At 54.5% G+C, this 142,781-nt stretch overlaps 2 protein-coding genes and 1 long non-coding RNA gene across 6 annotated transcripts; 1 reads left to right on the forward strand and 2 right to left on the reverse strand.

Moving 5' to 3' along the window:
- Positions 1-3,086: 3,086 nt before the first annotated feature.
- Positions 3,087-53,242, reverse strand: TERT (telomerase reverse transcriptase). Of its 3 annotated transcripts, none has more exons than XR_010157111.1 (17): positions 52,945-53,241; positions 51,487-52,840; positions 41,512-41,707; positions 39,173-39,353; positions 37,520-37,699; positions 36,872-37,027; positions 27,557-27,652; positions 26,492-26,577; positions 23,893-24,006; positions 21,833-21,904; positions 19,768-19,956; positions 15,683-15,809; positions 14,456-14,517; positions 7,113-7,237; positions 6,194-6,331; positions 5,095-5,657; positions 3,087-3,895 (listed from the first exon to the last, which is right to left on the reverse strand). XR_010157111.1 is itself a non-coding variant. In XM_016952902.4 (16 exons), the coding sequence occupies exons 1-16, from the start codon at positions 53,161-53,163 to the stop codon at positions 5,554-5,556; spliced, it is 3,399 nt and encodes a 1,132-aa protein (XP_016808391.2). In that variant the 5' UTR covers positions 53,164-53,242; the 3' UTR covers positions 4,989-5,553. The 3 variants fall into 3 exon arrangements, 1 of the variants encoding a protein (XP_016808391.2); XR_001717411.4 differs by lacking the exon at positions 3,087-3,895 and adding an exon at positions 4,850-4,933; XM_016952902.4 differs by lacking the exon at positions 3,087-3,895 and having other exon boundaries at positions 4,989-5,657; positions 52,945-53,242.
- A 22,823-nt stretch (positions 53,243-76,065) lies between these two features.
- On the reverse strand, positions 76,066-102,348 carry CLPTM1L (CLPTM1 like). 2 transcript variants are annotated; one of them, XM_024356538.3, is made up of 17 exons: positions 101,929-102,348; positions 101,600-101,700; positions 98,933-99,122; positions 96,945-97,090; positions 95,990-96,068; positions 93,208-93,325; positions 92,453-92,547; positions 90,259-90,343; positions 88,716-88,819; positions 83,882-83,947; positions 82,894-82,944; positions 81,917-81,999; positions 81,122-81,156; positions 80,009-80,064; positions 79,880-79,924; positions 78,867-78,982; positions 76,066-76,652 (listed from the first exon to the last, which is right to left on the reverse strand). In XM_024356538.3, the coding sequence occupies exons 1-17, from the start codon at positions 102,088-102,090 to the stop codon at positions 76,568-76,570; spliced, it is 1,617 nt and encodes a 538-aa protein (XP_024212306.1). In that variant the 5' UTR covers positions 102,091-102,348; the 3' UTR covers positions 76,066-76,567. The 2 variants fall into 2 exon arrangements, with proteins under 2 accessions (XP_024212306.1, XP_054540117.1); XM_054684142.2 differs by having other exon boundaries at positions 96,945-97,087; positions 101,929-102,158.
- A 2,467-nt stretch (positions 102,349-104,815) lies between these two features.
- On the forward strand, positions 104,816-108,014 carry LOC134810044 (uncharacterized). The gene is made up of 2 exons (XR_010157112.1): positions 104,816-105,364; positions 106,955-108,014. It is a non-coding gene; the product is annotated as an uncharacterized LOC134810044 (long non-coding RNA).
- Positions 108,015-142,781: the final 34,767 nt, after the last annotated feature.

Here is a 142,781-nt window from a genome sequence, read left to right on the forward strand (position 1 = left end):
TGTAGCACATCCTAACGAGGGCTGGGGCTCTGCCCAACACTCTGTATGGGGGGAGCTAGAAGCAGCATCTATAGCCCCACCCTGAAGCTTCAGAGTCCTTGTCCAGCTGACGAAAAGGGAAGGGGTGGGGAGCTGGGACACAGAGGACACAGTGGACGCTCAGCCCTCCAGAAAATGCCACACCACCCATGTGCCTGATGCAGCCATGGATAAAAGTGGGTAGAAAGGAGGAGGGACAGAGGTGGCCCAATAGGTGATGACAGGTGGACAGACGGACGCCACAAAGGGAGGCAGAGGTGGTCTGTCCCATCACATTGCCAAGGTTGTTCAGGGACAGGGGCTGAGGCCTCATGGGCTGTGGAGGTACCCGAGCACCATCGAGGGAGGGGGAGACAAGGGCCAGGCAGCGAGAGCAGAACTGGAGGGACTGACCCTGCATGGCCACACCCCATGCTCAACACCTTCAACTTGTCCCTCACCCTTGGGAAAAACATTCCAGGGGCGGGTGTCTCAGACTGGCCAGTGTCGGGACAGGAACAAAATGCTCCTATCACCTGACCAGAAGTGGCTGGAATAGCGGATCTGTAGCTCCACAGGGGCTCTCCCCTTCCAGGGGCCACCGTGTTGAACTGGAAATAAAGCCGGCTGCAAATGAGGCCAGCCGGCCCCAGAGATGGACACAGCTCCCATGACAGTGGTGGTCACATGAGGACAGGCTGTCCCGTGAGCGGGTTCCTGGCAGAGGGTGACCCCAGGGCTGCTTTGCCAGGCACAGAGGAGTCAGGGAGCACTTGATGGGAAAACGAGGTTCAGGGCCCAGTTTTCGAAAGCCTGATGGGGCTCATCCTCAGGGGAGAGTCTGAGGTCACCAAGAACCAGGGCAGAATGCGTGAAGGACATAAGTGCAGAAGGAGAAGTGAGGCGGGAGGTCATGGAGGGTGCAGTCAGCACTGGAGCTGCCCCAGGACTCACCCACCCAGCTCCAAGGGAAGCAGCCCCTTCCAGCAAGGGTGGGCCTGGACCTGACAGAGAGGACCCCACTGCCACGGCCAGGGAGCATGAGTCTCCCGTCCACACTGGGGGCTGGGGACGCACCACTCCAGGTGGCGAGCCCGGGGCTTCGTGCCGTGTCACAGGAGAAAGCCAGCCAGGCCCCCTCCGGCAAGACACAGTTCTTTCATGCCTGCATGAGGCTGAGGTGAGGCCCAGGCCTGTCGTGATGCTCGCTCTCTGTGGCCGCAGAAATGGGACCATGGAACCTGTGCATCCAGATGGCACCTTGGAGACCTGTCCGACCCTCCTGCAGGCCACAGCGGAATGCTCAACACCAGGCTCCACAAACCTGGGTGACCTGCACTCGCCGGGGGCCCTGGTCAAAGCTGGATCCAGGGTGAAGAGGCTCCATCCCTTGCCCATCAGTGTGAGGACCCTGCCAGCAGCCTCGGCCATTGGAGCTGGATGGGCACAGGAGCCCTGCTGCCCCAGCACACACATGTCATCGTGACCCCAGGTGACCAGCACGCAGGGAGGCTGGCAGCCCCACTGTCTCTGTTCCTTTCTCCCTCTCGGCAGCAACTCCACCTGAGCTGTCCCACAGGATCCCCAGGGGTGGGCTGAGAGTCACTCTGAGAACTGTCCCTATATTCATTTCCCTGTACTGCTATTCCATTTGCTGCTGTAACAAATCACTGCAGCTTAGTGGCTGAACACGAACGCATCATCTTACAGCTCTGGAGGCCGGAAAGCTGAAACGGGTCCCACTGGCCTGAAATCGAGGCGTGGGCAGGGCTGTGTGCCCTCAGGACGGGGGAGGATTGCTTGCTTTTCCAGCATGGAGCGGCTGCCCCCATTCCCTGGCTGGGGACCCCCTCCTCCATCTCAAAGCCAGCAGTGGCCAGTGGTCCTTCTCACGTCCCCTCTCTGACTCTCCCCTGCCTCCCTCTCTTACTTCTAGGGACCCTTGTGGTCATATCAGGCCCACCAGATAATCCAGGATGACCTTAAGATCGGCTGACTGGCAGCCGTGATTCCACCTGCAGCCTCCACCAGCCTCTGCCTTGCGGGTGACACATTCACAGGTTCCAGGAGAAGGATGTGGGCATCTTTGGGGAGGGGCTGTAATTGTGCCTGCCGCAAGTGCCTGGGGCTTCTGAAACCCACCAAAGTTTGGCAAGCCCCCTGCACAGCATCCTTCCCAGGTGGGCACCTGGCACCAACATCGAGGGTTACAGCGGGTGCAGGACCGGCAGGAGCATGGGGCTGAGGCAGGAAAATAACCACTCCCTCTCAGGGGTCCTGGCTGGTGTCACCCACAGCCTCCACCCTTGCCTGCTTCTCCTCCCTTTCTGCTTTGAACTCACTCGCTCCATACACGCTTGTCTGTGGAAGGAAGCTGCTTGAGATGAAGTTCAGGCCTAAGGAAGTCCATAGAGCTGGGGTTTTTCTTTCCCTTTAAAACTTTGTTATTTTCATTTTGCTCTGAGATTTGACAGTCTACCTAGCACCTAGCAGGCCTCCTTATTCTTTCTTCCTTATTCCTTCTTCTTCTCTTCTCTTTCTCCTTTTTTTTTTTTTTTTTTTTTGAGACAGGGTCTCACTCTGTCGCCCAGGCTGGAGTGCAATGGTACAATCACAGCTCACTGCAGCCACGACCTCCCGGGCTCAAGCGATCCTCCCACTCAGCCTCCCGAGCAGCTGGGACTACAGATGCTGGACCCCACGCCCAGCTAACTTTTTGGATTTTTTGTAGAGATGGGGTCTCCCTATGTCACCCATGCTGGTCTCAAACTCCTGGCCTCAGACAATCCTTCTGCCTCGGCTTCCCAAACTACTGGGATGACAGGTGTGGAAGCCACCGGGCCTGACCTTACATAGTGGTTTTTAAAAGTGCCAGGCAAGGGCAGTGGCTCACACCTGTAATCCCAGCACTCTGGGAAGCTGAGGCCGGAGGATCACTTGAGCCTGGGGGTTTGCGGCTACAGCGAGCCATGACTGTGCCACTGCACTAACAACCTGGGTGACAGAGCAGACACCATCTCTAATAATAATAATAATAATTAATAAATAAAAACAGACAAAGCAGGTGCTTAGTGAGTTAAGCCGTATCAAAGCAAATACCTTTTTTAAGGGTCTAATACTTTAGCAAAAAATACAAGTAATCCTGAGTAAAATTTCAACAAAAAACACCCGGAGAAACAGGAATCTGGAGCTTTGTAGAAGATGGATAACTGAACAATGGCCTGACGTGTTGGTCTGTGATTCAAACCCAGGTGTGCCTGAGCAGCGGCCTCTGCTCCTGGGAGTGCCCGCCCTGTTCTGTCCAACCTCCCACTGAGGTCGTCCGCCCACAGCGCCCCGGGCCGCTCCCTTCCGGTTTGCAGGGCAAAGGCGCCCCCAGGCCGGCTGCCAAGAGCCCCTCCTTCCTCACAGCTCCTATACGGGGGCTCCAGGCGCCAGAGTGCATTTACGACACAGTCTGTGGACTTGGGCCCACCATAAACACATTAGGCTCGGTCACTCAGACATTCTCTGAAGCAGCAGCAATAAATGAGGCCATATCCAGTGGCCATAAGCCCCCACCCCGACACCAGGCACGTCCGGGCTGCACTCAAACCAGAAGCCCTGTCCAAGGTGCACTCAGTAGGACCCGGCCATACCATAAGGCCCCACCAGGGACCTGCTGGAAGGCTCTGGAGCCACTCACGCCGGGCCCTCGGTTTCGTGTGGCCCAAGCCAACTTCTGAGGACGGGCTGTTTCTTCACCCCAAGACTGCGTCCCTCTGAGCCGCCCCTCCTGTTCTCTGCAATCCTTCCAGTTCCTTCTGCCTGAGGAAGGACGTATGTCCAGCTCCACTGCGAGCCTGGCACCCGCCCTGGGAGGTAAGTCTGGATGAGACTAGGAGATAAGAGAATGAGAGATGAGACTGGGAGATAAGAGGATAAGAAATGAGACTGGGAGATGATAAGAGGATGAGACAGATAAGAGGATGAGAGATGAAACTGGGAGATGATAAGAGGATGAGAGATGAGACTGGGAGATGATAAGAGGATGAGAGATGATACTGGGAGATGATAAGAGGATGAGAGAGCATCACCAGCCCCACCCTGAAGCCTCCTGTGTCCACACCCTCCACTTCCCCACCCTACCCACCCTTCAGAGATCAGAATCCTGGTCTACTCTTAAGAGAATGGCCAGAGGCGGAATGTGACTTTCAACCTGAGTTGGGTGGCTCAGGAGGAGGAATCCTGGATTTTATACAGGATGGTGTCATGCCCCTGCCCCCCACCTCCATGAAAGCTGATGGCCCAGAGGATGTGCACCAGGGAAGCACATCCGGATCCACGGCTGCAGGTGGGAGGCAGGGGAGGAGGGGGCCCAGCCAGGCTTCCCCATCTTCCCCGCCACCCAGACCAGCCCCCTCCATCACCCCTGCCACCCCAGCTGGGGCCCCCATCATCCCTGCCACCCCGGCCGGGCCCTCCATCATCCCTGCCGCCCAAGCTGGGCCCCCAGCATCCCTGCTGCCCTTCGGGCCTGGACTTACTGTTATGTCTTCCAGGGTGGGGGCTCCCACTGTCTATCCCCTACCCTCCTTCCCCTCCTGCCTCACAGCATCAGAAACCTCCCAGGCCCAGCCAGGCCATGGGCCTGCACTGACCACCACCCCCCATTCACTCATAGACTTTCGTAAATGCACAGCCAGGCCATGGGCCCGCACTGACCACCACCCCGTTCACTCACAGGCTTCTGTAATCGCACAGCCAGGCCATGGGCCAGCACTGACCACCACCCCATTCACTCACAGGCTTCTGTAATCGCACAGCCAGGCCATGGGCCCGCACTGACCACCACCCCGTTCACTCACAGGCTTCTGTAATCGCACAGCCAGGCCATGGGCCCGCACTGACCACCACCCCGTTCACTCACAGGCTTCTGTAAACACATACAGTGGTGTCTATGCAGTGCACGTTAGGATTCAAACATGAGATTTTTTTCAAAACTGAAAAACTCATATATTCAGTATTTTACTCCCACAGCACCCCCCCCCCCCAATTTGACCCACAGGGACCCCCATCCAGGTGCAGGGTCCTCACCTGTGTACAGGGCACACCTTTGGTCACTCCAAATTCCCAGAGCTCCCAGGGTCCTTCTCAGGGTCTCCATCTGGATGGTGGGCGTGGAAGGCAAAGGAGGGCAGGGCGAGGGGTGGACAATGGCGAATCTGGGGATGGACTATTCCCATGTGGGGAGTGGGAAGCCGGGCTCCTGGCGAGGAAAAGCTGGCCCTGGGGTGGAGCCGAGCGCCAGCCTGTGGGGAAGTGAAGACGGCAGGTGTGCTGGACACTCAGCCCTTGGCTGGACACTCGCTCAGGCCTCAGCTGGACACTCAGCCTTCAGCCGGACATGCAGGCCTTGGCCAGACACTCACTCAGGCCTCAGACTCCCAGCGGTGCGGGTCTGGGTGTGGGCCGCCCCTCCCTCCCTGGGACGTAGAGCCCGGCGTGACAGGGCTGCTGGTGTCTGCTCTCGGCCCGGCTGTGGGCGGGTGGCCATCAGTCCAGGATGGTCTTGAAGTCTGAGGGCAGTGCCGGGTTGGCTGCGGCCTCCAGGGCACTCAGCGTCGTCCCCGGGAGCTTCCGACTCAGCTGCGTCTGGGCTGCGGGGCCAAAATCAGACTCCGTTCCAGAAGAGGCCAGAGGTGGTATCCTCCAGCCCTCCTGGGACGTGTGGGTGGCCGGGCAGGCAGGGCCTACACCTCGTGGCCCTGGCTGGTGGGAACCTCAGTGAAGGGACAGACACCCCTCCACCGGGGCGAGCAGACAGGCAGCCCGGTGACGCTGGAGCGGCGGGGCGGGGAGAGAACTTGCTCAGGACCCCAGGAGCTCAGGGCAGCAGCCAGGGCAGAGGGTGTGAGAGGACACAGGTCACGGGTCAGAAGGCTCCCAAGGGTGGGGAGGCATCGCCCCTGAGATGGGAAGCAGGGGTTCAAGAAGTTGTGGACCCTGCCAGGCTCCGTGGCCTGGGGACACCAGCATTTAATCACACAGGGCTGCCAGTGTGGCTCCAGGCCCCCACAGTCAGGCCCGGGGGCGTCAACACTTCAGCAGCATCTGAGGCTGCTCGCCCCACACAGGGCGTTCAAGGATGACCCCTGGGCAGGCGGGGCCCACACTGGCCTCCACCCACACTTGCCTGTCCTGAGTGACCCCAGGAGTGGCACGTAGGTGACGCGGTGTCGAGTCAGCTTGAGCAGGAATGCTTGGTGGCACAGCCACTGCATGGCCTCGGAGGGCAGAGGGCCGGCGGCACCCTTGGCCCCCAGCGACATCCCTGGGGGAAAACAGAGGCTGAGGAGTCACAGGCCCAGCCCAGCTCCCCTCCCAGGAGACACCGGAAAGCTGCCCACCCCCGACGGTCTGCGGGGCGGCTCCATCTCTGGCTGCCCCGACCCAAGCACCGCAGGAGTCACGACAGAAATGTTTTCTTCGGCTTCTCCAAGTGAAATTTCCACAACACAGAAAGAACAGAAAGTAGAAGCTGTTAAGCTCAGGACCGCAGGTTCGACATGGCTTGAATTTCAGACGGATCAGAAACCTCCCTGACGCTGGACAAAGTGTCCAGAGGCAGAGGACGGTGACTGGGAAGCAGAGGACGGCGCGGGGCTCTGTCGTGGTGATACACGGCCTCTGCTCCTGAGAGGGGTGGGGTAGCCTGGGCCCGGCCTCCTCCTAAGCCCTTGGCCTGGGTTTGCACAAGGGCCCTAAGTGCCATGGACGGGAGACAGCCCAATCCCACCACAGGGCAAACAGGAGAGGCCAGGCCCCCCGAATCCCACCATGGGGCAAACAGGAGAGACCAGGCCCCCCAGTGCTTCCCCAGGCAGAGCAAGGTGGGAAGGACGGCAGCTCCCAGACAGCTCCTGTCCCTTCCATCAGGTGCTCTGCTCACCCCACGAGAGGGCGGGCAGACGAGCCTGCCAGTGGTTGGGTTAAACCACTTCCTGATGCGAAAAGGGGTAAGAACTTCCTAAGCCCAGATTCACTCAGTCTCCTGACACACTAAAACCAGCAGGCAGGCACTGCTGCCACTGAGGCCAGGCACCTGCACATACCTGCGTTCTTGGCTTTCAGGATGGAGTAGCAGAGGGAGGCCGTGTCAGAGATGATGCGCAGGAAAAATGTGGGGTTCTTCCAAACTTGCTGATGAAATGGGAGCTGCAGCACACATGCGTGAAACCTGAGAGGATGGCGGACAGCGTCAGAGGAAAGGCCTCCTAATCAGACGGTGCTCGTGGGTGTGGGCATGAGCCCACCGGTGCCTGTGTGCGTGCATGAATGCACATGCATGGGTTTCCTCGTGGGCACAGGTGCACACACACGGATGCATGCATGCATGTCTGTGTGTGTGCTCGTGTGTGCGAGTAGCTGCGTGTCTGTGTGTGCACAGGTACACTGCGTTTCTGTGCACCATCTGTATGAACACACATGTGGAGGCTGAAGCAGCTCCATCCTGGATGCCAGCCCCCCATGCTGGCTTCTGATTAGCCCCTGTCCCGGGAAGGCTTCTAAGGTTTCCAGTTTATCCACTGTTCCTTGTGTACCAGCAGGTACTTATCATAAATCCTGCCCTTCGTCAGACCACCTTGATGTCATCGTATATCAACGTCCTGCGCATCCCTTCTGAGCCACCCGCCCCTGTGGTGCATAAACCCTGGGTCTGGGGTGATGGTGTGAGGACCCATCATCTCATCTCACTGACACTGAGACACCGACTTGGCTTCTGTGCGTAGGTTAAGTTCCTACTAAATGTTTCTTTCCAAGAAACTGCATTTGTCAGTCTTTTCTGTTGTTGTTGAGACGGGCTCTCACTCTGTCACCCAGGCTGCAGTACAGTGGTGCAATCTCAGCTCACTGCAGCCTCCACCTCCTGGGCTCAAGCGATCCTCCCACTTCAGCCTCCCAAGTACTGGAACTACAGGCGCACACCACCATGCTCAGCTAATTTTTGTTTTTATTTTTCATAGAGATGGGGTTCTACTATGTTGCTCAGGCTGGTCTTAAACTCCTGGGCTCAAGGGATCCTCTCGCCTCGGCCTCCCAAAGTGCTGGGACTACAGGTGTGAGCCACCGCGCCAGCCCTGTCAGCCTCCATCTTTGGCCTCTCAGCTTCCTGGGACTTTGGGGCAGGTGTGCACAGACCTGGCTACCATGAAACAGCACATGTGCACATGTGCTCATATGTGCGTGTGATCAGAGCCCCCGTGTATCTGGTCTGACCCACTGCCTGAGCCCCCCGTGTACCTCATCTCACCCACTGCCTGAGCCCCCCATGTACCTGGTTCTCACTGACTGCCTGAGCCCCCCGTGTACCCGGTCTCACTGACTGCCTGAGCCCCCCATGTACCTGGTCTCACCGACTGCCTGAGCACCCCGTGTACCTGGTCTCACCCACTGCCTAAGCCCCCCATGTACCTGGTTCTCACTGACTGCCTAAGCCCCCCATGTACCTGGTCTCACTGACTGCCTGAGCAACCCGCGTACCTGGTCTCACCCACTGCCTGAGCCCCCCATGTACCTGGCCTCACCCACTGCCTGAGCCCCCCATGTACCTGGTCTCACTGACTTCCTGAGCCCCTTCTGGAATGACCTGAGATCACACCAGTCAAGCCAGCACCCCGGTTTCAGCCTCTCAGTAACTCTGCTGAGGTGGGATGTCTTTTCCCCATTTAGCAACAACGGAAGCCAGGCCCAGAATGTTTTTTAAACAAATAAATAAGCCTAAGGTCCCGGGGTTGCCACAGGGCCACGCTCCTGACCCAGGAGGGAAACACCTAGCATGGGTGAGGGGCTCTCTTCCAAAGGGAGAAATAGCCACCTGCTAGAGGTCGGGGCGTCCACCCCAAGCCCATGTGGAGGCGCGGCCAACAGGGGCCAGGAAGGCTGAGCCCTAGCGGATTTGAATCAGACCCCGCCCCCAGCGCCACATGGACCACCACAGCCTCGCCCACTGCAGCCTGGCTGCCGTGAAATCGGGGCCCAGCTCTCCGTTCTCCCACTCCTGCCTCGAGGGAAGGGGATTCCTGGGCCTTCCACGTGCCTGGCTCTGTGTTTGGAAACGGCCCGTGGCCCGTCGCATCTCGGCCTCCTCAGGGCTACCCAATCAAGCGACTACCCAAGGGTCCCCACATGGGTGGGGAAACTCAGCCGCCCTGCCCTGAGCCCAGGCCCTCTACGGGAGCTCCTCGGAGCCAGGGACCCTGGTGGGGAAATGAGGACAAGACTGAGCTGAATATGGGAGGAGCAGGTGGCAGGTCACATGGCCCTGGGAGTTTCCCAGGAGTTTTCACCTGGGAAAACTCCTCTGACCTCATCATGGCCCAAGGAGGCCCCAAGCACGCCAGCTGGACCCTGGGGTCAACCACAGTGTCAGACACCTCCAGTCCTCAGCGGCACCTGTATCCAGCACACTCCAAGGGTTTCCGGAAAGGAGTCAAGCAGCTTGCACAAGGGCCCAGGCACGCGTCAGGGAGATGCAAACGAGGGAAGATTTGAGGCAGAGAGAGAAGGCAGAGAGGAGGGCGGTCTGAGCCGGACACACCCTGGAACTGAGACAGCCTGGTCCCAAGCCTCTGGAGCTGGTGCAAAGGCGGTAACATGCAGCTGTGGCTCTGCCCTCCCTGCCAGAGCATGAAGGCGCAAGCGCTCGGGTTAAAAACCATTTTCATGGTGCGACCTTGTAATGGAAAACTCTCCCGTGAGCCCTTGCTGGGTTTCCACGACAGACGACGACCTCGTTTCACATCAAGTGTGCACGGTAATTCGCGCAGCCTCGGCCCTGGGTAACACAAATGCTCACACTCATTCTCAGCCCTCATGGGGCGAGGGCTTCGGCCTCCTGGCATTCAGCTCCCAGTGGCTCGGAAGGCCTGTTGAGGTGGAGGCCCGGGCCTGTGGTGCCCGACTGCCCTTTGGTACAGCCCCGAGGCTTGTGCCACCACCTGCCCTGACTCCAGGCAGAAGCTGGCCCTGTGGCCTCCACAGATTGGCCCTTCCCTCTGTGATAAAGTTGTCGATTCTTGGCAGGGGCACCCCCTGACCAGCCAGGACAGGGAACGTTCCAGGAGCACAGCCATGCCCAGAGCACAGGTGCTGGCCGGGCTGTGTGGGGAGCCACAGCTCTGCTGCACCTTCCTGGGGGTGGGGCCAGCGACCCTCATCTGCACCCACCTCAGCCCTCTTTGCTGAGACCCCAAATCCTCCCAGCATCTGATCTCCCACCTACTGTTCAGACACCTTCCCAGCCTCCTCTGCTAAGACTCCCCATTAACATCTCTTCACCCCATGCCCCTGCTGCCCTGGGATGGCCTCCATGATGTCCCACGGCCAGTGCACAGGCACAGTGGGGACACCTGGGGCCACACCGGCTCCTACCACTACCCAGAGATGGAGAACAGGCGCTTTGCACAGGGCCACGCGAACACAGAACTGTGCAGAGGCGATTTTGGATAGAATCATGGAAGCCCTAAGAACAGGTTTCAGCCTTTCTCCCTCTTCTCCAGGGAGGCTGAGTGGAGCAAGGATAAATAAGAGGCCACTGGCCGGGCGCGGTGGCTCACGCCTATAATCTCATCACTTTGGGAGGCCAAGGCGGGTGGATCACCTGAGATCAGGAGTTCGAAACCAGCCTGACCAACATGGTGAAACCCAGTCTCTACTAAAAATAGAAAATTAGCCGGGCGTGATGGCGCATGCCTGTAATCCCAGCTACTAGGGAGGCTGAGGCAGGAGAATCGTTTGAACCCGGGAGGTGGAGGTTGCGGTGAGCCGAGATCATGCCACTGCACTCCAGCCTAGGCAACAAGACTGAAACTCCGTCTCAAAAAAAAAAAAAAGAAAGAAGGAGGCGGCGATGAGAGGCTCGCACGCCTCCAGCCCGGCCCCGGCCCCCCGGGACGGAGAGCCGAGCAGCCCCGGCTCTGGGCTACGGACTATGGGCGAATAGCTCTGACCACCCGGCGAAGCATGCCGCCTGCCTTGGCCTCCCAAAGTGCCGAGATTGCAGCCTCTGCCGGGCCGCCACCCCGTCTGGGAAGTGAGGAGCGTCTCTGCCTGGCCGCCCATCATCTGGGACGTGAGGAGCCCCTCTGCCTGCCTACCCAGTCTGGAAAGTGAGGAGCGTCTCTGCCCGGCCGCCATCCCATCTAGGAAGTGAGGAGCGCCTCTTCCCGGCCACCATCCCATCTAGGAAGTGAGGAGCGTCTCTGCCCAGCCGCCCATCGTCTGAGATGTGGGGAGCGCCTCTGCCCCGCCGCCCCGTCTGGGAAGTGAGGAGCGCCTCTACCCGGCCGCGACCCCGTCTGGGAGGTGAGGAGCGTCTCTGCCCAGCCGCCCTGTCTGAGAAGTGAGGAGACCCTCCGCCTGGCAACCACCCCATATGAGAAGTGAGGAGCCCCTCCGCCAGGCAGCCACCCCGTCTGGGAAGTGAGGAGCGTCTCTGCCCGGCAGCCACCTCATCCAGGAGGGAGGTGGGGGTCAGCCCCCACCAGGCCAGCCGCCCCATCCGGGAGGGAGGTGGGGGGTCAGCCCCCCGCCCGGCCAGCCGCCCCGTCCGGGAGGGAGGTGGGGGGGTCAGCCCCCCACCCGGCCAGCCGCCCCGTCCGGGAGGGAGGTGGGGGGGTCAGCCCCCTGCCTGGCCAGCCACCCCGTCTGGGAGGGAGGTGGGGGGGGTCAGCCCCCTGCCTGGCCAGCCGCCCCGTCTGGGAGGTGAGGGGCGCCTCTGCCTGGCCGCCCCTACTGGGAAGTGAGGAGCCCCTCTGCCCAGCCAGCCGCCCCGTCCGGGAAGGAGGTGGGGGGGTTCAGCCCCCCGCCCGGCCAGCCACCCCATCCGGGAGGGAGGTGGGGGGGTCAGCCCCCTGCCAGGCCAGCCGCCCCGACCGGGAGGGAGGTGGGGGGGTCAGCCCCCCGCCCGGCCAGCCGCCCCGTCCGGGAGGTGAGGGGCGCCTCTGCCCGGCCGCCCCTACTGGGAAGTGAGGAGCCCCTCTGCCCGGCCAGCCGCCCCGTCCGGGAAGGAGGTGGGGGGGTCAGCCCCCCGCCCAGCCAGCCGCCCCATCCAGGAGGGAGGTTGGGGGGTCAGCCCCCCGCCCGGCCGGCCGCCCCGTCCGGGAGGTGAGGGGCGCCTCTGCCCGGCCGCCCCTACTGGGAAGTGAGGAGCCCCTCTGCCCGGCCAGCCGCCCCGTCCGGGAGGGAGGTGGGGGGGTCAGCCCCCTGCCCGGCCAGCCGCCCCGTCCGGGAGGTGAGGGGCGCCTCTGCCTGGCCGCCCCTACTGGGAAGTGAGGAGCCCCTCTGCCCGGCCAGCCACCCCGTCCGGGAGGGAGGTGGGGGGGTCAGCCCCCCTGCCCGGCCAGCCGCCCCGTCCGGGAGGTGAGGGGCGCCTCTGCCCGGCCGTCCCTACTGGGAAGTGAGGAGCCCCTCTGCCCGGCCAGCCGCCCAGTCCGGGAAGGAGGTGGGGGGGTCAGCCCCCCGCCAGGCCAGCCGCCCCATCCGGGAGGGAGGTGGGGGGGTCAGCCCCCCGCCCGGCCAGCTGCCCCGTCCGGGAGGTGAGGGGCGCCTCTGCCTGGCCGCCCCTACTGGGAAGTGAGGAGCCCCTCTGCCCGGCCAGCCGCCCCGTCCGGGAGGGAGGTGGGGGGGTCAGCCCCCCTGCCCGGCCAGCCGCCCCGTCCGGGAGGTGAGGGGCGCCTCTGCCCGGCCGTCCCTACTGGGAAGTGAGGAGCCCCTCTGCCCGGCCAGCCGCCCGGTCCGGGAAGGAGGTGGGGGGGTCAGCCCCCCGCCAGGCCAGCCGCCCCATCCGGGAGGGAGGTGGGGGGGTCAGCCCCCCGCCCGGCCAGCCGCCCCGTCCGGGAGGTGAGGGGCGCCTCTGCCCGGCCGCCCCTACTGGGAAGTGAGGAGCCCCTCTGCCTGGCCAGCCGCCCCGTCTGGGAGGGAGGTGGGGGGTCAGCCCCCCGCCCGGCCAGCCGCCCGGTCCGGGAGATGAGGGGCGCCTCTGCCCGGCCGCCCCTACTGGGAAGTGAGGAGCCCCTCTGCCCGGCCAGCCGCCCAGTCCGGGAAGGAGGTGGGGGGGTCAGCCCCCCGCCAGGCCAGCCGCCCCATCCGGGAGGGAGGTGGGGGGGTCAGCCCCCCGCCCGGCCAGCCGCCCCGTCCGGGAGGTGAGGGGCGCCTCTGCCTGGCCGCCCCTACTGGGAAGTGAGGAGCCCCTCTGCCCGGCCAGCCGCCCCGTCCGGGAGGGAGGTGGGGGGGTCAGCCCCCCTGCCCGGCCAGCCGCCCCGTCCGGGAGGTGAGGGGCGCCTCTGCCCGGCCGTCCCTACTGGGAAGTGAGGAGCCCCTCTGCCCGGCCAGCCGCCCGGTCCGGGAAGGAGGTGGGGGGGTCAGCCCCCCGCCAGGCCAGCCGCCCCGTCCGGGAGGTGAGGGGCGCCTCTGCCCGGCCGCCCCTACTGGGAAGTGAGGAGCCCCTCTGCCTGGCCAGCCGCCCCGTCTGGGAGGGAGGTGGGGGGTCAGCCCCCCGCCCGGCCAGCCGCCCGGTCCGGGAGATGAGGGGCGCCTCTGCCCGGCCGCCCCTACTGGGAAGTGAGGAGCCCCTCTGCCCGGCCACCGCCCCGTCTGGGAGGTGTACCCGGCAGCTCATTGGGAATGGGCCATGATGACAATGGCGGTTTTGTGGAATAGAAGTGGGGGAAAGGCGGGGAAGGGATTGAGAGATCGGATGGTTGCCATGTCTGTGTAGAGGGAGGTAGACACGGGAGACTTTTCGTTTTGTTCTGTACTAGGAAAAATTCTTCTGCCTTGTGATCCTGTTGATCGGTGACCTTACCCCCAACTCTGTGCTCTCTGAAACATGTGCTGTGTCCACTCAGGGTTAAATGGATTAAGGGTGGTGCAAGATGTGCTTTGTTATACAGATGCTTGAAGGCAGCATGCTCATTAAGAGTCATCACCACTCCCTAATCTCAAATACCCAGGGACACAAACACTACGGAAGGCCGCAGGGTCCTCTGCATAGGAAAACCAGAGACCTTTGTTCACTTGTTTATCTGCTGACCCTCCCTCCACTATTGTCCTATGACCCTGTCAAATCCCCCTCTGTGAGAAACACCCAAGAATGATCAATAAAAATAAATAAATTAATAAAAAAAAAAAAAAAAAAAAAAAAGAACTGTGCAGAGGCAGCAGCGCCGCTGAAAACACAAGACGCTGCTTGCCCCTAAAACTCGGGACCGAGAACAGGCACTTTGCACAGGGCCACACGAACACAGAACTGTGCAGAGGCAGCAGCACCACTGAAAACGTAAGACATTCCTTACCCCTAAAACCCAGGAGTTCCCAGGTGAAGCCCCGGGTCAGAGGTGAGCAGAGCGCGGAGGGTCCCTGGAGGCTGGGCCTGCACCCCTTGGTGGCGGCTCACCTGTACGCCTGCAGCAGGAGGATCTTGTAGATGTTGGTGCACACCGTCTGGAGGCTGTTCACCTAGAGTCACCAAGAAAGAGTGAGAAACGGTAGAAACCTCTCTGGGATTTTAAGTTTTTACTTTTTGCTTTATCATCCATTCAGATGGAACAAGAAAGAGGAATATTTTGACAAGAAACTATCCCTCTTCCCAGTGAAATCTGGCCTGGCCCTCACCCGGCAGCTGCGAACCACCCTGGGCGAGTCAAGACTCTGTGTCGTCTGCCTGCCCCCAAGGCTCGGCCAAGACAGGAAGGAACCAGGAGAGGGAGTGGACGCAAATGCCCACAGAGAGGGGGAGTGGACGCAGATGCCCACAGGAGAGAGGGAGTGGAGTGGATGTAAATGCCCACAGGAGAGGGGGAGTGGACACGGACGCCCACAGGAGAGAGGGAATGGAGTGGATGTAAATGCCCACAGAAGAGAGGGAGTGGATGCAGATGCCCACAGGAGAGGGAGTGGATGCGGATGCCCACAGGAGAGGGAGTGGATGCAGATGCCCACAGGAGAGGGAGTGGACGCAGATGCCCACAGGAGAGGGATTGGACGTGGATGCCCACAGGAGAGGGGGAGTGGACATGGACACCCACAGGAGAGAGGGAATGGACGCAGATGCCCACAGGAGAGGGAGTGGATGCAGATGCCCACAGGAGAGGGGGTGTGGACACCCACAGGAGAGGGGGAGTGGACACGGACGCCCACAGGAGAGGGAGTGGACGCGGATGCCCAGATGGGACAATGCCCTCAGGGCTGCAGCTTCAAAGCCTCAGCCCACCAAGGCCTGGGACCCCGTCTCACCCTGTAACGAGGGGCACTGGTGCTGAGGACCTAGCGGGGCGAACACGAGGAGCCCTCAATACATGTGCACACATGCTACTCACACTGCACACCCACACGCATGCACCTCACGTGAATGCCAACACGACTGTGCACAAACACACATGCATGTCAGGTATGCATTCGCATGTGCACATTCACACTTGTGCCCTTGCACACCTGTGCACACACTGCCATGCCTTCATGTACACACATGCACACATGTATGTGCTCACGTGTATATGCGTACATGTGCACTCTTATGTGCAGCCAGTCACCGTCAGCCTTGCAGGCACGCGCGCACACACACACATACTTGCACACACGCCTCCTGAACTTTGAACTCTGTGCTGACCATCAGCCTGCTCACCTGCAAATCCAGAAACAGGCTGTGACACTTCAGCCGCAAGACCCCAAAGAGTTTGCGACGCATGTTCCTCCCAGCCTTGAAGCCGCGGTTGAAGGTGAGACTGGCTCTGATGGAGGTCCGGGCATAGCTGAGACACAAGGGGGGAATGTCAGATACAGGTGCCTGCCCCACACCCAGCCCCCTCCTGCAAAGCTTGCTCCAAAGAGCCTCCTGCCTTCCTCCCACTTCCTTGCCCTGCCTGGGGCACGCGCTGCAGCCCGAGGGGGCTGGGTGCTCACTCCATGGACTCAAAATGCTACACGCCATCCAGACTCTGCATGACCAAACTCCACCAGGACCTGGCTAGTGATGTTGAGTGTATCCAAACCTCGCACGGCCGTGTGTGTGCACTCATCATCTGCCCTGATGAGATCTGCACATAACTCAGCCGAAAACACATAATAAACCGTGGAGCCCTGGCTCCCAGGCGTCCCTCGAGTGAACACAGGTGTGACTCAGGTTTTTTGTGGGAGAACACTGAGTTGGGCGTGGGGAATCTCACTGTGTTTGAATCTCAGGGATGGAAGAGCCAGGTGGCACCAGCTAAACAGGGCTCCAATGAGTGCACGTGGCACACATGGTGTCTCCAGAGGGGCAGGATGGAGGCATCCCACCGATGTCCTCCAGGGCCTCACCACCACTCACTGCCCATGTACATCCATGTCCAAAGATGAACACACATGACATCCACGGCAGGCTCCTGGGGTGTGTTCTTTTACATCCAGCTTTGAACACTGCTACATTGAAATAAACGTTTTGTGCCATTAAACATTCTTCAAAAATTCTTTGAAAAATGTTTAATGGCAGAATAAGTTTTGTGATGCATAATATCTGCTTAGCCCTGTATTTGGGCAGGTTCGTGACTTGCTGTGGCAAGTCCCCCTGCCTGGAACACTGGAAATGGTAAATAAGACCCGTGATAATGTCTGGTCACTTCAGAAGTGGAATTACTGGGAAGACACAGGACATTGCGAGGACTTCCATGCAAACAAGCTGCTTTCCAGAAAAGTCTTTCCAGCTTGCCTCAACCTGATGCTGGCTCTTGGCAAGCCCAGAAAAGGAGCCAGCATGAGGGATGGGGACAGGTCTCGCTGTCAGTTTCACATGCGTTTCTTTGAGGGACGGGTCTCGCTGTCAGTTTCACATGCATTTCTTTGACACTGCTGGTAGAACCTTCCCAAGTGTGCATCAGACGTCCATTTCTTCTTTCACAGCCATCCCCAACACGACCTTGGGCTCCGGCTCGCCCTGAGCCTATGGGTCTGACTTGTGTGGGGTCCTCGGGCAGAGCAAGGGCCCCAGAGCAGGAGGCCAGGCTGCAATCATGCATGCCCCTTGCCAGCTGGGTGACCAAGGGCGGCTGCTCCCCTGGAGCCTTTCCTCCTCTACCTCTCAGGTGGTTAGGAGAACAAAGTGAGAGGATGAATGTGCAGGACCTCACAGGGTGCCTTAAATAAATCATGTGCACAAACGCTCCAGGGAATGGCCATTTTCACTGTGGCTCAGGCAAGCTGAGTTTCTCTGCAGTGAAAGCAATGCCCGTTGCCTCACTGGTTTCATCCACCTCCCTGTGTGTCCTTCCCCAACACCAAACCAGGGAATGTTCACCTCCCTTCCCTTTGAGTCTTTTGTTTTATTTCTGTTGCTGGTGTTGTTTGCATGTATCTCCTCTTCTACCTAGAATCTGCTCTGGTATATGCTGTAAAGACACAACTTATTTGCTTCCAGTCAGTTTTCTCAGAAAAAAAAATTACACACACACTCTCTTTTCCATCAGCTGTGCCACACACCACATTAACACACGTTTCTGAGAGATAGGGCTTCCGTTTTGTTCTATTGTTCTGTCCATCAGTTCTGACCACATTCTGCCATCTGAGCTGTGGTTTGGGAGACTAAAATCTGGACAAGAAAATTTCCATCTTACCACTCTTCCTTTTTCACTTTTCTTAATCATTTTGCCTGTTTTCTTCTCCCAGATGCCCTTCAAGCCTCTGCTGTATACTTCAGACACAGAGGATGTGAGTTTACCCTGAGTATGGCAAACCACTGCCTCCACTGCTGAGCTTTTAGAGCCACCTCTGCAAGCACGCACTCTGACCAAGTGGCCTTTGGGTGCACAGAATATTCTGGCATTGAACCCACATCTGATGACCTGATGCCCACCCATCCTGCACTAGCCTCTGTGGCTTTGCAATGTGTTTAGAGAGAACCCATTTTCCTGATTTGTTTGTCTGTCCTTTGTCCTTCAATAACATTCACTGATGCTGTGCCAGAGGCTGGAACCAGGGGTGCCTGTCCTAAAAAATACATTTCATGGGGAGCAAAATAAGCAGTGGACAGTTCACAGCTGACTGGTATGGCCAGCGCTGCAGAGGTGCCTGGGAGAGGCGAAGAGGTGCTGGGAGCCCAGGAAATCTGGAAATCATGCAGACAAGGCCAGTGGAGGCCAGGACCAGGTAAGGCTGTGAGAGGGAAGCAGGGACTGTGGGAAGCACAGGGGACCGGCATCCTTGTGGGGAGGGAACTGCAACAGGGACATGCTGGGCACCATGCACAAGGGCGTCTGCACCTGCCACTCCCCCATCATGAGGGCGTCTGCACCTGCTGCTCCCCCATCACGAGGGTGTCCACACCTGCTGCTCCCCCATGAAGCAAACCCCAGGGAGCATTCTGGAAAGAGGCAAAGTCCAGATCTGGACTGTTCAACTCAGAACGACAGGACCCCAGTTTAAACCTCTGGTTTAACAACCATCCACCACTTATTTCTCTTCCCATGAAGGTGTGCCTTTCAGAGGAAGGCACCCCCAGTTCTGGCCTCTAGCACAGCACCAGTCAATAGTATTGAAGGACAGAATAAACAAACACCTGTCCACTATGGTTTTGGAATGCTGATACTTTTTTTTTTTTTTAAGATGAAGTCTCACTCTGTTGCCCAGGCTGGAGTGCAGTGGTGTGATCTCGGCTCACTGCAACCTCTGCCTCCTGGGTTCAAATGATTCTCCTGCCTCAGCCTCCTGCATAGCTGGGACTACAGGCATGTGCCACCAGGCCAGGCTAATTTTTGTATTTTTAAAGTAGAAATGGAATTTCACTATGTTGGTTAGATTGGCCTCAAACTCCTGGCCTCAAGTGATCCACCCACCTCGGCCTCCTAAAGTGCTGGGATTATAGGTGTGAGCCACCTCGCCCTGCCTGGAATGTTGATACTTTTCATTCATAAAAGAAACAGCACAGATTTCTGCATCTGTGTCCATCTTCAATTCATTTGTGTCTGAGCCTGAGATGGGGCCTTGAGCTCTTGGGCTCAGGGGAAACAAGACCCCAGAATTTTGTAGAGACCCCCCAACACCATGGCCCTGTCCCCTGATGGGTCACATGTGATCATGAACTCATGGCATCCTGTAGACTGTGGACGAGCCTTGGAGTGTGGGGCTCACAGTGGAGAGACTCACGCCCAAAAGGGCCCTGAAGTCTCTGGGTTCGGAGAGACTCATGCCCAGCAGGGCCCCAGGGTCTCAGGTTCGGAGGGACTCATGCCCAGCAGGGCCCCTGTGTTTCAGGTTTGGAGAGACTCACACCCAGCAGGGCCCGGGCGTCTTGGGTTTCGGATCCAGACTGCTTTCTGAAGACACCTCAGTGCACCCGGGTCTGGTGCACAATTTCCTTTTACCAAAATAGCACAGAAAACTGCTCCCCTTGTGAGCACCCTCACTCCCACAGAAAGATGCATTTCTGCTCAGCCCCAGAGGGGACGAGGGGCACCCTCCAGACTGCTTTCTGAAGACACCTCAGTGCACCCGGGTCTGGTGCACAATTTCCTTTTACCAAAATAGCACAGAAAACTGCTCCCCTTGTGAGCACCCTCACTCCCACAGAAAGATGCATTTCTGCTCAGCCCCAGATGGGACAAGGGGCACCCTGTGGCCTCTGACCCTTTGGGATTGGCAGTCGCCTGCCCCACACGGAAGCAGGGGTGGACACGATGGCCCTGCAGCAGCACCTGCCCCGGCCGGGCACAGGCTCCACTTCCGGCCAGGTGCGCTCACCTGGAGTAGTCGCTCTGCACCTCCAGGGTCCGGGTGTCCAGCAGCAGCCCGCACCAGGGGAATAGGCCGTGGGCCGGCAGCTGAACAAAAGCCGTGCCACCCAGGGCCTCATCTTCTACAGGGAAGTTCACTACTGTCTTCCGCAAGTTCACCACGCAGCCATACTCAGGGACACCTCGGACCAGGGTCCTAAGGCAGAGGGGCAATGTCAGCCCCAGGATGCGGGGCCGTCACCCAGGAGGTGCCCTGACACCCTTGTTAAATGCTTTGGAAAACTCCAGAGAAGTGGTGATTTGGAGCAGGGTGCTGGGCCTGGCAGGAGCTCTGAGGAGCCTGGACCCAGCCCTGCTCCAGACTTCGGGGTGCTTGCCCTGTCTCCCAGGCAGGACAGGTAGGTGAGCATGCAAGAACCTGGCCTGGACCCGGGACAGCCAGGACTCAGATGGGAGGTGCAGCCCCAGTGGCCTCTGTGATGGTCCATCTCATGTGTCCCCATGGCAACACCACGATCCCGTTATAGACTCATCTGTGGTCTGGGGCAGACTAAAATCTGGACAAGAAATTGCCACCATCCCACCTTCTTTTAAGACGTTTCTCAACGACTTTGCCTGTTTTCTCCTAGATGCCCTGAAGGTATCTGCTGTGCTTTAGACAAAGGGGAGGGTTCTGAGTTCCTGCTCAGGCGTGGGACCCGGCTGGGCTGTGAGCTGGGCAACACCAGTCGTCAGCTTCACGTCAAGGAGGTTCCCTCGCCGAGTCATGAGCCTCGCTCACCCAGCTCAGGGAGCCCCCCTGTGCCCGGCAGCCTCTGCTCTGGCCTGGGCATCCCCTTCCCTTCCTGCGGCCTCTGCTGTGGCCCCGGGCGTCCCCCTGCCCTTCCTGTGGCCTGGCCCTGAGACCTTGGCCGGCTGCTCAGCTCCCCTGGTGCATTTCCAGCTCCCTGCAGCCACCCCTTCCTGTTACATGGCTGCCGACTCATCTGAGACAGAGTTCTGCCCCCGGTGGGACCCCAACATATACTCTGAGCCACCTCCCTGGCCAGCACCCTCAGGAACTTGCCACACAGAAGCAGCGTTCCCCGTCTGCTCTGTCCCCTCAGCAGCCTCAGGACTCCTGAGCCCTCAGTTGCTTGGGACCTGGGCTCCTCCTGAGTGAATCTTAGTGGATTTAAATGTGCGCAGCCTGCTGTGATTTAAATGTGCGCAGCCTGCTGTGCTCCGGGCTGTGGCACAAGGAACGCCGGGCATACCCCCAGCCCAGGGCGGCCCTGGAGGGTGGACCTGGAGGGTGGACTTGCAGGGCGGGTCCAAATGGGTTTTCACAAACACAGCCCAGCAAAGCACCTGAAACCACCCCTGGCGGCCACATTTTCTGAGGGTTCCCTTTACAGCTTTCAAGGTTTCTCGTCCCTCGTCAAATCGCACTTTAAAACAAGCCCACCGGATCTGTGGGGCGCCCTTGAGGGGACCACATTGGACAATCCCCTGTGCTGAGGCCAGGTCCCCTGTGCCTGATTTTAGTTTGAGCCACAAAAATCAACTCTGAAACCCACTCCTAGCCATCTCCGTGGTTCAAGACAGCAGCACTCAGCAAATCCAAATTCTCCCGCCGATCCCAAACAACCCCACGCGGGAACGTGACCGCAGCGAACGCTGTGGGCCAGCTCACTCAGCAGCTCCTGCTCTCCGCAGGCTCAGGTGCACCCTGGTGGGGAGGCTGCCGCCTCGGCCCCGCAGGCCCTGTGCACAGCTCCTGGGGGTCTCACTGGGGCCCCAGGAGCCGCCACACTTGACTTTCCAAAGAGCAGCAGGAGCCAGGTCACCGCCTGCACTCACCACGTGTGTAACCTGGGTGCGTCTCTGCAGGACCAGGGCCTGCACGGTACCCACTCCCTCCCGAAGGTGCCCCTGCGCCCCCAGGCCTGGGTGCACGGCCAAGCGCCTCTGCTCTTGCAGATCCAGCACCGACAGAGAGAGAGGACTCGGCAGAGACAACGCTGCGGTGCCAGGGGCAGGACACGGGGGGCTCAACTGCAAAGCCCCCAGACACACGGCACGGGCCTCACCTGAGGAAGGCTTTCGCGTGGGTGAGGTGAGGTGTCACCAACAAGAAATCATCCACCAAACGCAGGAGCAGCCTAAAATAAGGGAAAATACACAGCAAGGTTAACTTTACACTTTTTACGTAGTATCTGTCTACGAGGGACTGAATGTCAAACCATTTACACAGCCATAAATAAAGTAACATTCTCCAAAGCAGTTAAATCAAAAACTTAAATTTCTTTCCAACAGACGTGCTCTCTACAGTTAACTGCTACAGCAATTCCTCATTCATTGTAAGTACTTAGTGTTTAGCAACGGCTTGTGCAATTCTGTGCCAGCTGAAGACGAACGAAGGCCATCAGGCGCGGCCCCAGTTCTCAGACTCTTAGGGAAAAATAACTGAAGACGGTAAGAATGCTGGGGCTGGGAACCTCGCCCCCTCTGAGCCATGTGGTGCCCTTTACCAGCATGGCAGCTGTGGTCCTCAGCATGATCCGAGACCCAGATCCTATCCACAGGAAGCTGGGCATGGTGCACTGTGTGACCCTCAGGCCCAAGCCCAGCGCCCCATGACCACGGGCCAGGGGTATCCTGTCCCAGAGGGCTGACCAGTGTGCCGCCAGCTCGAGGACACTTTCCTCCAAGTCCCAGAGCAAGTTGTGTGTACAAGAAATTTTTGTTTCTGTTACATAAACTTATTTCAATCTAGAACTTGAACCTTAATGAAGAAGCACCTTGATCCACTGTACATGCTATAATTGGAGCTAGCGTTTCAAAAGATGCACAGGAAAAACCCGGAGACTTCGAGAGAAATGGCCGTGAGGCCTGCAGGCTTCCTGACGCATCCTTCACTAACTGTCTGCTTGTTCAGTGATACTATTTTCATAAAAAAGTAACTGCTGTCCACATCCTCTCCAGCACCAGAACACTTTTACACTGTTGGTGGGAGTGTAAACTAGTTCAACCATTGTGGAAGATAGTGTGGCGATTCCTCAAGGATCTAGAACTAGAAATACCATTTGACCCAGCCATCCCATGACTGGGTATATACCCAAAGGATTATAAATCATGCTGCTATAAAGATACATGCACATGTATGTTTATTGTGGCACTATTCACAATAGCAAAGACTTGCAACCAACCCAAATGTCCATCAATGATAGACTGGATTAAGAAAATGTGGCACATATACACCATGGAATACCATGCAGCCGTAAAAAAGGATGAGTTCATGTCCTTTGTAGGGACATGGACGAAGCTGGAAACCATCACTCTGAGCAAACTATTGCAAGGAAAGAAAACCAAACACCACATGTTCTCACTCATAGGTGGGAACTGAACAATGAGAACACTTGGACACAGGGTGGGGAACATCACACACCGGGGCCTGTCATGGGATGGGGGCAGTGGGGAAGGATAGCATTAGGAGAAATACCTAATGTAAATGATGAGTTAATGGGTGCAGCAAACCAACATGGCACATGTATACATATGTAACAAACCTGCACGTTGTGCACATGTACCCTAGAACTTAAAGTATAAAAAAAAAAAAAAAAAGTAACTGCTGTCAATAAAAGCCAGTTGAGTTGAACCACATTAGGTTGGCACGATATTTAGGTGTGTGCGTCCTTGGGTGTAGACCCCACGCAAGTGGGATGGGCAATGGGCTGAAGAGGCGCCCAGTCCAGGCCACCTGTCGAGGGCCTGCTGGGAGATGCGGGGCCTCAGGCTGCACCAGCCCCGTCTCCCCAAGGACCCTAACGGAACCTGGGTGACGTGATAGAAGCTGGTGTGCTTCCTCAGTGTTGAATTCACATGCTCATCATGCAGGGCAGCGGCCCTCCTGCCTGCTGAGCCCTGAGGCCTCTGGACATGGCCGCTGGACAGAGCCTGCATGGAGCCCACAGTCCTTGGGCTGTGCAACCCCTCCTGTGCGGCTTCATACCAAGGAGGGGCTGCAACCTTGTCTGGTTCCTCAAGACAGAGCAGTCATGGTATCCAGAGCACCAGGAATATTAACACTGAACGCATCAAAAGCAAATCAACCCCCACCCAAGCCCCCCTGGGGAAGAGGAGGCCTCACCCGTCCCGCCGAATCCCCGCAAACAGCTTGTTCTCCATGTCGCCGTAGCACAGGCTGCAGAGCAGCGTGGACAGGATGGAGCCCTGCGGGATCCCCTGGCACTGGACGTAGGACCTGGGGCGGGAAGACACAGGTGAGAGACGGGCAGGGCATGTGCTGGACATGTGTACACTCAAACAGAGCCACACACAGACACAGACCCTCATACACACCAACGACATGTCTACCATTCAGCCGGCAAACACCTCAGAAACATACCAGATGAGACCTCTGAGCAAACAATCCCTGCTCCCCACTCTCACCATGCACTGGGGCGGCTTAAACAGATCCAGCCACAGGTGTGACCACATCCTTGCTCTGAATCATCAAGGCTTTCTTTCATTAAGGTTTCTTAAATCTTAGAGTTTATTCACAGAACCAGACACTTGACCCGGAATGAATGCTTAACCGGACTCCTTTTTTTTTTTTCAAGGAATTTATCCACGGTGAAAGACTCACGACCCTACATGTAGCCGCTGCGCGCCAACGGATACAACCTTGCCGCTAGTTTCAGCACGACCAACGAGACGCAGAAACTCTCCAAACAAGGATGCCAAGGGTGCGTTTTCAGACAAACAGTGAGAGCAGAATAGCCCCGTGGAACCTAAAGGTGCACACAGAAGGCATGGCTGCCACGCGACCCTCAGCCATCCCCAGAGCCCACAGGACGCCACTCCTGTTGCTAAGAGACACTTGCAGCCTACTGCAAAAACAAGACCTGTTATTTTCAGGAAGCGCTGTAGGTGGTCACCTTAAAAAGAGGCTTTCCGGCTGGGCGTGATGGCTCACACCTGTAATCCCAGCACTTTGGGAGGCCGAGGTGGGTGGATCACCTGAGGTCAGGAGTTCGAGACCAGCCTGGCCAACATGGCAAAAACCCCTCTCTACTAAAAATACAAAAATTAGCCAGGCGCAGGGGGTGGATGCCTGTAATCTCAGCTGCTCGGGAGGCTGAGGCAGGAGAAATGCTGGAACCCGGGAGGCGGAGGTTGCAGTGAGTTGACATCGCGCCACTGCACTCAAGCCCGGGCAGACAACAGTGACATTCCGTCTCAAAAAAAAAAAAAAGAAAGAAAAGAAAAGAGGCTTTCCTTGCTGGTGCAGATATCACAGTGACGGGCAAGAGGACTGCGCTTTTTGCACAGAAGCACACGCACCAACTCTAGGAGTCCGGCCAGCCCAGCGGGTCAACGCAAGCAGATACGCCCCTGTGAGCACATGGGATGGGAAACTCTCTCTGTTCTTAGTTTTTGGGGCAACAGGTTTTGAAGACGTTTTTATTCAGAGGCCAAACTGGACCACGATGGGGACTAGAGCTTCGGGCCTGTCCGTGTCCTAGGGACAGGACAGACACAGTCACCTCCTGTCTGTCAGGGCATGAGGACGCAGTCATCACCTCACATTCCCCAAAGCCCTGCCACACGTGGACGGCACGTGACTTGATCCATCTTAATAAAATTCACGGCCACGAAGGAGGCCCGTGGTGGCTTCTCTGGGGAGGTGACTTTGTCAGCGAATTCTGTGGGCCTGGGGGCCGCTTACACACATGTGCACACGTGTCCCTCGGCCAAAATTCACTCTGCTGCCATGTGCAATTTGTGTTTTTCCAGAACGTGTGTACTACTTAATATTTCTAATTATACTTTAATAAATATTATAATTGCTGATACCATTAGTGATTACTTATAATGCAATAATTAATAGTTATATTTTTAAATAAAAGCTTCCGAAGCTGTGCACAGTCCTTTATCCGCTGGAGACGATCCCAGAGAGAGGCCTCCACGTTCCACCTGACTGCGGATGACCTTGCTGATGACCTTGAGTGTGCACGAATTTCCTCCGTGCTACCACTCTCCCCGGGCACACGCAGGGTCGCAGGCAGATGCCTGCCGGGAGGTGTGTGGTTTTACTTAAAATCCAGAGGACATGATGTGGCACCAGGCACCGTGGCTCTACCACCGTGAGTGTGGCTCACCCAGTGGCTGTGTGACGGCAGCTCTCCCAGGCCGCCTGCCCCATGGCCACCACAGGCCCCCCGAGAGGAGCAAACTACACGGTCAACCCCGCACTTTCCAGATGGGAAATCTAGTCACAGAGAGAAGAGCCCGCGCCCTCGCGGGGGTCACAGGACAGGGACAGGAATGAGAATCGGATAAAATCCTCTTGTATCGGGAGAGAGAGACAAGCGTGTGAGAGCCGGGTGTCCAGCGTCAGTAGTAACTTGGAGCTGACAAGCTGCAGGCTCAAACGCTCGGCCGCACACCTGACCCAGACACACCCCCCGCCCCTCGTCCTCCACACAGGAGCGAGTCCACACCCCGCTTGCCATTTCCAGGCCTCGTGTGGCACCTGCTCCGCTCCGGCTGCCGCAAGCCGAGCCATGTTTCCGGGGCCTCGGGAGCCTGCAGCCCAGGAGCCGGAGGGGGCGGGGGCCAGAGAAGGAGACTCTGGTGGCCCCGGGCAGAAGGGCAGTGGGGAAGGGGCAGGAGAGAGGTGAGCAGAAGCCCTGCCAGCCCGCCCAGCCACCCGCAGGGCAATGGCACCTGGCCACCTGACTCACTTGCCCCTGATGCGCACGGCGTGGCGGCACACGAAGCGTAGGAAGACGTCGAAGAGGCCACTGCTGGCCTCATTCAGGGAGGAGCTCTGCGAAAGCAGACGGGAGACACGTGGGAGTGAGCCGGTGGGTGCTGAGACAGGCAGGACCACGTGGCCGAGACCCTCCGTCCCTTCTGGGGTCAGTGTTTGTGATGAAGTGTGGGGCTGGGCTGGAATGCAGGGCCATCATGGGCTGGCCGGGCCGAGTCTCTGCAGACACACATGGGCTTAAGCAGAGTGTGTGACACAGAATGTCTCCTCTGGGCCACCTGTGTGTCCAGCTGGGCTCACACCCACACAGCCCACCGTGGCCCGGATGGCATATGTGATCCAGGAGTTGCTGCCCAGCTGCCGGGCACAGGGTCTGGGTCCCAGCAGCCCAGGCCACCCCCACCCCCACCCTGGGAGCCAAGGAAATTCGCCCAGAGGTCTCTGAGCCTCACGCGGTGGACACGACTGTCCCCTAGAGCCGAGCAAGTGCTAACAGGCATCTGCAAAGAGCCACAGGGCCACGTGGACAGACCGCATCTGCAAAGAGCCACAGGGCCACATGGACAGACCCAGCACTGAGGGGCCCGCTCAGCGGGGCGTGGCTCAAACACAGCCCGTCCTCCTAAGAAGGGGGACACATTTCCTTTGGCCTCAGACCCAGCACTGAGGGGCCAGCTGGGCGGGACGTGGCTCAAACATGGCCTGCCCTCCTAAAGGAGGGGGACACCTTTCCTTTGGCCTCAAGATCAAAACTGGCAGAGAAGACATTTAGCAAATCATGAACAAAGGCACTGCGGACTGGAGAGAGGCCGCGCAGTCAAACGTGAGCAGGTGCCTGAATGCAGCAGCTGTCACAGCCTGGCATGGCCCAGCTCAGATTTCGCCAAGGCACACAGCTCATCATGCCCCCACCACAGCTCATTCCCCCCACCGCCCCCCAGGGCCAACAGTCTGTCCGGTCATGAGCCCGGTGATTGCCCAGGGGAGGACCCACTGCTGGGAGTCCGTGCCCAACCCTGCAGGGCAGTGCCCAGACCTGCTCGATGATGACGGCATCCCTCAGTGGGCTGGTCTCCTGCAGGTGAGCCACGAACTGTCGCATGTACGGCTGGAGGTCTGTCAAGGTAGAGACCTGCCGGCAGAGGAGAGGGCATGAGCCACAAATGTGGCCCGCCCCGGCCAGAGCTGGGCACTTGTTTCTTCCGATCAGGACGTGTGGACCTGCGGCCAAGCCCGATGGCGGGATGAAGCCCAGAGAGCGCCTGGGGAGCTTCTGTTTGGGAAACGGGGGCCGGGGGGCCGGGGACGCAAAGTAGCTACAGACACACCTGGGACTCCACCTGCAGCTACCACACATCAGACCCCTGTGACCGATCACCATCCACAGTCACCACACATCAGACCCCACGACCGCCATCCACAGTCACCACATCAGACCCCCATGACCGCCATCCACAGTCACCACACACCAGACCCCTGTGACCGATCACCATCCACAGTCACCACACATCAGACCCCACGACCGCCATCCACAGTCACCACACATCAGACCCCACGACCGCCATCCACAGTCACCACACATCAGACCCCCATGACCGCCATCCACAGTCACCACACACCAGACCCCTGTGACCGATCACCATCCACAGTCACCACACATCAGACCCCCACGACCAACCGCCATCCACAGTCACCACACATCAGACCCCCATGACTGCCATCCACAGTCACCACACATCAGACCCCACGACCGCCATCCACACTCACCACATCAGACCCCCGTGACCGACTGCCATCCACAGTCACCACACATCAGACCCCACGACCGCCATCCACACTCACCACATCAGACCCCCGTGACCGACTGCCATCCACAGTCACCACACATCAGACCCCCGTGACCGACTGCCATCCACAGTCACCACACATCAGACCCCCGTGACCGACTGCCATCCACAGTCACCACACATCAGACCCCACGACCGCCATCCACACTCACCACATCAGACCCCCGTGACCGACTGCCATCCACAGTCACCACACATCAGACCCCCATGACCGACCGCCATCCACAGTCACCACACATCAGACCCCACGACCGCCATCCACAGTCACATCAGACCCCCACAACCGCCATCCAGTCACCACACATCAGACCCCACGACCGCCATCCACAGTCACCACACATCAGACCCCTGTGACCAACCGCCATCCACAGTCACCACACATCAGACCCCCGTGACCGACTGCCATCCACAGTCACCACACATCAGACCCCCATGACTGCCATCCACAGTCACCACACACCAGACCCCTGTGACCGATCACCATCCACAGTCACCACACATCAGACCCCCACGACCAACCGCCATCCACAGTCACCACACATCAGACCCCCATGACCGCCATCCACAGTCACCACACACCAGACCCCTGTGACCGATCACCATCCACAGTCACCACACATCAGACCCCCACGACCAACCGCCATCCACAGTCACCACACATCAGACCCCCATGACTGCCATCCACAGTCACCACACATCAGACCCCACGACCGCCATCCACACTCACCACATCAGACCCCCGTGACCGACTGCCATCCACAGTCACCACACATCAGACCCCCGTGACCGACTGCCATCCACAGTCACCACACATCAGACCCCCGTGACCGACTGCCATCCACAGTCACCACACATCAGACCCCCGTGACCGACTGCCATCCACAGTCACCACACATCAGACCCCACGACCGCCATCCACACTCACCACATCAGACTCCCGTGACCGACTGCCATCCACAGTCACCACACATCAGACCCCCGTGACCGACTGCCATCCACAGTCACCACACATCAGACCCCCGTGACCGACTGCCATCCACAGTCACCACACATCAGACCCCCGTGACCGACTGCCATCCACAGTCACCACACATCAGACCCCCGTGACCGACTGCCATCCACAGTCACCACACATCAGACCCCACGACCGCCATCCACACTCACCACATCAGACCCCCGTGACCGACTGCCATCCACAGTCACCACACATCAGACCCCCGTGACCGACTGCCATCCACAGTCACCACACATCAGACCCCCATGACCGACCGCCATCCACAGTCACCACACATCAGACCCCACGACCGCCATCCACAGTCACATCAGACCCCCACAACCGCCATCCAGTCACCACACATCAGACCCCACGACCGCCATCCACAGTCACCACACATCAGACCCCTGTGACCAACCGCCATCCACAGTCACCACACATCAGACCCCCGTGACCGACTGCCATCCACAGTCACCACACATCAGACCCCCGTGACCGACCGCCATCCACAGTCACCACACATCAGACCCCCATGACCGACCGCCATCCAGTCACCACACATCAGACCCCACGACCGCCATCCACAGTCACCACACATCAGACCCGTGACCGATCACCATCCACAGTCACCACACATCAGACCCCCGTGACCAACCGCCATCCACAGTCACCACACATCAGACCCCCATGACAGATCACCATCCACAGTCACCACACATCAGACCCCTGTGACCGACTGCCATCCACAGTCACCACACATCAGACCCCCACGACCGCCATCCACAGTCACCACACATCAGACCCCCGTGACCAACCGCCATCCACAGTCACCACACATCAGACCCCCATGACCGATCACCATCCACAGTCACCACACACCAGACCCCCACGACTGACCGCCATCCACAGTCACCACACATCAGACCCCCACAACCGACCGCCATCCACAGTCACCACACATCAGACCCCCACAACCGCCATCCACAGTCACCACACATCAGACCCCCGTGACCGACCGCCATCCACAGTCACCACACATCAGACCCCCGTGACCGACCGCCATCCACAGTCACCACACATCAGACCCCCGTGACCGACCGCCATCCACAGTCACCACACATCAGACCCCCACAACCGACCGCCATCCACAGTCACCACACATCAGACCCCCACAACCGCCATCCACAGTCACCACACATCAGACCCCCATGACCGATCACCATCCACAGTCACCACACATCAGACCCCCATGACCGACTGCCATCCAGTCACCACACATCAGACCCCCACGACCGACTGCCATCCACAGTCACCACATCAGACCCCCATGACCGACTGCCATCCACAGTCACGTGGCACAAGTGGCACTCGAGCTCCCGGGCCTCTCCAGCCCAGTGCTGGAGGGATTGCAGGGATGCAGGTGCAGCCACAGCACAGGCAGGAGAAGAGTCTGAAGACGCGGGAGAGAGACCGGCAGCCCCACCTCCTATTCTGCAGACTCCCCCAGGACGCTTGTCATTTACTACGGTACCCGCTAAGCCCCTGCGTCCCCAAGACAGGATGTGAGCAGGCACATGACACACGCTAACACGGACACAGGAGGCCTCGAGCTTGTGAGGCATCAAAAGAGGCGCACGGTGACTCTGTGCTTCAGCATGTTCCCCAGCCCCCAGGAGCTGGCGGCAGGGCCGTGGGCTAAAACCACATCGAGTACGATTCAACCCTGAGAACCAACCTGGAAGGCAGTAACAGGAAGGTACATGGGGCCTGCACCCTTCCCAACCCAGGAGCAGGCAACACGCCCACAAATAGCCCATGGGTCTGAGGTCGGCGGAAAGCATCACAGAAATCCGTAATTATTCTGGACTCAACACAGAAAAGCCAATATATCAACACTGACGAGAGGCTGCTGAAGCAGGTCTTTAGCACAGGGTCCCCAGCCATTGTGGTACCAGGGACTGGTTTCGTGGAAGACGATTTTTCCACAGGACAGCAGTGGGGAAGGGGATGGTTTTGGGAGGAAACGGTTCCACCTCAGATCATCAGGCATTAGATTCCCATAAGGAGCACAGAATCTAGACCCCTCTCACGCACAGTTCTCAGTAGGGTGTGTGCGCCTCTGAGCACCGCATGCCACTGCTGATCTGAGAGGGGGTGGGGCTCAGGCGGGAACGCGGGCTCACCACACCCCACCTAGCCTCCCGCTGTGCGCCTGGTTCCTAACAGGCCCCAGACCGGTGCCACTCCATAGCCAGGGGCCTCGGGATCCCTGCTTTAGAGGGAAAACGGCAACTTCAGATGCTTGTTTAGAAAAGAAAGTTCAAACATCCATAATCGAAACTTTTCCTTCAAGGAGCCAGAAAAAGAACAATAAACAAAGCCTAAAGGAAATGGAAGGAGGCCATCGATAAACAGCAGACACCAATTATGCAGGAAACAGCCGGGAAATCAGCAGACGTGAAACTCTTCTGTGAAGAGAGTCATGAAATGGAAAGACCCCTAGCGAGACCTGGAGAAGGAAAACGGAGGTTGTCAGCACCAAGGCTGCAGGCAGCTATCGCTGCAGATCTCACGGAAGCTGCAGGAAGCGAGTCTCAGCCGGGCGTGGCGGTTCACACCTGTCATCCCAGCACTTTGGGAGGCCGAGGTGGGAGGATCACCTGAGGTCAGGAGTTCGAGACCAGCCTGGCCAACATGGAGAAACCTCGTCTCTACTAAAATTACAAAAATTAGTCAGCATGGTGGTGGGCGCCTATAATTCCAGCTACTTGGGAGGCTGAGGCAAGAGAATTGCTTGAACTCAGGAAGCGCAGGTTGCAGTGAGCCAAGATCACGCCAAACCACTCCAGCCTGGGCAAAAAAGAGCGAGACTCTGTTATCCAAAAAAAAAAAAAAAGAAAGGAAGAAAAAAAGAAAGAAAGAAAGCCTCCAACTCGCAGGGGAATTCCAAGGACGGAGCGCAGCCAGGGCCACATCCAGGCCAATGAACACAAGGAGGCCTGGAAGCCCTGCCCGCCAGCCACACACCACAGCAGGCACCGCACGACCCCGGAGTGGAAGAAACAGAACGGGGAGCCCGGGGGAGGCCTCCACATCCCTGACTTACTATAAACCCGACCATAGTTCAAAGGAAGATGTGGTCTCCTCAATAAAGCTGTTGGAGCACCTGCAGACCCACTACAGCAAGAAAGCTCGCCTTGAACTCTGTGTTACCCCACGCATAAAAACCAATCCCACGGATCCCCACCTACCCCACACATGAAAACCAACTCCACAGATCCCCACCTACCCCACACATGAAAACCAATCCCACAGATCCCCACCTACCCCACACATGAAAACCAATCCCACAGATCCCCACCTACCCCACACATGAAAACCAATCCCACAGATCCCCACCTACCCCACACATGAAAACCAATCCCACAGATCCCCACCTACCCCACACATGAAAACCAACTCCACAGATCCCCACTTACCCCACACATGAAAACCAATCCCACAGATCCCCACCTACCCCACACATGAAAACCAATCCCACAGATCCCCACCTACCCCACACATGAAAACCAACTCCACAGATCCCCACTTACCCCACACATGAAAACCAACTCCACAGATCCCCACTTACCCCACACATGAAAACCAATCCCACAGATCCCCACCTACCCCACACATGAAAACCAATCCCACAGATCCCCACCTACCCCACACATGAAAACCAGTTCACAGATCCCCACCTACCCCACACATGAAAACCAACTCCACAGACCCCCACCTACCCCACACATGAAAACCAATCCCACAGATCCCCACCTACCCCACACATGAAAACCAATCCCACAGATCCCCACCTACCCCACACATGAAAACCAATCCCACAGATCCCCACCTACCCCACACATGAAAACCAATCCCACGGATCCCCACCTACCCCACACATGAAAACCAATCCCACGGATCCCCACCTACCCCACACATGAAAACCAATCCCACGGATCCCCACCTACCCCACACATGAAAACCAATCCCACAGATCCCCACCTACCCCACACATGAAAACCAACTCCACAGATCCCCACTTACCCCACACATGAAAACCAATCCCACAGATCCCCACTTACCCCACACATGAAAACCAATCCCACAGATCCCCACCTACCCCACACATGAAAACCAATCCCACAGATCCCCACCTACCCCACACATGAAAACCAATCCCACAGATCCCCACCTACCCCACACATGAAAACCAGTTCACAGATCCCCACCTACCCCACACATGAAAACCAACTCCACAGACCCCCACCTACCCCACACATGAAAACCAATCCCACAGATCCCCACCTACCCCACACATGAAAACCAACTCCACAGATCCCCACTTACCCCACACATGAAAACCAACTCCACAGATCCCCACCTACCCCACACATGAAAACCAGTTCACAGATCCCCACCTACCCCCACACATGAAAACCAATCCCACAGATCCCCACCTACCCCACACATGAAAACCAACTCCACAGATCCCCACCTACCCCACACATGAAAACCAATCCCACAGATCCCCACCTACCCCACACATGAAAACCAACTCCACAGATCCCCACTTACCCCACACATGAAAACCAACTCCACAGATCCCCACCTACCCCACACATGAAAACCAGTTCACAGATCCCCACCTACCCCCACACATGAAAACCAATCCCACAGATCCCCACCTACCCCACACATGAAAACCAACTCCACAGATCCCCACCTACCCCACACATGAAAACCAATCCCACAGATCCCCACCTACCCCACACATGAAAACCAATCCCACAGATCCCCACCTACCCCACACATGAAAACCAATCCCACAGATCCCCACCTACCCCACACATGAAAACCAATCCCACAGATCCCCACCCACCCCACACATGAAAACCAGTTCACAGATCCCCACCTACCCCCACACATGAAAACCAATCCCACAGATCCCCACCTACCCCACACATGAAAACCAATCCCACAGATCCCCACCTACCCCACACATGAAAACCAATCCCACAGATCCCCACCTACCCCACACATGAAAACCAATCCCACAGACCCCCACCTACCCCACACATGAAAACCAATCCCACAGATCCCCACCTACCCCACACATGAAAACCAATCCCACAGACCCCCACCTACCCCACACATGAAAACCAATCCCACAGATCCCCACCTACCCCACACATGAAAACCAATCCCACAGACCCCCACCTACCCCACGGATGAAAACCAATTCACAAATCTCCACCTACGCCACACATGAAAACCAATTCCACCAATCCCCACCCAGGTTTGCAAGCTGACACAGTAAAGACTGTTCTAAAAGGAGGCGCAGAAGCAACGTCACCACGACCTCAAGGTAAACAGAGTTCCTGCAGAGAACACAAACAGCTTTAGCCACAAACAGCTGATAAAGTGGACTGCGTTAGTGGACTGTGTTAGTGGACTGCAATAAAAGTACAGTCTTCCAATCCTCAAAAGGCTTGACTTGAGAGCACAAAAGCAAGACACACACGGCACAGAGATTCACAGTGCACGCATGTGATGCCACACTTGCAGCAGAACACACAAAGAGCTCCTGCAAGCCGATGATGGCAGGCAGGCGCCCCATACAGAGCAGGGCAGGACGGACAGCCACCTCCCGCAAGAGCCCCGGGGCGGCCAGCACGGGAACACTGTGGGCACGTGGGCATCAAGAGAGGCCCCTGCACAATCCCACGAGGCGGCTTCGACACCTTCAGGCCAGCGGCCACCGGAGGCATCGCCCTCACAAGCAGCCAGCCGGGGTGTCACTGTCACCCCCCTGGAAACTCCCACAACATCCCTAAAGCACGTCTGTGACCCAGTAACCCCACCCCTGGAATTCACCCAGAGGCGAGGGCCTCTGACCCCTGGGACACTCCCAGAACCCAGCAGGCTCACAGCAGGCGCAGCGGTGCAGTCCGCACCCAGGAGCCTCCACAGCAGCAGGAAGGATACATCCACGTGGCGAGTTCCACAACGGATGCCATTCATGGACAGAACGCACAGCTGAGGCGTTCAGCATAGCTGAGGCTCGAACCCCAAAACCCACCTCCTGCCTGATCTCACTCACATGGAGACCGGGAGAGGGAGACCATGGAGGTCGAGGTCGGAACGAGGGTCACGGCGGGAGCGGTAGCTTCCGCTGCAGCGGGGATGGGGGGGGGGTCTCCTGGGCTCTGGTGACTTTCTACACCTGGGCGCAGATGGGCGGCAGGGAGGGGGGTCTCCTGGGCTCTGGTGACTTTCTACACCCGGGCGCAGGTGGACGCCGGGGACAGGGGGGTCTCCTGGGCTCTGGTGACTTTCTACACCCGGGCGCAGATGGGCGGCAGGGAGGGGGGGTCTCCCGGGCTCTGGTGACTTTCTACACCCGGGCACAGGTGGGTGGTGGGGACGGGGGGTCTCCTGGGCTCTGGTGACTTTCTACACCTGGGCGCTGGTGGGCGGTGGGGACGGGGGGGGGTCTCCTGGGCTCTAGTGACTTTCTACACCTGGGCACAGGTGGTGGCCATCAGCTTTCCACGAGGGTAAAATTCTGCTGAGATTTGCAAGTAGCTGCGATAGCTCAAGAAGTCAGAGAAAGAGGTCCTTGTGGGTTTCCACATGTGCCTCTCCCCAGACCGAAGCTCCAGGGATACTTCTTCACCTCTGCACCCCGGCCTGGCATGACTTTGAGGGCTTACCCCTCCAGCGTGCTCATGACCACTGGGTGGGAACCCAAGCCCAGGGCCCCTTTCACCGCTGCCGAGCCCCAAGGCCCCCGGCCGCTCTGGGAGGAGTGTGTCCCGGGGAGCGAGGCCTGAATCAGCCTTCCTATATCTCATGGAGCCAGCATAGGCCAGACTGGGGTCCTGGGGGTGCCAGAGGTCCAGGAAGGTACCACCAGCATCCCTACTCTCCTCTCAAACCTGGCTTGCAGTCTCCAAGGCCCAGCCCTGTGACAGGACAGGGGCACCCATGCTAGAAGTGAGGACCCTGAATGTGGAGCTCCCCAAACCAGCACCTGAGAGCGTGAGGACAATGGTGCAGACCATGCCTGGAGGAGGAAGGGGTAAGGCCAAGGGGCCACACACACCCATGCCATAGACACGCATATGTCACGGATACATGCACACACACACGCCACAAATAGGCACATCACAGACATGCAGCATGCAGCACGAACACGCACGTGTCACAGACACACACACATGCACACCACAGGCACACACACCAGAGACACACCATGGACACACACATGCCACACACACACACCACAAATATGCACGCCACAGATACATGCACCATGACACACACGTGCCACACACGCATATCACAGATGTGTAAATCATGGAAGTACCTCCACCACAGAAACGCATCACAGACACGACTGCATTCTAGACACATTCATATCCCAGAGACACACATCCTGGACACGACTATCACACGTGAACCTTACGTGGCTCTTGAAGGCCTTGCGGACGTGCCCATGGGCGGCCTTCTGGACCACAGCATACCGACGCACGCAGTACGTGTTCTGGGGTTTGATGATGCTGGCGATGACCTCCGTGAGCCTGTCCTGGGGGATGGTGTCGTACGCGCCCGTCACATCCACCTGCGTGAGTGGAGGCGAGGAGACTGACAGTGGCCACGCAGAAACTCAGACATCACCTCTGCCCTCAGGGCCTGGCCTGGCGGCGTCCCCCGCTCTCTCTCTGACCCCCACCCCTCCAGACCCCAAGGGCAGGGCGGGCTGTGTCCTCTCTGAGCCTCAGGACAGGAGGCCCCTGGCTCAGGACTGGGGTGTGAGGCACCGGGGCCTGGTGGCTGAGCCGGTGCGGTTCCTTCTCTGACGGGAACTGGAATCCAGTGGGACCCTCCTTGGGAATAGGAGCCCGGGCAGTCAGGGTGCACAGTCAGCCCCATGTGCTGCAGGAAAGGCTGAAGGCCTCCACCCTAGGTGCCAGGTGTGTCCCCAACAGTGACAGGGTCACCTGCACTCCCTGCGGCCCACCCAGGAGTATCTCCTCCACCCAACATGAGGTGCCAATCAGGCAGCCACTCCCAAGGTCCAGCAAGGCTGCTCACGGGGGTCCCCGGCACCCACCTTGACAAAGTACAGCTCAGGCGGCGGGTCCTGGGCCCGCACACGCAGCACGAAGGTGCGCCAGGCCCTGTGGATATCGTCCAGGCCCAGCACAGAGGCGCCCAGGAGGCCGGGGCGCCGCGCCCGCTCGTAGTTGAGCACGCTGAACAGTGCCTTCACCCTCGAGGTGAGACGCTCGGCCTGGCGGGGACAGCATGGGAGACAGTCAGGAAAGTGTACCCGGCCAAGTGCCCCGCCCCACCATAGGGACCCAGGGGAGAAGCAGCCCCACCCCAGTGTCCCCAGCCACCCAGAACCGGGACCTAGAACCCCTCCCAGCTTCCTCAGACCCTGTTTGAAACGTGCTCCTGGCTGCATGTGTGTTGCACACGGGATCCTCATGCCATACCTCTGTCCACCTCACCCCACACTCCCCTCAGATGACGGGGTCACCGCAGCCACCGCAGCCACAGGGGTGGGGTGCAGGAGCCGTGGGGCAAGGTCCAGGATCCTCAGAGCCCGGTGGGCTCCTGGCAGCCGTGGCCTGGTCCCCGGGCCCCATACACGGAAGCGCACGGTGCCTGAGCCGAGGCCTGGTCCCCAGGCCCCGTACGCAAAAGCACACGGAGCCCGAGCCGAGGCCTGGTCCCCAGGCCCCGTACGCAAAAGCACACGGAGCCCGAGCCGAGGCCTGGTCCCCGGGCCCGGTAAGCGGAAGCACACGAAGCCCGAGCCGAGGCCTGGTCCCCGGGCCCCGTACGCAAAAGCACACGGTGCCCGAGCCGAGGCCTGGTCCCCGGGGCCCGGTAAGCGGAAGCACACGGAGCCCGAGCCGAGGCCTGGTCCCCGGGCCCCATACGCGGAAGCACACGGTGCCTGAGCCGAGGCCTGGTCCCCGGGCCCGGTACGCGGAAGCACACGGTGCCTGAGCCGAGGCCTGGTCCCCGGGCCCCATACACGGAAGCGCACGGAGCCCGAGCCGAGGCCTGGTCCCCGGGCCCGGTAAGCGGAAGCACACAAAGCCCGAGGCGAGTCCTGGTCCCCGGGCCCCATACACGGAAGCACACGGTGCCTGTGCCGAGGCTTGGTCCCCGGGCCCGGTAAGCGGAAGCACACAGAGCCCGAGCCGAGGCCTGGTCCCCGGGCCCCATACACGGAAGCACACGGTGCCTGAGCCGAGGCCTGGTCCCCGGGCCCCATACACGGAAGCACACGGAGCCCGAGCCGAGGCCTGGTCCCCGGGCCCCATACACGGAAGCACACGGAGCCCGAGCTGAGGCCTGGTTCCCGGGCCCAGTACGCGGAAGCACACGGTGCCTGTGCCGAAGCCTGGTCCCCAGGCCCGGTACGCGGAAGCGCACGGAGCCTGCGCACCACAGCAGGACACGAATACGGGACCTCGGGCTGTGCTGCATCCAGGCCCCGGCCCGGCTGCTTCCTGTGGTCCTCAGAGCCTGTCCCTGCCCCAGGACCTCCCCCTACACCCCCACGCTGCTTTTCTGGAGGCACCGGCACCTCGGCGACCTCACCGTGCACACAAATGGGTTGGAGCCGTGCCGTGGCCCTGGCTGTGTCCCGTGGCCCCTCCTCCGGGCCCTTCATCTAAGCTGATACCAAATGTGGGGCTCAAACGCACTTCTGTTTAAAAAGGAAACTAAACCAAAGCACAGCCACCCTCTTTTCTCTGCGGAACGTTCTGGCTCCCACGACGTAGTCCATGTTCACAATCGGCCGCAGCCCGTCAGGCTTGGGGATGAAGCGGAGTCTGGACGTCAGCAGGGCGGGCCTGGCTTCCTGATGCTGCCTGACCTCTGCTTCCGACAGCTCCCGCAGCTGCACCCTCTTCAAGTGCTGTCTGCAATAGAGAGCCCCTCAGGAGGCTTGCTCAGCCAGGCAACAGACTAGGGGGAAGCTCACGGGAAGGCACAAGCCCCCACCGACTCAGTGAGGGCTCAGGACACCCACGGCAGCACACGCTGAAGGCCATGCCCGGGGCCACGTCCACCCATGCCAGCCAGACGCCTCTGAGGGCCCCTCTACTTGCAGGGCACCTGGACACCTGGTCCTATAGTCAACCCTGGGGACGCCCAGTCCGGTGGTCAACCCCCAGGGTGACTGTCCCACCGTCAGCACCAGGGAGCCTGGTCCCATGATCAACCCCCCAGATTGCCTGTCTGGTGGCCGCCACCCAGGATGGGGTGCAAGGCTGCATCTGGGGCCACATGAACCCATGCCCCCTCCACACAGGATGCCTGTCCCTCTGGTACAGCCACTGGGGTAGCCCAAGGCTGGCCCCAGGCAGGACCCCGAGGTAGAAAGAGCCGCATCCCTTCAGATGGAGAGGGCGGGAGAGGCTGCTCAGGGCAGCTCAGCCAAGGAGCAGAATCAGCTCTCGTGAGCCCACCAGTCTCCTGACACCTCTGCCCTTTGGCCTTTTCCCCCAAAACCACCCATGGGGGCACGGGGGGCTGGAGCGGCCACACCTGGACCTGGGCATCTGTGGCTGACGGCCTGGCACTCCGTGGACACTGGGGCCGCGGGTGCTCCGCGGCTGGTGCCCTGACCACAGGCTGCAGGCCCAGCCGAGTAGAAAAGGCACAGTACCCTGTCCAGGGAGAAGGGGCCTCCAAGGCCCCCCAGGTAGAACAACAGTCCCAGTAGTGACAAGAAGCATCTTGGGGACCACCACGTCTGTCTGCTCCTTCCGGTCACCCCAATTAAATTCTTTCCAAAATACTGGTCAAATGACCATGTTGGGTCGCACACCATTAAATATGTGTGAAGTCTAAGTAAGGTGCATTGTGTATTAACTTGTTTCCGCAGGGAAAGCCCTGACCCTCCCACAGATGCAAGGAAATGGCCCCAGCACCACGTCGGGGTCCCCAGCCCAGAGGCTGCGTTACCTCTGACGAGGTCTGCTGCCAGCTCCCTCTGCAGACATCCTGATTTGGGGCATGGGGTGTCACAAGGCACCCCAGGGACTCGAGTGTGCAGAGGAGCTGGGGAAGCCCTGATCTTCTGACTAAAGCCCTCCACAGTCAGCCTGGGCGGGACACGGAGAAGCTAATACCACGGCCTGGGCTCAGCCAGGCTGGCATCTCCCAGACCAGCACTCCAGTCCCTCACTGATGCAAATCCAGCTTGAATCTGCCACAATCTCACACTCTCATCAGCCGAACATTGCAGACAAAATCTCACAGCCATTCAAATGCAGCCACCTAGAAGTTAGCTCATGGTGGAACTCTCCTATCCCCAGGTGCTCCCTGCACAGGTGCTCCCTGCAGTGAGTCGCCAAGTGGGTGGGATTTTATCCTCTCATGACCTAAATCCAATAGATTGAAGATTCATACAGAACAGCATGAATTAAAAGAGAATCGGGGGCTGGGCACAGTGGCTTAGCCTGTAAACCCAGCACTTTGGGAGGCCAAGGTGGGTGGATCACCTGAGGTCAGGAGTTCGAGACCAGCCTGGCCAACATGGTGAAACCCCGTCTCTCCTAAAAGTACAAAAATTAGCCAGGCGTGGTGGCAGGTGCCTGTAATCCCAGCTACTTAGGAGGCTGAGGCTGGAGAATCGCTTAAACCCAGGAGGTGGAGGTTGCAGTGAGCAAAGATTACGCCACCGCACTCCAGCCTGGGCAACAGAGTGAGACTCCATCTCAAAAAAAAAAAAAAGAAAAAAAAAAAAAGGAGAGAGAGAATCAGACCCACATCCCAGGGAGAGGCAAGGAGGCTAGTGGTAGTGTTTCCATCTAATATAAATCCCTTCTGCTTTACAAACCCTAGAGACCACTTGGCACAAACTCCTGATTTTACAAGTAAGAGAACGTGAGCTCCAGGCAGTCAGAGCCTTGCACAGAATCCACTTGGACCAGGCCTGTGACGGGGCCCCTGGCTCCCAGCCCAGAGCTGCACAGCCAGGCAAGCACCGGCAAGTGGAGACAGGCACACGCTAAGGCCGGGCTGGTGTTCCAGGACTTCGAGAAGCAGAGGCCTGGTGTGGGGATACAGTACCTGATTCCAATGCTTTGCAACTTGCTCCAGACACTCTTCCGGTAGAAAAAGAGCCTGTTCTTCTGAAACGTGGTCTCCGTGACATAAAAGAAAGACCTGAGCAGCTCGACAACGTACACACTCATCAGCCAGTGCAAGAACTTGGCCAGGATCTCCTCACGCAGACGGTGCTCTGCGGCCGGAACAGAGCCAACCCCTGAAACGAGAAGGACACACCACATCCAGATCACCGAGGGCCTGGGGACCTCACCCCGGACCTGCACCATCCGGACACCGCACATCCAGCTAACCGCAGGGCCTGGCGACCTCACGCCGGACCTGCACCATCCGGACACCGCACATCCAGCTAACCGCAAGGCCTGGCGACCTCACGCCGGACCTGCACCATCCGGACACTGCACATCCAGCTCACCAAGGGCCTGGCGACCTTACCCCAGGCCTGTACCATCCGGACACGGCACATCCAGCCCACCAAGGGCCTGGCGACCTCACCCTGGACCTGCACCATTCGGACACGGGGACACCGCATATCCAGCTCACCGAGGGCCTGGCGAACTCACCCCGGACCTGCAGCATCCAGACGCCACACATCCAGCTCACCACAGGGCCTGGCGACCTCACCCCGGACCTGCACCATCCGGACAACGCACATCCAGCCCACCGCAGGGCCTGGCAACCTCACCCTGGACCTGCACCATCCGGATACAGCACATCCAGCTCGCCACAGGGACTGGGGACCTCACCCCGGACCTGCACCATCCGGATACAGCACATCCAGCTCACAGCAGGGCCTGGTGACCTCACCCCAGACCTGCACCATCCGGACACCGCACATCCAGCTCACCAAGGGCCTGGCGACCTCACCCCAGAAATGCACCATGCAGACACCACACATCCAGCTCACCAAGGGCCTGGCGACCTCACCCCAGACCTGCACCATCCGGACACGGCACATCCAGCCCACCAAGGGCCTGGCGACCTCACCCTGGACCTGCACCATTCAGGTCACGGGGACACCGCATATCCAGCTCACCGAGGGCCTGGCGAACTCACCCCAGACCTGCAGCATCCAGACGCCACACATCCAGCTCACCGCAGGGCCTGGCGACCTCACCCCGGACCTGCACCATCCAGACAACGCACATCCAGCTCACCACAGGGTCTAGCGACCTCACCCCGGACCTGCACCATCCGGACACCGCACATCCAGCTCACCGCAGGGCCTGGCGACCTCACCCTGGACCTGCACCATCCAGACTCCATACGTCCAGCTCACCGAGGGCCTGGCGACCTCATCCAAGACGTGCACCATCCGGACACTGCACATCCAGCTCACCAAGGGCCTGGCGACCTCACCCTGGACCTGCACCATCTGGACACGGGGACACCGCACATCCAGCTCACCGAGGGCCTGGCGAACTCACCCCGGACCTGCAGCATCCGGACACCGTACATCCAGCTCACCACAGGGCCTGGCGACCTCACCCCGGACCTGCACCATCCGGATACAGCACATCCAGCCCACCGCAGGGCCTGGCAACCTCACCCTGGACCTGCACCATCCGGATACAGCACATCCAGCTCACCGCAGGGCCTGGCGACCTCACCCCAGACCTGCACCATCCGGACACCGCACATCCAGCTAACCGCAGGGCCTGGTGACCTCAACCCGGACCTGCACCATCCGGACACCGCACATCCAGCTAACCGCAGGGCCTGGTGACCTCAACCCGGACCTGCACCATCCGGTACAACAGCCATGGCCACGGGAAGCCCAGCAGGTCCAGGCCGAGATGGCCACACACGGGACCTACACACGGGATCCCGCAGACAAAGCTCAAAAAACGTCAAATGTCCTGTGAGTGACGCTCCCACCAATGACACCCTAAAATGATGAGGTGTGGACATGCTGGGCTTCAGTAAAATCTATTATTACATTAATTTCACCTTTTTTTATTTTTTAATGTGGCTACTAGAATTTTTTTTTTTTTTTGAGACACAGTCTCGCTGTGTTGCCAGGCTGGAGTGCAGTGGCGCAATGTCGGCTCACTGCAACTTCCAACTCCCTGGTTCAAGCGATTCTCCTGCCTCAGCCTCCCGAGTAGCTGGGATTACAGGCACCCGCCACCACGCCCAGCTAATTTTTGTGTTTTTAGTACAGATAGGGTTTCATCATGTTGGCCAGGATGGTCTCGACCTCCTGACCTCATGATCCACCCGCCTCGGCCTCCCAAAGTGCTGGGATTACAGGCGTGAGCCACCGCGCCCAGCCTAGAAATTTTAAAATTATCCACATGGCTCACGTCATGCTCCTGTTGGGCGACAACGGCTCGGAGCCTCATCCTTTGTCCTGGTTCCCAAGCAGAAGGGAGGAAGCAGACACTCCCCCGCCAGGCAGCACCGTCAGAGCTGGCGCCACACCGCAGGTTTGCGCGATTTCAAACTCGACACCACGGAGCCACCAGACCCCGACATGCCTGGGGTTTTCCAGGCTGAACCCAGGCCGAGCAGACGTTGCTGTCACTCACTGGCTAAGGAACGCTGGCCACGTGGTGCTCCAGACACTCACGGGCCAAGATGACCGCCCTCCTCGTGAGTCTCCACATCTTCATCTGTGCATCATAAGCAGAGGTCCCCGGACGTCGCTAGATGCCATGGAGGCCAGCACAGGTAAAGCTGGGGTTTACCAGCAATAACAAGACAGAAGAACCACGCAAAGGACAAGGAAGGGGACCCCAGACGGCGGGCCTGAGACAGAAGACAGACGGGGAACAAAGGAGGAAAAGCAGGGCGGGGGCAAAGCTAAAGAAACACTCAACACGGAAAGCAATATTAACAATGCTTAGCTTGTGGGGGTGTCAAGATGCCTGAGACAGAACTAAGTCAGCAGGGAAAACAGCACACAGGCTGGGGGGGTGGCCAGAGCTAAAATACACTAAGGGTCTTATTGCTCAGGACAAGGGTAGCAATGTTTCAGACTTCATTTTAAAAGATCAAGGTATGCCGGGCGCGGTGGCTTGCACCTGTAATCCCAGCACTGTGGGAGGCCAAGGCGGGCAGATCACTTGAGGTCAGGAGTTTGAGACCAGCCTGGCCAACATGGTGAAACCCTATCTCTACTAAAAATACAAAAATTAGCCAGGCGTGGTGGTGGGCGCCTGTAATCCCAGCTACTCATGAGGTTGAGGAATGAGAACTGCTTGAACCGAGGAGACAGAGGTTGCAGTGAGCCGAGATTGTGCCATTACACTCCAGCCTGGGTGACAGAGTGAGACTGTCTCAATAAACAAAAGCAAACAACGACAACAAAAAGATCAGGGGGTAACACTAAGCAAAGAGAAATAAAAGCAAATGCCCAGTGACCAGGAGGCAACGACAGGATCAACACACACTCGGCAGGAAACGCACACGGCAACCCAAGAGGTGGTGAGAAACAAGGGAACGAGGACACGCAACAGGCAAGTGGAGAATCAGAGTGCACCAGACGGGTCTCTAGTGACAAAAAAACGAAAATAAATCAGGTTACCCAGTTAAACAACGACTGTCAGACTGGATTGGAACTTCACCTACATGCTGTTAATAGGACATATTCACACTATAAGAATATAAAAGGGTTGAAAATTAGGCCAGGCGCGGTGGCTTATGCCTGTAATTCAGCACTTTGGGAAGCCGAGGTTGATGGATCCCTTGAGTCCAAGAGTTTGAGACCAGCCTGGGCAACACAGCAAGACCCTGTCTCCAGAAAAAATTTAAAAATTAGCCAGGTGTAGCGGTGCGTGTCTGCAGTTCCAGCTACTCGGGAGGCTGAGGTGGGAGGACGGCTCAGGCCAGAAGGTAAAGGTAAACTGACCTGTGATCACACCACTGCACTCACCCTGGGCGACAGACCAACACTCTGTCTCAAAAAAAAAAAAAAAATATATATATATATATATATATATAAAAATTAAAGGCAGAAAACAGACACAGCAGGAAAATACTAATCAAAAGAAGCCCAGTGTGGCAGTGCTAAGAGCAATTTAAAAAAAGAATTACTAGATTACTAGAGACATAGAAGTCTACAAAAGATTCACTCATCAGGAAGATAAAAATTCTACCACGTGCATGCACCTAATACTGCCTCACATAAATGCTACCAAACGAGAAGAAAGGAACAGACCCATCCCCCAGGTGAGGGACTATGGCCTCCTTGGAATTTCACGCATCTAGAAGGAGACAGAAGCTTTGCACTGGACCTTAATAAGCTGGATATAGTGAACATGCATGCCCACTATTGACAGGATGTCAAATTTACAATGGACAGTTCTGGAAACCATGCACACACTAGATCACAAAGCAAGGCTCCACAAACTTCAAATAATCGGTATTATACAGACCACTACACAACTGAGTTAGAAATCAATAATAAAATGATAACTTAAAATACTCTACGTATCTTGATACTCTACATATCTTGAACGTAAACAATGTTCAAATAACTCACTGCTCAAAGAAATCACAGAATAAGCTAAAGAATACTTAAAAGTGACTGATATCAAAATGATTTCACGTCAAAACACAGCGTGCATAAAGAAAAAAATCACAGAATAAGAATACTTAGAAGTATTAACACTTTGAAGTAGTTTAAGAACACTTGAAAGTGGCTGATGTTGAGATTACTTCACATCAAAACACAGGGTGCAGGTAAGGCAGCACTTAGAGGGAAAGGCATGGCTAAACTAAGAAGCTGGAAAAGGAATGAAAGAATAAACCAAGAGAAAGCATACAATGGAGAGATAGAAACGTCAGAGGTAAATCGGTGAAATTCAAAACTAAGACCCAAGAGGGAAGTCTGACGAAGGCCGGCGGAGACACCGGCCCTCCACGTGGGTCTCAGAGCAGGAGACAGACAGAGACACTCCAACCTGTGGCTGGATGTCAATCCATGTGAGGGGGCGACTGGAGGCAGAGCCCAGCCTAAGCAATGAGCGGCAGGTGCCCAGAATAAGGTGACAAGCGTTGCCACCCACCCAAGGGGGCCAAGCAGAGGGGCAGCTTGGGAGAAAACAGGACAAGTGAGGGGGGTGGGGTGACTTGCTTTCCTTCAGGCCACAGAGAACCCTTTCTGGGATGTCTCCAGCAACACGTGGCAGCAGACACAGGCAGCCCAGAGTCCAGCCTCGGCATGAGACAAGCTGGGAGAGGAGTATTGGCAGCATGCATGTGGCGGGCATGTGGTGAGCAAGCCAGGCCCAACAGAGGCAAGCGGACCTGAAGCTGTGGCTGCAGTGCCTGGCATGCGGGAGGTGAGAGCCTGCAGTCCCGTGTCCCCGTAGCAAAATGGAACGGAGAGGTGACCAAGAAGAGCCGAGCATAAGAAAAGATAGGCTTGGGGACCAGCACTGCGCCTGCACCATCTACCCAGGCAATGGGCAACCGGCGCAGCTGTGGCTATAGAAAGAGCAAACATTCAGGAGCAAGCTCAAGTGAGCAAAAGCCAAGGACACCTGGGGACAGAGCCTCACTCACCCTACACGAGACAGGGACACCCGGGGACAGCGCCTCACTCACCCTGCACCTGACAGGGACACCAGCGGACAGCGCCTCACTCACCCTACACCTGGGAGGGACACCCGGGGGCCGCGCCTCACTCACCCTACACGTGACAGGGACACCCGGGGACAGTGCCTCACTCACCCTACACCTGAGAGGGACACCCGGGGACGGCGCCTCACTCACCCTACACCTGAGAGGGACACCCGGGGACGGCGCCTCATTCACCCTGCACCTGACAGGGACACCCGGGGACGGCGCCTCACTCACCCTGCACGTGACAGGGACACCCGGGGGCCACACCTCACTCACCCTACACGTGACAGAGACACCCGGGGACAGCGCCTCACTCACCCTGCACGTGACAGGGACACCTGGGGATGGCGCCTCACTCACCCTGCACGTGACAGGGACACCAGGGGACGGCGCCTCACTCACCCTGCATGTGACAGGGACACCCGGGGGCTACACCTCACTCACCCTACATGTGACAGAGACACCCGGGGACAGCGCCTCACTCACCCTGCACGTGACAGGGACACTCGGGGGCCGCGCCTCAATCACCCTACACGTGACAGGGACACCTGGGGACCATGCCTCACTCGCCCTGCACGTGACAGGGACACCCGGGGGCAATGCCTCAATCACCCTACACGTGACAGGGACACCCAGGGATCACCCCTCACTCACCCTACACGTGACAGGGACACCAGGGGCAACGCCTCACTCACCCTGCACGTGACAGGGACAACCGGGGGCAACGCCTCACTCACCGTGCACGTGACAGGGACACCCGGGGACGGCACCTCACTCACCCTGCACGGGACAGGGACACTCGGGGACGGCGCCTCACTCACCCTGCACGGGACAGGGACACCCGGGGACGGCACCTCACTCACCCTGCACGGGACAGGGACACCCGGGGACGGCGCCTCACTCACCCTGCACGGGACAGGGACACCCGGGGACGGCGCCTCACTCACCCTGCACGGGACAGGGACACCCGGGGACGGCGCCTCACTCACCCTGCACGGGACAGGGACACCCGGGGACGGCGCCTCACTCACCCTGCACGGGACAGGGACACCCGGGGACGGCGCCTCACTCACCCTGCACGGGACAGGGACACCCGGGGACGGCGCCTCACTCACCCTGCACGGGACAGGGACACCAGGGGACGGCGCCTCACTCACCCTGCACGTGACAGGGACACCCGGGGGCCGCGCCTCAATCACCCTACACGTGACAGGGACACCCGGGGACCACGCCTCACTCACCCTGCACGTGACAGGGACACCCGGGGACCATGCCTCAATCACCCTGCACGTGACAGGGACACCCGGGGGCCACGCCTCAATCACCCTACACGTGACAGGGACACCCAGGGATCACCCCTCACTCACCCTGCACGTGACAGGAACACCCGGGGGCCGCGCCTCAATCACCCTACACGTGACAGGGACACCCGGGGGCAACGCCTCACTCACCCTGCACGTGACAGGGACACCCAGGGGCAACGCCTCACTCACTCTGCACGTGACAGGGACACCCGGGGACGGCGCCTCACTCACCCTGCACGGGACAGGGACACCCGGGGACAGCACCTCACTCACCCTGCACCTGACAGGGACACCCGGGGGCCGCGCCTCACTCACCCTGCACGTGACAGGGACACCCGGGGGCCACGCATCACTCACCCTGCACGTGACAGGGACACCCGGGGGCCGCGCCTCAATCACCCTACACGGGACAGGGACACCCGGGGGCCGCGCCTCAATCACCCTGCACGGGACAGGGACACCCGGGGACGGCGCCTCAATCACCCTGCACGGGACAGAGACACCCGGGGACGGCGCCTCACTCACCCTGCACGTGACAGGGACACCCGGGGACGGCGCCTCACTCACCCTGCACGTGACAGGGACACCCGGGGACGGCGCCTCACTCACCCTACACGTGACAGGGACACCCGGGGGACAGCGCCTCACTCACCCTGCACGTGACAGGGACACCCGGGGGCCGCGCCTCACTCACCCTGCACGTGACAGAGACACCCGGGGACCGCGCCTCACTCACCCTACACGTGACAGGGACACCCGGGGGCAACGCCTCAATCACCCTGCACGGGACAGGTATACCCGGGGACAGCGCCTCACTCACCCTGCACGGGACAGAGACACCCGGGGACGGCGCCTCACTCACCCTGCACGGGACAGGGACACCCGGGGACGGCGCCTCACTCACCCTGCACGGGACAGGGACACCCGGGGACCGCGCCTCACTCACCCTACACGTGACAGAGACACCCGGGGACAGCGCCTCAGTCACCCTGCACGGGACAGGGACACCCGGGGACAGCGCCTCACTCACCCTGCACGGGACAGGGACACCCGGGGGCCGCGCCTCAATCACCCTACACGTGACAGGGACACCCGGGGACCACGCCTCACTCACCCTGCACGTGACAGGGACACCCGGGGGCCACGCCTCAATCACCCTACACGTGACAGGGACACCCAGGGATCACCCCTCACTCACCCTGCACGTGACAGGGACACCCGGGGGCAACGCCTCACTCACCCTGCACGTGACAGGGACACCCGGGGGCAACGCCTCACTCACCCTGCACGTGACAGGGACACCCGGGGACGGCGCCTCACTCACCCTGCACGGGACAGGGACACCCGGGGACGGCGCCTCACTCACCCTGCACGGGACAGGGACACCCGGGGACGGCGCCTCACTCACCCTGCACGGGACAGGGACACCCGGGGACGGCGCCTCACTCACCCTGCACGGGACAGGGACACCCGGGGACCGCACCTCACTCACCCTACACGTGACAGGGACACCTGGGGGCAACGCCTCACTCACCCTGCACGTGACAGGGACACCCGGGGACCACACCTCACTCCCTGCACAAGCCAGGGGCAGATTGTGACCTCATCTGAAATCAGAGAACAGCAATGACAGGCAGAGTCCTGATCAGAGAACTCAAACTCTCCTCAACGAAGGAAGCTGGAGCACAAAAAGCAAAACTGGGTTGCATGACGCTTATCTGACTCGGCGTGGTCCACCTGAGCCGCAGCAGGTGTGAGGCAGCTGCCGTTCGATGGGTAGGGACTTCCAGTCACGCAAGACGCAGCATTTCAAGCAACCTGCTGTAAACACCGCCGAGTTAGCAATTCTGCACTGTACACAGAAAACCGTGTTAGGAGTGCCAATCTCATGTTATATGACTTTTGCCACCATAAAAAGAAAAAAAGAAAAAAAAGAGCCCCAAGAAGTTCACCCTCCTTGTCTGCATGGCCGGAAGTCTTACATGTCTTGGGAGTTTGTGGGGAGGGGGTGAAATCGGGACTTCTAGCTGCCACTGTAGGGCCTGGGAGCACTGGGAGCCAAAAGGGGGCTGGAGCGGAGGTGCCTCATCATCAAATCCAGAAAACCAGGGTGGGGACACGGCAGGGCCCAGCAGCACCATCCCCTGAACACCCACAAACACTGTCCCTTCCTCAGCGGGTGGAGCCATCTGCTGTCCTCTGCTCCCATGTGGCCCTCTTCATACCTAAAGATGGGACCAGGATCTGTGCTGGAGGACAGTCTTATCTCCCTCCCTCTACCCTGTCCTGGCACAGTCAACGAACACTTTTTTTTTTTTAAAGACAGAGTTTCACTCTTGTCGCCCAGGCTGGAGTGCAGTGGCACAATCTCAGCTCACTGTAACCTCCGCCTCCTGGGTTCAAGTGATTCTCCTGCCTCAGCCTCCCAAGTAGCTGGGATTACAGGCACACACCACCATGCCCAGCTAATTTTTGTATTTTTAGTTACAGATAGGGTTTCACCATGTTGGTCAGGCTGGTCTCAAACTCCTGACCTCAGGTGATCCACCTGCCTCAGCTTCCCAAAGTGCTGGGATTACAGGCGTGAGCCACCGCACCTGGCCGTCAACACACAATTAAATCTTAAACACAAACCTGCATATTGGCTGACCACGTGCACCTGCAAAACCCTTACCTCCCACCCCCAGGAAGACGGGGTTCTCGTCCCCACCTCTCATTCCCACCCTTGAAATTGCGAAGAGGATTATAGGTAACCTGCAGGCACCCTCGCCAGAGCGTCTGTGCTTCCAGACACTTCTCCCCATTGCCGGCAACCCGGCTCCACTGCCGCGCCCAGCCTCCTCTGTTCACTGCTCTGGCCTCGGCGCCTGGAAACTGCGTGTCCATCAAAACGTGAAGGTGAACCTCGTAAGTTTATGCAAACTGGACAGGAGGGAGAGCAGAGGCAGAGATCACCGTGTCCACTCGACGTCCTGAGCGAAAAGCCACGTGTGCCCACGTGACGATGGAGACCGGAGGACCAGGGCTCTGCCTGCCCCCTTTTCTGAGCCCCTACTGCATTCAGCTCTGGGGCCTGGGCCCTCGACGGCCACCACCTCCTCACCTGGGCTCCTGCGCAGCCAAGCGCAGTCCCGCACGCTCATCTTCCACGTCAGCTCCTGCAGCGAGAGCTTGGCATGCTTCCCCAGGGAGATGAACTTCTTGGTGTTCCTGAGGAAGCGGCGTTCGTTGTGCCTGGAGCCCCAGAGGCCTGGGGGCACCAGCCGGCGCAGGCAGGCCCGCACGAAGCCGTACACCTGCCAGGGGCTGCTGTGCTGGCGGAGCAGCTGCACCAGGCGACGGGGGTCTGTGTCCTCCTCCTCGGGGGCCGCCACAGAGCCCTGGGGCTTCTCCCGGGCACAGACACCGGCTGCTGGGGTGACCGCAGCTCGCAGCGGGCAGTGCGTCTTGAGGAGCACCCCGTAGGGGCACTGCGCGTGGTTCCCAAGCAGCTCCAGAAACAGGGGCCGCATTTGCCAGTAGCGCTGGGGCAGGCGGGGCAACCTGCGGGGAGTCCCTGGCATCCAGGGCCTGGAACCCAGAAAGATGGTCTCCACGAGCCTCCGAGCGCCAGTCAGGCTGGGCCTCAGAGAGCTGAGTAGGAAGGAGGGCCGCAGCTGCTCCTTGTCGCCTGAGGAGTAGAGGAAGTGCTTGGTCTCGGCGTACACCGGGGGACAAGGCGTGTCCCAGGGACGTGGTGGCCGCGATGTGGATGGGGGGCCCGCGTGGTGCTGGCGGCCCACGGATGGGTGGGAGTGGCGCGTGCCAGAGAGCGCACCCTCCAAAGAGGTGGCTTCTTCGGCGGGTCTGGCAGGTGACACCACACAGAAACCACGGTCACTCGGTCCACGCGTCCTGCCCGGGTGGGCCCAGGACCCCTGCCCAACGGGCGTCCGCTCCGGCTCAGGGGCAGCGCCACGCCTGGGCCTCTTGGGCAACGGCAGACTTCGGCTGGCACTGCCCCCGCGCCTCCTCGCACCCGGGGCTGGCAGGCCCAGGGGGACCCCGGCCTCCCTGACGCTATGGTTCCAGGCCCGTTCGCATCCTAGACGCCTTCGGGGTCCACTAGCGTGTGGCGGGGGCCGGGCCTGAGTGGCAGCGCCGAGCTGGTACAGCGGCGGCCCGCACACCTGGTAGGCGCAGCTGGGAGCCACCAGCACAAAGAGCGCGCAGCGTGCCAGCAGGTGAACCAGCACGTCGTCGCCCACGCGGCGCAGCAGCAGCCCCCACGCCCCGCTCCCCCGCAGTGCGTCGGTCACCGTGTTGGGCAGGTAGCTGCGCACGCTGGTGGTGAAGGCCTCGGGGGGGCCCCCGCGGGCCCCGTCCAGCAGCGCGAAGCCGAAGGCCAGCACGTTCTTCGCGCCGCGCTCGCACAGCCTCTGCAGCACTCGGGCCACCAGCTCCTTCAGGCAGGACACCTGCGGGGGAAGCGCCCTGAGTCGCCTGCGCTGCTCTCCGCATGTCGCTGGTTCCCCCCGGCCGCCCTCAACCCCAGCCGGACGCCGACCCCGGGGAGGCCCACCTGGCGGAAGGAGGGGGCGGCGGGGGGCGGCCGTGCGTCCCAGGGCACGCACACCAGGCACTGGGCCACCAGCGCGCGGAAAGCCGCCGGGTCCCCGCGCTGCACCAGCCGCCAGCCCTGGGGCCCCAGGCGCCGCACGAACGTGGCCAGCGGCAGCACCTCGCGGTAGTGGCTGCGCAGCAGGGAGCGCACGGCTCGGCAGCGGGGAGCGCGCGGCATCGCGGGGGTGGCCGGGGCCAGGGCTTCCCACGTGCGCAGCAGGACGCAGCGCTGCCTGAAACTCGCGCCGCGAGGAGAGGGCGGGGCCGCGGAAAGGAAGGGGAGGGGCTGGGAGGGCCCGGAGGGGGCTGGGCCGGGGACCCGGGAGGGGTCGGGACGGGGGCGGGGTCCGCGCGGAGGAGGCGGAGCTGGAAGGTGAAGGGGCAGGACGGGTGCCCGGGTCCCCAGTCCCTCCGCCACGTGGGAAGCGCGGTCCTGGGCGTCTGTGCCCGCGAATCCACTGGGAGCCCGGCCTGGCCCCGACAGCGCAGCTGCTCCGGGCGGACCCGGGGGTCTGGGCCGCGCTTCCCCGCCTGCGCGCCGCTCGCGCTCCCAGGGTGCAGGGACCCCAGCGAGGGCCCCAGCGGAGAGGGGTCGAATCGGCCTAGGCTGTGGGGTAACCCGAGGGAGGGGCGTGATGTGGAGGCCCTGGGAACAGGTGCGTGCGGCGACCCTTTGGCCGCAGGCCTGATCCGGAGACCCAGGGCTGCCTCCAGGTCCGGACGCGAGGCGTCGGGCTCCGGGCACCGCGAATGCCGGACGTGAAAGGGAGGACGGAGGCGCGTAGACGCGGCTGGGGACGAACCCGAGGACGCATTGCTCCCTAGACGGGCACGCGGGACCTCCCGGAGTGCCTCCCTGCAACACTTCCCCGCGACTTGGGCTCCTTGACACAGGCCCGTCATTTCTCTTTGCAGGTTCTCAGGTGGCGAGGGGTCCCCACCATGAGCAAACCACCCCAAATCTGTTAATCACCCACCGGGGCGGTCCCGTCGAGAAAGGGTGGGAAATGGAGCCAGGCGCTCCTGCTGGCCGCGCACCGGGCGCCTCACACCAGCCACAACGGCCTTGACCCTGGGCCCCGGCACTCTGTCTGGCAGATGAGGCCAACATCTGGTCACATCCCGCCCGCACAGGGTGGAGGGCAGCCTCGGGGTCCAGGCACCTGGCTCCAAGCCTCGGACTGCAGAGCTAGGAGGCCCGACTTCCAGCCCAGCAGTAGAAGCCACACGGCCACTGGTCCCCTCCAGACCTTGGGCCCCGGCACAACCGCAGGACAGCTGAGGACTTCCCAGGAATCCAGACTCCGGGTTGCTCAAGTTTGGATCTAAGGGGCGAGAAACTTCTGGGTCTCCCGAGGCCTTGCAGGGATGCTGTAGCTGAGGTCGGCAAACACTGAAATGCTAACAAACGCAACCTTAAATGTAACCTTTCCTACTTTCAGAAACTGCCGGAGGAAATTGCTTTATTTATGGAGCTAGCATTTGAACAGGCCTCGCACCCTCCCTGGGCTGTCACACTCGCTGGAGGTTAGCCTCGTCTTGTAAATACTTAGGATTACAGGTCGCTCTTCTAGAAATCCCCTTAGTGAGCCCTAAGCCTTTTTAAAGGGCTGTGTTTGTGAATTGTCTCTGCCACTAGGGCAAAGGGGCGGTTTGGAAAATTTGTTCCAACAAAAGTTAAGTTGTAGCTTACTCTGGTTCTCTGCAGCCAACATAGAAAACACAATTTTAAAAGAGGGAAGAGAAGAAATGGAAGCAGAAGATTATGCTGGAGTAATTAACACCATGTGCATGGCGAGGAAACGCCTCCCGGCATTCAATGAAGATCGCTGATACCCAGAAGACACCCCAGTATTATGGGTGCAGTTAGTCTGTCTTTGAAAAGCTGATGATGTCTTAGTCATCACAGTGTAAAACATCAAGAATGTTCTAACAACAATAAAAAAATTCTATCATTGGCTTAAAACACCACAACACTTGAGTGGGGTGAGCTTCCTACCTCAGACCCAGATGTTTCTAAACAGAGTAAATTCTGAGCTGGGCATGGTGGCTCACACCTGTAATCCCAGCACTTTAGGAGGCAGAGGCAGGTGGATCATCTGAGGTCAGAAGTTCGAGACCAGCCTGGCCAACATGGTGAACCCCACCCCCACCCCCGTCTCTACTAAAAATACAAAAAATTAGCTGGGCATGGTGGCGGGTGCCTGTAATCCCAGCCAAATGGGAGGCGGAAGCAGGAGAATCACTTGAACCTGGGAGGCAGAGGCTGCAGTAAGCCAAGATCGCGCCATTGCACTCCCTCCAGCCTGAGCAACAAGAGTGAAACCCCCTCTCAAAACAAAACAAAACAAACAAACAAATGAAACAGTGGATTCAGTACCAGCAGTGAAAAATAACAAAGTATCATTCCTTCCTCCACAGGAGTGAGAGGAACTCCTCTGCCCCTGTGGGGGAATAGGGAAGGGGCTCAATCCCAGTAGAGTAGGAGGGATGGACTTTAATTTCTACATGTTTCAGCACACACTGAGACATTGAGATTCAGGACAGTGTCCACACTCGCGCCCTGATTCTACATCAGGTTTCTACTGGCAGATGGCAACCCCACTGGGACCTGAAGCCTGCAGCCTCCCAGCTGCTGGCAGGGTGGGGGCATCGCAGCCCCTGCAGTGGGTCCCATGGGATAACAGGTGGTCACAGAAACTGTGAATATGTCAAGAGACGGTGTATCCCTAGTCTATGAAGAATTACAGAAAATATCAAAGGAGGGTAACTCCTGAGTAAAGGGGAAATTGAACTCCATGAACTCCTTACCAGTGGGTGTGACTTGAGCCCAGGGAAGTTTTAAAATGGTTAAATAGGCCAGGTGCAGTGGCTCATGCCTGTAATCCCAGCACTTTGGGAGGCTGAGGTGGGCGGATCACCTGAGGTCAGGATTTTGAGATCAGCCTGACCAACATGGTGAAAGCCCATCTCTACTAAAAATACAAAATTAGCCGGGTGTGGTGGTGCACGCCTGAAATCCCAGCTACTTGAGAGGCTGAGGCATGAGAATTGCTTGAACCCAGGAGACGGAGGTTGCAGTGAGCCAAGATCATGCCACTGCACTCCAGCCTGGGCAACAAGAGCATAACTCTGTCTCAGAAAGTAAGTAAATAAAATAAAATAGCTAAATAAAATCACTCGTGCCTGCCCTGCCCTTGCCTGGAGGCGCTTCAGCCCTGTCCTTGGATGTTTCTGTAAACCTTTGTTTTGAAATAATCCTAGATTCACAGTGCATGGGTTTCCTGTTGCTTCTGCAAATCCCCACACACTTCATGCTAGAAGGGCAGCGCGAGTGCCCTCCTATGGCACGGAGGCCGGAGGTCCACGCTGGGCCCTGGTGGGTTAAGGGCCAGCCGTGCCTTCCTGCTGCAGGCTCCTGGAGGGTCCCTTCCCCGTTTTTTCCAGCTTCTGGAGGCGCTTGCAGGCCTGGGCTTGAGGCCCCCCCTCCCTTTTCAGCCTCGGACTGACTGCCTCCATCGTCCTGAGGCTGCCCCCATCTGACCCTCCTGCCTGCCTCCTCCCAGAACCCCTGGATTACTTTTCGGGCCTGCAGGTAATCCCGAAGGATCCCGGACCTCAGGGTCCTCACGGTGATCACACCTGCAAAGGCCCTGGGGCCGGGCGGGTTCTGTCCACAGGTCTGGGGGAATCAGGACGTGGGCATCTCTAGAGCATTATCCTGCCCAGGACACTCGGGCATGGCAAAGATGGCACAGCCTCCGGGTTCCCCCATCCCCACTCCCCTATGGTTAGTCTCCCATAACTGAGCCAATACCATCAGAACCAGGAAACTGGCTTTAGTAAAAGGTGCGTGCAGTAGCCCCCAGCTGCTGCCCCCACTGTCCTTAACCCCCCTAACCACTCCCCTGCCATGGGGTGAAATTCTTTCTTTTTGAGCATGTTGCGTATGTATCCCATGGAGGTGGCAGTTTTGACTCAGCGTAATTCCCTTGAGATGCCTGCAGGCTTTATAAACGGCATGTTCCTCTTCACTGTGAGGAACTGTCCACCGTGCGGATGGACCCGTTTGTTTAACCAGTTTGTTAAAGGACATTTTAGCAGGGATTTCCCCGCTTTGTAGCTATTAAAATAAAACAGCGGGGGTCGGTCGTGGACGGGAGTTTGTACATGATGTGCATAGTCACGTGAATTCCCAGGGCTGTGGGATAAATGTCCAGGGGTGCCAATGCTGGGTCTTTTGGGAAGAGGATGCTTAGTGCTTGTGGAAACTGCCACTCTGTGTTCCAGAGGGAGGGGGGCAGGAAAGTGCTGGGCAGAGAAGGGCGGGTCCCTGGCGAGGGCTCCATCCCCAGGCCTGTGCCCGTGGACCTAGGTGAGGACAGGCACTCCTACTTTCACACCCAAATGTTGCATTTCCCAAGAGCGCCCTGGCCCACCACGCCCCCGTCCTGTGCCTATAAAAACCCCGGGACCCTAGCGGGCAGAGACACACGCAGCTGGACGTGGAAAGGAGCACAGAAACAGAAGAACACACCGGCAGGCCCCGGCAGATGACAGGAGAGGGGGAGCGCCTGGAAATGGAGGTCAGCGTGCAGCCGGACGCCAGGAACCTGCATCGGGGGCCACGAGCCAGGTTCAGGCTCAGAGGAGCCAGTCTGGGAGGCGCAGAATCTCCTCCCTTCAACGCATGTGAGTGTTGGGGAAGGAGACAGACACCCCATGTAAGGAGGAACCGTGCGAGCTACGTTGCTGAGACAAGACACAGTGGGACAGTTGAGACAGCAGCGCTGGAACACGGCCCACCCAGGGTTTAGGAAGCTGCTGGAGAAGCTGAGGCCTGGAGGCGGAGGGTGTGGAGACAGGGCTGGCCTCAGTGTGGCACCTCAGGGTGAGTCTCCAGGGCAGATGGCGCCCTCGGGAAGCAGCAACCAGGCCCTAGAATCTGGGGGACTGCGTGCCAGGGCAGCCTCAGGGTCCTGTCTCCCAGGGTCTACTAGTCTAAAGGAACAGATTGTTCCAGCCGCTGTTGTCACCCCAGCCTGGTGGCTGAAAGCAGCCTCATCTCTCCTGGACTCTTACTATATCAGGGGTGTGGGCCGCGCTCTGTGGGCCTAGTAAAAGAATGGTGTTTGTACTGAGTTTTGTCATGGCTTGTCACACCTGAAGAAGTTGCTGGAATCATTCAATCCTTAGGGGTGAAGATGAATAATGATGGAAGGAACGGTCCCCATCAGTATAGTCGTATAATTTACATGGCCATTTCATGCACACCACTTCATTACCCTTGACCCACCCAGGGAAGCAGGCAGGCAAGGGTGATGTTCGTTTCCACAGGTTCAGAGCTCCGTGACTTCCTGGGTTAGTGTGGGTGGGCCCAGGAAGCCGGTGTGGGGTCCTGAGTCACACACAGCGTGGCCGCCTTCGCGTTGCCCAATGTGGCAGCTCCCAGGGAGGACGGTCAGTGGTCCTGCTGTCAGCCTCCCAGGCTGGGGACTCTCTCCCCGGTGGCCTTGCCGTGCTCATAGCCCTGCCGCCCAGTCCTCTCCTCGTGTACTTTCCCTTGCACCCTAAGCCACCTTATGAAAACCAATAAAAAGTACTTAGGGCGAAAAATCCCTCTGAACATGGTTATTAAATCCTTGGACCTTGGCAAACATAGCTCAGTTCCTGTTGTACGCCTTTGGATTTCTGCACTCCTGAATGTTATTTGATGAAATTTAAGAAAATAGTAAGATAAAATTATCCATTCGGATGTGGAAAGGTTGAATTTACTCATGGAATTAAGTCTTTCAATCCCGCCGTCGCTGTCCGCCCCCAGCCACATCCCGGTTTGTTATTAAGCCAGGCTCAGACTCCTCTCTCCAGGGCGGGGGTCTGTGGAGCCCTTTGCAAGAGGGTCCTCAGCAGGGGCTCGGAGAAGCTCCGTGGGGGTCACTCTGTCCCGATCAGAAACCGCGAGGGCAGGAGAGGGAGAGAGGAAAGAGGTAAATGACCGCAGAGCGGGCGTCTGGTTTTCCCTTGAGAAGGGTGCTTCCATGACTTTCTGCTTTAAAGAAGGCACCTAACTCAAGCTTCCCTCAGAATACACCTTGGTCACTGCTTCAGGTGAAAAAAAGATTTAAGCCATACTTCGAGGTGACTTGACTCCTCTCCCTCTGGCACACGCCCGGGCGAGCGCCATAGCTGCTGACCTGGGTTTGAGCAGGAGGCTTCTGACTCCTTGCATTCCCGCTGGCCGCCTTTTCCAGATGGTATCCAGAGCAATCTTTGCAAAGCGTAAATAAGGGCACTTCGTGCGCTGCTCACCAGCGAGGCAGCCTTCTCATCGCCCCTTCCCACCCGAGCTTTCCTGCCCTCGGGTCATCAGGCCTCTGCCTTGCACCTGAGTCTTGGCCAGAGACCCTTGAAGATTGAAGTGGCTCAGGTCCACAGAGCCACCTGCTTCCTGCCAGGTACTCTAATTCTTCTGGAGGAAATCACCAACATTTTTCGTTTCAGGATTCATACAGATTAAGTTTAACCAAACACGAACACGCAATCGAAAATCTCCAAGCATACAAGAAAAAAAGCACCGTGAATGAGAGGTGGAAGAAACAAGACGGACACAAAAACACAGTGTAATCAGATGTGCCAATTCTGCAGCTCGATTTTAGAGATATCTGTAATTATTGGTAATTAATAGAGATTACCTTTCACCATTATTAGCAGTTGTTTTAGGGTTTATAGAACGCCTCTTTAACTTCTCCCAGCCTGTCTTTGGTTAAAATTAAGTCACTTACAGAGAGCATGAGCGTCTAACAACAGTAACTTCCACTGTTCCCTCCTCACATTTCTGCCATTGTGGCCATAACTTTTACTTCTTCAGAAGCTAGAAACCCCACAATACATTGTTCTTATTTTAGATTAAGTGGTTAATTACCTTTTATAATTGTTTTAATTTTTAACTTCTAATATAGTAGAGTATATATTTATAGGGTACATAAAAATTAAAATTTTAATCTTCTTTTTTTTGTTTTTGTTTTGAGATGGAGTCTTGCTCTGTCACCCAGGCTGCAGTGCAGTGGCATGATCTCGGCTCACTGCAACCTCCGCCTCCCAGGTTCAAGCGATTCTCCTGTCTCAGCCTCCTGAGTAGTTGGGACTACAGGTATGTGCCACCACGCCTGGCTAATTTTTGTATCTTTAGTAGAGACAGGGTTTCATCATGGTGGCCAGACTGGTTTCAAACTCCTGACCTCAGGTGATCCACCCGCCTCGGCTTCCCAAAGTGCTGGGATTACGGGCATGAGCCACCGTGCCTGGCCATTAAAATTTTAATTTTTAATATAGTAGGGTTTATATCTATAGCGTACATGAGATATTTTGATACAGGCATACGATGTGTAACAATCACATCAGGGTAAATGGGGTATCTGTCACCTTCAAGCATTTATCCTTTCTTTGTGTTACAAACAATCCAATTATACTCTTTTAGTTATTTTAAAACATACAATAAATTATTGTTGACTCTAGTCACCCTGTCCCCCACCCCTCTAGAACCACCATTCTCCTCTATTTCTATGTCAATTGTTTTAATTTTTGCTCCCACAAGTAAGGGAAAACATGAAAAGTTTGTCTTTCTGTGCCTGGCTTATTTCACTTAACATACTGACCAGTGCCCCCCATGCTGTTGCAAATGACAGGATCTCATTCTTTTTTATGGCTGCATAGTACTCCATTGTGTATGTGCACCACATTTTCTTTTTCCATTCGTCTGTTGATGGACACTGAGGTTGCTTCCAAACCTTGGCTGCTATGAACAGTGCTGCAGTAAATGTGGGAGTGGAGATAGCTTGTTGATACACTGATTCCCTTTTTTGGAGTATATACCTAGCAATGGGATTGCTGTATGGTAGCTTTATTTTTAGTTTTTTGAGGAACTTTCAAACTGTTCTCCATAGTGGTAGCAATTTCCATTCCCACCAACAGTGCCCAAGGGTTTCCTTTTATCCACATCCTCACTGGCATTTGTTATTGCCTGTCTTTTGAATACAAGCCATTTTAACTGGGGTGAGATGATATCTCATAGTAGTTTTGATTTGCATTTCTCTGATGATCAGTGGTGTTGAGCACATTTTCAGATGCCTGTTTGCCATTTGTATGACTTATTTTGAGAAATGTCTACCCAGATCTTTTGCTTATTTTTGAAAATCAGCTTATGAGGTGTTTTTCTTATAGAGTAGTTTGAGCTCCTTATATATACTGGTTATTAATTCCTTGTTAGATGAATAGTTTGCAAATATATTCTCCCATTCTGTGGGTTGTCTCTTCTCTTTGTTGATTGTTTCCTTTGCTGGGCAGAAGCTTTTTAACTTGATGTGATCCCATTTGTCTGTTTTTGCTTTGGTTGCCTGTGCCTGCAGGGAATTACTCAAGAAGTCTTTGCCCACTCCAACGTCCTGGAGAGTTTCTCCAGTGTTTTCTTTTAGTAGTTGCAAAGTTTGAGGTCTTAGATTTAAGCCTTTAATCCATTTTGATTTGCTTTTGTATATGGTGAGAGATAGAGTTCTAGTATTGTTATTTTGCATATGGATATCCAGTTCCTCCAGCACCATTTATTGAAGAGATTATCTTTTCCCCAAAGTATGTTCTTGGCACCTTTGTCAAAAATGAGTTCACTGTAGATGCATGGATTTGTTTCTGGATTCTCTATTCTGTTCCTCTGGTCCATGTCTCGTCTGTTTTTATGCCAGTACCATGTAGTTTGGGTTACTATAGCTTTGTAGTATAATTTGAAGTCAGGTAATGTGATGCTTCCAGTTTTGTTCTTTTTGCTCAGGATAGCTTTGGCTATTCTGGGTCTTTTGTGGTTCTGTACAAATCTTAGAATTGTTTCTTCTATTTCTGTGAAGAACATCATTAGTATTTTAATAGGGATTGCATTGAATTTGTAAATTGCTTTGGGTAGTATGGACATTTTAACAGTATTTATTCTTCCAATCTATGAACATGGAATATCTTTTCTTTTTTTGTGCCCTCTTCAATTTCTTTTATCAATGTTTTATAGTTTTCATTGTAGAGATCTTTCACTTCTTTGGTTAATTCCTAGCTGTTTAATTTTATTTGTAGCTGCTTTTTTGGTTTCTTTTTCAGATTGTTTGCTGTTGGAATATAGAAATACTACTGATTTTTGTACATTGATTTTGTATCCTGCTGTACCAAATTTCAGCTCTAATAGTTTTTTAGTGGTGTCTTAAGTCTTTTCCAGATATAAGATCATATCATCTGCAAACAGGATAATTTGACTTCTTCCTTTCCAGTTTGGATGCCTTTTATTTCTTTCTCTTATCTGATTGCTCTAGCTAGGACTTCTAGTACTATGTTGAATCACAGTGGTGAAAGTGGGCCCTTGTCATTTTCCAGATCTCAGAGGAAAGGCTTTCAGTTTTTCCTCATAATACTACCTCGGTCTGTCATATAGGGCTCTTATTATGAAATATGTTTCTTCTTCTTCCTCTTTTCCCTTCCCCTTCCCCTTCTCCTCCACCTCCTCCTTCTCCTCCTCCTCCCTTCTCCCTTCTCCTTCTCCTTCTTCAGTGGGGTCTTGTTCTGTTGTCTAGGCTGGAGTACAGTGACATGTTCATGGCTCACTGCAGCCTCGACCTCCTAGGCTTAAGTGATTCTCCCACCTCAGCCTCCAGACTAGCTGGGACTACAGGCATATGCCATCATGCCTGGCTAATTTTTTTAAAAAGTTTTTTGTAGACCAGGTCTCATTTTGTTGCCCAGGCTAGTCTCAAACTCCTGGGCCCAAGCAATCATCCCACCTTGGCCTCCCAGAGTGCTGGGATCGCAGGTGTGAGCCACTGTGCCTGGCCTGCATGTTTCTTGTATACCTGGTTTTTTGAGGGTTTTTATCATGAAGGGTGCTGAATTTTATCAAATGCTTTTTCTGCATAAAGTGAAATAATCATATAGTTTTTGTACTTCATTTTGTTGGGATGATGTATCACACTGATTGATTTGCATATGTTGAACCATCCTTCTATCTCTGGAATAAATCCCACTTGGTCACAATGAATGATCTTTCGAAGGTGTTGTTTAATTTGGTTTGCTAGTGTTTTGTTGAGGATTTTTGTATCAGTATGCATCAGGGATATTGGCCTGTAGTTTTCTTTCTTTCTGTTTTTTTGTTTGTTTTTGATGTGTTTTTGTCTGGTTTTGGAATCAGGGTAATACTGGCCATGTAGAATGAGTTTGGAAGTATTCTTTCCTCTATTTTTCAGAATAGTTTGAGTAGGATTGGAATTCATTCTTCTTTAAATGATTGGTAAAATCCAGCAGGGAAGCCATTGGGTCCTGGGCTTCTCTTTGCTAGGAGACTTTTTATTATGGCTTTAATCCCATTATTGTTATTGGTCTGTTTGGGCTTTGGATTTCTTCATGGTTCAATCTTGGTAGGTTGTATGCATCTAGGAATTTATCTATTTTTTCTAGGTTTTTCAATTTATTAGTGTACAGTTGCTCATAGTAGCCTCTAGTGATCCTTGGAATTTCTGTGGTATCAGTTGTAATGTCTCTTTTTTCATCTCTGACTTTATTTATTTAGGTCTTCTTTCCTTTTTTCTTAGTCTGGGCAAAGGTTTGTCAATTTTGTTTATCTTTTCAAAAAACCAACTTTTAATTTTGTTGATCTTTTGTATTGTTATCTTTCAGTTTCATTTATTTCTGCTCTGATCTTTATTATTTCTTTTCTTTTACCAATTTTAGGTTTAGTTTGCTCTTGCTTTTCTAGTTCTTTAAGGTGCATCATTAGGTTGTATTTTTAAGTTTTTCTACTTTTTTTTTTTTTCTTGAGACAGGGTTTCACTCTTGTTACCCAGGCTGGAGTCCAATGGCGCAATCCCGGCTCACCGCAACCTCCACCTTCTGGGTTCAAGTGGTTATCCTGCCTCAGCCTCCCGAGTAGCTGGGATTACAGGCATGTGCCACCATGCCTAGCTAATTTTGTATTTTTAGTAGCGACAAGGTTTCTCTGTGTTGGTCAGGCTGGTCTCGAACTCCTGACCTCAGGTGATCTGCCTGCCTTGGCCTCCCAAAGTGCTGGGATTACAGGCATGAGCCACTGCGCCTGGCTTTTCTACTTTTTTGATGTAGCTGCTTATAGCTATAAACTTCCTTCTTAGCACTGCTTTTGCTGTATACCGTGGGTTTTGAGAGGTTATGTTTCCGTTATCATTTGCTTAAATAAATTTTTCAATTTCCTTTTTAATTTCTTCATTGACTCACTGGTCATTCAGGAGTATATTGTTTAATTTTCACATGTTTGTATAGTTTTCAAAATTCCTCTTGTTGTTGATTTCTGGTTTTATTCCACTGTGGCAGAGAAGATGCTTTATATTATTTCAATTTTTTTGAATTTTTTTTTTTTTTTTTGAGACAGGGTCTCATTCTGTCACCAAGGCTGGCGTGTGGTGTTGCAATCATGGCTCACCGTAGCCTTGAACTCTTGGGCTCAAGTGATCCTCCCACTTCAGCCTCCTAAGTAGCTGGGACTACAGGCACACACCACTATGCCTGGCTAATTAAAAAAAAAAGTTTGTAGAGACAGGGTCTCATTGTTTTGCCCGGGCTGGTCTCAAACTCCTGTACTCAAGAGATCCTCCCACCTCAGCCTCCCAAAGTGCTGTAATTACAAGCATAAGCCATCATGCCTGGCTCAATTTTTTTGAATTTTTAATGGCTTGTTCTGTGGCCTAATATATGGTCTATCCTTGAGAATGATCCATATGCTGAGGAAAAAATGCATATTCTGCAACTACTGGATGAAATGTCTTGTAAATATCAATTAGGTACATTTGTTCTATATTATAGATTAAGTCCAATTTTTTGGTTGATTTTCTGTCTCGATGATCTGTCCAATGCTAAAAGCGGGGTGAAGTCTCCAGCTATTATTGTATGGGGATCTCTCTGTCTCTTTAGTTCTAATAATATTTGCTGTATATATCTGGGTGTCCCAGTGTTGGGCGCATATAAATTCACAATTGTTATATCTTTTAGCTTTATTATTATATAATTACTTTGTCTCTTTTTGTACTTTTTGTCTTGAAATCTATTTTGTCTGATATAAGTATAGCTATTCCTGTTCTTTTTTTGGTTTCCATTTGCATAGAATATTTTTCCTTCCTTTTATTTTCAGTCTATGTGTCCCTTTATAGGTGAAGTATATTCTTGTAGGCAACAGATTATTGAGTCTTGTTTTTTTCATCCATTCAGCCACCCTATGTCTTTTGATTGGAGAGTTTAGTCCATTTACACCCAGCATTATTATTGATAAGTCAGGAATTACTCCTGCTGTTTTGTTGTTTGTTTTCTGGTTGTTTCATGGTCTTCTCTTCCTTCTTTCTTTCCTTCCTGTGTTCCTTTTAGTGAAGGTAATTTCTTCTGGTGGCATGATTTAATTTATTGGTTTTTATTTTTGGTGTATCTGTTATATGTTTTTTTATTTGAGGTTACCATGAGACTTATATGTGCCATGAGATTTGGAAAGGTGCCCAGCCAAAAGTTTTTTAATATATATTTATATATATGTATATATGTATATATATTTATATATGTATATATTTATATATGTATATATGTGTATATGTATATATATTTATATATGTGTATATGTATATATGTATATATGTATATATTTATATATGTATATATATGTATATATGTATATATGTATATATTTGTACATATTTATATATGTATATATATTTATATATGTATATTTATATATGTATATTTATATATGTATATTTATATATGTATATATATTTATATATGTATATATATTTATATATGTATATATGTATATATATTTATATATCTATATATGTGTATATATATTTATATATGTATATATTTGTACATATTTATATATTTATATATTTATATATGTATATTTATATATGTATATATTTATATATGTATATTTATACATGTATATTTATATATGTATATATTTATATATGTATATTTATATATGTATATATGTATATATTTATATATGTATATTTATACATGTATATTTATACATGTATATATTTTTATATGTATATATTTTTATATGTATATTTATATATGTATATTTATATATGTATATATAATATATATATGTATATATGTATATATATTATATATGTATATATGTATATATAGGTATATATATTTATATATGTATATATATGTGTATATATATTTATGTATATGTATTTTGTTTGTTTGTTTTTGAGATGGAGTTTCACTCTGTCACCAAGCCTGGAGTACACTGGTGCAATCTTGGCTCACCACCTCTGCCTCCCAGTTCAAGCAATTCTCCTGCCTTAGCCTCCTGAGTACCTGGGATTACAGGCATGTGTCACCACACCCAGCTAATTTTTGTGTTTTTGGTACAGATGGGGTTTCGCTATATTGGCCAGGCTGGTCTCGAACTCCTGACCTTAAGTGATCCACCCACCTTGGCCTCCCAAAGTGCTGGGATTACAGGTGTGAGCCACCAAGCCTGGCCTAAAATATGTTTTGAAATATACTTTCAGTGGGTAAAAAACATTTTAATGTAGCATTTTTTTTCCTTTTGGTTTTAAAAAATGTCTTTTATCTTGTGTTGTTTCCTACAAGAAATCTGTATTGTTTTCGTTGTTTCTTGGCCTGTCATTAATCTCTTTTCCTCTGATACTCTTAAGATATTCTCTTTGTTGCTGGTTTTCAGCAATTTGACTGTGATATAACTTTTAATTTCTTCCTGTTTCTTGTGCTTTGTTTTGTTGAGCTTCTTGGATCTGTGGTTTTATGTTTTTCCTCATATTTGAAAAACTTTTACACATTATTTCTTAAAGTATTTTCCCCCTGCCTCTGCTCCTACAGGGCCTCTGCTTACACATATGTAAGGCCGATGGAACTTCTGCTGAAGCTCACTGATGCCCTTTTCTTTTCGTTTATCTTTTTTTTCCTGTGTTTCACTGCACGTAGTTTTTGTTGCTGTGTGTTCAAATCCATTAATCTTTTCTTCTGCAATGCCTCATCTTCCATTGATCTAATCCAATGTATTTTTCTTCTCAGACATTGCACTTTTTATCTGTAGATGTTTGACAATGATCTTTTGCTATCTTCCATGTCTCTGCCTTAACATCTTAATCTTTCCTCTAGCGACTTGAACACGCAGAATAAAGGTGAATAACGGGTTTAATGTCCTTTTCTACTAATTCTGTCATGTCTGTCGCTCCCCGGTCAGCTCTGGGTGGTTTTCTCCCCATTGCGGGAATTGTTTCCTTGCTTCCTCGCATGCCTGGTAATATGGATGCACGCAGTGTGCGTTTCATCTTGTTTGGTGATGTATATTTTTGTGTTCCTAAAAATATTGTTTAGTTTTTTCCTGGGAAACAGTTACATTCCTTGGAAAAACTCGATCCTTCTGAATCCTGTGCTTGGGCTCCAGTAAGTGGGACCAGGGCAGGGGTTGATCCATGAGGAAGGTTTTTTCTCCGCTACTGAGGCCAGACTCTTCTGAATACGCCGGTCAATACCTTGTGAATTGAGCTTTTCTAACTCACACGGTATTGACTGGAGTACTCCAAAGAGTCATCATGCCAAGATAATTGACGTTTGGGCTGGGCGTGGTGGCTCACGCCTGTAGTCCCATCACTTTGGGAGGCTAAGGTAGGTGGATCAGGATCACTTGAGCCCAGGAGTTTGAGACCAGCCTGGGCAACATGGTGCAACTCTGTCTCTACAAAAAATATAAAAATTAGCCACATGGGGTGGCATGTGCCTGTGGTCCCAGCTACTTGGGAGGCTGAGGTGAGAGGATCACCTGTGCCTGGGAAGGTCATAGCTGCAGTAAGCCAAGGTCGCACCCCTGTACTCCAGCCTTGGTGACAGTGAGACCCTGTCTCTGAGGCCAGGCTCTACTGAGTACTCCAGTCAATACCTGGTGAATTAGGGCTGGGGGCGGTGGCTCATGCCTGTAATCCCAGCACTTTGGGAGGCTGAGATGGGTGGATCACTTGAGGCCAAGAGTTTGAGACCAGCCTGGTCAACATGGTGAAACCCTGTCTCTACTAAAAATACAAAAATTAGCCAGGCATGGTAGCATGCACCTGTACTCCCAGCTACTCAGGAGGTTGAGGCAGGAGAATTGCTTGAACCCGGGAGGAAGACATTGCAGTGAGTCAAGATCGCACCACTGCACTCCAGCCTTAGCAACAGAGTAAGACCTTGTCTCAAAAACAAACGAACAAAAACAAAAACAAAACAAAATAAATAACAACAAAAAAACCTGGTGAATTAGAAGCTTTTCTACTCTGGCTAATTAGAACTGGCACTATTGCTGTGCGAGCACCATTCCTTCCAATCCTATTGGGTGGTTCTTATTTGGACCTTTTCCTGTAATCCAGTCCTTTTTCTGACACACATGCCGACCAGCCATCAGCCACATATCCCGAAGCCCAGTTTCCACACAGTTCACTCCTCCAGTGCTTTCTCAGACCTCAGCCACCTTGGCCTCCCTGGTCTCCAGCTCCATCTCCTCGCCCCAGGGAGACGACCAGGTCCAGCCTCAGGTGGACACCATTGCCCGGACAGTCTTCCCAGGTAAGTGATTGTAGGCTTGCTGCATTTGGCTCCTGCCTTTTGAGGTTCACCTTCTTTCCCTGGCCGAGCTTCAGGATCTTTAGGGCTGTGATTTCATACATTTTGTCTAGTCTATTGTTGGTGGTGTTGTCATGTCAAATGGGAGGACGAATCCCGTTCCTGTTGCTTCATTTTGTCCAGAAGTGAAAGTTCCTAGAACAAGGCTAAAGATTAATGAGCTCATTAACCAGCTCTAAAGGTATGAAATGAAATATGAAAATAGACCAATGAATGTACAAAGAAACAAGTAATGGATCTGAGCAGAAATTAGTGAAGGAGAAAACAAAATATCAACAATCAGCAAAGCTAAACATTTAACATTTACTCTTCTAAGAAAAACTAATAAAAATGAAAATGACAAAAACAGGTCATTCCAGAAAAATAAAGATACAAGTAACTATGTAAGTGATGCAGGACACGCAAGCCCCAAAGTGGGGCTTAGCAGGTGAGGGTTCTTGGCTTCACTCAAGGATGAGCCAGTGGTAGTGTTACCGGTGGAGGGTGTCCAGGTTCTTGGTGTTTTGAACTAAGAATTGGACAAAATCCACAAAGGAATGAAAAAAAAAAGCACAGATTTATTAAAACAAAAGTACGCTCCACAGAGTGGGAGTGGGCTCAAGCAAGTGGCCCAAGAGCCCAGGTACAGAATTTTGGGGGTTTAAATACCCTCTAGAGGTTTCCCATTGGTTACTTGGTGTATGCCCTATGTAAATGAAGTAGTGACCCACAGTTGGTTGGCTTGCTTGTGGGAAGCGAACAGAGGCTGAAGTGAAGTTACAGCATTATATTCCCATACAAATGAAGACTTGGCCCACGACCAGTCTGATTGGTTGCAGGAGGGGACTCATCAGAGGTACTTTCAATTTTTCATCTGCCACTCAGAAAAAAGGGGGAGGTGTTGCAGAGGGAATAGCTTCTGGTTCTTTGGTAACTTGGGCATGGAAAGTTGGGGTTTTCCTTTTGATTTAGTTCTAGGAAGTCAGCATGAATCAGCCTTAGGTTCCCCACCTCCAGACCCTATTCTCCTGCCTCAGTAGGGTGGAAGGAAACAGCTGTATGGAAGCAGCAGGGTTACAGGTCAGGCAGTGTGACAGCCCCAGGACTGCTCCCGTGGGGCAGGGCTCCCCACAGGCGGTGCACCGAGGCCAGGGTTCCCGAAGTCAGTGCGTCCAGGGCAGGGCTCCCCACAGGTGGTGTGACAGCCCCGGGGCTGCTCCTGCCAGGCAGGGCTCCTCATAGGTGGTGTGCTGAGAGCAGCAGCTCAGGGCAGGTCTGCAGTCAGGTTTGTACCCACTTTTAATTACATGTAGACTAAGGGGCGGTTTATGCAGAAATTTCTAGGGAAGGGGTAGTAACCGTTGGGTAGTGGGGTCATTGCCATGGAAGTGGGTGGTAACGCCTGGGGGTTGCCACGGCAATGGTAAACACTGGTGGGCGTGTCTCATGGAAAGCCGCTTCCGCCCTGGCCGTGTTTCAGCTAGTCCTCAATTGGGTCCGGGGTCCAAGTCCCACCTCTGATCTCATAAGAAGTTGTTACGGATTGTACTGTGTCCTCCCCAAAATCTACGTGTTAAAGTCCTAACCCCCAGAACTTCAGAATGTGCCCTTATTTGGAAATAGGATCTTTGCACGTGTGATTAGTTAAGATGGGGTCATTAGGGTGGCCCTAAGCCAGTGACTGGTGTCCTTATAAGAAGGAGAAATCTGGACACAGAGACAGACGGGCATCAAGGGAAGGTGATGTGAGGACACAGGGAGAAGACGGCCATGTACAAGCCAAGGAGAGGCTGACACAGAGCATCACTCGCAGCCTCAGAGGGAGCCAGTCCTGCCCACACCTGATCTGGGACCGTGGCCTCCAGAACTGAGTTGGCCAATGTCTGCTATTGAAGCTGCCAGCCGCAGTGCTTTGTTGTGGCCGCCCCCACAAGCTCACACAGGGGTGGAGAAGCAGACGTTGCCACAGGTGTCACGTAAATCAAGACAGTGCTATGCCAACGTCATGCCAAGGCAGTTGATATTTGGGCCAGGCGCAGTGGTGCACACCTGTAGTCCTAGCACTTTGGGAGGCCGAGGTGGGTGGTGGATTGCTTGAGCCCAGGAGTTCGAGATTAGCCTAAGCAACATGGCAAGACCCCATTGCTACAAAAAAATACAAAAATTGGCTGGGCATGGTGGCTCAGGCCTGTAATCCCAGCAATTTGGGGAGCTGAGGTGGACAGATCAATTGAGGTCAGGAGTTCAAGACCACCCTGGCCAATATGGTGAAACCGCCTCTACTAAAAATACAAAAATTAGCCAGGTGTGCCTGTAGTCCCAGCTACTCAGGAGGCTGAGGTGGGAGGATCGCCTGTGCCCAGGGAGGCTGAGACTGCAGTGAGCCGAGATTGCACCACTGCACTCCAGCCTGGACAACAGAGTTAGACCTTGTCTTGAAAAAAAAAAAAAAGACAGTTGTCATTTTAGGTCAAACGGACAAATTCTTTAAACAAAATATAATAAAACATCAAGGGGAAATAGAAAATCTGCATGGTATTATTATCACAGAAGTTACAAAAATTAAAACAGTAGTGAAAAAAATATCCCACAAAGGAAACCGCAGACTTAGGCGGTTTCATCAGTTGCATCCACAAATGCCTTAGGGGATGATTTTAGACAACAGACAGGAGGAAATGGTCTCAGCCTCACCGTCCGTGGCCACGGCAGCTTCAGTGAGCCAGCCCTGCACAATCAGCTCTGCAAGGTGTGATTGGAGGGAACAGGAAACAGAAAACACAAAGAGAAGCCACCCAGATGGTTGGTGAGGATACAAAGGGTTTTCAACGCCGCTAGTCAGCAGGGAAATGCATATTTAAACCGCGAAAAGGCTCCACTACACACCCACCAGAGTGGCTAAAATTAGACAGCAGCATTGTGTGCTGGAGAAGGGGTGATGCCATGGGGCTCACATGCCACGGTGCACAGCCAGAGTGGCACAGACCCCTTAGAACACGGGTGACATGTACTGGAGCTCAGCACACACGCACAACAGCCATGTCCCCCCTGGGTCTGTGCCCAAAGGCAGGCACAGCCACGTGCATGATTTGATCCGTAACGGCCCCGGTTCGTGCCATGGAATGCCACATGGAAGAAAGTCACAATGAGCGCCGCTTGCGACAACACAGATGGACGCCAGACAGAGCCCAGCCGGAGAACCTGGGTACCAGAGCTCCCAGCATGACTGTTCATGTGTGGGACTTGGACCCGGTGTCCCATGGGCTGGGTTCACCCGCCTGGTTTCCACTGAGAGGGCCCCGTGGGGCCGGGGTCTGTCTGTAGCCTGACTCGGGTTCTTGGTGCTGGAGTCTGGAAGCATGCAGGGCTTGTTGAGCTGCACGGGGTGCATCTGCCATGACACTGTGTGGAAATTGTATAGCAACAAGTTTTTTAAAAGTGCCTGCCGGCCAGGTGCAGTAACTCATGCCTGTAATCCCAGCACGTTGGGAGGCCAAGGTGGGCAGATCACCTGAGGTCAGGAGTTCAATACCAGCCTGGCAACATAGTGAAACCCCATCTCTACTAAAAATACAAAAATGAGCTGGGCGTGGTGGCAGATGTCTGTAACCCCAGCTACTCGAGAGGCTGAGGCAGGAGAATCGCTTGAACCCGGGCGGCAGAGGTTGCAGTGCCAGCCTGGGTGACAGAACGAGACTCCGTCTCAAAAAAAAAAAAAAAAAAAAAGTGTCTGCCTCTCAGTGCACCAGCTGAGTCCAGCCAGCAGGACAGAAGCCACTGGGACATCACAACTGAAGGTTCAACAAGGGAAATGGCAGGATGAGGGGGAGGTGGGCATGTCCCCCCAGACATCCCGGTTCAGCCCCAGAACCGCGGATGTGATCACACGTGCCAGAGTGGACTCGGTGGCCACCATCACACTTGGATCTTGGATGGGAGATGATGCTGGGTAATCGTCTGGGACTGATGGAACTACGGAGGGTCGGGGTGAGAATCAGGGATATGACCACGGAGGCAAAGGTTAGGGTGAGGCGAAGAAGGCCACAAGCCCGGGAATGCAAGGAGCACAGCTCTTGAGGTGATGAGCGCGAGGAACGGAGCACCTGGAGCCCCTGGAGGGCACGGCCTGCCCACACCCCAGCGGCCGCCCAGGGAGGTCTGGTCTGGACTCCTGGCCTCCAGAACCATCAGAGAACAAATATGCTGCTTGAAGCATGAAAGCTGTGGGGATTGTGGCCGTGGCTGGGGGACACTCAGGCGGTGGCTTTTCTGGGTCCAGTGTCTCTGCAGAGGCTGCTGCTCTGAAAGCATGGTGGGCCACAGGGTGCCACGCCACCTTGGGTCCTGTGCCTGCTTCAGGAAAGGGGTAAGCAGTGTGGTATACGCCAAGACCTCCTCCTGGTTTCCCTCCTGTGCATGGATCACTCCTCTAACACAGCCCCTGCTTTGTCAGGGTTCCATAGCCTCACCTATTGCAGGCCGCACCCCATCCTTCCTCCAGACCCCTGGCCTGTGGGGCTTACCAGGGCCGAGGCCAACAGACTGATCTCGATGCCAAAGACCCGACAGCCACCAACCTGGCTTCAACAGGGCTATGTGTGGCAGGTACTTCACAGGGGGACGTGTTCTCATTTTCCTTGGCTTTCTAATAAACTCTGGTCTAAAGAAAATCTCTTCTATAAAATGAGTGGCCAGTGCCAAGGGGTAGAGACAGAAGCTCCTTCTGGACACTGGCTGCTCCAGTAGAGCCCGTCCTGCCCGGGTACGGAGCCCACCAGCTGCGATCAGGACACTACAGTTCCACCGTGGGGGACCCCGGGCCCTCGCCATGTCAGTCCTCTGTTTCAGCTTCGAGGGCTTTGACACATTCTAAAATCCACAGGTACTTAGCGCATTTCTAAGTCCCACCTCATGATCAATCATAAGACAGGGCTTTGATGGTATGCAGAAATATCAATGAAATCCAAGAGGAAAACAGAACTAAACTCATCGGGATGAATGACGGATAAACCCTTTAAGCATGTTTCAAGTCGCCCAGGTGGAGCCTCTGTTGGTCAGTGAAGCTTCAGGGTTCCCATGAGATGGATCTGCATGAGGCTCAGTCCTCTCTTGAAACACTGCCCATTTGCAGGAGCGCCGGCCCACAGGGCAGAAGTCAGACTGTCAGAGCAAGTGCTGGTCCTGAAGCTGGAAGGACTTTCAAGGCTCATTCCCCAAACTCACTTTTTTTTTAAACCTCTGCTCATCTTAAAGAATGGAGAGGCAGGCGCCCCAGCAAGCTCTCAGGAGTAACTGACACACGTGACTTGCGGTGTCTTCAAAGGAACACTCTGCAACTTGCTACTGTTTAAACAGAGCAAGACTAACAGTCGCCAGCAGCTGGTTCACGTATTAAGGCCCTTTGCAGGTGAAAGAAAACGGCACTGGAGGGCCGACTGCAGAAGCAGACGCAGTGCATGGTGGACATCTGCCCCTTTGGGGGGCCTGCCACGGTGCTTCCTGAAAACTCAGGTTAAGCTGACTCTGCTGTCAGGCTGATGAGGCGCCTGCACCCACCTTTGCTCAGCACGCCAGCCCAAATGGAAGAGCAGGTGCTATGACAAAAATCAGTTCTTGTAGCAACTATTTTTGATACTGAAAGTGAAAAGCGAGAGCAGCAAAGCTGTCCACGGAGCTCCTGACAGTTAGGCCCGGCTTTGGCTGCTGATGCAGGGGCTGAATGACGCTATTTCAGCAGCAGCCGGCCGCAGGCGCTGACCCACCGCGGGATGTGCCCCAGGAGGCAAAAGAAACGCTGGGAACCGCACCTGACCTTGCCAGCATCCCCCAGGCAAAGCCAGGCACTTTGAGTTCATTGGTGGAGTTGGGCGATACTCCTTTCCCGTTTGTGTGCTTAGCTGCTGCCAACAGGATGTGCTGGGTGAAGCCTTACAGAACACAGCCAGTTGTGTGTTTTATAAAGCAAGGCTCCCCTCCCCCAAAGACAAATAAAACCACAGGTGTGGAAGGGACACCCTCCACCGCACCCCGCCCTAGTAATCTGACACCACAGGCAAAGATCCATTGTAAACGTTTAAAACTTCCTGTTCCCTGATGCCTCAACTTCCCCGCAGACCGACGCACCTGTGATGAGCAGGGCCGTATGACCTCGTGACCTTCACACACACCAATGAAGACCCTCACGCCTTCTGCTGTCTTTCCCCCACTGCTGACTTGCCTGCAGGCCCCCACTATCTGCCCTGCCTCTGGAGCCGCCTCCCGTGTGCCCCCCCAGGCCCCTTAAGGTGCTGTGCGTCCCATCTGGAACCGGCAGTTCACCCACTCTCCCAGCCACCCTTCCAGACCCCACTTACAACACACGACTAAGTAACACAGTACAGGCCGTGTATTCGTATTTGTTTTCCTGTGCCAACTCATCTGGTATCTTCGTATTTTAATGAATAAAACTGAAAGATGACAACTTGAAGCCCCAGTGCATTCCTCTCAAATCGAGTGATGTTTACAACACCTTAATTATAAAAGATTTATCTGATCCGAAAGAAAGCAGAGTGTACAGAAACTTCACTGTCATCTGCGAATGGACTGAGAGCATCTGGATTTGGTTCTCAGCCTGAATGAGCATCCTGGAATGGTGTGTCTCGTCCATTTACGTGGAGACACATGGAACAGGCCTCCTGCAGGCTTGGGGCTCTGAGCAGGGCTCCCAAAGCCCCTCAGCTGCAAGGAAGCCAGGCCCATGAGAGGGGAGCCTGTTCCAGAAACACAAGAGGATGAAAGCTGTTATTGGCAAAGGAGACTTAGAGCAAGGAAATGACCAGGAATAAAAAAAGATTATATATTTAGAGGCCAGGTGTGGTGGCTCATGCCTGTACTCCCAGCACTTCAAAAGGCCGAGGCGGGTGATCACTTGAGATCAGGAGTTCGAGACCAGCCTGGACAACATGACAAAACCCCATCTCTACTAAAAATATTAATACAAAAAAGCTGGATGTGGTGGTGCACACTTGTAGTCGCAGCTACTCAGGAGGCTGAGGCAAGAGGATCAATTGTGTGAACATGGGAGGTGGAGGCTGCTGTGAGCTGAGAACAACAAACCCCACAAAAACTAACTTCAACAAACATTAAACTTCACTACACACTGAGTCCAGCAGTTCTCCACCCATCTTTCTATTCCATTTCTCTCTCTCTGCCTCAACCTAGGGCAAGATAAGCTTGACCTGATGGGTCATGGCTCTGTACAATAGTTTAGTCTTAAAAAACTGAGATGCTACGTATTTAAGAACACTCATGACTCAAAGGCTTGGGAAGGGCTCTTTAAATTTGCTCTTTTAATGCATAAATAAATCCATATCATGTATTACTTTCTGGAAAAGGGTTAAACTCAAATATCTGAAATACTTTCATTATACCAGGTCAAGAAAAATGCCACAGCCAGAAAAATTTATTTTAAAATAGAAACATACATTAAGCTTTAAAACAACCAACTCTCAAACAAAAGAGGAAAGAGCCTTTGATCCCAGAGTCCATGCGGAATGAATTCCATACGTGTTTGAAATTCACATAAGGAGCACTTAGAAAACCACCTGAAATGGAAATCCAACAGCCCCCTTGCCTGTGAGGGCTCCCACCCCTGCCCGCGTGAGGACATGGCCGAACCCCGGACACTCATGTGCCGGGAGCCACCACAGCTCAAGGTGACCGGCAGCACCCACCTCTGTGACCAAGACAGATGTTCACACGTGGGGGCATCGTAAGCGCTACCAGCTCCAAATCTGACGTGATGGGAACTTGGGAGATGTCTGAGAAATGTCCGAAGGGATTTTGGCAACACAGAAAACGCAATGTCTAGGAGTTCCTCCAAATGCTTCCAAAAATACTCATTGACAATTCAAGTTGCACTTGGCTGGCGGCAGCCCGGGCGGCCTTCAGTCCGTGTGGGGCGCCCGCGTGGCCTTCTCCTCGTAGGACTCCCCAAACTCGTTCACTCTGCGTTTATCCACAGGATAAAGCCTGCAACGACACAAATGAGCACATCAGCAAACCCTACTGCAGGGGCTATTTTTCTAAGAGGAGGACTTGGCATCCTCGATTTATTTTCCAGTGAGCTGCCACAGTGAGCAAATTAACTAAAAAGTCGAATCCTCAGAAGTTTTACTGCCGAGGGCTGAGGAGGGATTTCTGAGTTGTGTTTTGTTCTGCATGGCCAGGCCAGCGCGCTGCTCTCAAGGAAAGGGAAGCTTGGCCGAAGGGGGGACCCGGAGGCCGCGCGGGCTGCCACGGCTGAAGGGGGGACCCGGAGGCCGCACGGGCTGCCACGGCTGAAGGGGGGACCCGGAGGCCGCACGGGCTGCCTTCTGGGAACGGTGGCATCACGGAGACTCGAGTGATCAGAACAGGAACTGCCGTGTTCAGGGACCGCGTCTCCTCAGCTGTGAACACTTGGCAGGACACTGCCGCCGCCTTTGGTCCTGAGCGCCCCGGAGGCCTTGCCAACATCACCCCTACGTATGGATGAGGAAGCTGTGGCGTAAGGGGCAGCTCTACACGGCCGCGAACAGAAGTACAGGGTTTCAGCTTAAAAACAGACCTGCTGCCCACCAAGGGCCCTGTGATCCTGGCCAAACACCCTTTGCAGGTCTGGAGCCAGAAACACAGAGCCTGAGTACAGCACAGTTTCAGGCACACCCCGGGCCACCTGCGAGGACTTGGGAGCCACTCGAAGGGCTCACAGTTGAGACAACCACACCAGGCGCAGCAGCGTCCGGGGCTCCATGGCTTGGACAACTTCAAGCTCTGCAGGGGGCAGGAGACCAGCTGGGGGATCTGAGAATGGTGAACGGGGGACAGGAACCAAGCCCCGTGTGAGTGTGAGTGTTGCTTATGGTGAAATAGCCCTTCCCGCTGACACAAGCTGGAGCTCCAGTGCAGGGGCTGCACGAGACAGCAACAGGGTTGGGGGGCAGCCGGCGGCCAGGCCTGGAGAGCTAGGCAAGGGCGGCCATGAGCCACTGTGTGGATGTGCCAACTGCACCCGAACAAAGAGTTAAAACAGGCAGAACAATACCAGCCTCACATCGGCTGGGACAGAGGCTCTGAAACACCTGGCGAGGTTGAGTGTGGAGACAGGGCGGGGACGGGAGCACTGCGCTCCCCAAGGGCCGGCACCCCGGACCTAGACAGGACCCACCAGGATGGCCTGGGGGAAGAGGATCCCTCTCCTGCACTAGTAGGATGGCCCCAGGCCCTGAGGGGGGCCATGGCCTGGGAAGGGCACAGGGAAGTGTCACAGCCGTGGTGTGTGAGGTGGCCTCCTGGTCGGGGGAGGGAGATGGGAAAAGGGACCTCGAGGGCCAGAGAAAGGACATAGTCAGGAGGCTCTGAGACACTTGGCAGCAGGCCTTGGGGGTGACACACACTCCTTCCACCCCTGGACAAGGCCCTGGGGCCGGGACTGGAGGTGAGGGCAGTGCTTGCAGTGGTCCAGATGCAACCCTCCCGAGGGGAGCCCCAGATCCCTGGCTCCTACCCTGGCACAGCAGAGCTGGAGGGAGCTTTTGCTGACTGAGAGGGCAGATGTCAGCCCTGGAGGGAAGCGGGAGGCCCAGGGTGGGGCCTGAGCCTCCGCGTTTAGAAAATTCCGAGGCCCGGGGTGGGGCCTGAGCCTCCGCGTTTAGAAAATTCCACAAAGCCTTTTCCTCAGCCATCAGCCTTCAACCTGAAGGCCAAGCTGAGAGGTCAACACAATGTCGTCTTCAGAGGCCCTGGTGGCTGGTTTAAGGGGTGTGGCCAATGTTGGGGTGAGTGAGCTCCCCAGTGACATTCTGCCCTGCAGGTCCACACCGCTGGCTGGACACTTCAAGGCTAGCGCCAAGTATGGATTAGCCGTGCTACGGTCTCTGTTCTGCTCAATAGCAATGACTGTGAATAGGTAAATAAATCGCTTAAGGAGAGATATTTGCTTTCAGTGGCTCATCAATAATTCACATAGAAACGAGCATTTCTAAAGCACAATGAGGAGACAGAGCTGGAACAGTTTCTTGCCAGGACATATCATGGGCAACTGGAACCCAAGTTTAGGCAAGACAGGAAAAACCACCACCTGCAAATTATCTTTTCCCTCAAATGGATAAACAGGCGCAGGGTGCGGTGAAAGCCGTCATTCCGTTCAGCAGCAGCCACGCCGCTGAGACGGAGCAACGGCCGAGCATACGCAGCCACACTCACCACCGCTGGTACAGGTAGACCAGAAACACCACGTCGTCCCGGAAGCAGGCCAGCCGGTGAGACGTGGGCATGGTGATGATGAAGGCAAAGACGTCATCAATGAAGGTATTGAAAGCCTGCAGGGCCAGACGGGAGGAGGGTGAACCCCAGTTGCTGGGGTTGGAATCCTACTGTTTTTGGTAACCTAACCAAGCAAACGGCTTTTGGCAGATGCTTGGAACTAACTGGAACTCCTCACAGCAACAACAAAAAGAGCAGAAAGCCGGCAAGTGGAGACACGGAGCTCTGTTCCCTCCTGGGCTCCCCACAGCTGCTGGCACCCGACACACTGCGGGTCTTGCCCAGGCTCCCACATCGGGGAACCCAAAGGGAATGGCCTGAAACCAGAGCCAAGGGCAGAGCCAAGGCTGGAGCCGCCCGAGACAGAGCCAAGGGCAGAGCCGCCCGAGATCACAGCCAAGGGGAGAGCCAAGGGCAGAGCCACCTGAGCATTGCCCTTTCCTCTGGGAGCTTGTAATTGACTTCAGAAAAGTGCAAATCATGTCCCATTAACTCAGCTCCGCCTGCAATGCTGAGGCACTTCTAATCCCACACGGAGCCGAGGGGGCCTCCACAGCTCTGCCAGCGGGGAATGGCCACGGCCCATGGGGGCTTCCATTCCTGCCTGGGAGGCCTGAATCTGTTGTCCCCAGGCACCGGTTACTGGGCCACAGGGGGTCTGTGTCTTGACACATGTGCTAAGAAGAAACATAAACACTAAAAAAGAAAAAGAAAAAGAAAAAGAAAACCAAATCTGTGACAAGTGAGAGAACCACCCCAGTCTTTCAGGGTCTGAAGTTACTCTACAGCTCTTCGCTTTTTTTTAAAGGAGCCTCCTCAATATTCTTCAATGAAAGGGACAGCTGCAGATGCACTCTGGGCAGAGATGGCCCCAGTAATGCTGTTGGCTGGAAGACGCCCTTGCTCACGCTCTGCTCAGTGAGAAGGGACTCCTCACCGGCTGTCACACTCACCTTGTAGGTGAAGGCCTTCCAGGGCAGATGTGCCACTGACTTCAACTGCAACAGGAGAGACAGGCCCAGGTCAGCTGTGGGCAGCACAGGAGACGGGGGCCGGGCCGCGGGCAGCACACACCGCCTTACCTTGTAGTTCACAAAGAGCTGGGGCAGCATGAAGAGGAAACCAAAGGCATAGACCCCTGCAGAAAGACAGACAGCACTCACGAGGTGCGGAGGGCTGGGCTGCCACATCTACGCACAGACGGCACTCACGAGGCGTGGAGGGCCGAGCTGCCACGTCTATGCATAGTGGGCAGAAAACAAGGTCTGCTATCCAGACAACTTCAGAGTCTATCATGGTGTGAAGCAGCTTTCTGGCTGGTAAGTTTATCAAGAGTCTACGACAACTTTGGAGAGCAAAGCTCTTCTATTTATTTATCAGTGTAACTGCTGCCCACGGGGTCAAGTCAGTGAGAGCACTGGAGCACCCTGGGGCTATGAGGACACGGCCTCCTGACCCACAAGGTCCTGCCCCAGGGGTCAGGTGTGGGACTCCTACCAGGGAGGACGGCAGTGCAGGACCCACCTGCTCTGCACCAGACAGGCCCTCGCCCTTAATGCTCACGGGACCACTTCCCCAAGAGACCACAAAGCTGCGATCGGGGCTGGTCTGGTGGGGCCGGGGGATGGACACAGCAGCCCATGCAGCTGAAGGTGCCACCTGGGGCAGGCGGGCCTCCCAGGACATGTGGCCCCGAGCACAGGGCCCTGCAGGGTCCCCACACTGCATCGGCAGGAGGGGGTGCGCCGTGCACCAGAGCCTGGTGCTTCCATTTGCTCTAAGGAACCAGACGTGGATGGTGGTGTTTTAATGCTTAGGTTTCCTTGTTTCCATGAAGAAAACAGACAACAGTCATGCACCACACAACGCTGTTTTCATCAGTGATGGACACATATACCAGGCGGCTGCACCACACAGCCTGGCGTGGAGGGGCTGCCACAGCTGGTGTGAGCACTCCCTGTCGCTTGTACAAGGACCTGTTTCTCAGAACCAGTCACTGTTGTGAAGCCACGCAGGGCTTTATCTGCTCACAGCCTGGGGGGAGCCCTGGGCACCGCACATGTGCCAGAACAGGGTGGGGAGGGATTAGCCTCAAATCACAGGGGGGCTTGCCACACTGGGTTTCAATGCAAGAACAATTAAATCGGTGCCTGCTGGAAACACTATTACTGAAGCAGGAAAGCACATGGACTCACCGTTGACGAAGCTGTTGATTAACCAGGAGTACCAGCTGAAACGGAAAAAAAAGGAGAAGTCCCATTTCTCGCATAGCTTAATATCTGTATTAAATTGACGAAAAATAATTCTTTCATTAAAAATCCTCTGAAAATACCCAGGTGCTCTCACGGCAGCTCGGCAGCCAAGAGCAGCAGTGCTGAGCCTGGTTCTCAAGCTGGAGACAGCACTGAGCACCCCTGGCCGGGCAGCAGAGGCCGGGGGCTCCAGAACCCCTCTCAGCTCAAGGCCAGCACCCCACCTGGGCAGCAGAGGCTGGGGGCTCCAGGACCCCTCTCAGCTCAGGGCCAGCACCCCGCCCGGGCAGCAGAGGCCAGGCACTCCAGGAACCCCTCAGCTCAGGGCCAGCACCCCACCCAGGCAGCAAAGGCCAGGGACTCCGGGACACTTCTCAGCTCAGGGCCAGCACCCTGTCCGGGCAGCGGAGGCTGGAGGCTCCGGGATCCCTCTTGGCCCAGGGCCAGCACCCCACCCGGGCAACAGAGGCTGGGGGCTCCAGGACCCCTCTCAGCTCAGGCCCAAGCCTCCCATGAAGCCTGGTGGCTGGAGTCAGTCCTCTCAGCTACACCTTACCAGGGGGACACTGAGGCCCAGAGCCCACCGTGTGCAGCTGCAGGGGCAGGACCCCTCCCAGGCGCTCGCCCAAGTGCCCCGGCCCCGAGTTTGCCCTCTAGTCGCACCCTACTCTGGCTCAGTCATCCAAATGGCTTTCTCAGGGGAAAGACGCAGCAGGGGAAGCGTGTGCGGCCTCCTACCTCTTATATTTGATATTCAGGAGTGAATAGACAGCACCCCCGACACAGAGAGGGTACAGCAGGTATGACAAGTACTTCATGGCCTGCAGGGAACAAAGATGGCTTCCAGTTAGAGGCCCAAACGCCAAGCCTCTGTAAACACACTGCATGGAGCTCACCCCGACAGGGACAGACAGAACGAGCTACAGCACTCGGGGTGGCAGGGCTGTTCTGCAGGGGGCGGCGTGAGGGGCACAGGCAGGGCATCGCGCACTCGCCACAGCCCCAGGAGGCACCGCACACGCCAGAGCCCGGGTGTAACTTCAGGCGCTAGTTAACAATAATAGATCAATTCCGGTTGGTCAAAACCAACCAACCCACAACAGATCAATAAACATAATGGAAAGAAACCTGAAAAAACTGCCTACTAAGTAATGTAGTTACATCGCCAGCATATCTATTCTGATTTCAGCTTTACCACTCCATGAAAATTGGATGTAAGCTGGTGAAGATTAAACCAAACTAAAATCATTCCTGTGCAGAAATGTTCTATTAACTTGAACTGAGAATTCCAGCTCCCCCAACAGCAATGGGGAAAGGTGACGCCCTGTGCTGCTGGGGCCATTCCTCCAGGCCACTGTGCGGCCGCAGCCGTTATGCCCTTGGTGACAGCAAGTGCGTTCCCAGCAACCACAGCAGACACCATGGCCTGTGTCAGCTGCCTGGCGAATGTGACTTACAAACGATGAAAATATCCCTACTATACGGTGACACAGGCAGGCTGTGCCTGTAAGAACTGGGAAATGAGTCTCTGCGAGCCCCCGCCCTTCCCAGTAAGAAATTTGGGTTTTATGTGTTCACTCTTGGGATCCCTGCTCAAGGCGGGCTGACCCGTACTCCAAGGAGACTTCCGCACTGAGCAATGACAGTAAAAGCCCCGTCTCTGAGGGTGTTGGATTTGCCTGGCATGCACGTGCCCTGAATCACACGTGACTTACCTGAGTATCGTACTCCTCGGTTTTCCTCTCAGATTCGCTGTAAGTGCCAAACTGTTGTGAAATTCAACACAGTGATATTAATAGACTCAGGGAGGATCTGAGCACAGCTGAGCTGTGACTAAGGGGCGTCACATATGGCTGCAGAGCTGACCCAGGCCTCACTACAGAGGGCGCTCAGGTCCCTACCGGGCGAGGAGAGGACCCAGAGGACAGGGATCCGCATGGATCCTTCCCGCCTCACCCTGGCCCTGGGTCCCGCAAGCCTGACGGGGGCAACGCGGCCTCACTGCTGTTCCTCGCTCAGGCGGCTCAGTTTTCAGTGCCACCGCTTCAGTGAGAACACTGCAGAGCACACAGGCACAGCCAACACTGCTCCCAACCAGCCGGCCAGGAGCCATGGGGCCAGGTGGAACACAGTGGCTGCGCTGCGTCTGCTGGGCTTCCCGACCCCCCTGCCCACAGCATGGAAAATCTCAGCCTGTGACTGCTGAGGGTCCCGCCTCAATCAAGGTCCATCCGTGGGCACTGAGATTCAACTCCAGCTGTGCCCCAGCCCTCATCTGCCTAGGGGCCTTATGAGCGCCCAGGCACTGGGGCAGCCACCAGCTCAGGGCAGGGGCTCACTCACTTCAGGACTGCCAGGACTGTACGGACCCCAGTCAGCACCAGCCTCGGGAGCACCTCTGGACAAGGTGCCAAAACGAAGCACCCGCGCTGGCCAGCCAGCATCCTTCCTCCCAGAGGCCGGCTCAGGCCCAGAAGTGCTGCCGTCTGCACTGAAGACGGTCAGAACTAGGTATATGACCAGGGAATCCTCAGGCGAAGAGAGTGGCTGCGATCAGAAACCAGTGCTGCCTCCACCACGGAGGCTCCCCCGACAGAGGCCCGCAGTGACTCATCTGCAGGTGGCCATCGTACTCTTTGCGCAGGGGGCAAAACCACACTCTTCAGAGAGGCTTGGGGTTCAGCCACTACAACATAATCCTACCTGAAATTCGGGCATCAGGCCTCTCCAAAGAATAGTCATCTTCAATGCCTTCTTCACTTTCCACAGCTGAGGGGAGAAATCAGGAAATAGTTCCTTTCATATTCGAAGGCCAGGAGCCACGAATGAACGACCCAGACAGTAACGGGTAGGACCCGCTGCCCATGGCCCCGTGCAGCCCACTGTCCTCTTCCTGTCCCTCAAACAGCTCAGGCCAGAGCGCTGGACGCTGGACCTGGGCCTCTAATTCACACACGGCAGGCGTACCTGGTCAGCTGGGCTGCACAGCCACCGCCCAGCAGACAACAAACACAGCATGTGAGTGCGGTTCTTTACGCCACACTACATGCACCCAAATAAGCCGCCACCTACTTCTGCCTGGCACTCGGACAGCCCTGGAGCCAGTTTTGGGACCGCTCTGAGAGCCGCCACCTCATGGCTAAATCCTTGGAAGGCATCACCCACGGAGCTCAGGACGGGTGCCAGAGCCGGGCATGGCACTGTGACGAGTACCTATGGAGGGACCCTGCCTGTGGAGCTCCAGCGTCATTCCATCCAGCTCCTCCTCTACAGACACATTCCATCCAGCTCCTCCTCTACAGGGGCATTCCATCCAGCTCCTCCTCCACAGACACATTCCATCCAGCTCCTCCTCTACAGACACATTCCATCCAGCTCCTCCTCTACAGACACATTCCATCCAGCTCCTCCTCTACAGACACATTCCATCCAGCTCCTCCTCTACAGGCACATTCCATCCAGCTCCTCCTCTACAGACACATTCCATCCAGCTCCTCCTCTACAGGGACATTCCATCCAGCTCCTCCTCTACAGACACATTCCATCCAGCTCCTCCTCTACAGACACATTCCATCCAGCTCCTCCTCTACAGACACATTCCATCCAGCTCCTCCTCTACAGACACATTCCATCCAGCTCCTCCTCTACAGACACATTCCATCCAGCTCCTCCTCTACAGACACATTCCATCCAGCTCCTCCTCTACAGACACATTCCATCCAGCTCCTCCTCTACAGACACATTCCATCCAGCTCCTCCTCTACAGGCACATTCCATCCAGCTCCTCCTCTACAGGCACATTCCATCCAGCTCCTCCTCTACAGACACATTCCATCCAGCTCCTCCTCTACAGACACATTCCATCCAGCTCCTCCTCTACAGAGACATTCCATCCAGCTCCTCCTCTACAGAGACATTCCATCCAGCTCCTCCTCTACAGGGACATTCCATCCAGCTCCTCCTCTACAGGGACATTCCATCCAGCTCCTCCTCTACAGGGACATTCCATCCAGCTCCTCCTCTACAGGGACATTCCATCCAGCTCCTCCTCTACAGGGACATTCCATCCAGCTCCTCCTCTACAGACACACTTCATCCAGCTCCTCCTCTACAGACACACTTCATCCAGCTCCTCCTCTACAGGGACATTCCATCCAGCTCCTCCTCTACAGGGACATTCCATCCAGCTCCTCCTCTACAGGGACATTCCATCCAGCTCCTCCTCTACAGGGACATTCCATCCAGCTCCTCCTCTACAGGGACATTCCATCCAGCTCCTCCTCTACAGGGACATTCCATCCAGCTCCTCCTCTACAGGGACATTCCATCCAGCTCCTCCTCTACAGGGACATTCCATCCAGCTCCTCCTCTACAGACACACTTCATCCAGCTCCTCCTCTACAGACACACTTCATCCAGCTCCTCCTCTACAGACACATTCCATCCAGCTCCTCCTCTACAGACACATTCCATCCAGCTCCTCCTCTACAGACACATTCCATCCAGCTCCTCCTCTACAGACACATTCCATCCAGCTCCTCCTCTACAGACACATTCCATCCAGCTCCTCCTCTACAGACACATTCCATCCAGCTCCTCCTCTACAGACACATTCCATCCAGCTCCTCCTCTACAGACACATTCCATCCAGCTCCTCCTCTACAGACACATTCCATCCAGCTCCTCCTCTACAGACACATTCCATCCAGCTCCTCCTCTACAGACACATTCCATCCAGCTCCTCCTCTACAGACACATTCCATCCAGCTCCTCCTCTACAGACACATTCCATCCAGCTCCTCCTCTACAGACACATTCCATCCAGCTCCTCCTCTACAGACACATTCCATCCAGCTCCTCCTCTACAGACACATTCCATCCAGCTCCTCCTCTACAGACACATTCCATCCAGCTCCTCCTCTACAGGCACATTCCATCCAGCTCCTCCTCTACAGACACATTCCATCCAGCTCCTCCTCTACAGACACATTCCATCCAGCTCCTCCTCTACAGACACATTCCATCCAGCTCCTCCTCTACAGGCACATTCCATCCAGCTCCTCCTCTACAGACACATTCCATCCAGCTCCTCCTCTACAGACACATTCCATCCAGCTCCTCCTCTACAGGCACATTCCATCGAGCTCCTCCTCTACAGACACATTCCATCGAGCTCCTCCTCTACAGACACATTCCATCCAGCTCCTCCTCTACAGACACATTCCATCCAGCTCCTCCTCCACAGACACATTCCATCCAGCTCCTCCTCTACAGACACATTCCATCCAGCTCCTCCTCTACAGGGACATTCCATCCAGCTCATCCTCTACAGGGACATGCCATCCAGCTCCTCCTCTGCAGACACATTCCATCCAGCTCCTCCTCTATAGGGACATTCCATCCAGCTCCTCCTCTACAGACACATTCCATCCAGCTCCTCCTCTACAGGGACATTCCATCCAGCTCCTCCTCTACAGACACCTTCCATCCAGCTCCTCCTCTGCAGACACATTCCATCCAGCTCCTCCTCTACAGGGACATTCCATCCAGCTCCTCCTCTACAGACACATTTCATCCAGCTCCTCCTCTGCAGGCACATTCCATCCAGCTCCTCCTCTACAGACACATTCCATCCAGCTCCTCCTCTACAGGGACATGCCATCCAGCTCCTCCTCTGCAGACACATTCCATCCAGCTCCTCCTCTGCAGACACATTCCATCCAGCTCCTCCTCTACAGGGACATTCCATCCAGCTCCTCCTCTACAGACACATTCCATCCAGCTCCTCCTCTACAGACACATTCCATCCAGCTCCTCCTCTACAGACACATTCCATCCAGCTCCTCCTCTACAGACACATTCCATCCAGCTCCTCCTCTACAGACACATTCCATCCAGCTCCTCCTCTGCGGGTGTGTTTCATCCAGCTCATTCTCTGTGGTTGCGTTTCATCCAGCTCCTCCACTGGGGGCGCGTTTCATCCAGCTTCTCCTCTGCCGGCACGTTTAATCCAGCTCCTTCTTTACAGGCATGACGGTCGCAGAGGCCCCCACCCACAGGTGGGCCACCAACTGCGGAGACCTCAGACTCCGGCTCCCGCCGGTGTGGCACAGAGCTCAGGGAGGAGCTAGGCTGAAGTCTGGGCCCTCTCACCCTGACGCCATCACCCCCCTCAAGGGTTTGCTCCTGAGCTGGTCTTGCCCCACGAGGCTCCCTTTTGGCCGGCTTTTCTGAGCTCTGGAACAACCAAGGCTGGACCACAGGGCACCGAGTGATTTCCGTCACTGCCTACCTGGCCGCTGTGCTCAGATCTCCAGCCACAGCACAAGCCTCTCAAGGCCCCACGGTTTACACCTCTGCTTTGCACATGGTGGGATTTCTCAAGCACATGAAAACACTCTGCTTGGTGGACAGGGCCTCAGGACTCTCTGCTTGGAGGAAAGTGCCTCAGGACTCTCTGCTTGAAGGAAAGGGCCTCAGGACTCTCTTGCTTGGAGGAAAGTGCCTCAGGACTCACTGCTTGGAGGAAAGTGCCTCAGGACTCTCTGCTTGGAGGAAAGTGCCTCAGGACTCTCTGCTTGGTGGACAGGGCCTCAGGACTCACTGCTTGGAGGAAAGGGCCTCAGGACTCTCTGCTTGGTGGACAGGGCCTCAGGACTCTCTGCTTGGTGGACAGGGCCTCAGGACTCTGCTTGGTGGACAGGGCCTCAGGACTCTCTGCTTGGTGGACAGGGCCTCAGGACTCTCTGCTTGGTGGACAGGGCCTCAGGACTCTCTGCTTGGTGGACAGGGCCTCAGGACTCTCTGCTTGGTGGACAGGGCCTCAGGACTCTCTGCTTGAAGGAAAGGGCCTCAGGACTCTCTGCTTGGAGGAAAGGGCCTCAGGACTCCCTGCTTGGTGGACAGGGCCTCAGGACTCTGCTTGGTGGACAGGGCCTCAGGGCTCTCTGCTTGGAGGACAGGGCCTCAGTACTCTCTGCTTGGAGGAAAGTGCCTCAGGACTCACTGCTTGGAGGAAAGTGCCTCAGGACTCACTGCTTGGAGGAAAGGGCCTCAGGACTCTCTTGCTTGGAGGAAAGTGCCTCAGGACTCTCTTGCTTGGAGGAAAGTGCCTCAGGACTCTCTGCTTGGAGGAAAGGGCCTCAGGACTCTCTGCTTGGAGGAAAGTGCCTCAGGACTCTCTGCTTGGAGGAAAGGGCCTCAGGACTCTCTGCTTGGTGGACAGGGCCTCAGGACTCTCTGCTTGGTGGACAGGGCCTCAGGACTATCTGCCTGGTGGACAGGGCCTCAGGACACTCTGCTTGGTGGACAGGGCCTCATGAGCTGATACCATCCGAACACCCATTTCCTTGCTCTCCACTTGTTCAAAGCCTTTACACCCACTGCCTGCCCTCCCACAGCTTCCAGAACACTGAGGCCATCAGGAACAAGCACACAGGCTTCCACAGAAGGTCTCATGTCCCGGGGCTGAAAGCCTTTCCTGAGTGTGTGGAGGCACATGGACCTCAGACAGTTCAGGTCACTGCCTGGGACTCACCTCAATGGCGGCTCCAACGCCCGCCGGGACCAGCACCAGCAGGCTCGTCTGCTCGTCCAGCAGGAACAGGAAGATGACCACGGTGCTGAAGCAGCGCCAGAGCACTGAGGACAGGATGGTCGGGCTGGGAGGGGGTGCAGGGCAGACCCCACCTGTGTTCCCCAAGTCACACACATACCCCCAGTCCCCCATCCCAACCCACCACGCCCAAGAAGCTTCAGGTACTCCCCAGTCCACGTCACCCCGTTTAAAAAGAACAATGAGGCATTCAGCAGCTAGGAAAGTGTTTGGAAGGCTGCTGAACTGAACAGCTGGCCCCACACCAGCTCCACAAACACGTGTCTGAGCCACACTTGCAAATGAGCATGGAACGTGGGCAGAGGTCGGATGACGGGGCCAGCACAGCTTTGCTTCCGGGCGTGTCTTATGCCAGTTCTGTGATAAGCGCGTGGCTTTTCAAGTCTGGATTTGTTTCCTCCCCAGCTGTACCTCAAGAACCACTCCAGCTTATTCAACACGTCTCCTCCTCCTGCAAGCCCCGAGGGCACGCAGGGGAAGCAGATCCATGGAGCCACAGGACAAACAGTGGTCAAGGCCACAGCCGCTGTCTGCTGGCCACTCCAACCCGGGACGCCAGGAAAGGCATTAGGGTTAGGAGACAACAACACAGAACACGGTAGGGCCCCCAGGCAGCCAGGGCCACCTGCTTGGGCGTCTTTTCCATGCGAGAAAAACAACTTGTTCGGGTCTGATACTGGAGCCAAACGCTCCTCACTCCTAACCAACAGGACACACCCACTCCTCGTCCTCACACCCATCAACCCCTCGCCCCTGTCCAGACCGCCGCTCCCCACCCCACTGTGACAACCTCCACCCCTGCAAGGTCAGGAGGACCCCTCACTCACTTGGGCCCCTTAAACCATGGCAGGCACCCTGGGCCAGGAACACTGGTCCCAGATCTTGGCAGGCCTCCTGCCTGGGCTGCCTGGCCTCAGGGGTCCCTGACTGCCCTACCTAACAGCTGCACACTGCCTGTCACTGCTGGGCACAGCACCACGGGCCTATCAACTGCCATCACCTGGCAGGCCCCACACGCCCAGGCCTGCGCTGGTCGGGGAAGGAACACCGGCAGGAGGACGGGGCGAGGGAACCAAGACAGGAGATGTGAGGCCCCAGCCCTGCTCAGCGCCCATGAGCAGCCAGGAAGGCTCGAGAGGTCCATGCATCTCACTCTCCACAGCCCAGACCCAGACCCCATGCACGCCAGAGTCCACAGCCAGGCCCTGAGCTGTGCAGCCTCTGGAAGCCCTGAGACGCGCAGCCGCTGGAGGCCCTGAGCCGTGCAGCCTCTGATGGTCCCACCACAATTGCCGCAACGGCTCCCTGGGCTTTACGGTGCCTGGTCTCAGAGGCTTCTCAAGTGCCAAGCACACACCCGGGGCTGTGTCTGCAGCCAGCAGCGAGGCAGGCAGCCCTCTACTGCGGGCTCCAGTGAGCTCCCCAGGGCAGAGTATCTGAGCAGGGCCACGCTCGGGGCGCCTACCTGCCTTGGTGGACATGCCGATCATGCTCTTCTTCTTCTTCCAGAAACTGATGTCATTTTTAAAGGCCAGGAAATCAAAGAGAAGCTAGAGAGAACACACACGACAGCAACTCACATCTCCTGCTGTTTCTATCTCCTGTGAGACAGAGATAGAGGCTTCGTGTGTGACCGTTGAGACTGCAGGTGTACTCAGCCTCAGAACGCATCAAGATAAGTGTCTACACTCGGGACCCATGCCTCTACGCACCTGGCCTGCCATGTCAGAACCTAGAGTGCCCAGGCGGGCTTTGCAGGGGCACTTCTGAAATAATATGTATCTTTGACTTGAACTGCTGGAAAGGCCCCCAGGCAATTGGAGGCTCTGGATTCCCCTGGATCATGGGCCTGGCTGGGCACCCCTGCTCTCGGGTTGTGCCCACTCAGGGCAGCCTCATCTCTCAACTGTGCTAAAAACGCAAGGGCTGGGCATGGTGGCCCATGCCTGTGGTCCCAGCTACTGCAAGGCCAAGGCCAGAGGACCACCTAAGCCCAGGGGTTTGAGACCAGCCTGGGCAACGTACTGAGACCTGTCTCCAAAAAAAAACTTAAAAAAACCTAACCATGCATGAGCTCATCCTTAGAGACACTGACCTTTTAATAAAAATCGTTTAATTCTCTAGTACGGCTTTGGAAAGTTTTAGCTTGACTGGCAGCCAAACTCCCAGGCACTCAGAACCAGTGCCGGCCGCACTCCTGGGTGCCGCCTAACCACAGGCCAGCCTAACAGCCACAAGGATGGCTCTCCCTAGCAGCTCAGCTCCACGAACGACAGTAAGAGCACAGCAGCCTTGCTTTACCCATGGTTTACTGTCCATGGTTTCGGTTAGCACGGAGCAGTGCGATGAGATAGATATTCTGAGAGTGAGACCACACCCACGTAACTTTATCACACTGTCCTGTCCTGTTTCCGTTACCAGTTATTGTGGGTAATCTCTTACCGTGCTTAACTTATAAATTGAACTTTATCATAACCATTACATAATACATATATTCATTTATTACGTTATTTGATATATATCCAGACATCCAATGAGGGTCTTTGAACACACCCCCTGAGGATGAGGGACTACTGTATAACACCAGATGAGGATAAGGGGGGGACTACTGTATATACACCGGATAAGGATAAGGGGGGACTACTGTATATACACCGGATGAGGATAAGGGGGGACTACTGTATACACACCGGATGAGGATAAGGGGGGACTACTGTATGCACATGGGATGAGGATGAGGGACTATTGTATACACACCGGATGAGGATAAGGGGGGACTACTGTATACACACCGGATGAGGATAAGGGGGGACTACTGTATACACACCGGATGAGGATAAGGGGGGACTACTGTATGCACACGGGATGAGGATGAGGGACTATTGTATACACACCGGATGAGGATAAGGGTGGACTACTGTATACACACCGGATGAGGATAGGGGGGACTACTGTATACACACCGGATGAGGATAAGGGGGGACTACTGTATACACACCGGATGAGAATAAGGGGGGACTACTGTATACACACGGGATGAGGATGAGGGACTATTGTATACACACCAGATGAGGATAAGGGGGGACTACTGTATACACACCGGATGAGGATAAGGGGGGACTACTGTATACACACCGGATGAGGATAAGGGGGGACTACTGTATACACATCGAGTAAGGGGGAACTACTGTATACACACAGGACTGACTTTTTACATTTAAAAATCAGTGTGTTAGAATTTATACAAGAGAACTACTTTCTGCTAGAGGCTGCCCAGCTCCGCCCCTGGCTCTGCATGGGGTCGGGGCCTGGGCAGGGGAGAGTGAGATGCCTGCACCTATTCATCTCCCTGGTGTGGACACTGCTCAGAGTACCCTGGATCCTTTTCAAAACCGCCCCCAAAGCCAGCACAGCCCAAGTCGCCAAGGCTGTGGATGGAGCTTTATGGTCCCTCCCTTTTCAGAACTGGAAGAAACCGCCCACTGGGACAATGGTCGCCTGGTATCAGGCGTGCTGGCTGCTGAGTGATGGGAGTGGACACTTGAGGGCCACAGGGCTAGACGGCGCCCACAAACCCCAGGTCCAGGACCCCTGCAGGAGGCCCGGGGCCCAGGGAGCCCCCCAAGTGCCTGCGGCAAGCCCCTCGGTGGACGACTCACATGGAACGCTGCGACAAAGAAGGTCAGCGCCAGGAAGTATAAGTTGGTATCTACAAAAATTCCTTTCACCTCATCAGCATCTTTCTCTGAAAACCCTGTCAAGGAAAAAAAACATACAATATAAAACAGGCAATGTCAATCTTACCTAACATTACAAATACAGTTTTCAATATAAAAATTTAGGCCGGGCGCAGTGGCTCATGCCTGTAAACCCAGCACTTTGGGAATCTCAGGCAGGCAGATCACTTGAAGTCAGGAGTTCAAGACCAGCCTGGTAAACACGGTGAAACTCCATCTCTACTAAAAATATAAAAATTAGCCAGGCGTGGGGGCACGCGCCTGTAATCCTAGCTACTTGGGGGACTGAGGAACGAGAATCGCTTGAATCCGGGGGACGGAGGCTGCAGTAAGCAGAGATTGCGCCACTGTACTCCAGCCTGGGCAACAGAGCGTGACTCTGTCTCAAAACAAACAAACAAACAAATAAAAGTCAATCTCGTCAACAGTTAAGGTTCATTTGACCAAACTCATGGCATTTCACATATTATGTTCTTAATAAAGCCAATTTCCAGACAATCAACAGGTCATCTCCAAGGAGAAAAGTGAGGCAGGCGCTACTAGCCTCTGATTCAACGTCTGTGCAAGGATCTGCAGCAGGAGGCGAGGAGGCCCCGGCCTGTGTCAGGATTCGCACTTGGACGCCCGAGTGGCTCCAGGGCGGCCTCACCCAGACGCCGGCCGTGTGCGGCACATACCGAACTGCTGCAGGGAGTACACGGCGTCCTGCATGTGGATCCAGAAGCGCAGCCGCCCCAGTGAGACCTTGTCATAGGACACGGTGAGGGGCAGCTCGGTGGTGGAGCGGTTTATGACCTGATGAAGAAAGCCACACTGAGGGCCCTGCCCTCATACCCTTGCACCCAGCTGCCTGGCAGCCCTCGCCAACCCTGCCATCCCCCTTCCCATCCCCGTGTGGCCCCAGGTCAGCCATGACTGGGCCCAGCAAGCGTCGTCCCCCGGTCCCTCCTTCTGTCACCACAGGCCTCAGGCCCCAGCGTGCTGCGTTCCAGCACAGGGAGGTTCCCACCCCCACCAGGACCCCGTGAGCTCAGCAGCGCTAGCAGTGCCTGGTCTGTTTTGCTGCACGTGCCCCTTCAATTTCAAGCCGCACAAGTCCTGGTGCTCCAGAGGTGGCGCCTGCCACCCAGCTGCTAGGAATCCATGGCGCAGCATACGGCGCTGAGCTTGGCCTGCAGAGCCCTGGCCTGTCCTAAGAGTTGGAGACCACGGGACAAGCACAGCCCTGCAGCACATGGGCAAAGTGCCCTCAGGGCCTAAAGCACAGAGCAGGGGGTGGCCGTGGGGAGAACAGAAAGCTTCTGGAATGCAAAGCTAGCACGGGCAGTAGGGTGGATGTGTAGGCCTCAGAACCACGAGCTTAGTCCTGCAGCCTGCCGGGGCCTCACGCACACAGGCTGCGGGCCAGGTCCCAGGGTGCCGAGGTAGGAGGGTGAGGAACGGGTTCACAAGCGCGAGCCCACACCCTACAGCACGTGGGCAGTGACCACACCCGGTAAGCACCACCCTCCACGTGCTAGAACATCCAGCGAGGGCTGTGCTCTAATCCGCCTGCTCTGCCATGGCAGGCACGGCTGGTGTCAGGGTGTGGTGGAATCAGAGCCACAACCAGCAGGTGCCAGGTTGTCCTGAGAGCGGCTGTCAGGGTGCCCCACGCAGCCAAGTGGCATCAGTGCACGTGGACGGTGGCCTCCAGGCACCCCTCGAGCTGCCAAGTGTGTCCGAAGGGTGTCACTGCCTCCTCCATCTGGCAGTGCTGGGCCCAGCCACAGAAGGTGCCGACTTCCTGCACCTGCTGCATCCCAGCTGCCTGCTTCCTCTCTCAAGACAGCACCTATCGAATCTGGCCCCAAGTGAGACACAGCAACAGCGACACATGAGACAGACTGTGATTCGGGGGAAAAGCTGCTGTTGGCACACGTGTTTCCATAACCACTGGAGCGCAGGCCACCACTGGCACAGCTGCGCCGCAAAGCCTGCCCCGGGCCTCTAACGAGACAGATCTGCAGACAGACACACAGGGCAGCCTTCTGCAGCTGCCTGCCCCTGTCCACCATCTCCTGAATGCCTGCAAGGAGTCAGCGGCATGAGGCTTCACAAGAGGTGACCACGAGCTGGTGCCACAGCTCACACAGCTCTGTATGGGGCATTTTAGCAGAACTTGCTGTCCTGAGGTTTGTCAGCAGCACACCAGCAAACTCCAGCAAACAGAGAAAGAGGTTGGAATTGCAGGGGCCGACAGAGAAACTATTCAGGGACAGGCTGGAGTGCCAGACCTGCTCGCCAGCCACTGCCTGCGCAGCCCCCAGCCTGCAGGTTGTATAGGAGCAATCAGTGACCCCAGAAGTGAAGGAGGCAGTATGTTAGGGACTGCAAGGGGTCTGAGGGAACAGCAGTACAGAGGGACTGTTCTGAGAGCCGCAGTCAGCAGGAGGCAGCAGGGCCTGGGCACAGATCAAAGCAGCCAGGTGCTCGCTTCTCCGTTTCCCAGCTGCACCCCCCCGCCAGCAAGCAAGCCCTCTGCTCTCCCCAGGACTGTTTCCTCATCAACAAAAAAGGGGAAAGGGCCCGCCTCAGAGGTCACAGGTGCCGAGAGCCTTAAGTGGAAGTGGCCGGCTCCTAGTGGGTGGTCCGGAGTGACAGTGATGGCTTGAAGGCAGGCAGGGCAGGGCGGCGATCCTGCAGGGCCCCAGCTGAGCGTTCACCTCTGAACCCCAAATAACCTCATCCGTGAAACAACGCCACAGCTCCCAGCACCACGATTACAGAAAGGTTCACAAAGTGCTTAGCACAGTGCCTCATGTGCAGTAAGAGACATTAAATATTAACCGCTTCTGTGAGTCTCAATACTGGCCAAAGGTTGGCCACATTTCATCTCCTCTCAAAGCAACTCTGGGAGAGCAGGCGCTGTCACTGCCCGTAACCACAGGGCGCCAGAGCCCAGAGAGCAGCCACTTCTATTCGCATAGGCCTTCCGCCTTGCCAGGGGCCACCCCGGGGGCTCCAGCTCCGAGGAAGGGCTGTCACCCGCTCCTCTGGCCGCCTGTGCAGGACCAGCCCTGGTGGGGAAAGCAGGAGTTTGCTCAGGACACTGTGAATTAATCTACATGGCACACCAGGAACTCACACGCAGACGCTGTTTCACACGGTGCTCATGTGCCTGCCCTCTAAGCGCTGCCCTCTACGCGCTGCATAAACAATCTTCCAGGGGCCTTTCACCAGTGACAGTCCAGAGGTTCAGCAGGACCCCGCAGCCAGCCAACGGCAAACCCAGCGCACCACCAGGGCCCCCCGCGTCACAACCCTCGCACACTCGAAGGCAGTGCTTCCCAGCATGGGTAAAAGCTCCGTGTCAAATGTCAGCAGTGGCCTGGTCCATTAGGGTGCGGGGGCTGCGGGGCCAGTCTTGGGGTCAGTGTCTCGCCAGCTGCACGACCAGCGGGCAGAGGTGTCACTCACCATCAGGTCCTTCACGCGGTTGCTGAGCTGGTCGATGAACAGGATGGGCAGGTAATGCACGGTTTTCCCCAGCTGGATCCTGGGATTAAAGCACAACTTTCCAAAGTCAGCACCAAGGCTTTTACCTTTCAATGAATCAACACATCCAGACACTGGGTTTACCCCAGAGAAGTGCCCCCAGCACCACCCTCAACTGCTTCTCAGTCACAATGACCCCAGGGCACAGCCTCCCCAAACGGAAGCAGAGAGCCTGACAACATATGCACGCTTGTGAGACCCACTCCCAACGAAGTGATGGCCACAGGTGGGAAAATGCCTCCACGGCCACTAGGAGCGGGGGAATTACAGGGACACGGCCATACAGCAGAACCCAGGGCCCTCTGCGCACTGACACGGAGCAATCCCAGGACGCACTGACACGGAGCAATCCCAGGATGTGGCCGCTACACTTGGAAGGGCGAGTCACCTGCAGCCACCTGGGAGGCGGAGCTGTGGCGCGGGAGTTGGGGGGGGATCCCCAACACATGGGAGAGACGAGGTGAGCTCAGGTGGCCAAACACGTGAATTCCAATAATTGTATTTAACTGATGGCAAGTAATACTAAATAATCTAAAGATTAACTTTCAAGTAAATCTAAATGAGCCAAGTTAAAAAATCACAAGGGGAGCAAAGCAACCCGTTCCCATCAGCGCCTTCCGTTTTCTCTCCATGGAAGCCTTCGCCAGCCAGGAGCAAAGGGCAGGATGCTCCAGCTTGAATTCCTTTCTTCCCCCTTCCAGCCCTGTGGTAGCAGCACAACCTCAACGAGGGAGTGGGAAAGAGCTGGGAGGCCCGGGCAGCAAGTGCCTCCCCACAGAGGGGACTCCAGGGTGCAGGAGTGGCCTGCTGGCGAGTTCTGGCCAGCCAGGGTCCCAGCACCCTCCCCCCGGCGCTCCAGCTCTGGGGCCCCACTTACATCTTCATGTACCGATGCACATCGGCAGGCAGGGAGGACCCGTCGAAGACAAAGTTGTCCGCCATCACGTTCAGCGCCAGCCGTGGTCGCCAGTGGGACACTGGCTCATCCAGGGCACTCGTCGGCTTCTTCTCCGCCTCGATCTGCTGTTAAGTGAGGAAAACAGAGGCCAATGCTGGGACAGAAAACCATGCCCGGGACAGCAGGGTCAGCACCCTAACCTGTGAACAGAACAGCCACACAGACGGGCAAACTGTGCCCGGGACAGCAGGGTCAGCGCCCTAACCTGTGAACAGACGGCCACGCACGGGCACAACTGGGGGAGAGCCCAGCAGAGAGGGCACAGCGGCCCCACAGCTGCCAATTCCCCCAGACTCTCGCCAAACACCTCCCCCCATCCTTATCTCCACGGAAGCCAGGGGGTGCTGCTTTGCAACATGTGGTCACGGACTTCACCAATTCCTTTTTTGGGGTCCTCAAACTAAGTGGGCCCACTTCTCGGAAGTTGAGAGGGTGAGAGCCCCCTGACCTTGGCAGAAGACTGTGCAAGTCCAGAGCTCACACAGCCCTGTGGCTGTAAGGAGACTGAGAGGGAGTCAGCTTCTAAAACCAAGCATGTGGGACTGCCTAAAGGAGACACACTGAGGATTACGCATGGCTCTTACATGAAGTTAAACTTAAATGGGACACGGACTGACAGGGAAATCTTAGCTCGGTTCAGATCCGATACATCCTAGGAAACACTATCGCCTTACCCATTTCCTACCTAAAGATACAGTTTAGCAATAATTTACATTACAAACGGTTTTCCACACCTCCTCACATTTGCTACCTGCAAGGGAGGCTTCCTGCGCTACATGCTACATACCCATCACCCCACCCACTTTTCAGGACACTGGAGAGGAGGGATGGGGGCCCCAGATGAGGGGGACACGGAGAGGGGCAGGTGAGGGATGTTCCTAAGGAGACAGATGCAAACTGGGGAGAGGCAGGAGCAGGTGTTGGTAGGGCTTTCAAAACCCCATCAACTCCGAGAGACCTCTCTCTCTCTCTGTCTGGAACAATTTCACAGCCTCTTCCTGGAAAGCTGCCATCTTTCTTGTTTTGTAAATTTTTCTGAGGCAGAGTCTCCCTCTGTCGCCCAGGCTGGAATGCAGTGGCATCATCTCACCTCACAGGTTCAAACGATTCTCCTCCCTCAGCCTCCCGAGTAGCTGGGATTACAGGCGTGTGCCACCACGTCCAGCTAATTTTTGTATTTTTAGTAGGGACGGGGTTTCACCATGTTGGCCAGGCTAGTCTCGAACTCCTGACTGCAGGTGATCCACCTGCCTCAGCCTCCCAAAGTGCTGGGATTACAGGCATGAGCCGCTGCGCCCGGCCTTGTTTTGTAAATTATCTCACCTTCCACTCAACACAAAGGTGGGTGTCAGAATTCCCTTGCTTTATCCTTGGCCTGTATTCATGATCACTTAAGTGACTTCCAGTTTTTACTTGCGCATACACCTTTCTACAGATGTACAAACTACAACTTGTACCTCTACCTTTTCCATAATCTCCAATTACATTCTTAGAATAAACATCTAGGAATAGCCCAGTCCTACACAGAGTGCAGAATGAGCCCAGCTCTCATCCCCAGAGCTCCTGATGAGAAGCTGCAGGCCAGCTCTGCAGGACCAGCGCTCCATCCCACCAGGTGCAGTAGGTGCCCCCAGAGACTGAGAGGGCCCACTCCCCGAGGGACTCTGCATCAAGAATGCCAGCGATCACTTCAACTGTCCCTAATTTTAGATAAAACTTGTCTGCAAACTCATGGATATGATTCAGCTGAAAGTCAGAAATGCACGCCAGTAACATTCCAATGGCTTTTGGCTTTACTCCCAACAAAGTCACTGGAGCCCTAGACATCGCCCGCCTGTGTGGAGAAAGACATGTCCGTTCTGACAGAGAGGCACAGCCTGTTATCAGTAACCCATGAAGACCCTCACCTGTGTATCAGACTCCCCGGTGAGCAGGTTGATTTCTTCTGGCTTGGGGACCATGTAGGTGGTCAGAGGACTGACCAGGTGCACCTGTTTCCCGTCGTGCCACGGCAGGACCCCAGCGTGATGGAGGAAGATGTAGGCATACAGCGTCCCATTGTTTCTCGTTTTCTTTGGTACAGAAACATTAACTGTCCTGAAACAGAACAATCATTTCCACTACATACATATTATATTCTGGGTCTCTAGAGCCTATTCAAATACCTTTATAAAGCGGCTTCAATAAACTAATTTTAGCTCAGAAGTACTAAAAATGAAACCCACCTGCCCAGGGCTTCACGAGTCGTGTGTGCGTGTGCGTGTGTGTGTGTGTCCTGAGAACTCGGCACAGGTGTGGGCGCCTACAGCCGAAAGCAAAACAGCCCGCACTTCCTGCCTCCATCTCAGGAGGCTGAGAGGTCAATAACCCACCTGAGGCCACAAGGCTGAAGCAGCCAGATGGAAAGCAGCTTCTGGGCCTGGCCAGGGTACCAGCTGACCACACACACTGAATCACCCAACTCCGAAGCGACAGAAGCGAAGAGCAGCAGCCGCGAGGGCTCCAGGTGCCTCGGCCCACACTACTGGAACCTCAGAAATTTAATGTGGGTAGTTTTTTTGGGTGTTGTAGTTTTAAGGATAGAAAGATGATCAGCCACAAAGGACTGACTTTCAAGGCTGTCAGTCCTGACTGTGCGGCATCCAGCACGAGCTGAGGAAAGGCCCGGCGAGCTGCTACAACTGTAGGCCTCGGACCAGGCGCCTGGCTCTTCACCCGCACACCAGGGCCTGAAGTCCATACTCCAGCCCCATGGAAAAACCTCGCATTCCACCTGTTTATGGTTACATGAGTTCTTCTTCCTCTTTAAAAGTCTCTTTTTTGAGACAAGGTCTCGCTGTCACCAGGCTGAAAGTGCAGGGGTGCAATCACAGCTCACTGCATCCTCAACCTCCCGAGCTCAAGTGGCCTCCTGCCTCAGTCTCCCGAGTAGCTGGGACTACAGGTGGGCGTGCCACCATGCCTTGCTAACTTTGAAAACTGTTGTAGAGATGGGGTTTTGTCACATTGCCTAGGCTGGTCTTGAACTGCTGGGCTCAAGTGATCCTCCCGCCTTGGCCTCCCGAACTGCTGGGATTATAGGCATGAGTCACTGTGCCCGGCCTCTCCTTAAAAATCTTATGGTTGGCCAGGTGCGGCGGCTCACGCATGTAATCCCAGCACTTTGGGAGGCCGAGCCAGGTGGATCACGAGGTCAGGAGTTTCAGACCAGCCCGGCCAACATGGTGAAACCCCGTCTCTACTAAAAATAAAAAAATTAGCCAGGCGTGGTGGCGGGTGCCTGTAGTCTCAGCTACTTTGGAGGCTAAGGCAGGAGAATCGCTTGAACCCGGGAACCGGAGGTTGCAGTGAGCAGAGATCGCGCCACTGCGCTCCAGCCTGGCAACAGAGCAAGACTCCATCTCAAAAAAAAAAAAAAAAAAAATCTTACGGCCAAGGTTGTAACGAAAAACACAAAGGCATCTATGGCTCCTCACTACCCAGGAAAGAGTACGTCTCCACCAGGACATCTTAAGTGTCTCTCTTCAGGCAGAGGGTGCAGGGCTGTGTATTTCTGGTGGAATGTGCACTTGGAGACACTAGAGGGGGAGCTGTGTTAGAGTGCTCATTCTCCCCACTTCCTCCAGGCTGACGCTGTGCCAGGTCAAATGGAAAACCTCACTAGCTGTCCTTGGTAACTGGTACAGGGCCCGGCACGGAAGAGGCAGTATTCATGTCTGGGAAATTAAACCCAGTGCAGATGAATCCTGAGCATTTTTGAAAGGTGTGGGCAGCCACAACCGAGCGGGCAGCTTGGTCACCAGCACTTCTGGCCTCCCTTTCATGGAGGCAGAGAGAGGGCAGGAACTGGCTTGAGGTCACAGGCCCAAAGAGGCCAGGCAGAAACCGGCTTGCCAGTGCCTCCAGCTACCCACAGGGACTGGGCTGCCTAGAGGGCGTGGAGTCCAGCATGAGTCTCAAACTTTCATTATTCTCTCCTCAGATACCTCCCAGGCAATGAAGGGAAATGGTTGACTTGTGAGAAGCAAATCATATTTAAAATTATACTTATTCAATTAAAAAAAATTAGGCCATGTCAGATGTAATTTTTAAGGTATTCTACATATTTGGACATTGATCTATTCTAACGTCACATGTCATTCATTTACGATTTTCTACAAAATTGCTCCCTCTATCCTCATCTCTTTTCCCTCACAAGTAACTTAAGTGAACTACTTCCACCAGGAAAAGACAAGTTGGTCCCCGGTAGTGAAACTGCAGAGTTGTCTGCTCTCCACTGGTTCACCAAGCAAGCGTGGCCCCTGCTCCTTCGGAGCCTCCCCCTCCAGGACATCCCACTGCCATCACACTCTGCTGAGAACTACTTCTTAAACGACATTCATCACCTGTCACCTTCCAGGCTGAATGTTTACAGGCCACGCATAGGCCTCCAATTACGATATTCTACCACTTCAAGACATTCGGTAAGACTAGTTCTCTAAAATAAACATGTTATGTACAGAAAGCCAACTTTTAAACAGTCTGAACATGAGTAATGTTTTCCCTTTCACTGGCATTTTGTCCTACGCCCATACCTTTCAAATTTGGACTCCACATCAAAGTCTTCCACATTCAAGACCAGGTCGATGTTGTTCTCAGCACCCAGGTGGGACCTCGTCGTGGTGTACACGCTCAGCTGGAAAGGAGGGGGCGTCGAGAGTCAGCTCGGCCAGGCCCTGGCAGGACGCACTCGCATCCCACGGCCAGCTGGAGGGCGGAAGACCTGGCCGCTGGGGAACCAGGAAAGGTTCCATCTCGACTCGCGCGGCCACAGCTCCGAACTGGGACGGGACGGCGACGTCTGGGGCCTGGAGGAGAGGCCCCCACCCCAACCCGCCCGGCCCCCGGCCCCGCGGACGCTCACCTGCAGCTTGGGCCGCCGCGCCAGGTAGGGCTGGATGCAGTTGGCGTCGCCGGAGCACGGGCGGGTGTAGACGATGCCGTACATGACCCAGCAGGTGTGCACCACGTAGACCACGAACACGCCCACCACCAGGCTGGTGAAGGAGCTGCGGCCGCTCCACATGGCGGCCCCGCGCCCGGCGCCCCCGGCCCGCCCGCCTCTCAGCCGCGAGCCCCGCCCGCCCGGCGCCCAGCCCGCCGCTCCGGGCTCCGCCGCTCACTGGAGAGCCGCCGCGCGCCGCCGCCACCGCCGCGGGGGAACGAATGCGCCGCGCGCCGCAGACCGCCGGCCGCCCCGCATGCTCCGGCCCCGCTCCCACCTGGCGCCGCGGGATTCGCCGGCCCCGCGCGCCGCTTCCGGGCCCCGCCGCCTGCCGGAAGTGGACGCGCCGCGCGGCTCCCTGGGAAACGGAGTCTCGGGATGCGGCGCGTGTGTGACGTTACCCGCCCGCGCCGCCCTCCTGGCGTGCCTCTCGGGGACCCAGGCGCTCAGCTGCTGGGGCCGCGGAGGGCGTTCGCGGGGCGCCGGGGAAGGCTAGGGCCGCGGGGTCCCCGGGGCGCCGTCCCCAACCGCCGACGCCTGCCAGACCACCAAGTGGGGGCCATGTGGACGTGTGGGGAGCCTGGTGGAAGGTGATACTGGAATTCCGGCACTGGGCCTGCAACCCTTCTAGTCCACAGTTGTCAGAATCAAAAGGGAAGAAAAACGAAGTGCTCAGAACCCTCACGGAAGCCGGGCACCTCATCCCGTGTGTGGGTTTTTTCCCCAGTACAAACCCATTGTGGGGACAGGCGCTTTTGAAGAAAAAATTCAAATTCCCAGGCTGAAGTGGCTCCTCACAGCCTTGAACCTGACCCCCAGCTTCCCGCTAAAGCCGAGCGTGCCCAGCACGGCGAGGTCAGCAGAGGCCCCTCGGAGGGCGGCCGGGGAAGTCAGTGGGAGGCCCTCGGGCAGCCGGTGGATGGGCCGGCGACCTCCCCGACTCCATCAGAAGCGCTCAGTCTGTGCCCTTCAGTTACTGGAGCAGCTCCCGTCCCTTGGCCAGTTCTCTGGAAGGTCGTTTCCGTTTCTGTGTCTGCCACACGTGCAGCACAATCGAAAAACCTTGTTCGACATTTCTAGAAAGAGTAGATGCTACTGAAGACCCAATAGATTGCTGAGGGTTTTCAGAGCAGGGACAATTGCATCAGGGTGCTGGGCTCCGGGAAGAACTCAGAGGACTTGGCTGACTGGCGGATGGGACAGTGATTGGTGCCGAGACTGGGCCAGAGAAGCAGGTCTGCCTGGAGCAGGCACCCGAGGCCGCGTGCAGGGGCGGTCCTGGGCCACCAACCCCTGGAAGCTGGGCCAGGAGCTTCGGAGCCATCCGAGGCTTTTTTCGCCCCTCTCACGCTCATGCACTTAGTTACCCTCCCCACAGAGTCTTCTCACGGCGCGGTTTTCGTCTACCATTGCAGTGGTGTCTGACTGCACCCAGTGCCTCTATCGTTCCCCCCTCAGTCTGTTCTCGCTTCTTGGCAAACCTGTCCTTGGAAAGCCCTCTGCTGACTCCTGTTACCCTGATCAAATGCATCCTCCTGAGGAGGCTCGTGAGCCCTTTGCAGGGTGGCCCAAGAGGCATCACGCCCTGCTCTCCAGCCACTCTTGGGGTCCCCTACAGGGCCAGGCGTCCCACACCGGCAGCGGGTGCTGGTCCTGCCACAGTCTGTGCGACGTGTGAATGAAGGCTATAGACCTGTGGTCTGCGGGAGGCAAATTCCAACTCCAGCTGTCAAACGTAAGGGGACTGGTAGGCTATCCAGGGTGGATTGTCTCACGGCATCCAGAGGCAGGAACCGAGGCAGGGACCTAGCCAGGCCTCCGGAAGGAGCTGCAAACCCAGGAGCTCTGGGATGTGGCTTCATCTCCCTCCCTCCCTACCACCCTACCCCCATCTCTCCGTGTTCTTCAGATGCCTCATTTTCCTGTCAGGCACCTGGCCAGCTCTAGGAGCTGGAATCAGGTTGGTGCCTCCTTGGTCAGTGTCCACCCCTAGTGTCATCCACAGTGACCAACGGAAGGGGTGGCCGGTGGTGCAGGACGTTGGCCATCTTGGGAAAGATCACAGAGACAGGAAGGGCCTCTCCAGCTGAGCAGATGAGAGGTTCTGCAGTGGTCTGGACACATTTGCACACTCATGGCCGTCCCCCTGCCCTGTTGAGAGACCCGATGAGGAAAGGGAGCCCTGCATCTGTCGCCTTCCGACTCCGACCGCCTGAGGCTGGGCTGCCGGCAAGCCGCGGCAGCATATGACAGCACTTGAAAGAAAGTCCCTGGAAAGAATATGGATCATTGCAGAACTCCCTCAAGAAAGCGCCAGAGGAGGACCCCATTCAGCACCCCGCAGAACTCCTCAAACTCCTGCGTCCACACTCCCCCAGCGTGGTGGCTGTCTCTATCTCCCCAGGCTTAGCTGGCCTGGGTCTTGAAGGCCTCTCCTCCTGCTGTCCCCACGCAGCATCCTCTCTGCCACTGCACAGCTGGATGCAGTGAAGGCCAGGCGGCTGTGGCTGCTTGGGCAACAGGAGCTGCTTGACCCTGTTCTGCTGGCCTTGTTGGCCTCACTCCCGTGGAGAGCCAAGGTTACCCACGTCTCTGAAGCTAAGGCTTGCTTTCTAGGCCTGGGGGAGTCACATCTTGCATTCGTACTCACTGAGCGCCACGTCTATGGTTAGAGAATTTATCAACATTTTATAATGCTTTTATCAATTCCATCATTTGAGGGCCCTCTGGCAAGGAACCTGTTAGTACATGGAGTGCCTGGAATGTTCCAGAAAGCTAACATGAACAGCTGGCCCTTGCTGTCTTTATACACTGAGGACTCCAAAGGCCACTCAGGATGACAGGAAATGCAGGCTCCAAAAGATTTGGTTCCTTTGTGAGGCCCTCGGGCAGTGGTCAGACACGAAGGAAATAGGAAATCACCCCCAAACCACACCTCTCCCTACGAGGCCACAGCTGCCGATGCAGCCTTGGGAGGGGGATGGAGGGAGAGAGGAGGGCATCTGAATGTGGACACACCCTGCTGTGAGGGCTGTGGGCGGTCCTCAGACTGGAACCAGCCCCCAGGCTCAGCTCAGCTCAGGGACCTCGTGCCCGGGCTTTCCTGGGGAGGAAGGTGTTGGATCTCCTGCCTCTCTGTATTCATTCACACTTTGGGTTTCTCTCTCTTCCGCGCATTCTAACATCTGCAGGACTTTTTTTTTTTTTTTTGAGACAGAGTCTCGCTCTGTCGCCCAGGCTGGAGTGGAGTGGCGCGATCTCAGCTCGCTGCAAGCTCCGCCTCCTGGGTTCACGCCATTCTCGTGCCTCAGCCTCCAGAGTAACAGGGACCACAGGCGCCCGCCACCACGCCCAGGTAATTTTTTGTATTTTTAGTAGAGACGGGGTTTCACCGTGTTAGCCAGGATGGTCTCGAGCTCCTGACCTTGTGATCCGCCCGCCTCGGCCTCCCAAAGTGCTGGGATTACAGGCGTGAGCCACCGGGCCTGGCACATCTGCAGGATTTATGGATGAAGGGCCACAAACCCACATTTGGTCTCATTCAACAGATGTTGTGTCGGCAGGGCGAGGTGGGACTCTGTCTCTGCCCACACTACCTGCCCCTGGGGTTGTAGTTCTAGGAAAGGAAGTCTCAGACTGAGTTTTGATCTGGATTAAATTCTGTCCCAGGTGCAGATATTTATAGGCAAGCAGGGACAAGAGCCCCCAGGCAAAGCTGGGTATCCTGCGATGGGTGCCTCTGGGAGTTCGCAGATAACAAGGCCTTTTCCTGGAGGCAAAGCAGAAGCGTTCTGTGGCAGACCAGTCAGCTTTCTAGCAGGTCAGGGGCAGGGACATCTAGGCCCAAGGTGTCACCCCTGTGCCCGGCTGCTGGCTCTCCTCTTGCAAGGACACAGCTCTTACAGGACTTCCTAGCCCACCCAAGAACATCTTTCCATCATCGAAAAGTTATTGATAAGATTTTTCCATCATTGAAAAGTTATTGATAAGTGCCACCATGTGCATGAGCAGCCCTCCAGGTGCTGGCTTGTGGGCCGGTGTTTGAGAATCTTGCCAGTTGAATGTGGGCATCTGTTGCGGGTTTCCCAAAGGCTAACCGTTCGTGCCAGAGGGAGGCCGTGGCTCATTCCTAGGGCCCTGGGTGAGACTGGGGCTCATGCACACACAGGTATCGATGGCATGGGCTGTAACGAGCTGAGTGCCTGCTGCCATTTCCTAGTGGGGGGGGCTCCTGGAGAAAGAGGGGAGGCTGCTACTCTCCAGGGCCACAGGGAACCCAGAACGCCATCTCCTGGTGTCAGCAGCAGCAAATCCGTATAAGTCTGCAGCAACTTAGCTTTTACCTCCTCAGAGGAAATAATTCATCCAGGGGGCACAAGGCAGGGTCAGAGACTGAGGTAAGTTTCAGAGCAAGAGTGAAAGTTTATTAAAAAAGTGTTAGAGCAGGAACGAAAGGAAGTAAAGTACACTTGCAGGAGGGCCAGGTGGGCATCTTGAGAGAGCAAGTACAGAGTTTTGACCTTTGACTTGGGGTTTATATGTTGGCATGCTTCTGGGGGGCTGCGTCCCTTCTCCCCTGATTCTTCCCTTGGGGTGGGCTGTCCGCATGCGCAGTGGCCTGCCGGCACTTGGGAGGGCCGCGTGCACAGTGTGCTTACTGGAGTTGTGCGGTGCCCTCTTGAGGCAGTCTTCCCTTACCAGTTCCTAGGGGAAGGTCACACGCTGGTTAAACTTTGCCACTTTGCCTCGTAGTGTGCATGCTTGACCTCACTCACCAACTCCTGAGATTTTTTTTTAATTTTTTAATTTAAGTTCTAGGGTACATGTACACAACGTGCAGGTTTGTTACATAGGTAGGCATGTGCCATGTTGGTTTGCTGCACCCATTAACTCGTCATTTACATTAGGTATTTCTCCTAATGCTATCCCTCCCACCCCACGACAGGCCCTGGTGTGTGATGTTGCCCGCACTGTGTCCAAGTGTTCTCATTGTTCAATTCCCACCTGTGCCAACTCCTGAGATCTTATCGGGAAGTGGCTCATCACCAGCTTTAGGTGTTTTCTATCTATTGGGAGCCTGCCTTTCTCTGGCACCAGCTGCAACCAATAATTATTTTAGACAGTTTAACAACCGCTTGGCCATCACCTGATGATCGCCTGACATTTCTGTTGGGGCGCGGGCCCATCTCCTGCCCTGCTCATGTGGGGCTCAGTCTGCCCAACCTTTCCCCAAGGGCCTGTCTTTACTTCATTTGTGGTAAGACCCAAGCAGAATGGACTCTTGTTATGATCCCAGGAACTGCTCACGGCCACCTCTGTGGATGAACACCTAGCGGCTGCTCTAAATACATGCTGTGAAAGTTGTCAGAATCAAAATGGAGTCACTAATGTTAAGAAAGCCCTGACAAAGAGTGGTGGGGAAGGCCATGAAGAGAGGACACTTATGCTTGCGTGCCTGATACCAGAAAGGACTACAAAAACCACAACCCGGCACAGAGGCCATCACACCCTTACACAAAAAATATTTCTGCAGGGACAACTGCCCAGCAATTGCCTGTCCAACCTCAGACTGGAATGACCTTTGTTATTGATGTTTGTAGCCAAGGAGAATTATCTCAAAACCATTGTGATCCTGCTCATTTTTCCTTTAAAGACCTTTGTCTTCCTTGACCTCCCTGAATAGGCATATGGTTTACTATGGCGTGTGTACTCTCCTTGTAATGTTCTGTTCTCAAGCTAGTATCTGTTCTTCTAGAGAACCTCTCTCTTAGGCTGACAACGCTGTGGATCTGGGCTCCCAGGAACTGGGGCTGACATCAGAGGGGTGGAAAGAGAACAGCAGCTCTCCCTGAGGGGATGCTTGCCAAGGATAAGGAGATGATGGTTCTCTAAGGATTATTTTATATTCATCTAAAAGGGTATTTTTGTTGTTACCCCTAGCCTTTTTTCCCTTTTAATTTTCTGATGAATAATTTATATAAAGAAAACCCATTCTAAGTGTGCAATTCTATGAGTTTTGACAAATTCTTCACCCATGCAAATCCTGTTACAACGGAGATATAGAACATTTCCATTACTTAAAAACAGCCAGGTGCTGTAGCTCATGCCTGTAATCCCAGCACTTTGGGAGGTCAAGGCGAGAGGATTACTTGAGCCCAGGAGTTCAAGACCAGCCTGGGCAACATAGTGATGCCCCATCTCTACAAAAATAGAAGAAATTAGCTGGGCATGGTGGTACATGCCTGTGATCCCAGCTACTTAGGAGGCTGAGGTAAGACGATTGCTTGAGCCTGGGAGGTGGAGGCTGCAGTGAGCCACAATCTCACCACTGTACTCCAGCCTGGGTGACAGAGTCAGACCCTGACTCCAAACAAAAACCAAAACTTCCATCTTGCCCCTTTGCAGCCAGACTGTTTTCTGTCATTGTGGATGAATCTGTTCTAGAAATTTACATGGATGGAATCACTCAGTCTTTTGTATCTGGCTTCTTTTACTTGGCACAGTGTTTGTGAAACTCATCATTGTTCCACATAACAGTAGTTCCTTTTAATTGCCAAGTGGCATTCCTTGGTGTGAATGCACCACAGCTGGGCTAGCCACCCAGATGCTGATGGGCAGTCGATAGGCAGTAGGATGTCCCCATTTTCAGTCACTATGAATTGGTCTGCTGTAAGCACTAGAGTAGAAATTTTTTTTTAGAGACAGGGTCTCGCACTGTCATCCAGGCTGGAGGGCAGTGGCTCATAGCTCACTGCAGCCCCAAACTCCTGAGCTTGGGCAATCCTCCCACCTCAGCCTCCCAAGTAACTGAAACTACAGGCACACACCACTACACTTGGCTAATTTTTAAACTTTTTGTAGAGACGGGGTCTTGCTGTGTTGCCCAGGCTGGTCTTGAACTCCTGGGCACAAGCAATCCTCCCACCTCTCAAGTAGCTGTAATAGGTGTGAGCCACTGCCCAGCACCATTTATTGAAGAATCTGTCCTTTCCACAGTGAGTGTGCTTAGCACCTTTGTTGGAAATCAGTCGGCTGTAGAAAGCGGATTAATTTCTGGGCCCTCTGTTCTGTTCCATTGGTCTGTGTGTCTGTTTTTATGCCAGTTCCATGCTGTTTTGGTTACTGTAGCTTTGTAGTGTATTTTGAGTCTGGGAGTGTGATGCCTCCAGCTTTGTTCTTTTTGTTCAGGATGGCTTTGGCTGTTTGGGGTCTTTTGTGGTTCCATACAAATTTTAATATTATTTCTTTTTCTACAAAGAATGCCATTGGTATTTTGATAGGCATTGCCTTAAATGTGTAGATTACCTTGGGTAGCACAATCGTTTTAACAATATTAGATCTTCCGATCCTTGAGCATGAGATGTCTTCTCATTTGTTCATATCCTCTTCAGTTTCTTGCGTCAGTTTTTTGTAGTTTTCCTTGTAGAGGTCCTTCCCCTCTTTTGTTAAATTTATCCCTAGGTATTTTATATTTTTTGTTGCTATTGGAAATAGGATTGCCTTCTTGATCTCTTTTTCAGCTAGGTTTTTGTTTGTGTATAGAAATGCTACTAATTTTTGTATATCGCCAGGGGCAGCCTGTGGGACTTTTTCTTAGGCCCTTATTGGAGGCACAGAGCCATTGGGCAGGCCAGGGGCGTACCTGCAGGTGGGGGTGCTGTGGGGCTGATTTATCAGGCCCTGAGCTCCTGCTGTCAGTTGCTTGGAGGCTGGTGGGTCCTATGTGGGGAGACCTGCAGCTGTTTGGCTCAAGGGTGGGTTTGCTGCAGGTGGGAGGAGCAGACAGCTGGAAGAGCTGCGGTGGGGATGGGTTTCCCTGCTGTGCAGGACCAGAGCCACAGCTAAGCCTGGGCCCAAGCTCTATGCAGCTGGGGTTGTGGTGTTCAGCTGCTCACGTGGGCTTGGTGGCATGAAAGTGGAGCCCCAGTGCTGGAGAGGTGCAGGTGCTACTGGCCCCAGGGCAGAGCCCCTCCAGATGCAATAGCAGCTTGGCTCATGGCATGGGCGTGGGGTAGGAGGTGCACACCTTTTGCTCCTAATCGGGGGAACACTGCTGTGAGAATTCCCTGCAGTGCTCCCAACTGGGCTCAGGGCTTGCAAGGACTGTGCATTCTCCTGCAGCAAGGACTGCCAGCATTTGCTGTAGCAGTGGCAGCTGGTGGAGATCTGCTTACCTTTTCCTTGCCACAGGAAGTCCCTCTTTGCTTCTAGGTCAAACTGGTGGGTGAGAAAGACTGGGCAGCAGAGGCCACCTGGGCTTCCGAGCACCACAGGGGTGTCTCCGGCCTCTGCTGCAGTCCAGCACTCTGCCTTCGACGCTCCAGTCAAATTGTCACTGTCAACTTGTTGCCTTGATCCTTCCTTGTGGGGAGGAGGGGATGAGTGCCAGACAGTTCTAGTCAGCCCTGTTGCCAACACCACTCTCCTTCTGGTGACTTTCAAAGAGAAAAGCTGAACATTTTTACTACATCCAACGTAATCATGGTTCAGTGATAAAAGTTTTTGAATTTTGCTGTATGTGTTTTGAATTTCTGTTAGTAGGAGCATACTCATTTGGGGTCATTGTGTCCTCTTGATGACTTGACCCTGTTGTCTTTCTTTATCCCTGGTGATGTTCTTTGTTCTGACATCTGCTTTGTGTCGTGTCAACATAACTACTTCAGCTTTCTTTTGACAGTGCTTCCCTGGCATGCCCTTTTCTCTCCTTTAACTTTTAACCTACCTGTGTTTTAAATATACATATGTATCTATCTATCTATCTACACATTTTTTTTTGAGATGGAGTTTTGCTCTTGTCACCCAGGCTGGAGTGCAATGGCACTATCTCTCACTGCAACCTGTGCCTCTTAGGTTCAAGTGATTCTCCTGCCTCAGCCTCCCGAGTAGCTGGGATTATAGGCACCTGCCACCATGCCCAGCTAATTTTGTAGTTTTAGTAAAGTCAGGTTTTCACCATGTTGGCCAGGGTGGTCTCGAACTCCTGACCTCAGATGATCCACCTGCCTTGGCCTCCCAAAGTGCTGGGATTATAGGTGTGAGCCACCACGCCCAGCCTATTTTCTTTTTTTTTAAGTAAAATTTTGAGACAGGGTTTTGCTCTATCACCCAGGCTGGAGTGCAGTGGTGCCATCTTGGCTCACTGCAGCGTCACCCTCCCAGGCTCAAGCAATCCTCCCACCTCAGCCTCCCAAGTAGCTGGGACCACAGGGGTTCACCACCACACCCAGGTAATATTTGTATTTCTTGTAGAGATGGAGTTCCACCATGTTTCCCAGGCTGGTCTTGAACTCCTGGACTCAAGCAATCCTCCCACCTCAGCCTCCCAAAGTGCTGAGATTACAGGCATGAGCCACCATGCTTGGCCTTAACCTGTGTATTTATATTTAAAACGGGTTTCTGGTAGGCAGCTTAGAGTTAGTTCTGTATTTCAATCAACAATCTCTGCCATTTAATTAGAGTGTTACATCATTTAAATTTAATTTAATTATCAATGTTTTCTCATTTGTCCTATTCATTCTTTGTTCTTTTTCCTCTTTTTTCTTCCTTCTTTTAGAATTATAAATTTATCTTTTTTGGATTCAAATATGTCTTCTTATTGGCTTTTCAGCTGGATCTTTTTGCTTTACTTGTTCAGTGTTTTTTTCTACAATTGTCAATTTGCAGCTTAAACTTAAGCTAGTCTACTTCCAGATATTATAACCCTTCATGTGGATTTTAATGACTTTAAACAGTAACGTTCCATTTCTGTTCTATTCCTTTCTTTATTGTCATACATTTCACTTTCACGTGAAATACAGCTGATATATACTCCTTTAGCCTCAATAACTTCCTTTAGCATTTTGTGTTATGCAGATCTACTGAAAATGGATTCTACCAATTGTCATTTGTATGGAAATATCCTTAATTTGCCCTCGTTTTTTGAAAGATATTTTCACTAATTCTCTAGGTTGATGGGCACTTTTTCTTCTGTCATGTTAAATCACATGTTCAGTCCATTGTCTTCTGACTTGCATTGCTTCTGATGACAGATTGGCAGCTGTTCTTCTGTGTTTCTTTGTGTTTTGTGTGTATTTGTCTGGCTGCTTTTGCCTTGTTTGTCCTGCTTGGGGCTTACTGGGCTTATCAATCTGTGAGATTCAAGTTTGAAAATGTTGCAGTGAAGGTTTCTTCAAATATTTCTCTGCCTGCCTCTTCCTTTTGGGACTCCAGTTATATGTATATGAGCTGCTTGATGCTGTTTCAATGTCAGTGAGGTTCTGTTTATTTTTATGTTGAAACTTTTCTCCCATCTCCGTGCTTAGGTTTGAATACTTTCTAATGCTTGTATTCAAGTTCTCACTTTTATTCAAGTTCACTGGTATTTTTCTGCAGTTTTCAAACTGCTGCTAAGCTCATTTGATGAATTTTTCATTTCAAAGGTATTTTTCATCTCAGAGGTTCCGTTTAGTTATATACATACATAATATATTTTGCCAGGATATATCCTTTGGTTAAAAAAATGTCTGTAGGTATTAAAAGCAGGGTTACGTTGAATGACCTTGAACATCCATTTTCTGATATTTTGTGACTTTAAGGTAGCTGCTTAGAAGTGGAATTGAAGGATGCAGTTGTGAATGTACACAGGTCTTTCCGGGCATCTCTGAGCTTCTTCCCGCAGGGGCTGTGCTGTTTGCATCCCAGCAGCAAAGCATGAGGTTGTGTGTTTCCCTGCAGCCTCCCCATCAGGGTGTGCTGGTGACCTTGTGGAGTTTTGCCAACCTGATAGGGGAGATGTTGTAACTCAGTGTTTTCATTTCTAATTCTCGGATCATGAAAACTAACAGGCTTGGCTTGGTGTGGTGGCTCATGCCTGTAATCCCAGCACTTTAGGAGGCCAAGGCGGGTGTAACACCTGAGGTCAGGAGTTCAAGACCAGCCTGGCCAGCATGGTGAAACCCCGTCTCTACTAAAAAATACAAAAAATTAGCCGGGCGTGATGGTAGGCGCCTGTAATCCCAGCTACTCAGGAGACTGAGGCAGGAGAACTGCCTGAATCTGGAATGTAGAAGTTGCAGTGAGCCGAGATCGTGCCACTGCACTCCAGCCTGGGCAAGAGAGAGAGACTCCATCTCAAAAAAAAAAAAAGAAAAAAGAAAACAACGGGCTTATTTGCAGCAGGAGCTGTGTGTGGTGCCCTTGGGGGATGTGTGAGCTCCAGGGATGACAGCAACCATCATCTGTTCATCTCAGCACTTGGGAGACAAGCCCTGTAGGATTCATTCAGTAAAAATAAAATCCTACGAAGTGAATTTGTAGGCTTGGGGAAGTGTGGACAATGCAGTTTGGGCGTCACCTACGTACAAGCAGAATTCGCAGGAACAGCTCCTGGGCGTTGGGATGAAACACGGCCCCTGCCATCTGCGTCTTGGTGTCAGGCCGGCCTCCTGCTTCCCGCCTTTGTTGCCAGCGTGGAGGAAGCAGAGGTCAGGGAGGCAGTCACTGCTTGTCCCTGACACGGGACTCAGTCTCCAGACAAGGCGGCTGGTCTCAGTGTCCTGTCTCATGACTCCAGGAAGGCCCCTCTCTGTAGAGTGTCAGGAAGTGCCCACGACCCACAGAGCAGCTGAGCAGTGCCCAGCGCGCAGGGCAGGCCACACGGCGCCACCATCAGAGCACGAGGACAGAAGGGCTGGGAGGCGTGGGAGCCTGGGCGGGCCAGGGTAACAAAGAGCCCGCCGTCGGTCTCTGCATCCATCGGCTCACGTGGCCATGGAGCAGCACCGTGTTACAGCAAAGCGGTCCTGATCCAGAACCCAAGAGAGGGTTCTTGGATCTCGCACAAGGTAGAATTCAGGGGGAGTCCGCAGTCCCATGTGAAAGTGAGTTTATTAAGAGAGTAAAGTGGTGAAAGGACGGCTGCTCCATAGACAGAGCAGGGCATTCCCGAAACTAAGAGGAGAAAGGCACCCACCTGGGGTACAATCCTGGTATATATGGGGAGATGTGCTCTGCTACGAGGGTTGATGATAAAAAATTAATTTTCTTAATTAGTATATTTTGCAAGAATCAATATTATTTATCTTTAAAGCAAAATTAGGAATGCCTTTGTTCTCTGGGTATCGGGGTATCTGGACTCCCAAGTCTGGGTCTGTTTAGTAAACATTATTTATTTGTTCCCTTATCCCTAAACGTCTAGAGGCTGGGAATGCCCGACTCTCTGGGAGTGGAGCCTAGCAAGCCCTAGCCTCGTTTTCCAGCCCTCACTCGAGGTGGAGTCGCTCTGGTTCCAGCGCCTCTGATGACCGCAGGCTGGGGCTTAGACAGGACATTTATTGCTCAAAGTACAGTCCATGAGGCTGGTGGTCCCAGATCGAGGTGTAGCAGGGCTACTTCCTCCTGAGGCCTCTCCTTGGCTTCCAGACACCGTCTTCTCCCTGAGTCCTCACTGGGTCACCCCTCTCTGCATGTCCGCCTCCTGATCTCCTGTTCTTACAAGGACACCAGTCACAACGGGCCCACCCTCTTGATCTCATTTAACTGAAATCCTTTCTGTAAAGACCCCATCTCCAAATACCGTCACATTCTGAGGTCCTGGGGGTCAGGACTTGAACATCTAAACTTGGAGGCAGGCACAGTCCCACCCATCACAGCCCATTGTCCTCCACAGCCCTCCAATCTCACTTCGAGTCTTCCCCAAGGGTCAGCACAGGCTCTGCCCTTGTGAGCTTCATGGGAATGAGGGTCAAGGGGGTAATGAGGGCCGGAAGTGATCGGAGGGAGGCAGGAAGAGGGAGGACCTTGGACTCCGCCCACGGGGTCCCCACCTGGGCATGGCTGTAGGGAGGGGCATCGTGCTGCCCTTGTCCTTACTGGGGGCCAGTGTCAGGAGGAGGAAGGGATGGGTGGCAGGCACTGCGGGGAGGAGAGGGCTCTCCAGCACTCATATTTTCATCCTTTGACCGTGCTGCCTGGGCACTGAGCATAGGAGGATGTCGCTGGCTGGCAGGGCTGTCACCCTCATCGATGGCCCAGTTTCCCAGGAGGAAATGGATGGGATGGCAGGTTTCAGCAGAGAGCACACGAGCCCTGCTATTATCTTACAAAAAGCCAGGCCAGCCTCCCGCAGCTCTCCATGTGACTTAGCATCAATATTGGGGGTTTTGTAGTTACCTCAGGAAACCTACTTTTGAACAAATAATAGATTATGTTCTCTGGAACACAGGGGGAGCTAAATGCCTTTTGACAGCCAGCAGCTTATGGAAATAGCCCTTTTCCTGGCAGAAGAAGTCGGTTCCCCACGGCCGCGCCCGCTGCTTCATCCAGCTTCCCCTCGCTCTGTGCCGATGGGTGCCCCGGAGTTCAGCCCCTGGCCTGTTGCTGTCACTGCCCCCTTGACCACTGCAATGGTGACAGCTGTGATGTACGATTACAAAGCGGGACACAGAGCCCTCCCAGAACAAGGCAGCTCCCCTGTGGGCCAAGCGGACCAGGCTACTGGGGGACCCTGGGCTCCTGGGACATGGGGTGCAGGTGCAGACAGGGCCTGAAGCGCTCCTAGGTGCATGCCAGTGGCAGGAAGCCCCATGTCACAGAGATGTGGCCCAAGTGCTTGACAAGAGATGGCGTCAGATGATGTAAAAGAAACCAATGGACCTAAGTGGGTGCCATCCTGAGCCCCGCTGGTGGATTAACTCAGTTCCATGCCCACGACTGCCCGAGGCGGAGCGATGGTCATGCCCGCTGCACAGATGAGGAGCCGAGGCCAGGAAGGGTTTTGCCAGATGCCTGGGCTGGGGCCAGGGCTCAGGACCACCCACTGAACTGCCTGCTCGGCCCACCCTGGCAAGTGTGTGCAAGGGCCCGGTGGTGCCGACGAGGAGGGCCGTGGGGAGGAGATGTTGTTGTCCTGAGACTCCCAGCCCCACCTGAGGGGGAAGAGGGTGGGAGAGCAAGGCTGGGAGCCACCCTTGGGGGCTGTGCATGTGCCCCCTGACGTTGGAGGACACAGGCCACGCCACACGTGTGCCATCCAGGGAGTGGGAAGGAAGCACGTGGCCGTGGAGAGGCCAGCAAGTGGCAGGAAGGGCTGCAAGCCCCCAACCACGGGGTCACACATAGGGGACCCAGCACCCCATGCAGGAGCTGGGCTGTGCCCCTGCATCTGCACAGGCCGAGGCATGAACTCATCATCAGCACCGCCCTCCCATGGAGACAAGGACCCATGCCCGCGTGGTGCAGGAGCTGTGCACTGGGCAACCCCACGGGCAACTCCAGCCTGCAGTGCCAGGAGCAGGGCCAGGCCTTGCGGCAGGGGTGCAGGCTGGCTCCTGGCGGTCGCTCAGCTCTCGGGGATAGGTGAGGACGCGTGGAGAGGGGATAGCATGGGCATCAAGGCCGAGGCACTGGCCCCTCCCAGAATGACCTCTAGGACCACCCTGCCTGCCCCTGGGTGCCCTGCTGTGCCTGGGGAGGGCAAGGGTCACTTCGGGTTTACGGCTCCAGGGTCGCTGTCTTGAAATTCTTACCAATTTTATCACTAAGCTTATGTTTTTCAAGCAAGATAGGACGGGCATGGAGCCCCTGCAAGAGCAAGCCACGGGCGCCCTCTGAGCCCATCGCCGCTCAGAACCTGAACAGAGCACATAAGCAAGGCTCACAGCGGCCACAGGGCTGGTCGCAGCCAGGACGGGGTGAGGAGCTGCAGCCCCAGCCTCGCCTTCCCTTCAAGCCGAGCAGCTTCCAGTGGGAGGAAACGCCAGCGACCGGGCCCCCATCCTTCCTCCTCAGGCGGTCCTGTGGAGGGTGCGGTGCTGATGGAATGTGGCAACAGAGAGTGTGGAACGTGGTGACTGGGAGGTGGAATAAAAGCAGCCACTGCGCTGGTTTTGTGGGACCTTTCCTCCTTTCTGGGGGTCCCTGAGGACAGGTGCATGTGCGAACTGTGAAACAGAAACTGAGATTTCACCTTCTGGATGAGTTCCATGCTTTCTTTTTTGCATTTAAAACTGGACAATGTCATATTGGCAAAGATCTAGAGTTTTCTGCTGTCTTAGCTGGAAATTAGCTGCAAGTTTTTCTCAAGATGTAGCGCGTAATCGGTCAGAGCAAAACACGGAGAGCCCTTGGCAGAAGCCCACTTCAATGTATTTTCTTCATATCCCTGAAGTTCCTTGAAAATAGGTGACGATGTATTGGGAAGAGGAGAACTGAGGAGTAGAGGCTCCCTTGCAGGTTTTGTATCAGTGACATGTAAATGAGCAATTCACAGATGAGCGCGGGCAGAGCTGTGTGTGCTGCGTACATATGGGCCGGGCTATGATGTCTCACATTGGATGATATTCCACCTTCGGAATTTTAGTGTTTGAATACAGAAAATGGGTTTAATAACTCACCGTGGTTTTATCTTATATTCATTTCTTAAAACTCGTTTCTTAAATTTAAAGTAAAAAAAAAAAACTGGACAATATAAGATGGCAGATCCATGCTAATGATTCTAATTTTCAGAATTTCTTTACTTAGAATGACATAAAATAACTAAAAAATAACATTACAAGTTGAGAAACTGTGGAAAAAGAAAAAGCTAGGCCAGGCACGGTGGCTCATGCCTGTAATCCCAGCACTTTGAGAGGCCAAGGCGGGCAGATCACCTGAGGTCAGGAGTTCAAGACCAGCCTGACCAACATGGCGAAACCCTGTCTCTACTAAAAATACTAAAATTAGCCGGGCTTGGTGGCTCATGCCTGTAGTCCCAGCTACCTGGCAGGCTGAGGCAGGAGAATCGCTTGAACCCAGGAGGGAGAAGTTGCAGTGAGCTGAGATGGCGACATTGCAGTGCAGCCTGGGTGACAGAGCAAGACTCTGATAAAAAAGAAAAACTTGTATATTTTACTACCTTGCACAGCACTTTCCCCTGCTTTTTAATGAGGCACTCCACATTTTCACTTTGCACAGTGCCCTGAGTGGGCCAGATGGAGGGACCCTTCTTCTGGGGTCTGACCCTCATGTGGCTTCTGGTTCATGCGGGCCCTGACAGTGGCTCTCGGGGTGATCACAGCCTGAGGCTCCTTTCTCAGGCCCTGGTCACTCAAAGGATTCCTGGCAGGGTCCCTCCAGTCGACACCCAGCTCCTGCTTCAGAGCATGAGGGGTGTGAGAAGAGTTTCCCAAAGGCACCAGCTTTGGACAGATGGGGTGAGATGGTGGCCAAGGGGTCCCTGCAAGGGCCCCTCATGGTCCTGGTGACACCCTGGAATCTTCTGGCCGGGTGGAGCACAGCCCTAGCTACCTTTGCACTCTCCAAGGTCCCAGGGGCACCCAGGCTACTGAGTGTCCCAGACATCCACACGCAGGGATTGGGGGACCAGAAGCTGGGGAGCCCTAGGGGTTTTGAGGGCAGGAGGAGGGTGTGGTTAATGGTGTCCAATGCAGGTGCTAAGCCACAGGAGTGGGCTGTGGCGTGGATGATGCAGGTAGCTGCCAGCATCAATGAGACGTGCAGTGGGCTCATTGCGGGGTGGGGTTAAGAAAAAAGCCTCAGGGTGTGGCTGCTGGTGGGTCACCCTGTCAGAGAAGAGAAAGCTGGTGAGGACACAAGGCTGGCGTGCACAGGCCTGGGACCAATCAGGGCAGGGTGGAGGGCAGGTCTGCGGGTTCCAGTGGGCACACTGGAGGGGACACTCAGGGGCTGGACAGGGCTGGAGGCTGTCTTGGGACTGAGGCTGGTGTGGGGTCTTCTGCAGGCTGGGACTCATGGTGGGGCTGGGTTCAGGGGTGGGAAGTTGGAGGGGGATGCTGGGAATATCTGCTGTGAGAGTAGAAAATGTATATTCAGGATTGGCCTAGTGGCTCACGCCTGTAATCCCAGCACTTTGGGAGGCCGAGATGGGTGGATCACTTGAGGCCAGGAGTTTGAGACCAGCCTGGCCAACATGGTGATACCCCGTCTCTACTAAAAAAATAATAAAATCAGCTGGGTGTGGTGGCACGCGCCTGTAATCCCAACTACTCCGAAAGCTGAAGCAGGAGAATTGCTTGAACCTGGGCGGTGGAAGTTGTAGTGAGCCGAGATTGCACCATTGCACTCCAGCCTGTGCAACAGAGCAACACCCCGTCTCAAAAAATATATATTTATTCTATTTTGTCCCCAGTTCCTGACACAGTGCTTCTCGGAATGTCCTGCATGGTAGGAGGTGAGTATTCATAACAAGCCCCTTTCAACCTCTCCTGAGCTTATGCTATGAGGGGACTCTTAGGTAGGCCCCTAGATAGCTTGAGGGTGCGGCTGGTTACTAGGGGAACCAGCCGTGTGATTGAAGGCTGAAACTTTCAGCCCCATTCCTCAATCTCTGGGGCCAGGGGTTGGAGATGGAGGCCAATGAACAATCACCAGTGATGTCACCAATTGTGTCCACGTGATGATACCTCCATCAGAAACCCTTGCCCATGGGATTTGGAGAGCTTCAGAGTTGGTGAACACGTCCGTGTGTGGGAAGGGGTGCGCCCCAAGTCCACGGCAACAACGGAATCTCCTGTGCCAGGGACCCCTCCAGCCCTCGCCCCAGGCACCAGACCTTGGCCCAGGCACCTCCACATCTGGATGTTCGCTCGTATTCTTCACAATATCTTCTCCAAGAAAGCAGTAACGGTAAGCAAAGTGTTTCCCTGATTTCCACGAGCCATCCCAGCAAATTACTGAATTTAAGGAGGGGATGGTGGGACTCTCCATTTGCAGCCACATTGGACAGACATGTGGGCGGCCTGGGGACACGATGCTTGTGACTGGCAGAGTGGGGGTAGCCTCGTGGGCAAAGCCTTCAACCTTCCGGGTCTGCGCTAGCGCCGGGCAGTGTTGGAGCTGAATTAAATTGCAGGACACTCGGGCGGTGTCTGCAGAGACCCGGAGAATTGGCTGGTGTGCAAAACCCACACGCTTGTTGTCGGCCGTGTCGTGAACAGCTTTCCTTTATCCACAAAAAAAGCGAGTTTTCATTCCCTATTCTTAAGTGCGTGGCTCCAGCTTTTGCAATAATTCTAGTCCTTATCATGGTGAGGAGGGTAATGTGAGCGAGGCTGAGAAAGCTCCGGAGGAGTCCACACGGCCATCCTCTTTCTAGTTCAGCGACAAAAGCCAATATCAGGTTTCCACGGAAAGTGACTGGCGTTGGCTCTCCGTAGGGAAATGAAAGTAAAAGCAGCAGTTTGGCCAGGCGCAGTGGCTCACACCTGTAATCCCAGCACTTCGGGAGGCTGAGGAGGGTGAATCACCTGAAGTCAGGAGTTTGAGACCAGCCTGGTAAACACGGGGGAAACCCTGTCTCTACTAAAAATACAAAAATTAGCCAGGCATGGTGGCGGGTGCCTGTAGTCCCAGCTACTCAGAAGGCTGAGGCAGGAGAGTCATTGGAACCGTGGAGGTAGAGGTTGCAAGTGAGCCGAGATCACACCACTGCACTCCAGCCTGGGCGACAGAGCAAGACTCTGTCTCAAAAGAAAAAGAAAAGCAGTTTGGGCCATGCAGTGAGCGCTCTGTGGACCAGTGGACTCATCTGCTGGGGTCCAGGCAGGCTGGGCTGCTCCTGGTTCTTCCCTCCTCCCTGCATGCACGGCCCTGCACTGCCCTCCCCAGGGGCTGCTGTGGGAGTTCTTGGGGCTCTCGCTGGTTGTCCTGCTGGCTGGGAAGGGCTGTGGTGTGTTGGGTGCTGCCTACCCTGAAGTACACGAATTAGGGCTGTGCTGTGTTGGGTGCTGCCCTCCCCAGGGGCTGCTGTGGTGTGGTGCTGGGTGCTGGCTGCCCTCAAGTACATGAATTAAAAATTGCTTCTCCTCTTGCCAGATGCAGGGAGGAGGCGGAGCAAAGCCCTAGCTCATTTACGTAGAGACAGACACACAGAGTTTTTGCAGGAATTTAACGCACTCTGATTTTTCCGGAGATCTAACAATAGCGCACATCAAAGTGGGTGGCACTGTGCTCTGTTCAGAACATTCCAGCAACTGGTCGCTGTGCAGCAGCGCACTCACATGGCGATGGGCGCTTGGGCTGACCTCACCTTCTGGAAGGTGCACCTGGGTGCGCAGGCATCCGAGTCCATGTCACGTGCTGGCACGGCAATCGCCATCCTTTCAAAACAGATCACGAAGCCGATTGATTTTGAATGGCTGTGTGGGTAATACTGCCCATGACCTTCATTCCAGAGAGCAACAGGCATCAGGAAATGTCTGTCACAACAGGCCGGGCTGGAGCTTGACGCGGTTGAGAATCCCTGATGCTCAACCCGTATTTTCTGGCTACCAGTTGAAGGAAAGGGTGAGAGGATGCTTGGCTCCGAGCAGGTGTCTGAGAAGCGCAGCCGTAACATTCAGCTCCTTCTCACCAAATTCTTTACCCCAAAGAACCCGGGAGGAAGACACATTTGCTAGGAGCTGGGTACCTGAAATGAAGGTAAGGAAAGGACGCCAGGTTCTTTCCTCCAAACGGCGCTCTGGGCGTCTCCCCTACAATCAGAGAGAGGAACGAAACTTACACGGACCTTAAACTTCTGTTAGAGGTAAAATAGAATAATAATAATAAATCCTAGTTCAGTGAATTCAGGTTAACCGCAAAGCTCATCTGTTTGGAGAGACGAGCTCTGACCTTTGTGAAATTTTGTGCACAAACAACCTGGAACACGGCTGTGAGAGAGAGGGCTGTGTCCTGGCCAGTGTCAGCCCCACCTGCAGGAAGTGCTTATCTGTTTCATCGGTGAGGTTTGCTGGCTGGGCTTGGGGAATAATGGGTTCCCACTTTCTCAATTGTCTCCATGGTTTGGAACACAGGGCTCTGCGCCTCTTTCTTCACTTGCTGTTCCACAGAGAGAAGGTGACCCGAGCTGCACAGTCCAAACCGAAGGACACTTAGCCCCCAACTGGATGAAACAGGGAAGAAGCGAAAGCATCTTCATCTATCGGTGTCAGTATTTGAAATTTTGCTTTTTAGATAGGCAGACCAACGGAATAGAACATAAAGTCTACAAATAGAACCAAATATATGTAGAGATTAGGTATACGATGAGGTGGAAAAAGACAGACTTTTGACAATTTTTGGGGACAGTTGGGTAGCCACATAGAAAATGATACAACTGGCCAGGCACAGTGGCTCACACCTGTAATCCCAGCACTTTGGGAGGCCGAGGAGGGCGGATCACGAGGTCAAGAATTCGAGACCAGCCTGGTCAATGTGGCGAAACCCATACGTCTACTAAAAATACAAAAGTGGCCAGGCACAGTGGCTCACACCTGTAATCCCAGCACTTTGGGAGGCCGAGGAGGGCGGATCACGAGGCCAGGAGTTTGAGACCATCCTGGCCAACACAGTGAAACCCCATTTCTACTAAAAATACAAAAATTAGCCGGGTGTGGTGGCGGGTGCCTGCAATCCTAGCTACTTGGGAGGCTGAGGCAGGAGAATTGCTTGAACCTGGGAAGCGGAGGTTGCAGTGAGCTGAGATCATGCCACTGCACTCCAGCCTGAGTGACAGAGCAAGACTATCTCGAAAAAAATAAAACTAAAAGATACAACTTAACCTTTAGCTTATTTTCCACACCAGAATAATCCCCAAAGACCAGAGATCTTCATGCGAGAAAAAAGTAAGGTCTGGCTGAAAACACAGCTGCAGGAAGTCACAGGAGAGGAAAAGGCTTTCTAACCATATCTTATAATTCAGAAGAACAAATACAAGATTGCCAAAATTTATCACTTAAAATAACGTATACTCAGGCCTGGCACAGTGGCTCACACCTATAATCCCAGCATTTTGGGAGGCCGGGGCAGGAGGATCACCTGAGGTCAGCAGATTGAGACCAGCCTGGCCAACATTGTGAAACCGTATCTCTACTAAAAATACAAAAATTAGCCAGGCCTGGTGGCACACGCCTGTAACCCCAGCTACTAGGGAGGCTGAGGCAGGAGAATTGCATGAATCCGGGAGGTGGAGGTTGCAGTGAGCCGAGATCGCATCACTGCACTCCAGGAGCATCTCAAATATATGTATGTGTGTGTGTGTGTGTGTGTGTGCGCGCGCGCGCGCGCGTGTGTGTGTGTATGTATACTCAATCAAAATCCTAGCAAGTTATTTTGTGGCTATTGAGAAATGATTCTGAAGTTTACATAGAGAAAGGAAAGACCCAGCACAACCAACACAAAATTGAAGAAGAACAAAGTCACGGGACTCATGCTGCCCGGCTCCTAGGCTCCTGATGAAGCTGCACTAATCAAAGCAGGGTGGTGAATGAAAGATGGATGAGGGAGCAGGTAGGGGGTGGATAAGGGGGCAGGTAGGGGGCGGATAAGGGGGCAGGTAGGGGGCGGATAAGGGGGCAGGCGGGTAGGGGGCAGGTAAGGGTGCAGATAAGGGGACGGGTAAGGGGCGCGGGTAAGGGGGTGGGTAAGAGGGCAGAGTGCAGAACCCAGAAACAGACCCATGTGGATGCAGTCAGAGGAGCAAAGCCAATTCCATGGGGCAAACAGTCTTTTCAACAAATGGTGCTGGGACAACAGGACACCCATGTGCAGGAAAGCAAATCCAGACACAGACTTCCCACCCTTCACAAAAACGAACTCAAAATGGATCACAGACCTCGATGTAAAACACAAAACTATAAAGCTCCTAGAAGATAACATAGAATAAAACCTAGGTGGCCTTGGGCATGAGATGACCTTTTAGATTCAACATTCAACATGCATGTTGGATCTAAAAGGCATGATCCATGAGAGAAATAATGGGTAAGTTGGACTTGATTAATGTGAGAAACTTCTGCTCCGCAAGAGACTCTGTCAAGAGAAGACAAGCCACAGACTGGGAGAAAATACTTGCAAAAGACTTACCTGATAGAGGACAGTACTGAAAATATGCAAACAACTCTTAAAACTCAACAATAACAAATGGACAATAGGTTTTAAAAGTGAGCAAAATACTGGAATGTAAATCTCACCGAAGAAGTTCTGCGCATGGCAATACGTGCGTGAGAATGTTCAGCGTCAAGCATCATCGGAGAAATGCAAATTACACCAACACTGAGACACCACACACACCTACTAGCGTGGCCAAAACCCAGGGACTGGCAACATCAAATGCTGACAAGGATGCGGAACAGCAGGAACTCTTGTTCATCGCTGGTGGGAATGCAAAATGGGGCCGCCGCTGTGGAAGACAGTTTGGCGGTTTCTCACAAAACTAGACATGATCTCACCGTACAGTCCAGTAATCATGTTCCTCGGTATATACCCAAAGGGACTGAAAACTTCTGTCTGCACAAAACCTGTACATGGGTGTTTATAGCAGTTTTATTCCTAAGTTTCAAAACCTGGAAGCAACCGAGATGCCCTTCAGTAGGTGAATGGGTAAGCAAGCTGTGGCACATCCAGACAGTGGACTCAGCACTAAAAGGAAATGAGCTCCCAAACTATGAAAAGGCAGGGAAAGAACTTAAATACTTATCACTGAGTGAAAGTGGCCAATTTGAAAAGGCTACACCCTGTGGGGTTCCAACTCTAGGACATTTGGGAAACGGCAAAACCACGGAGACGTTAAATAGATCAGTGGTTGCCAGAGGCTGGGGGGAGGGAAGGTTGAACAAGAGGAACATAGAGGATTTTTAGGGCAGTGAAACTTCTCTATGTGATGCTATAATTGTAGACACGTGTTGTTAGGTATTTGTCCAAACCCTTAGAGAGTACAGCACCGAGACTGAGCCTGAATGAATGTAGGCTTCAGGCACTGGGTGATGACGACAGGGGTCAGTGCAGGAGAATCAGCTGTAACACATGCACCGCTGGTGGGGAAGTTCATCGTGGGGAGGCTGTAGTTGGGGAGGGGGGCTATAGGAAATCTCTGTACCTTCGTCTTAATTTTACTGTGAACCTAAAACTGCTCTAAAAAATAAAACATTAAAAATGAAATATACAGGCTGGGCACAGTGGCTCATGCCTGTAATACCAGCACTTTGGGAGGCCAAGGAGGGTGGATCACCTGAGGTGGGAATTCAAGACCAGCCTGGCCAACATGGTGAAACCCCGTCTCTACTAAAAATATAAAAATTAGCTGGGCATGGTGGCGCATGCCTGTAATCCCAGCTACTCAGGAGGCTGAGGCAGGAGAATTGTTTGAACCCAGGAGGCAGAGGTTGTGGTGAGCCAAGATGGTGCCATTGCACTCCAGCCTGGGCAACAAGAGCGAAACTCCGTCTCAAAAACAAAACAAAACAAAAAACCAAAAAATATACATTTTTGCATGAACAAAAGCCCATGAAGAAAATCAAAGGTGTAGCACATGGGGAAATGAAAGCCATAGCACAGGAGAAAATGCTTCCAACTTATCGCACAAAGGATCAAGCTCTGCAAACTATAACAAGCTCCTAAAAATCAAGGCAAAAACCCAATTATCTGTTGGAAAAATGGGCAGAAAAAGAAAGGCAATGGGCTCTCCCCTGTGAAGACACACTCAGCCTCACTTACAGTAAAAGTGCACACCCCAGGTCCTCCGCACGCCATTTCCCACCCATCAGATAGTCCGAGAGGCAGACTTCCAACAGCGCCTCTGCATCCCCAAGGAGATGGGCGGCTCATCGGGCGCCGCTGCCTGGGAGGGGAGGTGGCTTTTGTTGGGGGGCCTCCCACTTACCCAGCTACAGCAACAAATGTGACATCTGTCCCTGAGATGGCCAGACATGCAGCAAGTGCTCCATGCTGTTCACCGTGGCATCGCATGTAGTGGCAAAGGTTTGGAAACACCCAAATATCAAAGAGCAGAAGGTTTAATGAGTAACTGAGACACACCCACAAAATGCATCTGTAAAGAAGAATAAAAAAGGTATCTCTGTGCTGATAAGCAGTTATCTTCCAGAAGTGGCGTTAAGTGCAAGGGAGGTGGGAGAGTGGTGGGGTTTGTTTCTTGGTCACAGCCTTGCTGACCAAAGCCGGACCCGGTCCAGATGAGGTGAAGTGGAGAAGCTGGCAGAGACCAGCAGCTGGTAAGAGGGCGAACCCTGGCTGCCCTTGTTGGTCACTAGCATAAGACATGCCTACCAGTGCCATGACAGTTTACAAATGCCATGGCAATGACCCGGAAATTACCACTGCTTTTTATGGCAATGACCTGGAAGTTATCACCCCTTTCCTAGAAAGTTCTATATAACCTGCCCCTCAATTTGCATTGACCTGTCCCTTAAGTTGCATGTAATTGAAAGTGGGTATAAATACAATTGCCAACAACCCATATGCTGTGGACTCTGAGCACGCTGCCTATGAGTCAGCCCCACTCTGCAAGGAACAGTGCTGGTCAATAAAATTTTGCTGCCTAACACTGCCGGATAGCCCTTGAATTCTTTCCTGGGCAAAGCCAAGAACCCTCCTGGGCTAAGCCCCAGTTTTGGCCTGCATCACCTGGCAGCCATGAAGATGAAACAGTGGGGATGGCAGTGGTGGGTGGAGGGGTGGTGAGACAGCAGAGAGGTGATGGTCCGCAGTGCGTAGGAGAACTGCCATCTCTTGAAAGAAGTGGTGAGGTGGCAATTGACAAGAAGGCTGGACAGTGGAGAGGTAGCAAGATGGCAACCAGCCATCTGGTGACTGGTGAGATGGGAAGAAGCAGCGATCAGAGAGATGGCGATTGGCTCTGCAGCGATCAAAGCAAATCAAAGTCATAGAGCGGCTATTGCAGCAGAGCTGTAACCTCAGCCAAAGGCTCTCTTCAGAGCCGTCATCTTTCCTGGTAGGCAGCAGAGCCAAGTGGTTGGGGAGTGGCCACAGTGCCACCACCACGCATGGGACTCCTGCCCTGGCCGGCAGGTCACCAGTCCATGTGCCAGTCTCCTCGCAGCAGCCGAGCCTGCCCAAGCTGGGGAAACCCTGGGAGGAGACCTTTACCTAGGGATTAAGGTGGAGAATGATCAGCACCATTTTGGCCCCTGTGGTTGGGTGAGTGTCCTCCCCTCTGCCCGCCCCTGCCAATATGAGCCAGGAAATTAGGCCTCTGGCTAGATGGTCAGTTTGAAGTCCCCGTAGCACGCCTGACCAGCCACATCCTTGTCATTCCTTCTCTCGATCCTTTCTCCTCTAATGCCATTTTATTGCCTGTTGGCCATTTTGTTTTAATTCCTGCTTTGAAATGTACGTTTCATCTGCAGTTTTTGCTTTGGCTCCCTGCTAACTCTACTTGGGCAGTTACTTAAGGCAGGACCCTTGGTTGTGGGAGGTTCCCTGTTGTGCTGACCCTAGGACAGCAGGGTCATGTTGTTCTGTGGCCCCAGCTTGGCCTTTGGGGTTCACTGTGGGCCACCAGCTAGATGCTCTGGGGTTTTCGACATTGGTGTGGGGACCCTTGTTGGCTGACACGCGACTGCTCTGGGTTTTTGGCATTTGGGATTGTAGGCCACCCCCAGACGCTCCAGAGTTTTTGGCACTGGTATTCCCTCTAGGACTGTGGCGTTAGAGGCCACCCTAGGGGAATCTTGGCCTTGCCTTTTCTTGTTTCGTACCAAAAGTTATTTTCTAAAACAGCATTTTCTTATTGTCACTTTATCTACACTTTTCCTTCTATGCTTTGCTTAGTAAAAATACTTGTTTTGTCATATTTTGTTTGCCAGCACTTTTTTAATGACTTGCTACCTTGACTTATTCCTTCTCTGCAGGACATGGGAATCTGAAAGGGGATGACAGCAAAGGTCCAGCTGCTTCTGCTCTTGCTAGACTTAGAAAAATGCCTGTGCCCAGTAGAAATCCTTGCTAGACATAAGGATGATGATGAGCATCCCAGAACACTTGCAGCTGGAGTGTCTTTTATGCTGGCCAGTGTTTGATGTTCTTCAGGGTACTTAGTTCTAGCCCAAGAACAATTGGCATAAAGCTGTGGTTAGACCTGCAGATTTCTGAGCATTGGTCATGGTAAAGGCCTGGTGGTGTAGACATTAAGGTTGCTTGGTTTCAATGTTCTGGAATTGCATCTGTTTTCAGGCCCGGTGACGGTACGGCTCATGAACGTAAAACGTCTTCTGATGAAATTAGTATATAAATGGATATTTCTATAGGGAAGACTACTCAATTGTCAACTTCATCATAGCTCATAGTAATCAATAGCTCTCCCGGCTTTAGATCTGTTGAGTATGGAAGAGTCAAAATTTAAGTCTTCATAATCTGCATATTCATAGCATCAGTGTCCTGTAGTTTTGATGGTAAGCGAAGGGCTGTTAATTTCATCTTTGATGTATAGAATATGTAATAGATGAAATTCGACTTAAATTCATTTTCTATTGCAAGACCATTTGGGTCCAATACAAAAATTAGAAAATCAAGAGAATTGGTCTAAACATGGTTCTACACATGATAATGCTATTTCACAATTGGACTTATTCCGTAAAAAAGAAGAAAAGTGGGAGGAGGTCCCGCATGTACAGGCTTTTATGGCCCTTTATGGCCCTTTACTGGCTCGTTACTTCCAGGCACCAGGAAGGCACATCTAAGGGAACCCCTCGTAGCTGCTCCCCCTAGAAGGCCTGTGCCCCCCTTGGACCCTCCTCAGTTCCCCAATTCTGAGGGTTCAGCCAGCGCAGGATTCCACCCAGGGCCATCAGGCCCCCACTCCCCTTATCCAACTAGCCCCAGCCTATACCCCTGACTGCCAAGAAAGTCCAACGGGCACCCCCAGAAGCAGGGCCCCATATCAGCCCTTCAAGTCAAACTTGTGTCTGTGGCAAGAGGCAGCTGATGGAAATGGGGGCACTTGGAGTGCAGGTGCCATTTTCTATGTCTGACTTGGCTTCATGCAAGGAGGCATGTGGCCGGTTTTCAGATAATCCGGGGTTTTATGGAAGAAAAAAGTCTACCACGCTCTTTCACTTGTCATGACTTACAAGCATTGTTGCTCACTTGCTGTGACGTGAGGGAGAAGCAGAGGGAGAAGTGTGAGATTAAGCCAGTCAGTTATGACAAGGTTAGAGAAATAACCCATGGAAGGATGAAAATCACACTGTTTCAAGGTAGTTTGGTTGAGGCACTCAGGAAACGTATTGACGCAGACCCCAACTCCCCAGAAGGGCAAGGTCTCCTGGGTATATGTTTTATCCCTGAACCTGCCTCCGACACGAGGAGGAAGCTACAGAAAGCAGAAATGGGACCGGAAACCCCTATGAGCCAACTCCTAAACACGCCCTTTAAAGTTTGCAACAATACGAACAGGGCAAAAGAGTAGAATTAAAAGCAAGATAAATAGCCAAAATGTGCAATTGCTAACAGTTGCTGTCAGTGCCTTGCCCCTCAGCCTTACCCATCCTGAGAGTGTGTTTTAAGATTGGCATCTGACATGCCCAGACAAGAGCTCTTGACTTGCTGGCCCCTGGGTCAGAATCAGTGTGCCTACCATAAGCAAAAGGGCCATTGGCAATGAGAATGTCCTAACCCTCCCTGGTGAGAAAGATAAAAGCTGCCTGTCAATACTAGAGTTAACCTTCTGCTAGTCCCAACGAGGTGTTTTGAGATTTAGTCTCGCTCTGTCACCCAGGCTGGAGTGCAGTGGTGCAATCTTGGCTCACTGCAGCCTCCATCTCCTGGGTTCCAGCGATTCTCCTGCCTCAGCCTTCCAAGTAGCTGGGACTACAGGTGTGCGCCACCACGCCTGGCTAATATTTTGTATTTTTAGTAGAGACGGGGTTTCACCGTGTTAGCAAGGATGGTCTCTAACTCCTGACCCCAATGAGGTGTTCTGCTCAAGTCAGTGTACTGGGGACTGGGGGCCTCAGACCCTTGGCCTGGTGGATGGCTTCCTGCAGGCAGACAAGTGGCCACTTCAGCATTTTTCTTTGGTGTCTCTGCTGCTGGGTGAGCTCTCTGGTGGCTCAGCGACTGCAAGGTTTCACACTGAGCCATGTAATTCCCCGCCCCCCCCCTACAGAATCTTTCTCCACTTCCCCTTATCTTTCATACTTATCAGGGCAAATAAAATTTGGTCAGGTAAACAGGTCCCAATTTTATAAATAATTTGGGTCCAGCTGTCTTGTACGGGTCACTTCATTTGCATGATATGTGTTGTGACTAGCATGCTATCACATTGGCTCATAAATAAAAGAGTGCTCATAAATTAAACAAATAAGTCTAAACATGTTAGTTTGAAGGGAATATTGTGTCTTCTAAAATTTAACTTAATTTTTACCTAGGTAAACCACTGATGTTCATAGGTTTTGCAATGGTTAAAACGGCTTTAAGTAGTGAACTTTTTTGTATGCTTAAAAATCTTGAAACTGTAGAATGCTTCTCATCTACAGGATGCTAATGTCCGTTGGGCAGTTGAGGATTTCTTGCTTCCTACCTGTATATAAAATGTGCTAGAGAAGATATATTCTTTATTGGGAAAAGAATAACTTTTGTCCAGAAAGTATTAAATGAGAGGCTCAAAATATGAGGGAACCAGTACGAGTAGAAAAGAGAGAAGTGGGGAGAGTTATACATACATACATTTTTTTTTTTCAGGAGGGATATGAAGGGTGACTTACAAGTGCCCGCCACCATGCCTGGCTAATTTTTGTATTTTTAGTGGAGACGGGGTTTCACCATGTTGGCCAGGCTGGTCTCAAATTCCTGACTTCAGGTGATCCACCCGCCCCAGCCTCCCAAAGTGTTGGGATTACAGGCGTGAGCCACTGCGCCCGGCCAAGAAAGAGTGACTTTGTATGAGAAAGGATCTCTGGTCCCAGAATAAAGAGACTGGTTGCGAGGGAGGTGTACAACAGGTCAGAGAGTGCAGGCATGTCATGGGTGGTCTGTGTGGGTTGTAATAGGGTTTGTGAAGGGGAACTTCTGAGAGTAGTTTTGTGTGCAATTAAGGCTGCTGTGATTAAAGAATTTTTTTTTTTTTTGAGACAGTCTCACTCTGTCACCCAGGCTACAGTGCAGTGGCATGATCTAGGCTCACTGCAACCTCTGCCTCCCGGGTTCAAGTGATTCTCCTGCCTCAGCCTCCTGAGTAGCTGGGACTACAGGTGCCCACCACCACGCCTGGCTAATTTTTGTATTTTTAGTGGAGACAGAGTTGCACCATATTGGCCAGGCTGGTCTCGAACTTCTGACCTTGTGATCTGCCCGCCTTGGCCTCCTAAAGTGCTAGGATTACAGGCATGAGCCACTGCACCCTGCCGATTAAAGAAAAATGGTTTGTGGTAGACTTTCTAGGGAATGGTCTATGTATTGGAACTGGGTTTTCTTAAAGTACTGATTTATTAAGTTATGAGAATTTTTGCTTTTAATGCTATAACCAGCTTCTTCTAAAACTTCTTTGGGCTGAGTGCAGTGGCTCACGCCTGTAATCCCAGCACTTCGGGAGGCCAAGGCAGGTGGATCACTGGAGCCTAGGAGTTCACAACCAGCCTGGGCAACATGGCAAAAACCCATCTCTACAAAAACAAAACGAAACAAAAACAAACAAACAAACCAAAAAAAAAACACTTAAAACAAAAAAAATGTAGTGTGGATGTGGCGCACATCTGCAGTCCCAGCCACTTGGGAGGCTGAGGTGGGAAGATCACTTGAGGCCGGGAAGTCAAGGCTGCAGTGAGCTGTGATCACACCACTGCACTCCAGCCTGGGCGAGAGCGTGAAACCCTGTCCCACGAAACAAAAACTGCTTGGGTTGGTGTCCCAGAGGTTCAGCTGTTGTGTCTCTCTGCTGTCAGCTTTCTCCCTTTGAAAAGGTCTGGGATGGTGGCTCTTTCCTTTAGCTTCTTGGTCAGCTCCAGTAATTTTTCTCTTCCAGTTCTAACTGATGTTGTGGCCTGATGCTAAAGGTTTCATCTTAGAGGCTGTGGGAGCAGCGTCTTCCCCAGTACAGCCTGATGCTATGCTCCTGGATTTTCTTATAACCTTATTTTTGGCTTTTAGTTTTTGACTCTTATTGCTCTAAAGGGTTTTGAGGACTAATGCATGCCTGCCCCCCTCTATTCTTGTCTGGCCTAGAATGTTCTATTGGCTAGAAGTCTTTTGATTCTAAGTCCTTTGGTCAAAGGAAATGCCCTCCCTGCTCCCCCCACCAAAAAAACCCCTAAAGAACTAATTCAGGCCATGACAGGAAACAGGGGTTGGACACGCCTCACTATGCCCCCCTGCCTGGCATTTAGGCCAGGCACAAAGGCCCTTCAAAAATTATAAGGCAGCCAGGAGCAGTGGCTCACGCCTGTAATCTCAGCACTCTGGGAGGGTGAGGAGGGCAGATCACCTGAAGTCAGGAGTTGGAGACCAGCCTGGACAACATGGTGAAACCCCATCTCTACAAAAAATACAAAAATTTGCCAGGCATGATGGCAGGCTAATGATGGCAAATAGCTCCCTGTTCAGCCAGAAGACTCAGTCTTATTAAAACCTTAAAGAGGATCCCGTAAGGATCAATTACAACCAAAATAAAAGGGCCTATGTCGGGCGTTAAGTGTTCCCACTGCTGTTAAACTGCAGGAAGTCACTCACTGGGTACACCTGTCCAGGGTTAAACCTGCGTCTTCTGCGTCCCTGCAGGCATGAGGGGAGGACAGCATGCCCTTCACCTGCGAGCCCCTGGAAGGCGTAAAGCTGTTTTGCAAATACACAAATCACATGGCGAGGAGCACGTGCAGTCGTCAGCCATACCGATTCTTCTCGCCTGGTTTTGACCTTTCTCAGGGCCTTTAATAACATCTCATCATTACTAACTTTTGGCTCCCTTATTGGATTTTGGGTTTCTTCCCACCCAACCTTCATTTCCCCCATGATCAGACCAATGGTAAAGCAGCCTCATCTTCCTTTTTGATGCAGGAAAGATGAGCCCTAAAATTGGGGTTTAGCCAGGAGGGTTCTTGGCTTCACCCAGGAACGAGTTACAGGGCAAGCTGGCGGTGTTAGCTGCTCCCTGTGGAGCGGGGCTGACTCACAGGCAGTGTGCGCCCAGAGTCCACGGCGTATGGGCTGTTGGCAACCATGTGGGCTGTAGGAAAGGCAAAGGACCTTTCCCAGGACCGTTAATAACTATCTTATCATTACTAACTTTTGGTTCCTACCAAAGCTCGAGTCCTATAGATTGCAACAATTCCACACAAAGACAACACTGGTACAGGCTTCAACCCATCCTATCGTCTGACCTGGAGAATTAAAGCGTCTGGCCTCTGGGGCCCTTAGATCAGAGATTTTCCCTCCTCCAACGTTACGCAGGACCTATGCCCATGAACACAGCAGGAAGCAATCCCAGAAGACAGACCCTGCCCTTCTGCACCCCCTTAAGATTAAGGGGAACGATCTCATCTCTGAAGAGGGGATGAGGTAGGAAGGTGGCAGGACTTGTTTTCTGGTCACTGACCCACTGACCAAAACAGGATCTGGGCTGGATGGGATGAAGTGGAGACAGGAATCAGGGGACAGCGAGGAGGATGATCCCTGGCTGCCATCATTGCTCATTGGCATAAGACCCTCCCACCAGGGCCATGATGGTTTGCAAATGCCATGGCAACGACCTGGAAGTTACCACTTTTCATTGCAACGACCCAGAAGTTGTCACTCCTTTCCTAGACAATTCTAAATAACCCACCCCTCAATTTGCATTGATCTCTACTTAATCTGCATGTAAAAGAAGTGGGTATAAATACAGTTGCCAACAGCCCATACACTGTGGACTCTGGGCGCACTGCCTGTGAGTCAACCCCGCTCCACAGGGAGCAGCTAACACCTCCAGCTTGCCCTCAAACTCTTTCCTGGGTGAAGTCAAGAACCCTCCCGGCAAAACCCCAATTTTAGGGTTCATCTTTCCTGCATTAAAGGACGAAGGGGCAGAAAGGGTGAGGCTGCCTTACCGTTGGTCTGATCATGGGGGAAATGAAGGTTGGGTGGGAAGGAACCTAAAATCTAATAAAGCAGTTATCTGTACAGCAGCTAGACCTCTCCGAAGGAATCCTGCTTTGTGGTTTTGGCTTCCGAGCATGTATGTCTTCCACGTCTGCAGAATGCCGTCCTCGCCATCGAAAGAAGAAGGTGAACTCTGAAGTGGAGACGTGAGCTGGTGATGTTGGTCTCCTGTGGCTGCCGTAACAAGGTGCTGCACACCACACGGCTCAGGACAACAGGCACCTGCCGTCTCAGAGACCACAGTCTGACAGTGACGCGTAGGCAGAGTGGGCTCCTCCCAACCCCTTCTGCCACACAGTGGCTGCTGGTGACCCTGGGTGTGCCCTGGCTGTTGGCTGCATGCCTCCGGTCTGCTCCCTCTTAGCGTGGGGCTCTTCCTCTGTGCTGGTCTGTCTGATATCTTCTCATAAGACATCAGCGATAGCATTTAGGGCCCACCCTAATCCAGAATGACTTCACTTTAAACTCATTGCATCTGCAAAGAGCCTGTTTCCAAGCAAGTTCACATTCTGAAGTTGTGGGTGGACATGTGTTTGGAGGGCACCGTTTGCCACAGGAAAACTACATATCACAGTGCTGGTGATGCAACCACACAAGTGAAATTATTTCAAGTAACTGTCTCAAAAAAACAAAACAAAACAAAAAAACAAAAAAGAACAAAGTGTCTCGCTCTGTTGCCCAGGCTGGAGTGCAGTGACGTGGTCTCGGCTCACGGCAACCTCCACCTCCCGGGTTCCAGCAATTCTGTTTCAGCCTCCTGAGTAGCTGGGATACCATGCCGGAATAATTTCTGCATTTTTAGTAGAGATGGGGTTTCACCACGTTGGTCAGGCTGGTCTTCAACTCCTGACCTCAGGTGACCCGCCCGCCTTAGCCTCCCGAAGTGCTGGGATTACAAGCGTGAGTCACCACGCCCAGCCTTCAGGTGACTTGTAAGCACAGCACTCACACTGTTTATACTTAGAAGGATACTCTCAGAGGACAAAAGATCTTGTTTTCATTTTTAATTTCTAAATAGTCATTTTGAAATGAGTTCAGTCATGAAAAAAGTTACAAAAAAACAAAAACAGTGCAAAGAATTCCAGCATATCCTGTAAGCAGTTTCCCTAGAAGTTATCTCATATAGAACCATGGTGCAATGTTCAAAATTAGGAAATTAACACCCACGCAATACTACTTTTAACAAATTATTTGAAATGCAATACTATTAACTATCTACAGGCCCCATCCCAGTGTCTTTCTGGCCCACAGCCCAGTCCAGGACCACACATTGCATTTGGTCATCATTCTCCCTGGCTGGCTCCCAGTGGGGACAGCTTGGAGTGTGGGGCCATTGCCCAGCACACAGCTGCTTCTCATGACTGCGTTTAGGACACGTCCTCTGGGCAGGACCCACAGAAGCTATGCCAGGCTGACTTCAGGGCATCTCCTCAGGAGACCTACGACCTGGGCCCTGTTACTGGTCTGTTAAGCTCGGGTGCTGGGAGCAGGGGCATCTGCCAGGCCTCTCTGCCACAGTTACATTTTCCCTTTAATTATCTTGTCGGGAGATAGTTCGAGGCCAAGAAATATCCCATTTCTCATCCTAATTTTGCCTACTAATCGCAACATCCCTCAATGATTCCTGTGTTGTTGGCCAAATGGCCATTCTCTGTTGCCATCATTCCTTCTACATTAACTGCAATTCGGAGGAGACGAGCATTTCACCCTCTTCCCCCTTATTTATCTATGCATTTATGTATGGACTTGTGGGCATTTAGCCTTATGAGTTATCAACTATTATTATAATTTTCTTTTTTGAGACAGGGTCTCACTCTGTCACCCAGACTGGAGTGCAGCAGCATGATCTCAGCTCACTGCAACCTCTGCCTCCTGGGTTCAGATGATCCTCCCACCTCAGCCTGCTGAGTAGCTGGGACCACAGGCATGCACCACCATGCCTAGCTAATTTTTTATTTCCTGTAAAGGCAAGGTTTCACCATGTGTCCAGGCTGGTCTAGAACTCCGGGACTCAAGCCATCTACCTGCCTCGGCCTCCCGAAGTGCTGGGATCACAGGCATGTGCCACTGCACCTGGCCCATTGGTATACTTATGTATTGTTTTGCTCCGATTGTCCCAGGTTTGGCTCTAGAGCCGTGTAGATTGGTCCTGCGTCCTTTTGGCCCCCCGCTGCCCTCTGAGCGCTCTGCCTTACTGACCGCCCCCCCGCCCCGCCCTTTGGGCGCTCTACCTTACTTTGTGGGACCACTCCACGTTCACCCAGGAACTCTCCCTGCCTCAGTGCTATCTGGGGGCCCCAGAGCCTGACCCTGGAGAAATATGTTAGTGCCCGAGATCCGGCTCTACAGCCCATGGCTGTAGGGTGTCCCTGCTCCGAGGTCCCCCAGTGGACACAGCTAAAGCCTCGGTGAGAACACACGAGCCCATGCCAGACTCACACCCGTCTACCCAGCCGTCTACCGACACTTCCGTGCTGAAACTACAAGCTCCTACTGCCGCCTCCCCTCCCAGCCTCTCATGCTCCTTACTGGTAGCTCCCTTCTCCAGCAGCGAGGCTCGTCACCCACAGCGCGGCCGCTGGAAGGTGACCTGAGCGGCCAGACAGGGCCTCCTGCTCAGAGAGTTTAAGGCTCTGCTGTCGCCATCCTTAAGTTCTTAATGAGTTTTGAACAAGGGCCCTGCAATCTCATTTTGCACCAGGTCCCGCAAATTATGTATCCGGCTCTAATTACCCACAATATGCTTGCTTGCTCAAGTCTGGAGCACACACAAAGTAATCTCGTAATTGCTAACTCAGGTTGCTGTGCAAAACAGCTTCACAAACTAGGGCACAGTGTCTGCACGCCATTCTTTTTGTCTTACAGCCCATGATACTGTCTTCCAAAGCATGTGGTAGGTTTTCTTTTCCCCCACTCCCTTCGATGAAGTTCACCTGTTACTGCTTATATTCCATTTTGGCTTCAAACCCCCATCCTGGTTGATTTTAATCACTTATTTACTTCGGGGGGTGTGTGGTATATTTCTGGGGTCCTGGAAGGAACACAAAAGCTGCAGCCTCCATAATAGGCAAGCCCACCAGCGCCTGTACCTTTGAGGACCATGAAGGGAAGGGCCTGTCTCCCTGTTCTCTCCACTGACTCCCCCCATCTCTCTAGCCCCCACTTCTCCTACAAAGTGGAAACTCCCTGGGGAGGCAGAAGACCAGGGTGGCAGGACTGCAGGCAGACAGGGATTCCCGCCGCCCCATGGCTGGGTACAGCTGGTAGGCCACGCACACACTGGGTAAGTGTGCACTGGGCACTGACGTTAAGGGCCAGCTGTCCGTCCCTCCGTCTCACCTAGGCCAACCCAGCACAGGGAGAGAGCTGAGGCTCTGACAAGGGTACAGGGCAGAGAGCAGGAAACAGCAGGGCTCAGGCTAGGGGTGGGAGCCCAGCTGCTCAGGAGTTGAAGTGCAGGCCCCCTGTGGGCACCTGGCAGACAGGAAAGGAAGGGGACTAAGGAGTGTGTTGTACTTTATCTGTACCTGGCTACGTGAGATCAGACTGTCACCCGGCATTAACTAAACCTCACAGTGGAGACAGTGGGTTGTATCACTCCCGAGAAGAAACCACAGAACGCTGTAGGAGTAATGCTTGCACCGGCTTCCCCCGCACCACACGGAGCGGCTGCCTACAGCTTTGTTAGGGGCTGAATGCAACCCCGATGCAGGCACCAGCCCTCCAGAGCAGCCTCCACGGAGGAATGCGGTTCCCCACTCTGCCCACATACCTCTCCTGCAGCAGCGCTGAACACCGTCTCCGGACGTCTGGAGCTATCACCATGGGCAACACTTTCGTTGTTTTTATTTTTAGCTCATCCTTTAGAAACTCACATTTTGGGGTGGTTTTGTGTCCAAAAGTTGGTGGGTTCTTAGTCTCGTCTTCAGGAATGAAGCCGCAGACCCTCGCGGTACATGTTACGGTTCCTAGAAACGGTGTGTCTGGAGTTTGTTCCTTCTGGTGCGTTCGTGGTCTCACTGATTTCAGGAGTGAAACTGCAAACCTCCGCGGTGAGTGTCACAGCTCCTTAAAATGCAGCATGTCCAGAGTTCTCTGCCCCTCCCAGTGGATTTACAGTCTCGCTGGCTTCAGGAGTGAAGCTGTAGACCTTTACCGTGAGCGTTGCAGCTCACAAACGCAGCACAGACGCAAACACTGAGCAGCAGTAAGATTTACTACAAAAACCAAACGAGGAAAACCTTCCGTCAGCGCAAAAGCAGACCCTAACAGGTTGCCACCGTTGGTGGCCGCAGCCTGCTTTTATTCCCTTATCTGACCCCACCCACATCCTGCTGACTGGTCCATTTTACGGAGAACTGATTGGTCCACTTTACAGAGAGCTGATTGGTCCATTTTACAGAGAGCTGATTGGTCCATTTGGACAGGGTGCTCATTGGTGCATTTACAAACCTTTAGCTAGCTACAGAGTGCTGATTGGTGTGTTTACAATCCCTTAGCTAGACAGAAAAGTTCTCCAAGTCACCACGGGAGCCAGAAGCCCAGCCGGCCTCACCTCTCAGTAGCACTCCCCTTAGGACTTTGCAGCACCTACCCTGGGCACTCCGGCAGCCCAGAGGGAGCTCATCCCCAGATCAAGCCCAGCAGGCGTCGGCGGGCCAGCCAAGCCTGCACCCACCCGGAACCCGCGCCGCCCGCGAGCGCTGCGCTCAGCCCCCGCTCCCGCCCGCGCCTCTCCGCCAGCAGAGGGAGCTGGCTCCAGCCTCGGCCAGCCCCACAGGGGGGCCCCACAGCGCAGCGGCAGGCTGAAGGGCTCCTCAAGCACGGCCAGAGCCGACAAGGAGGTCCAGGAAGCGCCGAGAGCCAGCAAGGGCTGCTGGCACGTTGTCACCTTTCAGTTTCACAATATCCCAGGATGCATTAGTAGTTTCTGTAGCCTGAGTGTTAGTGGCCCCCAAAATTGATAGGTTGGAACCTAATACCCAATGTGATGGTGTTAACAGGTGGGACCTTTGGGAGGTGAGTAGATCACGAGGGCTGTGCTCTCACGAATGGCATGAGTGGCCCGGGTAGAAGAGGCTCCAGGGAGCTCCCTCGCTCTGTCCACCCTGAGCCTTGTCAAGAGGCGCCGTCTTGGAAGCAAGAGGGCGGCCTCATGGGACGCCACATCCGCCAGCACCCTGGTCTTGGACTTGCAGCCTCCAGGACTGTGAGCAATAAACGTCTGTTGTTGACAAGTGGCTCAGGCTTAGGCGTGTTGTCACAGCAGCCCGAATGGACTCCAGCAGCAGAGCAGCCAGGGCTGCACGTGGTGCGTGAACACACCGGCCGCCCTCCTCCTCCTGGGGCATATGACGGCTGCGCAGCTCTGTGTATCCAGTTTCTGGGCTGTTCCATGCCCCTGTTCCCCTGATTGCTATGTTCTCCAGCTGAAACAGCACACTGATTTTGCCTTCAGCCCGCTCTCATTTTCCCCCAGATTTCACTAAGTGATTTTGCTAAGTGATGGCTGTGCTTCCCCTGTGCGCTTCTCTGGCTGGTTTCTACTCCGGATCCACTAGTGGGGCCAGAAAGAGCAGTAGGAAGGAACCTGAGGTTCCTGTCCACCATCAGGCATGTGCACACCTACACCCACACACCCCTGCACTGTGCACACCCCACACCCACACACACTTGCACACCCACCTGTGCACACGTACATCCATACACACATGCTCACCCCTACATGGACACCCACACACAGGTGCACACACACGTGCACGTGCCCATACACATGCATACCCATGCACACACCTGTCTGTGCACACCCCACACCCATGCATGCTGGCACACACCCATGCACATCCACACACAGGCACATACCCCCACACACGTGCACACCTCACACCCATGCATACCTGCACACGCACACTCACCTGTGCACACACATACATGCATGCACACCCCCACACGCACACCCACACACCTGTGCACACACCCATACACATGCATGCCCATACCCACATGTGCACACACCGTACATACCTACACACACCCATGTATGCACATGGTCAACACCCACCCACTCAGGCACTCTTACATGCACACACGCACACAGACATGGCCACTTTCATGGACACACACCCACACACGCCCACATATACACGCATGCCCACCTAAACCACTCACTTGACCAAATAGCTTTTCAGGAGAGCGCCTGGTCCTGAAGCTTTCTAGGCATTTCGGTAGCCAAACCCTCTTGATTGTGTGGTTCCAGAAAAAGCCAGTGCGGCACCCACTTCCCCATACTGCAGCCACCGTGGTCCCGGGAAGAGGGCTTGCTTCCGCAGAGCTAATGAGGGAAGCGGTCTCTGAGAGTAAAAGGGAGGCCTCGGAGGGAGGCGGTCTCTGAGAGTAGCAGGGAGGCCTGGGAGGGTGGTGGTCTCTGAGAGTAGCAGGGAGGCCTGGGAGGGTGGTGGTCTCTGACAGTAGCAGGGAGGCCTGGGAGGGTGGTGGTCTCTGACAGTAGCAGGGAGGCCTCGGAGGGAGGTGGCAGAGCAGGCTCTGCTCTCGGAAGTGCCCCGTGGGTGGCGACGGGCCGAGAGGCGCTCTGGGGGACGAGTTATGGCTCTGAGCTGCCCGTGCAAGGCAGGGAGGCTGTGTTTTCATGTGTTCACACCTCAGTCCTTGGGTAAGGACTTCCCAGGATGTACCTCCAGCACCCTGGTCGTGCAGAGGCCTGGGAAAGCCTGTTGAGGCTGGAGGGGTGGGGGCACACTGGTGTGTTGGGGGACCTGTGTCGTGGGCACAGCTCCCCGTTTAGGGAAGGCACTGCGGTGATCATGCACTACCAGTAAGTATTTCAGAGCCCAAAACGCGAAAAAAAATGGAAGAAGTTCCATGTCATAGTGAGTCTTGTCTGGGCGCAGTGGCTCACCTGTAATCCCAGCACTTTGGGAGGCTGAGGCGGGCAGATCACTTGAGGTCAGGAGTTTGAGACCAGCCTGGCCAACATGGTGAAACCCTGTCTCTATTAAAAATACAAAGCTACTCGGGAGGCTGAGGCAGAAGAATTGCTTGAACCTGGGAGGTGGAGGTTGCGGTAAGCCGAGATGGCGCCACTGCACTCCAGCTTGGGCAACAGAGTGAGACTCCATCTCAAAAACAAAAAACAAAAACAAATAAAAATACAAAAATTAGCTGGGTGTGGTGGCGGGCGCCTATAATCCCAGCTACTCGGGAGGCTGAGGCAGGAGAATCGCTTGATCCCAGGAGGTTGTAGTGAGCCAAGATGGCGACATTGCACTGTATCCTGGGCGATGGGGTGAGACTCTGTCTCAAAACAAACAAATAAACACACACAGAAAACAGTGAATGTTTTTATTACAAATAATAAATGTTTGCTTTTACATACCACACCTCATTTCCCCAGGGGTTTCTGAGCACCGCCCCCCCCCCACCCCCTGCTCACCCTCCTTCATTCTCTCCACAGTGTTTGAGGCATACTTTGTGCCAGGCCCCTCCCAGGGCTGCTAACAAGAAAATATAAAATAAAAATGGCAGAGAAGCGAGTGCCTCCCGCGTATGGCAATGCCAGCCATGAGCCAAACGGCTGAACACAGTCCACATCTCCCTCTGGGTTTCCGGGGTCCCCTGCTCAGGCCTCACCAGTGCAGCGCGGACGTCAGACCGCTACCGTCTCACTCAAGGCTCCCGTGGGCCAGGGTCCACCTGGGTTCTGCTCCTCGGGATATTGGCAGGATCCCGGGCCCTGCGGCTGTGGACTCGGGACTTCACTTCCTTGCTGGTCAGAGGCTGCGTGAGCTTCCAGAGGCCACCTGCTGTTCCTGTCACCTGGGGCTCCCCAGCCCAGCCATGTGCTTCCTCAAAGCCACAGGGGAGGGCCAGGTTCCAAAGAAATGGGCATTGCAATCCTGTGTAACGCAATCACATTCCTCCACTCCACTTTGCTGTGTTCTGTGGGTTAGAAGATGGTTATCGCCGGGACACCAAACAAGGGTGTCACCAACAGGAGGTGGGGGGCCTTGGGAGTACGGCTACCACACAGGAGGAAATGACAGCTCCACTCCATCACTGAACCTGAGCTCAGCAGTGGCTTTGAGTGTCCTGGCAGCCACGCAGGAGAGGGACTCTGCTCAGAACACACATGCAGAAGCAGGACACACTCCTGCTCTCAAGCCCAGCGCTGAGCCCATCAGTGCTGAGCCCATCAGCGCTGAGCCCATCAGGGGCAGGTGTCCTGGGCCTCCGGTCTCAAGGGCATCATTTCTGTGCAGGCAACAGTCACTGGGCTGTCCTTTCACGCCCTTTGGACACACAGACAACACAAGTGGTTCCCAGAAGCCCTCTGTGTCCTGTCAGGTGGTGACAGGTGGGGGTGGCTGTCCTGTGTCCTCTCAAGTGGTGACAGGTGGGGGTGGCTGTCCCCTCTGTCCTCCGAGGTGGTGACAGGTGGGGATGACTGTCCTGTATCCTGTCAGGTGGTGGCAGCTGCAGGTGGCTGTCCTGTGCATCATGACCCCACCTGTGTCATGGCAGGGCCAGGCTCATCTCCAGAAACCTCAGGTCAGCGATCCCCATGGATGCCTTTTTACATCATGTCAGAATCTGGAGAGTCTGTTTTATTTCATTATCTAAAATACTTTTAAGAGTGGTAACGGTAGCATTAGACTGATAGTTACATGGATCTGGGACATCTGTGGCACTGGTGCATAAACATCTGAGCCATTTCCATCATTTAACTTGTCCAATCCTTTCAACAACCTTCTGTGCTGGGCAAGATGACTGCTCTCTGCACAGATGAGTAAACTGAGGCACAGGTGCCTGGACCCTTGCCAAAAAGTGAGGGAGCCAGAGATTCTAACCCAGGGCCCCAGCCCCGAGTCTCGCCCTTGCCCTCTCCCATCTGCCTGCTC

This window comes from Pan troglodytes, chromosome 4 (assembly GCF_028858775.2).
Source record: "Pan troglodytes isolate AG18354 chromosome 4, NHGRI_mPanTro3-v2.0_pri, whole genome shotgun sequence".
Taxonomy (NCBI): domain Eukaryota; kingdom Metazoa; phylum Chordata; class Mammalia; order Primates; family Hominidae; genus Pan; species Pan troglodytes.

Coding starts and splice junctions, on each gene's coding strand:
- TERT (XM_016952902.4), bottom strand. CDS start 53,163: ATGCCGCGCGCTCCCCGCTGCCGAGCCGTGCGCTCCCTGCTGCGCAGC. Junction 39,354..41,511: donor TTGCAAAGCATTGGAATCAG/GTACTGTATCCC, acceptor TCTCTATTGCAG/ACAGCACTTGAAGAGGGTGC. Junction 21,905..23,892: donor GCGGGGATTCGGCGGGACGG/GTGAGGCCTCCT, acceptor CCCTTATTTTAG/GCTGCTCCTGCGTTTGGTGG.
- CLPTM1L (XM_024356538.3), bottom strand. CDS start 102,090: ATGTGGAGCGGCCGCAGCTCCTTCACCAGCCTGGTGGTGGGCGTGTTC. Junction 82,945..83,881: donor GCCTGATGCCCGAATTTCAG/GTAGGATTATGT, acceptor ATTTCACAACAG/TTTGGCACTTACAGCGAATC. Junction 78,983..79,879: donor GGAAGGCCTTCACCTACAAG/GTGAGTGTGACA, acceptor CTGGCCCTGCAG/GCTTTCAATACCTTCATTGA.